The sequence below is a fragment of the Strigops habroptila genome, chromosome Z, assembly GCF_004027225.2.
Source record: "Strigops habroptila isolate Jane chromosome Z, bStrHab1.2.pri, whole genome shotgun sequence".
NCBI lineage: Eukaryota > Metazoa > Chordata > Aves > Psittaciformes > Psittacidae > Strigops > Strigops habroptila.
Genome location: NC_044302.2, coordinates 61194082 through 61338260, shown reverse-complemented (window position 1 = coordinate 61338260; position 144179 = coordinate 61194082). Strand labels below are relative to the sequence as shown.

At 38.8% G+C, this 144179-nt stretch overlaps 1 protein-coding gene across 6 annotated transcripts; it reads right to left on the bottom strand.

Annotated features, from left to right (window-relative positions):
* Positions 1-36289: 36289 nt before the first annotated feature.
* LOC115619928 (transducin-like enhancer protein 1) lies at positions 36290-115238 on the bottom strand. Of its 6 annotated transcripts, none has more exons than XM_030512946.1 (20): positions 114028-115238; positions 113227-113327; positions 111475-111538; positions 111337-111381; positions 91867-91929; positions 90842-90946; positions 72498-72702; positions 71745-71761; positions 63601-63717; positions 60323-60376; positions 58649-58801; positions 57791-57935; positions 56891-57081; positions 55509-55585; positions 48269-48518; positions 46259-46506; positions 44147-44294; positions 43585-43735; positions 42730-42806; positions 36290-42550 (listed from the first exon to the last, which is right to left on the bottom strand). In XM_030512946.1, the coding sequence occupies exons 1-20, from the start codon at positions 114049-114051 to the stop codon at positions 42443-42445; spliced, it is 2343 nt and encodes a 780-aa protein (XP_030368806.1). In that variant the 5' UTR covers positions 114052-115238; the 3' UTR covers positions 36290-42442. The 6 variants fall into 6 exon arrangements, with proteins under 6 accessions (XP_030368806.1, XP_030368807.1, XP_030368809.1 ...); XM_030512947.1 differs by having other exon boundaries at positions 72498-72699; XM_030512949.1 differs by having other exon boundaries at positions 90872-90946.
* Between the last annotated feature and the right edge of the window lie 28941 nt (positions 115239-144179).

Below are 144179 nucleotides of genomic sequence, written 5' to 3'. Positions count from 1 at the left end.
GAGCTTTAGAAATCAGAGTGGAAGAATAGCATGAAATATCTTATAACAATCTTTGGCTAGCCAAGGGAAAGGAAAACCATTAATTCCATCCAAGCTGTAGGTGTAACGAGCTTATCTAACCGCTAAGCTAATAAGCCCAAGTGGTAGACGAATAAACCAAGGTAATCAGAGGCTACCTCACTGATGCATCTAAAGCTCATTCCACTAGAATTAGAAGCAGTGATAAAACACAGTTGTCTAATTTGCCCTGATTAAACACCTGGCACATTCAAAAACATTATCCTCTCTGTATCATGTTTAAAACAAGTTTTAGTGAGATGCATAGATGTTTCCCCTAAAACAGTGTTCAATTTTAATTCCTGCAGATGTCAGATTTCAGTCTGCATAGCAATGAACAGGTTTTACATTCTCAGCATCAAAAATCATCAACAGTCATGGTCTTCATTCTCTTCCATATCTGCCTTTTACACCCTACTGACCCAGGTCAGGTAAATTCCTGCTTATGAAAGAAAAAGGTGATATTTTCACTCTATTGTCTTTACAAAGAACTTGTAAATGTATGAAAAGGTGAATTAAGTATGGTCCAGAGTTTATAGTAGCTTCTAATCTTTGCACTCATTAAAAATAAGTATGTTTGTGAAAAACATGTGTGTGAAAATATGTAAAAGGTGGAGGACAGTAAAGGGCTCCCTAGGTAGGAAGGATGGAGTGGTAGGGTAGTGCACTAAGATTCGCAACAAAGGTGCATCCAACAAACCTCTATTCATCTTGGTTATTTGACATAGCCCTTCTTTGTCTTAGAGAACACACATGATGTCCTTACGTTGTCATATGATGTCATCAAATTCAAACTCTTCTACAGACATTCTTTTAAGAGTGTGTGGGACTGGTTTTGGTGGAGGAAAGGTAAAAGAGGAAGGCAAAAATGAAGAGGACAGACATTTTGTTCAGCTCCGCTTGTAAATAACCACACTGCCAAAACACAGATTGGCTGGCTTTCTAGATGTAATAACAGTTTGTGATACAGTCTTTACCAGCACTGTTGGGCCTCGGGCCTTGGGATCAAAAATCAGATCCACCATCAGTGAAGGAAGCACTGGTATGCGAACTATTACAGGAGCTTGACCCCCTACGGATCAATGGCCCATGACAATATCTGCGAAAGGCTGTTAAGAGAGCTAACTGACATCACCATAAGACTGCTCTCCATAGTCTTTGAGAAGTCATGGAGATCGGGGGACATCACAGAAGACTGGAAGAAGGCTAATGCCACCCCACTTTATAAGAAAGACTTCAGGAAATTATAGGCCAGTCAGTCTTATTTCAGATTCTGGGAAAGTTATGGAGCAAATCCTCCTGGGGGCTATCACAAGTCAAATCAAGCATGTGACTGGGAAAAGACAGCCCGGATTCACCAGGGGTAAATTGGGCTTGACAAATCTGATTGCCTTCTACAACAAAGTAACCTGCTTGGTTGATGCGCGGAGAGCAGTGGACATTGTCTACCTGGATTTCTTCAAGGCTTTTGATATGGTTTCCCACAGCCTCCTCCTAAAGAAGCTGTAATGTTATGGTCTAGACAAGTGGTCTGTGCAGTGGGTGGGGAACTGGCTGGCAGGTGGCACCCAGAGGGTGGTGGTAAGTAGCTCGTTTTCAGACTGGTGACCTGTCACTAGTGGGATTCCCCAGGGATCAATACTGGGCCCAACGCTGTTTAATATCTTCATAAATGATCTGGAAGATGGAATCAAATGTACCCTGATCAAGTTTGCTGACAATACCAAACTGAGTGCAGAAGTGGATACTTTGGAAGGGAGAGCCACCCTGCAGGATGATCTGGGTAGGCTGGAAAAGTGGGCTAACAAGAACCTTATGAAGTTCAACAAGGACAACATGGGTAAACACAATTCAGGAGTGCAGCACAGGCTTGGATCTACCCAGCTGGGGAGCAGCTCTGTGGAAAGGGACCTAGGGGTCCTGCAGGACAACAAGCTCAATAGTAGTGAACAGTGTGCCACCACAGTAAAAAAAGCCAACACAATTCTGGGTTACATCAACAAGGACATCACCAGCAGAGATAAAGAAGTCATTATCCCACTCTACTCAGTGCTTGTCAGGCCCCAACTGGAATACTGTGTTCAGCTTTGGTCCCTGCTATACAAAAAAGATGGGGACAGGCTGGAGAGGGTCCAGAGAAGGGCTACAAGGACTGGGAAGCCTGACGTGTGAGGAAAGGCTGAAAGAACTGGGTTTGTTCAGTCTTGAGAAAAGAAGGCTCACAGGGGAGACCTTATCACCATGTTCCAGTATCTAAAGAGTGACTAGAAGAACATGGAGACTCCCTTTTACAGGGAGTCACATGGAAAAGAAATGTGGTAATGGGCGTGAGTTACTCCCAGAGAGATTCTGATTGGACGTAAGAGGAAAATTTTTCACAGTGAGAACAATCAGCCATTGAAATAATCTCTCCAGAGAAGTGGTGGATTCCCCAGTGCTGGACACTTAAAGATTCAGCTGGACAGGATGCTGGGCCATCTAGTCTATCACATGCATTGCCTAGAAAAGTTGGACTAAATAATCCTTGAGGTCCCTTCCAATCCAGGATTCTATCATTCATGATTCTAATATTTCCCTTTGCCAGAATCTTTCTAACTGCATCTACTCCTAGTTAAATTCCAAGTATTGAACATTATGTTTTAAATAAATAGCTATTTTTGGAAAGCATCAGCATTCTCGCAGGATTACAAAATCTGCACCTTAGTATTTGAGCCCAACTCAACTTCCCTATGACTGGGAGAGTGAAGCATAAGTCAATGATCCCAAAGAACTGCATATTGACGTTGCAGGCTAAGAGAAAGGGAAATCAAAATAACATAAGATGTATAGATTGATCTACGAAAATCTCAGTGGTGACATACAAAGATCAAGAAATGATAGACTTTGATGAACTCAGAGATTTCCCATTTTATTGAGTTTAAGTTTACCACAATATTATTTTTAAATAGGTAAGATAAGGAAAAAAAATGTTTCTAAATGTTTTAAAATATATTAACGAGTGCAAGTGATAGGGTACATCAACCCAAACCTCTTCAATAATGGCTATTTTTCTAGTCTGTTGAAAAAAAACAAACCCAATACTCAGGCTTCGGGACATTTAAAGCTTTAGGCTTTCATGTGGCTGTCCTCACCAGGCAATCAGCGCATCCTCGAAAAAAAGTCTTCCTTAGTGAAAGAGGCTGTGAAATGATAGCAGAGAGATTACCAGCTAAAAGCCAGGGGTGGGGAGAAGAAAGGGGGAAAAAAACCCTAAACAAACCCACACAAAAAACCAAAACAAACAAATCAAAACAAAACACCAAAAAAACCCCACAAATAAAACAAAATTGACCCCCAAAAAACAGAGAGAGCAATCCCTTCTCTAATTTCCAAGGGAACTGTGCAGAGGAGATGGATGTACTATTTCTTGCCTCTGCTCAAATACCATTACTGAGGTCCCTTTCTTTCCTTGAAGGTCTAAATCTTTCTAGTTGAATACTGAAAAATATCTATCAGTAGTGGTAATATAATGACTTATAATGTATTTTTGCGTAGGTGTCAAGCATCTCCTGAACAAGATTGCTAAAACTTAATATAGGATTTCTTTTCACAGACTAAAGAAATATCTATGCATTGATAGGCACAAGTCATCTGGAGTTCTTAATATACTTTAAAACAGCTAGAAACCATTTACTTGGACCACCCATAAAGGAGAGAAGAGTAAAAATAGCTTTCAGCCTGTAATTCAGCTTGAGGTCTAAAAATAGTTTGTGACAAGGTTTTGACATATGTCCTACAAGTAGAAGCTCACTTCTCTACAGGAGAAGTACCTGGCTACTATTAAAGTTGGATGGGTTGTTAACAACACAGGTGCCCCTGTAATTTCACAGCTGCCTGGAGGGTTCATCAGGCATCTCTTTACTTAAACATCAGCAAGTGTCTGGAGGCAAAACCATATGGGATGAAAAGGACTCTCTCACTAAAGTAATTTCTTGCTTGTAAATTCTACTAATTTATGACCCTGTGTTAATGCCTCAAGCTCTTCGAAGAACTATTACATAAATCTTTTTAACTGCATTATCATTTCTTGCACACAAACCGTAACTTATTCTAAGGACTTCAAAGGTCATCAGTTATCCTGGCTGCACCTCAAGCCTGAGATGGCAATCCATTAAAAACAGAGAGACTTTTCCCAACAAATTTTTTCACTTTAAATTGCTAGATAACTGAAGCTGTTAAGAGATGACTCTCAAACAAATAGTCATCATATTTTTATCATCTTTAAAAGCTTCTGTTCAACTCTGCAGTCTATAAAGACATCAGCCATCTTCCCCATGGCCTGTATTTTTCAAGAATTATACAATATCCTCACTATGATATATTAATGTACATTTGACCTTGACAAGTTCCATCCCCAGTATTACCCCAAACTCTTCGAATGGAGCACACATCACAGAAGCTTCTGCTTTGTAAACATATTCAGAAGAAAGGCACCCCTTCCAAGTATTTCAAGCAATATTTCTTTCTTGTTCAAAAAAAGATCTGCCTGCTCATCTGTTTATACCCCTGTTTTGAATATCCTCTCTGTATCAAAAGGATAAAACTTCTGTAAAAATACTGTGTTTATCATAGAAAGTCAAAAAACATATCCAGAGGAACTGGAAAAATACACAACTACAATTAAAACAACAACGACAACAAAAAATTAGAAAGGCTTGAAAGCAACTCAAACAAAGAGGGATTTACCAAATGGAAAAGGCAGCTGTAATGGCTGAACTGTCTTTATCAGTATTCTAACAAATAATATCTCCTGTGCTTTAAATATTTAACGTGAAATCCATGGATTTATATAGCTTACAAAATGCCAGAGGCTTATTATCTTTACAGATTGCATGACAGGAATATTCATATCATTTGATTCCACTGTTTAAGACAACAGGAATTCCTCCAGGTGCTAATGGTAGATAACTTGTGTGCTGCTTCAATAATCTACTAATTATAGAATCCCCCAGGTAGAACAATGTCATCAATCTGATTAAATTATTTATATTTCTGGAAAGCAAAATCTTATTAGGTCCTTGGCATTTGACTGTGTATATTATGCAGCTGTGTCTGTAGTTTATGATGTGGAGAAAAAGGCCTGTATTTTACCTAGCCATCAGCACAGTTGGAAGAGGACCAGAGTACCTTACACCCTAATTTATAGTGTCATTCATAAATTCCAGGGCATGCTCTGCAATGCATAGGTTGTCCATTTAGAGCACTATAACACTGCTGAGAGTGAAGGTTTGTTGTGAGGCATTTATCAGGCACCTCATCTTCTCAAGAGCAATATAGCAACAGATGTTAATGGATTCTCATCCACCCACTGCAGGGTAACCATGTTAACACCAGTGAAATTATCAGATACACTAATGTAAGATCAGAATCAAACCAACTGCCAGAATTAAACTGAGAGTTGTTTCTATTAAGTACAGTAGGAAAAACCACAAATGCAACGTATGTTTTCATAAAGCACAGTCAGATCCCACTTCAGTAGCTATGATTTTAAAACAGGAGGGAGCATAGGGGATCAGAAACTGGTATCTACCTTAACTTTTAACACACAAGGTGGCACTAAATCTAGATGCATTGTAAGTTAACAAAACCAGAAAATCTGCTAAGTACTTGCAGCATAGAAGGTATTTTCTGCAGCAGGCATCTTCACATCACATGGGATAATGTGTTGATTGTTTATAGATAACTGATAAATTCCACCATTATCTCTGTACACCATTGCTTAGTATTATCTAATTTCTGCCACACAGCTCCACTTGAAACTTACCTTCCTACAAATGCACAACAATTAGAACAACTGTAATCAACATAATGATGTTCCCATAGTAAACAGTACATTTTTAGCCATTTAAATAATAAGGTAAATACAGAACTCTTAAGGATCTGATTTGATGTTGCACCTGTTTTAACTGCTATATCAGATAACTTACACATACAATAATTTACAGAATAATATCAAGGTCTCCCTGTAGGTCATGATTCTGCTAGCATTTATTCACAGTCGACTTAAATTCATATCCATTTAGGGCTAAAATTACAGGCTTACATGTTGGTAGTATCCCTTCAAGAAAAAGATTGTTGTTCTGCTTTTATAAAAAGCCATCAACTAGTCTGATAATTTAGCTTTTTGCCCTTCTAAACATCTGGAACATTTAAGTACAAATTGAGCAGCACAGAAGAAGTTGAGAACACCAGTGTCCCATTGGGCCCATGTTAAAATAATACATGACCTAACAGTGACTTCTTTCTTTAAAAAACTATGAACTTTTACATTTTAGATTTTGGGTCAAAATTGAGTTTTGAAATTAGAAGTAACTCGTACAGTACATACCGTATGCAGTCAGCCACTCTAAATACTATAAAGCATTACAAGTCCTAACATTACTGGATAATCTACAGCTTTTTATTCCTTTATACAAATTACCAAATGCTCTTTCCAGTGCATTACTATCCATCTATCAAATGCAAAGGATATCTGGAAAGGGATAAGAAGGAGCAGTTTCCCATTTTCAGCTGATTCTTCTAACACGAAATAATTTTATTTTATGAGTCATCTTACTTTCTGGCAATAACAACAAAAAAAGTGATAACATTTCACCTCTGTCCTACGCAAATCTGGTCATATAAAACGTAGGATGTTCATCACAGTGAAAGTGAGAAATAAAAAAAAGAGTCCTTTCCACCCTCCAGTAACAGCTCCTGCAATGAGTCATAGCAAAAAGTCACCTTGCACAAAACACAGCATCTTTCTCGGGCCAAACTCTCTGCTAGTTGATCTGGCACATTAGAACTGAAATTAATCAACTAGCAACCATTTGTACCATAAGAAAGTTCAGTGCTCTTTTTATCAACAGGTTTCTGATGTGCTTCTTGAGAACAGACTTTCCCAGAGAAGCCTGGTTTGCATGGCACAGATCTGAATGACAGCACATGTCTACTGATACCACCATGTCAGTAGACTTCCTTAAAGCCTCTTTAGCGAGAAAAATGTTTATTCTTTCAGACATGCCCACTTGAGCCATTGCCAGGGGGAATTTACAGGCCATCCTGGAGATGTAAAAGTGATGATTCTTCCATCTGCCTTAAATCAGAGGGGTACTAAGCATGGTCCCACAATCAATTCACTGCTCAGTTGGAAAACATGCTCAAGGTTTGAGGCTTTCTTATGTTTAAAAAAGTCTTCTGTGCAGAATGAGATACATAGATACAAGCATACTTTTCTTGTGATCATCCTCACTGTTCCTCAGGCCCAGGAGGTCTGATGCATGTTTGTTATATATAGTAAGCATCTGCTAAAGAGCCAAGTTTACAGAGAAAAGAAAAAATTTGCAATATCTTACCTTCAAGCTTTAATACCTGATTTTCTCCTACTCTACAGATACTGTCGTATCCAAGGCATCATCCAGCATATTTAATGTTCCAGCAAAGTTTACTATACTGAGTGATAAAAATCCAAGTGGGTGGAAAAATAACAAGATTATTCAATGTTGAATGAGTAGTAAAGACCTGTTGCAAGCTCTATGCTGAAGGATTTTAGCATTTTCTCTAGCAGATACTCTGATTTGTTTTTCTATGTCCACCAGCTATCAAATCCCAGAACAATGACATTTTGCCACCGGAAAAAAATATTCTATCACACATCAGAAGACAAATGTATATACAGAAAGCAGTAAAACCAGCACTGGTTCCTGTACATATTAGTAGGAAGGAGAAAGTAAAAAGAAATAACAAAATAAGCTCTAGGTGATGCTGCCACCTTATTAATAGTCCTCAGTGCACAAAGACTTTGTGTCCACATACATCAGCGTACATTATGCTCTAGATGTGAGGGATAAGAAGTGGCTTAAACTATCATGCCTTCACATCTAACATACTACAGCTCTCTTACAGTCTTCTGCAAGAGAGAGAATGAACTTCACTAGGAGGGTAAGTTTAGAAATCCTGTTCTTTCCAAAAAACTGCTACAGCTCCCCTTTCAAAATTAAAGTTGCCTTTGCCCTTCACAAAGGACAGTTTCTACTTATCATCAAGAAATAGAAAACTAGTCATAGAAATTGTTGTTCCTTTTTTTCACTGAAATTTAAATAGATCATAAGATCTTGAACATGTGTACTACTTTCCTGTATAAAGTTAAACTACAAAAGCAGACAAACATTTCTTCTGAACCAGATGCACGTAGCAATGCTGGGAGAGTAGAATGAGTATGGGATATGAAGAAAAAGTGAGGGAATGCAAGACAGAACTGCAAAAAACAGGAGCAAAAGACTACGAGTTGTTATAACAACTAGCTATGACAACTACTAGCTGTTATAAACTGCAAAAACTTCTCCAGGTCCAGAGACTACAACAGCTTGCACACCTCAGAGCTGCCCTACAATGAGAAATGGGAAAGAGATCAGACAGAACAACTGTATTTCACAAGGCCTGGTCAAAACCAGATTTTAGATGTTAACCTTTGTATTAAGAGATATTTCATCTTCACACTATCCAAGATGAGAGTGCAATGGTGGTGATTAAAGGTGAGCACATAAAAACATCTTCAAGGTCCAAAATAGGCTTCTGCAATGTTACCTGTCTACTCACAGTGGGTATTATAGATGCACTGTTTAGTGGCTGATGGAGGTTACTATTTTGTTTTTTCTACATAACTGTGTACTTGATTATGGTTTTGTGTTTACTATTACTTTGTCGGATTAAATAATTGTGTGTATAAATAGAGGATATATAGAACTATGCATTTTAAAAAATAACTATTACAACACTAGCAACAGCCATGTAATTCTTGTACCTCTTGCTCATTCAAAATTATAACCTTAGGTACAAGATAATTCACATTTTATGACTAAAAAAAATTAAAATCTGATTTTCAAAATTGGAATATGCTCAGGCAACTCTGCTGCCTCCATTGAAATGACACCTGATGTCCTTCATAGTACTAAACAACAAATATCTTCAAGTGTGAATGAACTCACTAGAAGTCTGAATTCTTTTCCACTCCATCATTCTTCAGGTTTCTTTTCTACCCAGAAAAACATTGATATCGGTATCACACAGACTTGCTCTTGGTTTTTGTGTGATTTTTAAATCCATAATATATATTTTACAGTCTAATTGTTTCTTCAGATTAAATTGGTATGAAATGCAGTAAACACAAATACCGGTAGCCTTACCTAAAGAAAGCTGTCATCTTTCAGATAACCATAGCCTGCTATCTAAAAATCTACCAGATTACAAATACAATGACCATTTACAATAAAACCCTTATGTCACAGAATTATAGGATCATATAATGCAGAAACAATGCATCACAATCTAAATTTTTATGTGCACTTGTGCATGGGGGGCAAGATAGGGACACTTAGTTCTAATAACCATACGTGCAAACTCAGCTCAAAAACAATTCCCTAAACGAGCTTATAAATTAGAACAGCTTTGCTGACAGTTGGTATAGAAAATTTTGAAATACAAATATCTACCATGCTGAAAAAGATCTCATCTCATTATTCCCTCCAATTTACATACTTATTCAACTCACCCTTTGACTCAAAAATACACCATTTAAACAAAAGCAGAACAGGCTTAATTTCACTATCCTCTCTGAGCACAGACACAATAACCTACGTCTGCATCATCACATAAACATTATCATGCTAGAAACATGCAATACTACAATTACAGTGTACAGGAAAATACAGCATTTATCTTTTTATGGCTTTGTTTAGCCCACACATGCTGGCTGAATGTAACACTTAGTAGGCTTTCAGAAAACAAGGAATTGGCTTGATGATCTCACTCAAAGAGTTGTGGTCAACAGCTCAATGTCCCAGTGGAGACCAGTGATGAGTGGTGTTCTGCAGGGGTTGGTACTGGGACCAGTGCTGTTTAACATCTTTGTTGGTGACATGGACAGTGGAATTGAGTGCACCCTCAGCAAGTTTGCCAACAACACCAAGGTCTGTGGTGTGGTCGACATGCTGGAGGGAAGGGATGCCATCCAGAGAGGCCTTGACCCACTTGAGGAGTGGGCAAACGCAAACCTCCTAAGTTCAACAATGTGAAGAGCAAAGTTCTGCACATGGGCCAGGGCAAGAACAAGCACAACTACAGGCTGGGCAGAGAATAAAGTGAGAGTAGCCCTGAGGAGAACTGCGGGTGTTGGTTGATGAAAAGCTCAACATGAACTGGCAGTGTGTGCCTGCAGCCCAGAAAGCCAACTGTATGCTGGGCTGCATCAAAAGAAGCGTGACCAGCAGGTTGAAGGAGGTGATCCTGCCCCTCTACTCTGCTCTGGTGAGACCCCACCTGCAGTACTGTGTTCGGCTCCGAGGCCTCTGACACAAGAGGGACGTGGACCTGCTGGAGTGAGTCTAGAGGAGGCCATGAAGATGCTCAGATAGCTGGTGCACCTTTCCTATGGAGACAAGTTGAGAGGGTTGGGCTTGTTCAAGGGAAGGGAAGGCTCCAGTCTTAGAGCAGCCTTCCAGTCCCTAAAGACAGCCTACAGGAAATCTGGTGAGGGACGTTTTACGTGTAGTGGCAGGACAAGGGGGAATGGCTTTAAACCGAAAAAGGGTAGATTTAGATTAGATATTAGTACTATGTTCTTCACTGTGAAAGTGGTGAGACACTAGCACAGGTTGCCCAGAGAAGTTGTGGCTGCCCCATCCCTGGCAGTGTTTAAGGCTAGGTTGGACAGGACTTTGAGCAACCTGGTCTAGTGGAAGGTGTCCCTGCTCATGCCAGGGGGGTTGGAACTAGATGGTCTTTAAAGTCCCTTCCAACTGAAACCATTCTATCATTCTATGAAAATATAGGGTCTTGTCAGCCACACCTGTCAGAGGAAGAAGGGAATTCTGAAGCAACAGAAACGTGGACTCTATTTTCTTATTACTTTTTCTATCTCTAAATTTCATGGTGGGATCATCAGCTATTTATAAATATTTCCTTTTATCAGCATGCCCTCAGCAACATGCAACTATAATTTTAATTTTATAATTTGTTCTTGGTGCTTCAGATGATTCAGTAATATTTCAATCCCAGCCCTCTTTGTGTCTCTCACAAAACTCCACCAGGGGATCGCAGTACATACATAGAATCATCGAATCATTTAGACTTGAAAAGACCTTTAAGGTCATCGAGTCCAAGCATTACCCCAGAACACCCAAGCCCATCACTAAACCATGTCCCTAAGAGCTGGTCAATGACTCAGTCACCCTGGGCAGCCTATTCCAATGATTGACAACCCTTTTGGTGAAGAAATTTTTCTTAGTATTCAATTTAAGCCTCCCCTGTCACAACTCCAGGCTATTTCCTCTTCTCCTCTTGTTACCTGGGAGAACATACTGACACTCACCTCATTACAACCTCCTTTCAGGTAGTTGTAAAGAGCGATAAGGTCTCCCCTGAGCCTCCTCTTGCCTAGAATAAACAACCCCAGTTCCCTCAGCTGCTCCTCATCAGACTTGTGCTCCAGACCCTTCACCAGCTTTTTCACCCTTCTTTGGACACACTCCAGCACTTGATTATCTTTCTTGTAGTGAGGGGCTCAGGACTGAACACAGGATTCCAGGTGTGGCCTCACCAGTGCTGAGTACAGGGGGGTGATCACTGCCCTGGTCCTGCTGGCTACGCTATTTCTGACACAGGTCAGGATGCTGTCGGCCTTCTTGGCTGCCTGGGCACAAGCTGGCCCATGTTCAGAGCTGTCAATCAGCACCCCCAGGTCCTTTTCCGTCAAGCAGCTTTCCAGCCACTCTTCCCCAGGCCTGTAGCGTTGCATGGGGTTGTTGTGGCCCAAGCGCAGGACCCGGCACTTTGCCTCGTTGAATCTCATGCAATTGGCCTTGTCCCATCAATCCAACCTGTCCAGATCCCTCCATAGAGAATTCCTACCTTCAAAGCAGATCAACACTCCCGCCCAACTTGGTGACATCTGCAAACCGACAGGGTGCACTCGATCCTCTTGTCCAGACCATTGAGAAAGACATTAAACAGAACTGGTTCCAATACTGAGCCCTGGGGAACACCACTTGTGCGCAGCTGCCAACTGGACTTATCTCCATTCAGCATCACTCTTTGGGCCCGGCCCTCCAGGCAGTTTTCTACCCAGCGAACAGTACGTCCATCCATGCCACGAACAGCCAGTCTCTCCAGGAGAATGCTGTGGGAAATGGTGTCAAAGGCTTTACTGAAGCCAAGGTGGGCAACATCCACAGCCTTTCCCTTATCCAGTAAGTGGCTCACCTTGTTGTAGGAGATCAGGTTGGTCAAGCGGGACCTGCCATTCATAAACCCACGCTGAATGGGCCTGATCCCCTGGTTGTCCTGTACTTGCCATGTGATGGCACTCAGGATGATCTACTCCATGATCTTCCCCAACACTGAGGTCAGACTGACAGAATTGTGGTTCCCCAGATCCTCCTTCTGCCCTTCTTGTAAATGGGCATCACATTTGCTAAGTTCCAGTCAACTTGGATGTCCCTGTTTAGCCAGGACTGCTGAGAAATGATGGAAACTGGCTTGGTGAGCACTTCTGCCAGCTCCCTCAGTACCCTTGGGTGGATCTCATCCAGCTCCATAGACTTGTGTGTGTCTAAGTGGTATAGCAGGTGGCTGACCGCTTTCCGTTGGATTATGGGAGCTTCATTCTGCTCCCCATCCTTGTACTCCAGCTCAGGGAGCTGGATACCCTAAGAACAAACTGGTCTTACCACTAAAGACTGAGGCAAAGAAGGCATTAAGTACCTCAGACTTTTTCTCATCCTTTGTCACTATGTTCACGTGGCATTTCTACATGGCGTACTGTAGAGAACCTGAACTCCTTGCACTACCACCAAACACAGGGACTCCACCTCACCACCTAAATTATTTTCTAGTACTTCAACTGAAGTAAAGAAGCGTAAATAAGGATGGTGAATGAAGCTGAGATAAGCAATGAGGTTTAATTCTCTAACATTAATGCTCCCCAAGGGTGCATTATCACGATTTAAAAAAACTGTAATTAATTCTTCTCAGAATGTGCATATCAGCAAGAGGCCTAATTTACTCTGGAAGAATTTAACATGCCATATATCTGTTGGTCACTCTACATCAGCACTCACCACATTCATGCACATTATTCTTCAGGAGGATCTGCACTCTTTGTTATCATTTCTGAACAAGTCAGTCATTATTTGGTAGAGCTCAGAAATTTCCTGATTACTTTCCTGTTCCATAAACAAATTTCATAAACCAGCAAAAGACCTGGCACTTTGTTAAAACCGATGGCCACTTCTGAATGCTTCTCATTATCTATCCAAAGCCTGCTGGTGAGTTTAGGCCTCAGAAATTCACTTCTCTAGCAGAGTTCTGCCATGACAGAAGGCTGGAGCATGAAGCTCCCAATTCTTCAAGCTCTCCCTGAATTCTCAGAGCTACTGACCAAAACCACCAGTTTTTGCAAACTGCATGGGTGGTCTGCACAGCCTGTTATGGCTGAAGGCATCCCTTACTGCTTGCCACAGATTGAGAGGTCCATGTAAGCTGTCCAACCAGGACCACAAGCACTTTATGACTCTGCAGGAACTGAAAGCATGCAAAAGGTGTGGCCAAAAGGATAACTTAGAGGTTAAGTCCTCTTACACCATTTCACCCTGAATTTTTCCAAACAAAGTCATCGGTTGCTTTCTAAGGTCTTTACTTTTCCTTTCTGTAGGAAATTTTGGCATTTCTACTTCTGGATGCAGAAAACCAGAACCTTTAACTTTTGACCAGCTTTCTCATCTTCTGGTATATTAAAGTAGACAAATCATCATCATAAGAAAAGGAGCACCTTGGAAGAGCACATTCTGTGCAAGCCACCTTCCTGTATTCTCACCTGGATGCATTTGATATTGTCAACATAAGAATTTTAAGTGATCTTCTTTTCTTCCTTCTAAAAGCTACCTGATTAGTAATGGCAGCTAAGATCTGTGCAGGCATCTAATGCAAGGGAGAACTGGGACGTGTTCACCTGCCACCCTAAGTATGAGGGAAGTGGCAGACTTTGCCCAGGCAACCTGGCCCAATGCAGGCAGGCCCGCAGCAGCTCAAGCAGCCAGTGCTGTATGTGCCACCAGCACCATTCCAACCAGGGAGGACCCACAGACCACTTGCACAGCTCAGGTCTCAGCAGAAGGCAAAACTTAGCTCATCCGGCTGTGCCGCCAGTTCTCCCTGGCTCCCTTGAGGGAAAGATGATATCCCTCCCCAGAGCCTCCAATAGCTGCTCACACCAAGCTGACGCAATCAGTATGCTCACCTTGAGAAGGGGCGTTTTAGGCAGAAATCACTTTAGTTATGGGGTCACCTCACTACGGAGCACAGAGATGCTCAGTTATATCCTTTGCTCCCAGTCTATTTTCTGCAAAAGGTCTTTAGACTGCTCTGCTGCAGCTGTCCATGGCGCATCCCAAAGGAGACAAGAGCTGCCAGCTGGCACTAAGCTGACTCACAGCCAGCGGTGGCCATCTGGGGAGACGAGAAGATTCAGGGCTAGCTAGACTTAGTCATAAGATAATTTTGGTGTTTATGACCATATGTCTGTGATGGGCATTACTCAGAGGTACAAGCAGTGCCAAAAGGAGAGAGATCAAGATTATTGCAAAGCCCAAAACAATAAAAATAAATCCAAGTTTGGGGAACGACATGCACACATTTCATCTTTGCCTAGACATGACTCATCAGTACTCTCCTCTCTATGCAGCCCAAGGAGCTGCCCCACTGCTTCTCTCCCTCCCCCTCCAGACTCTCCCCTGTTCACTTACAAACTGCATCGAGCCACAGCTTAACAGCTACCTCACTTAGCTGGGCATATCGTGCATAATAATTCAAGGACTACCATGAGGCTACTGTTGAATAACTTTTTGTCTGTAAATCAGGATGCAATTGGATTAGCTTTCAGTGCCTGACCTCACAGCCACACTACCCAGCCACTTAGAAACACTGCTTCATTTTCACTACAACGCTGATGCAACAAGGAATTATAACCATTTTATAGAGGCACAGAGTGATTAAGCTGTTTGCTCAGAGTCAGCCGCAGAGTCCACAGCTGAAGTTGTAAAATCTAAAATCCCACAACCCAAAAAATAGAGTGTCATCCATCATCTGTCTTTTTGATAGCTCTGATGCTACATGGGAGAGTTTCCAGGGATGGTCATGTTCCACCACTTCTCTCTGGCCGAAATGACCATTTCCCAGATTTGCAAATAGTAGGACAAAAGAAGGGAAATATTATAGAACAACTTCATCTTTAAGCTTAAGAAAAAACTGCAGACTAATTACACAATAAAACCTCAGTGGATTATACAAACAAGTACCACATTTTATACAGCGAAGCAGAAACAAAATAGTTTGTGTACAAAGGAAAAATACTTCAGAAGTACAGCTATGGCCAGAGAATTACAAACAAATTTATTTAAAGGTATTTCTCAGAAATCTGACTAAGAGACTTTGATCACCTTGAAGACATCCTTTTAGGGGAATTTCCACACTCCTCTAGCCTTTTAAAAGTAGTCTTCAGCAGGAAACTAAGAAGAGAGTCAGACCTTTGAGTGTATTATTGTTACCTTAAACTCTCCCACAACTCACTCTCACCCCTGACAGTACACATTGTTCTGTAAGACATCTCCCACTTCAGATGAACAAGATGCTAACTGACTGTATGTGTTTCATCTCAAAAGAGTAAGTTTAAGCACCCAGACAACACCTAGTTGCCAAACAATCTTAACCATGAAGAAGCTATTTTCTACAAAGAAATACATTAAAAGTGGGCCGGAAGGATCATTTTCCAAATATACAGGATGTAACTTGAAGACTCCCACTGTTGTACCACATCCAAGGAAAAAAACTTCTCTTCCTCCTGTTCACTTTACAATTAGAAACCATATGATACGAGAAGGAGTTACACATGAACCACACAATTTCAAAGTAACTATAATATAAGCAGAAGAGTTTCAATGCTCCTTCCATTCCTTATGCTGTATATAGATGCGTTTCTCAGTTCTTTTGATCCAAATAATTTTTCCTTGTATTTTGAAGAGGCTAACCTTTTGTTTTGTTTCCATGTAACTAGTATTTCAAAAACGTATTAAAAATTGCACCATTGTAAATTGTAGAATAGTTACATGACAGAAAAATGGTTTTCTGACCATTTACAGATTCCTTCTGCTATAAATATAAGTAAATTATTTTGATAGATCTGCCATTATAAGGTAGTTATTATTGCACTTGTGTTTTATAAGGTGATACATTCAGTTAAACACTGTGTTACAGCGAATAGTGTCGCTTGAATAGACTTCACTTTAGCCTGGCTCATCTCTACCGATTCATGGAGATAAGCTCATTATAACTTCAATAAGGAAACCTCAGATCATATGAAGGAACAAAAACAAAAGGAAGATTTAGCTGGTGTGTCAGGAAAAACTGCTGTAAAAATACAGAATAACTGCATTACATTCTTCAGAAGAAGAAAATAGCAAAGGAAAAATACTGCTCTCTACCAAAAGAAACACTCTTTTTAGGATATTTTAATGGGTTGAGAGCAAGAGGGAAAAAAACATTTAGTTGACATCTTGCATTCGTAATTTGACATCAGGCATTTCAGTATTTCCCCACCTTCCATACAGAAAACCCATAGGTAAAAGTCAGTTGTAAATGATGCAGTTTTTCTCTCACACACAATTTACAAACCCCGAGAAATGCCACTGCCTACAATGGATACTGATAGGGCCATGTTTCAGCACTGCCATGCTGAACTTCCTACTCAAGCCAGAAAAGGACATCACTCTCTCCTTTTTGATAACACATCAACTGAAGAAAAGTTCTCTCTTCCTCCCTCTGGCTGGTCTCTTTCTCACACAGACACTTCTCTTGCCCATGACACAAGCTGATGAGGAAAATCCCATGGCGAGGGACAGTCACACATGAAGTTGTGCTAATGTACAGGTCTTGGTGCTTGGGCATTAGCTTGTTTCTTTTTCCACAGGGAGATCAACATACACTTACCGTACAGTTTCCTTCACTTTCACCAGAGAATGAGAAGTGTTTGCAGGACTCAAACACACACATATATATGTCTCCCCCAACCCATTTTAAAACAATCATTTGTCTTTTAGTCTTGGATCTTTAACGTAACATTTTGATTTTTCAGGTAAAAGCAGCCTGAGGTGCTGTAACTACAGACCTCAGATGTCCTCAGGAAATTCAAAGTGCTTTAGCTAAGCTGTTCTCAGTTTCAGTAATGTGGGTGTTTGGAATTAGCACTTGTCACATTTATCTTATGTTAGAGTGGTTACAAATGCATCGCTGAAACCATGACACTTTAACAAGCTGCCAGCATACATTATTACTACCTAGCATTTTAGCTGTGAATCTCAAAGCAGGCTACAGAAGATGGTAAGCAACATGCCATTTAGCAGACAGAAAAGAGTGAGAGACAGTGTAGTGCAACTGCCTGCCAGAGGCAGCTCAGGAAAAAAGCTCCTGGCCACTGCAAGTAGGGCTGATAACATCCTGAACAAGGGTGCTCCCTGCCTGCCTGCCAGCAAACCTTCAGAAACACCTTGCAGCATGCATCCAAAAAGCAAGGTTTCTATGCTATGTTATGGAAGTTCAACTCTTGCTGCTGCAAAAGAGAAAAGGCAAGGCAGAGAACTCCCTATATGAATCCTTTTCCACAGATTGGCCTTCTCCTAAAATGTTTTTTCAGTTGATTTTTCACCAGCAGTGCTTTTCAGTTCCAGCACCTTCCCATGCCATATTTTGAGACTCTGCTCAAACCCAATCCTACTGCCAAAACTACTAAAAACCTTTCAATTTTATACCTGCAAATCAAAGTAACCAAAATGTTCTCCCATATGAAAATGCCAGTAACCATTTTAAGCCACAATATATTTCTTTAGCAGATGATTACAACCAAACTGGCTTTTAGCCAATCTAGTCTGCTGTGCCATACCATATCTTCTTTCACTACAGCAAATGGAAGCTTTTTTTACTGAGCATACAGTCTAGTCTCTAGCATTGATAAAAGACAGGTTAAGCAGCAGACACAACAGAAAAAAAAAAGCATATTTAAACAGTGTTTTGATAGAATACAACAAAGGCAGTTTATGCCAGTTTAGAGCTAAGGTGACAAAAATAGCAGGACTCTCATTTTCAAAAGTCAACCTCTTTTTTAGATTTTTATTTCAAAATATCTTGGTGAGAAGGCTACAGCTATGTCTACTACAGCTTTCAAGAAACAGATCTGTGAAGCAGAACTGGATATCCAGAGTTGAAATTCTTGGCTACTTACAGTAGGAAGTAAATGCATGGCATGCACTGAGGTCCATGCTTATGCAGTTTTGAATCCCTATACATCTGATATGTTTGAAGGATACTCAAAAGGCATGTCGGAGAGGACCACAGCATTAACATCTTTACACATGTGTGTGCCTCAGTACCGCCTTTTCTGTCTCAGCAACACCTAAACATTTGCTAAGGTTGGAAAAGGGATCGGTGTGACACTGCATAGGCTTTCTGTTGCCCATTCTTTCCAAGTCTTTTTTTAGGAGCTGATTCATGCTGCTTTGGCCATATAACATGGTTTAAAAGTAGCTGGAGTGAGAAATAAAATCCTAATTTGCATACCAGGGTACAGAACTTAAAACATGGAGTGAAAAACACTCTAAGACCTACTTTTGAATTGTTGGACTTTCATGAAAATGGAAGAGTTCAAAACAGAACTTGTGTTTCCCCCTCAGAATTACTCAACATATTGGAAGGAAGAAGAAAGAAGCAAGAAGGAGATAGATACACTTTTAAAGGACAAAAAAAAAAAAAAACCAAACATATTTTAAAATATATTTCATAATGATATTATATGGGGCTTTTAGTTTGAAGATTTCATGCTCATATTCTCCTGCGCAGATCAGTCTTCTCAGTTAGCCTAAGTCCTCCTGTGATGCATCGCTTGTAGCTCACAGTGGCTGTGTTCTCCTCCCTGCTCTGCCCCACGAAGCCCAGACAGGACTTGTAAGCACTGGGAAGAAAAGGAACCTCAGGACCTGTAAGACTGTAGCATCTGAGAATAAAAAGAATTACATTTCCAGCAACAAAAATAGATTTGCTGTGGAGAAGATAACACGCTTCTTGCCAAAAAATTCAGATTTTCATTTAGCCTTAGTTACAACCACCAACCCCCTTTTTATTGGTAGAGAGCCAGCAGCTATTCTAAGCAAAATTCTGCAATTAATTATTACAACAACAAATAACAAATTATCTAGTTAGATACTGATATGGAAGTAATATACACTTCTAAAGGAATTACTTGCAAATGAGCAGGTTAATATATTTCTTGTACTATAATTTTCAATTTGCCAGCCTGACAGGAAACACACACTGAGAAAATGATGAACTTTGGTGTCCAAGTAATTGTCGCCCCTTTATATTTACTGTATATACACACAAGTGCATGGAAAAAGTGGAATCATTGTAAATCACATTTAAACTTCACAGCCACAGTATTTAGTATTTCATATTAAACATTAGCTGTCAAAGAAGTGGTGAAGCTATGTATTCATATTTGTATGTGTGCATTGGTAAATTTATGCATTTGCTGCTAGGTTAAGGTGTTTCTGTTTTGATTTACATCATGTAATTAATTTCTTTCAAAACTTTGAGAAACTGGTAATCATGCTATCATTTTTGGCTAAGAAAGGAACTGCTCATATTGTCTAGAGGAAGAAACGAAAATAAATAAAAGATAAAAGAATGTTATATTCAAAGGCCTTAATGGCACATAAGATGGTACTCAAACCATTACATGCCTAACTTTATTAAAAAAAAAAAAAAAGAAAAAAAAAAGAGAAGGGGGGGGGGGGGGAAGAAAGAAGCATTCACAAGGACAGTGTAGGATTATTTATTCCACCAAACATGGAAGCTCACAGCCATCTTATTCCCTGTGCTACTATTTGGAATACACTGAATTCGAGAAGCAATTCAATTTCTAAAGCTCTTTACATCTTCTTAAGGCAGAGGAGGAGTAAGGAAGGGAAATTTCAGTCAGCATCATGACCCATATAAAAGAAATATAGTAAGTACAATTACTGAAATGATACTCTAGGGATTAATATACTGAATAGATGTTGGAATTTCTTCTTAGATGACAAGGGTTTAGAAAAAGTGGTTCGAGGCCCACAGAGTAACATTCACACTACTCTCAGAGCTACTCCATTTTTTTCTCTATGCCCCAAATCCAGTTCTATAGAAATGCTCAACTTTTCATTCGTCGTTTCTTCTTTATACTCTCAAGGCTGCTGTCCTCCTAATCTTTTTTCCTTACCATTTTTTTCAAATTCTTTTAGACATGGTTAGGAAGAAATTATTGAAGTTGGAAGCATTTATTCACAGAGAAATGACAAATCTACTCAATCTACTCACCACCACAAAAGAAAAAAGTAAAAAAAAAAAAAAAAAAGAGGAAATTCAAACATAATTATGTGCACTTTGCCAAAAATAGCTTTCTTCCTGTGCTTTCTTCAAAAAAAAAATAAAATTTAGTACATACTTTCCACTGAAGGTTAGCCTTTTAAACTACAAAAAATTTAATCAGTTCCTACCAATATCAAAAAGCCTCAGTACATAGAGACTAAAAAAAACCTAACAAAAATCCCACAAAACCCCCACATGAATCAAAAAACTTGACACGTAAAACAGCGAAGTAGCCAACAGCAATCACTCTCCTGCAGTTTCTTCCTTATGACTGCATAAAGAAAGCTAATCCTTTCCCAAGTGTCCTTTCGTCTTCTTTAGCTCTCCTCATTCACTTACTTTTCCTTAGCCATTAGTTCCAGCTCAAAACCATTTAAACAAAGCTTGGGGTAGGTTATGGAAGTCACACCGGAGGCTTACTACCTTCAGATACAAAGCTAGGACAAGGTGAGCCTCTTTCTTCTTTAGATTATTTTCAAAGCTTCAACTTTTAGCTGGAAAGGAGGATGGATGGCAACAATAAGGGTGACCCTTTGTTCATCTTTTCCCTTTTTTTAAGCCCCTTTCCAACGCTGGTGAAAAGATGCATGCAGGGAAGGAAGCTTTGTGCCACATGGCTATCCTCCCTGGGTAGGCAGCAGCTCAAAGCCAATGAAATCACAAAAAGTGGCAGACAGTGAATTTCATCCTTCTGGTCTTTCTGGCCTCTGGAAGGGGTGTTCAGCAGGACTCTGGTCATCTCCATTTTCCCTGCTCCTCACTCACTTCCAGGCAAGCTCCTCCCACTTGCAGTAGAGCAGTTTCTATGCCCTGGAACTTTCTCCTGTTCTTTCACCTCCCACATGAAGCAGTAGCAGTCATATAACAACTATGTTAAAAAAGAATTTTCAGATTAGGAATAGTAAATTGAAGCATCTACACAGTTCACACTCCTCTCAATACTGGGAATGCCACCCTCCTAGCTTGCTTTCAGTTATCACTAAATACAACCCGTCAAGTCACTTTTGTATTGGTTGCAACAATGAAATTTTAATATGCATTTCCATTATTAAAAATATTGCATTTATTTCTGGTGTTACTCTGCCTTGCAGCTAAAAAAGCATATACAATCACTACCACTGTTCCCAAGTTATTACATATTTATTTGACAATAACAGTTTTTGCCTTTGCCTTGTATTATCTTCAATGAGAAATACAGCTGCAATTAGCAAAAGACTTGAGAAAGCAGAGCCATATCCATCCACCTTTAGAAAAACAAATTTAAAGTAGTACTGATGAGATTCAGCTTCCCTTCTGGAGGCTGACAGCTGTGTAAGATGCCTTTCAACACAGTGAGAACGAGTATTTTCCCTCCTCACTCGTACTGAGTAACCTGGAGATGTAATTTATGATGGATTCACAAACAAAACGGTCAATGGTTCAGTACAAACCAAACATAAGTAGACACATTTCTAAACCTGTCCATCATGCTGCTTACACAATCTGTTGATCCATTGAACAAATATATGTTGAAAGATTAGGCGGGAGTTGACTGCCATTCAGTAAGATAAATGTAGACTAGACTCATTTTCTGCCTGACTTAACACTTAAGGATTTGTATTAAAGGGGAGGAGGAGGGAATTCCAGCCACCTAGATCTTTCGAATGAGATTACCTTGCCAAGGACCTCACACAGAGGTCCCTACCAGCCCTCTTTCACATACTGAACCATCTGTTTTCTGAATAAAATTGCTAGGCAAGTGAACTGGTACTCAAGGAGCACTAATTCTGGTTATTCAGATTTTTTTTCTTGGCAGAAGAGAAAAAACGCAGAAGAATGAAGTTGTATGAGGTACAGTTGTAAGTTAAAAGTGCTAGCTGTGCTGTCATGGTCTTTGTTATACTGTTTTTTCACAAAAGAGTTACAGGCTATCGAGCTAGAGAGAAAACTGAAGACCATTAAGTGGGGAAAAGCATTCATGCTGCCTAAGGCCATCCACTGGCATATTCTAAACCTTGTCTTTACTCTGCTCCTTCTTAGTGACAGTCCTTCTGAGAAGTTTCAATGCATGCGGGTTTTCACAAGCTTACAAAAAACATCCTTCCACCCAGTGTCCAGAGTTTGCATCCCACATGCTTCTGGGAATGTGTCTTACCATAAAGATTCTAGCAACCTATACCAGGTGTCTATCTTGTGCTCCTAGATCTCTTGGCAGAGATAACTTACTCAGCATCTCGGAGCCTTTCATCCCATGACATCTGAAATGCACTTGTAAAGATTTTGGGACAAGTGACAATTTTCTAAGCATCTTAATTCTAACCTCTAAACTTTGCTCAATTTCTCACATAAGACAAGATTTGTCAGAAGCAGGCTGGATATATATTGTTACTACGTAACCCCTTGCCCTGCTCTTGGACCAACACTGGCATGTTCCCTTGGTATTTTGCTACCCCACAAATAAGAATAAACATCTTGTATGCTCCAGTGCCTATTCCTCTTATGTTACAGAGAAGTTGCTCTTTCAAAAAAAAATTTTTTTTTCTCCAGAAAGTAGCACTTAGAGTGCTAAAACATGCTTAACCTAGGCCACCTCTCCACCTTTCCAGCGTATTTAATTTACTGTTTCTAAAGCAGGTCCTGTGGTGTTTAGCATAGGATGCCTTTCTGTTTGTTTGTTCCAACAAATGGAGGTCAATGGAGTGCTGATCCCTGCTAGACTCTGCTATAATATTGAAAGCAGCACCGCATTAAAATAAGCAAACCCGCTGTACACCAGATACAGCACAAACAGTCCAAACATTACTCTGGTTGATTGCATTTCACTGTTTCATGTACGAATAGTAGTCTCTGCATATTTAAGTCCAAATTCACTATAGAAATTGAAGGATTTTAGAAAACGGAAGTAATTTTGCTTAATCACCTAAGACATACGATAACAAAGCCAAGCATACTTACTTTTTTAATACATCTGGTATTACTGCAGTACTCCTACCCCACTCATAATCTGTTCATCCTTTGACCTTTGACTCGCTGTTGTGGTAACATGCACATGACAGATGCTTTATGTGGTCCTGGGTACTATTGTGCTTTATTTTCCAGCTGTGATTCTACAACACAATGCAATTCTGCAACAGAAATAGATCAGACTTTGGCCTGTTACTGGGCTGTGAACAGTCTCGAGATGATGCTCTGCTGCATGACTATTAGGATGCATATGGGGCAATGCAACTTTGCACCTGGTATATTCAAGGGCATTCAGAAAAAATAGCAGGCAGAGGCCAACAGTCAAGAGTTTGAAATGTATTGACAGACACCTTCAAAGAGGACATGTTTTACAGCTGCTGCACTTGTTTTGAGATGGAGAACACAACTCTGTTTCCAGCACTGAACAGCTTTTGTTAGAATTTGATCTACTTAAGTAAGCAAATGGAAACTTCATCCTATGATTTCCAATTTATATATATTTATTTGATGCTTTGTCAATGAATGAATTCAAATTGGATAGTTCAGAGGACATGACCAATTTAAACATCACACCACTCTCAAGAAATACTTCCTTATAACTAAACAAAGATCAGAAGTAAAAAACATACAATCTTCATCTCCTTGTCATGGTGCGTTAGATGACATCAGCTGACTTACTTATGTCAGTGCTTTTCCCATACACCCAGGGAATAGTCATACTACTTATTGCAAGCAACTGAGACAATGAAGTAGGGGTATGATACTATTTACATAGTGAGAACTGCCCACTATAGGACCATTTCTCATCGTAAATGGACAGTGTTCAGCTCCTCCATCTTTTAGGAAGTATAAAATAGAGGGATGAAAGCTAGTTTTATTTTAAAAGTGGGGAAAAAAAAAAAAACAAAAAAGAAAAAAAATACGAACTAGTGAACATCCAGAACTGTCTTTTCTACCCTGTTCTTTCCCAAGTTTTAAAATAGACAAAATAGACACTGCCCCTTTACAGATGAGTCAGTGAGCATCCTATTATTCTCCCAGTATATGCTTGTTCTGTTTCATTAGAAATTTGATTTCCTGGATTCTCAGAAAAGTCACTATCAGAAAAGATCAGTAAAACTATCAGAAAAGATCAGTAAATAACACCTAGTGCTCTTCCATGAGACATTTGGTGCAAAGTGCTAATGGGTTTGTGTTTTCTTGGGTTTTTTACTCAGACGAAATTTTTTTTACATCCCTAGTCATAAGTATTAGAGTTTCTTTAAGACTTTCATTCTATCAGAATTAATTTGTATAGAACCATTTTACGTAGGTTCTCAGAACTGCTTCATCTTTAACCTACTTTGATTGAACAACTAACGAGCAACACCCGTCCCAGATTTGGGGTACTTTTGGCCAATCTTTAAAACAAATTAAAAAGAAAAAGCAAAAAAGCAAAATAGTATATGAAGAAACAGTCTGGAAACATGGGTAGACAGAGACATCTAGCTTAATTAGGACTAATGTTTCTTGTTCAATAAGTGACCCACCCATGATAAGAACAAGGCAGATACCCTGCCTGAATACATTACAACTACAGCTCCTTGTTATTCAAACATCTAGATTAATCCAAAACAAAAACAGTGTATTAACTATTTCTAGATACCCTAAGCACTGATTTGCACTGGTTTAAGTAAAAAAAAAAATACAAAGGGGAAAGAAAGAGAAGGGGTGATGTGTGGGAAAGAAGGGGAGATAGAGACGAAGGGAGGGAGAGGGAAAGAGGAGAGAAAAAATGAAAGAATTGTTCAACAGTTTAAATCCTTCAGGAAAAAAAAACAAACCAACCAAACAAAAAAAACCCCCAAACAATTAGGCACTTGAGATTAGTTTGGCAGTCCCAGGCTTTTTAACCTAGCCGCTAAGTTATACTAGAAAAGAAAGATACAATATGGTTCTAATGAATTCACTGGAGACAGTTTGCATTTTAAAGAAAACAAACTTGACCATCTGGATTAAGTTATGGCAGATTGCTGAGTATTTTTCTTCCTTCAGTCCCACGTATATGTCTAGCAACACCATATTTGGCACAGCGGTAACCTGTGATAGGCTCCACGGCTCTTTTGAAAGCCTGCAGGTACCTGCTTCAAACTTAGGAAGTCAAATTGTAATCATGATAAATGACAGTCAAGAAAGGCTTCATTTGGTATTTTCATAAGCTTAAGATAGCCACTACCATTGCTCTTTCTTTCTCTGATGCCATAACATGTACTCAGCCAGTAGCAGCTACAGACAGCTGAGTCAGTCTATCAGACCAGTTAGTACCTCGTGCTTTACAGCAAGAAAAAAAACCCAAAACCAAGACAAAATGAGTACCTGCCCATAAGACCCCTGTTATTCATGAGCTCCTAGAAATGCAAAACATGCATAGTTCAGAAGAACTTACTTGAATTCATCACACTTCTTCCACTCTCCTCAAGTTAGATGCACATTCCAGTTTTAATCCCTACTCACCTGAAATGAGGAGCAGACAAGCTATATTTTTTATATTAGAATTAACAAACAACAAACACGGAAACCAACAAATGAAAGTACCCAGACAGCACATAAGAAGTGGTGAGTGGGAAAAAGAAGGTTCAAAGGCTACTTAAGTAGCTCAGTGATGCATTCAGCACAAGGTACTTGGTCTTCATCAAACTCAACAAAATTATGTACAACTTACATCCAGATCAGACTCATCTCTAAAAATCCTTTAATTCTCCTTCCTGCAACTAGCAGACAAATTTACTGAATGCAGGATTTTTACAAGCACTACTTTATACTGTACTACACAAAGACTTTGAAGCTTCAAACACACTTAAATGCAACTTTTCAACTAGAAGAAATCCTGTTTGAAATAGAGGAAGTTAAGACGCAAAGATTTACCCAGAGAGGGAATCCCACAGTGTTTTAAAATGTCCGATTCAGCAGACGGTAAGCAGCAGCATGAAGAATATATTTACTATGTCTTGAGAACACAGCACAGGTCACGCCTGCCTTCTGTTTACACTGCAGTGACCCCTGAAGCTTCTGGAGCAATTTGTTCAGCTGTGTCTACGAGTCACATTATGCGCTGCATTTCATCTGGTAGGCCACATTTTATCTTATCATTAATATCCACACATAGTTTTTGATCTGTGGTTGTTACTGTGGAAAAAGCAATGTTTCTGTCTCACAGGAACTTTGCCTTACAATTCATAACTAGCAAATGCAATCTGTGTATCTCAATGCCATGGTAGAGTATATGGTGTCTAATTGGACAAGAACATAGTGAGGCTTTCACAACAGATGAGGATACAATTAGCTGAAATATGAGTAGGAGGACAACAGTGCTCTTAGGATCTCCTCTGGTCCATCACACTGCATCTGGACACATGCGCATATCTAACAGCACCAGCAGTAGAGCTGAGTACTCCCAGGTCTTCCCCAGTAAGTATGCCCAGAGGAAGATGGTCATAAAAATGTTGATATCCTTTCTAATCCACGTTTTGTATTATTACCACTAGTCAAGCTCATTCCAGTGCATACAATATTCCTGTGACTGCTCAGGTTATACAAAGAACTTTTAGGACAATTCGGACACAATAAGAGCACATAAAGCTTTCTAAACCTTTTGCAGTTCACCCAAGAGTAAGTCCTTCTCCATAAAGTCAGTGCTGCATGCAAGTGCTGCACTCGCAGTTAAGAAGTCATCTCAGCTACTGCATGGGAGGGAGTGATTTATATACAGAAGAGCCTTAACAGTTCTCCAAGATGGAAAACACAATGGTATTTTTAAGGTATAAATGCCTTCTTCATCTAATGAAAGGTAAAAAAAAAAACAAACCATGACAAGATTTTGCAGCCCACTCAAGACTGAGTCATATCCATGGCGGAGTTAAAATTACCATTTATTTTTTTCCCCCCTACAGGGAAGGTTGTCTTTTCCGGCTCCTCTCATCCCAGCCAGTTACCACCTGCACTGCTGGTGGTAACTGCAGTTTCCCCATGCCCATCTAATCTTCTTTCCTTCTACTTCATCCCATTTGTCTCCTGCCACCCATGATGGCAGGTGATACACCTTGCCATCATTAGTGAATGCAAGTTATCACTTGTCCCACTCCAGTACATGAGAAATACGTAATGAAAATTGAGCAAGGACTACAGGTGGAACAATGGAGAGGAGGAAGACAATCTCTCTTCTCTGAAATAGCGCTAGTCAGAAAGAACAGCCCACAAATCATTCTGCCCCATCAAACTTATTCCAACTGCATTTAAAAAAACCCAAACAAACCAACCAACCAAAACCAACCAAAACCCAAAATCAAACCAAACCAACACAATAAAAACCCCCAAACAAACAAACAAACAAAAAACAACATAAAAAAAACCCCACACCTCGTAATGAGAATGGTTAGGCAGTGAAACATGCTGTCCAGAAAACCTGTGATACGTCTATTCTTCTACTTACGCAAAATTCAACTGGACACGTCCCAGGCAACCCAGCTTAACTTCGAACATGGCTCTATCTGAGCAGAAGTTGCGCAAGACATACAGATATCCCTTCTGACCTAAATTTTATTCAGTGATCGTATAACAGGCACAGACTGCCTGAGATTTTCCAGGCTAAATTAGTAACACTGGTAAGAACTGGCTTTGTGGGAGCCAGCAGGAGGTCAGAAACCTTTATGATAAACATCTACATAAGGGTTATGGTTCCTCCTTGTTTTTACTGAAGTGCTCATGAATAGAGACTAGGAAGCAAGAAGAAGAAGATATGAAGCTAGAGACCTACACTATATAAATGAGGTATTTTTATGAGACAATACAAGAGAAGCTGCTGAAAAATAACTAGATTTTAGCAAAGGCTGGTGTAGATGTGTAATTGAGGACAGCTATGGTGCATGTGCATATGTCAAGCTTCACTTGGTAGAACAAGTAAGTCTACTACCTTAAGAGAAAGGCTTTTTTCCAGTTGGTTGTTAGTTTGTGGTTTTTGTTTTGGTGTGGGTTTTGGGGTTTTTTTTCCCCATTAGACTTCCTGCTGGATGTCTGAATTGACAGTTACGAGACAACCTCCCTCCATCCGCAGCAGAAAATCAAGCACATATTGATTGCACAACATGACATTCATTGCAAAGCTAACAGAAATAACAAAACAGCTGCTTCTTCCATTACAACAAGATACTAAACACTGTAGCCTCTTAAACTGCCAAAGCCCAGCAGATTGGGATTTAATACTATTTCTAACTAGTTTAATCTAGAGAGATCAGTCCTGCTTTACCAATTTGTGAAGAATAGTCCAGCAGCCCAACCCACTCATCACACTGGTTCCTCAGGACAGGGTAAGAAATAGATATTTGCTTATGTTCAATTCCAAAACAAAGATTGAGGGGAAAAAAAAGAATAGAAGAGATGTTAGGCAGGCCTTTCAAATCCTCCCCATCTCCAATTAGAGACATTCAAAAAGGAAATGCTAGCTTTAAAAAGCTCAGAACTGCAACAGAAAATAAATCAGTGAAAGTAAGATCAAATTAAAGTTCTTCTAGAAGGTGAAACTTGATTGCTGTGGGATATTCAGACAACTGTTCAGAGCTGAAGCTGTTCTTATTGTTTAAGTTCTGTTTTCTTTTATTTTGATTTTGTAACATGAGTTTCTTCACATTGGCATAGCAGCAAGTTACCTCCCAAGGAGCTGGAGAGACAGTCAAATAACTGGCAATGTTTTACTTTTGATTGAATGTCTTGCTTGAGGCGTATTTTCAGGCTTTGGATGAAAGCATGGGAAATTGCTATGATAAGCCTCAGACTTTAAAGTAGTAGTATAGTGGGGAAGACACTTCGCTATAGCATATATTGTGGAACATTTCAAAGCAACATGGCAGAACATTATTCTGTTCATGACAGAAGATTCTGTCGCTCTATATGAGATTAACAAAACACACACAAATATAAAACCCACTTTTAAAGATTTCTATAGTACCAGCCCTAAAACAGCAACAGCGATTTTGAATGATACCTGCAATTTTCTGTATTATTTGCCAGTTTACAAAGATCAGAGAGCAAGGAGTTTTCAGCAGGACTGTCAAAGGATTTTATACTTTTTTGGAGGTAAATGGAGGTAAATGTTCAGCATTTTGACACTGGCCTGTATTTGTTCCAAACAGGAGCTATTAATGACACATTATACTCGCCCATGCTGCAAAAGGAAGTGGCTTCATCTGGGCAAATACCTTATCCGTTTCTGTCCTATATCCAAGTTCCAAAGTCATCAGCATGACTTATCAAGAGTTAATCATCAACATATTTGCACTGGAAATTTTCAGTCTTTTCTAGATACTGTGGTCCTGAACAGGAAGGTGAAATTCCTTACAAGCAAGGTGTTTTCCTGTGAACAGAGGGGAGAACCTCTGGTGGTACCTATATACAGCTTATTTTCATAAGAACAGTTTCAAGCAAGCTAGCTCAAACCAGAACATTAAAGTCTCTGCCAAAAGTACATTACATTTTAATCACAGTGGTTAGCCACCACCTGGTTGGATAAGACCATTTCTCAGGAATTTATGAAACATGCAGATAAAAATTTGCTTTGATATTTGCTCTTTCACTGCCTTCTTTCCTGAGGGTACTAACAAAAAACTCAGAACAACCAACAGTGTGTTCTGGCCTCCCTGTGTTTGGTTCAGTAACACAACTGTAATATTCCACTCAGATCTCATCAATCAAGTATAAAGTCTTGGCTTACCTTTCTGGTGTTACATCTTTGTGGCTGCTTGAGAGTGCTATTTCTAATGTATTTCCATTTCCTCTGTAAATCGAAAAGTCTTTCCTGCTTGCAGAAAAATAATGTTCCTTTCCAATCCACAGTCACCTTCCGTTCCAGTAAACAAGACCCAGATAAAGCAATTCTTCGCCCTGGCTGAAGAGAGGCAGCAGAGCCAGGGTGTGCAATTCCTTCCCCTCAGGTGCTTCAAATCTGCTGCAGGGAGGCGAGGAAGATGAGAAGTTCGCTGTTAATTTAGTGGACACCCCACAGGTGGAAGCAGCCACAAGCCAAACACTTGATGCCACCCCAAGAACCCCTTTCTTCCAGGACTTTTTCTTCACTTTCCCTTTCACCTGCTTGACCACCTTAGACAAGCCCAAACCCCAAAGAGCATTTAGTGATGGGGCCATAAATTATTTATTCATATATTTGTTAGCTCATTCTCATCCACAATAATTTTATCTATACTGCATCTTTTGATCCAAATTTCCCATGCCCACACCATACCCCTAAATTCCCCTGACAACCCTTCTCCCAGCAAATGCCAAATGCCAGTCACCCTCCCGCAGCTCCCTAGTCCTCAGTTCATTGCCTAGCACTCGGCCCCATCCCCAGCAACATGGGACCTGGCTAGGCAAGCTGGAGGCAATACTATACCCCACCCACTTTGTCTTCACACTGTTGCTCCCCGCTCAAATCCCTGACATTACTGAGGGTCCACCAGAACATGACCTGGCTCCTGCAAACCATTGCCAGCCCTGTCCTTGAGGCTACCCTCTTCACCAGCCTCTCCCACCTCATAGCCAAGAGCTAATGAGAAAAGCCTAGTCAAATGGGAGGTTTTGCTCTTCATCTTCCCCCCTTCAACCTTATTTCAACCTGCCCCTGACCCCATCCTGGCACCATAAGCCTTAAGGGATGTGATCATGCTATATGCCTGCTTAGTGCCGCCTTATAAGCGGAAGGCTGAATCTTTATGAGGGTATAAAGAAAAGCTTTGGGATATTTTTGGCTAACAGGACCAAGCACTATTGGATTTTGTCTCATAGTGGTGAATAGGGGGGACTTGGTTGGTTTACTCTCAGTTGGAGCATCAGAAAGGTATGGTGCAGGAGAAAGAATTGTTTGGTAGAGCCCAGCAATGCTCAGATCAACTATTTCATAAAAAAATAAACACTCAGTGAAAAACTTTGATGGAGAAGTTGAAAAGAATTGTGAATTGTTTCAATGAATGGCCATGAATATGACTGCAGGTACAATGAACTATCCATAGCTAAAAATTTTTTGCTAAGGCTAGGAAAAATTACACCAGCAAAACGTTTGATATTCAACAGCGTACTGCAGTAAATTGGAACTATTTTATGACATTTGGAATGTTGGAAATCTGAACAAAGACAAAAAAAGCTGCATTTTCCTAGCACGGCAAGTGAGAAGTGTTAGGAAGGCATCATTAAAAAAAAAAAAAAAAAAATTAAAAAAAAACCTAAGTCAGCCTGATTAAAGAACTCAGATTTTGCTTTTCTGATGTGTTATTGGCTATATTTATGCAATATGAAAAACAGCCTAACCAAACTCAGACTGACCCAAACTTAGACTGACAACAAACTCTCTTTGAACTAATTACAGAAAAAGAAAGCAAACACAGCTTAGTGCCCTGTCTGTTGCTGGAGCTCATAAGCTGTTGCAGGATGAAGGATGCTACTTACAGCTTGCACATCTTCTCCAATCATGAAGTGTTGGCTGAGAACTCATTTGTCCGAACTGTTTTTTCCCCACCAACCCTCTCTTAAAACACGCACTATCCAGAGCAGCATTTGGTGCAGTCCAAATCCCTTACAGCCCAGTCTGAATTTTTGTTCTTTCCATAACAAAGCTAGAGCTTTCAACTTTGAATTTATGACAAGAAGCTTCTGCTTTTCATAGGAGAATGATCTGTTACCTCCTTGCCCTATGTAGAATAATGGGTATGGCCTCATTAAAGTCAGAGTAGGCATGCAGGTAACAGTGTTCACAATCACATGAGCAAGGAGAAATTAATTCCTGGATACTGTATCACACAATTTTGTGTGTTTGTTACAAGAGAAGGCAAATTCAGTGATTAGCCAGGGCAGATATTCTGTGTCCTCTAAAAGGGACAGATTTTGCGTATCCTCTAAATGTTCTTTGCTCACTTCAATATAGGTATTGCACTGTACAAAAAAAAAAAAAGTTTGTTACTAAATGGCAAGGTTTATTTTGAGAATGCAATTAGTATGTAATACCTTGGAAGATGAACAGCTATTGTAAATACAGAATAAAGGCTAAAGCACCATAGCTCTTCTGTTCCTGTATTTTTGTTTTACAAGAAAAGATACACAGCACTAAACTGCATAACTTCCATAAAAGGTGCTATAACCAATTTAGAAAGACAATGCTTCAACAAATTAGCATTTCAGATAGACATACATGTGCATGCGTAAGAATTCAAAACAAGGGTCCAGAGAGCCCTATAACATGAAGTGCTCTTGATCCCCTTCAGCTGTGCTTTGAACTATGAATAGTACCTGCTTTTGTCATGCTGCGCTATGCTCAGCATCTCTGCCCTCAAATCCATAAGGCAGGCCACTAATTTTCCCTAATCAGTTGTGTGAGTGTTAATGAGCCTGTCAACTCATTTACATCAGTGGACACTAATACAATAGGAAATTAACATATTGATTTCACTGAGATCCCTGGGCAGCCACCAGTTACCAACAGTTCTCAGATGAGTATGAAAACAGCAATGCTTTTGATTGCAAAATGACTTTTTACCTGCTGCTGCTCCCTCCCCCTGCCCCCGCACTTCTGATCAATACATCATTCTGATTCACGCACACATCTTCCTCAAGAGGCTTTGAACCAACTCCGTACAATTGCAAGCTCAAAGAAAATGCTGGCATTTATTTTTTATGTTGCAAACTAATTCTACATATCCCCTATCTCAGAATTCAAGAAAAAGTTGACTTTTATTGAAACTGAGGTAAAGAACAAGACTAGAAAGGTAGCTCTAGCAGAAATGGCAGAGGGCGAAACTCGTTGTATATCACACCATGAAGAATACATGGGATTTGTTTAAATAAGAAGTGAGTTTCCTAGTGGCAAGGAATTTAATGGTAAAATCTATCAGAACTAATGTGTGTCCCATGACCTTTACACTCAACAGTTACAGTATAAATCAGCTCAATTTCACCACAACTGCTCCAAAATCAAATGTTTATCATGGATATACACACAGAATGACATAGCCAATGTTCCTACTCTGACCAAGGCTAGATCAAGCAGAGGCAATTATCAATTTTTTTGGGTTTTTTTTTTTTTTTGAGATTAGCTTCATAAATTACCTTGCATTTTTCTCACTAAACCTTTGAATTTCATACATACTAACATCATTTAAAAAGACACAGTGGCTTTTCACCATCTGCACAATGAAATTTCTGGATAAGGCTCTAACATTTCCCATCTTTCAATAGAGATGGGGACAGCAAAACCTATGACTAAGGCTTAAGCTTCCTGGAGCAGGCTGGCTACAAGCATAGCTAGGATAGTAATTTGTATCCTCCTTCAACCACACATAATACAGTCTTTATTCGGCAAATAGCAAAGTCGTTTCACACCATGCCAAAGGTCAGCTTTTGCTGTATTAATAGCTGCTCTGGGAGGATCAGTGTTGTGCTATCCTACATTTTTTCCAGGGCCTAGAGATGCAATTTCCTACAATCTGCAGGCAATTTCCCACCAATTTTCTTGGGGAGCTAATAGGCTGTGACAGGAGATGGAGCTAGAAAGCAGCAGGCAGCTTCAGAAAAGACAAATTGCATCTCTGCTACCTAACTGGGCAATCTAGGAAGACAGAGTTTATAGCTTTGTAGTGTTATTGGGCCCCATGCTAACAGCAAATCATTCAAGCTGCTATCTGAATTTCATATTCTTCTCCTTCTGAATTTGTTATCACCACATATCACTTTGTAGCACTTTTTCTACAACCGACAGTTAAACACAGATAATGTATGATTACTAGTTTAACTGCCTTTTAACTAGACAAGCCTTGCTAAATGCTATTCACGCTTAGAGAAATATACAGTCTCACTGTCAAACACAGTGATATTTTAGATTACTTTCATACTTGTCAAGGTACAAAGCAGATGCTTACAGAAAGGGACTGATTTGTAAGCTACATTCAAATCAATCACACAGTGCAAACTATAGGAATATTTTAAAAAGTTACTACAGTGAGCACACCTATTGTGATAAGAAAGTCCCACTGATCTTACATAATACAAAATGTAAGCATAAAAAAAAAAAGATAAATATAACCATGAAGTTCTTCTATTCTAGTAGTGCTTGAAACCTAAAAAAGTTGAACTGAACAGTCTATAATCAGTTCAAAACCATCCATAAAACCATCTACCTTACAGATTTAAAATTACTTGAGTTAGTAAAAACAAAGTTAGCAAAACTAGTAAAGCTGTAAGAATGTATCACCATATCCACTTTAATACAAAGGAAACTAATTTAAAGCTGCTAACCCTCACCTAAGATACATAAGAAAAAAGTAAAAAAATCAATGAATTAAAGCAAATTATTCAAAGGCACATAACACTAGCAACTATTGCAAGTTATATCTGTCACTGTACTTCCCCTTACTATTACAGCAAACCCAGGGGATAAATACTGTAAACACATTCTGGTACTGAACCCTGTATATCTGTATGTTTTTCTTCAATATACAGAAGAACAAGTTTCTGAAAGCATGGAGATTATTAAAAACAACCACTAATATTAATGAAATTATTATAATTAGAAAAATTTGCAAGGTTAATATTTTCCTTTCCTCCCCACCCCCAGTAAGAATAAATTAGGTAGAGTAAAAACAATCCCATCTAAATTATTGCTGTCCACTGGGAGACAAAATTAGTACTGAGAGATATAAAATTTTACTATAATTCAACCCTAGGGATTTTTTTTAATTACTTAAGTAATGAAAAAATGTAAAATGACAATGAACAAAGTGTTGAAATATTCTAACAAGCATTTTGAAGCTCTCACATTTAAACCACTTGTCATTAATATCCCCATTTCATATTTGTGGTTTTTAGTAAGTTACAGCTAGATAAAATACTGAAGAACCAGGCAGAATTATAAATAGACTACCAGGTCAATAACTTGGACTCAACAAAGAAGAGTGTCTACCTAAACAAAAGAACTATGAAACCCATTCAAAACCAAGAAGTACTTCCTTAAAGAGATTCACTGATAAAAACACAAAAGAGTATCAGGACTTTAAAATCTGGAATTTAAGAAGTAACAATTAATGACTTCTCTACAGAATTCTATCAAATTCTTGAAGTACACATTCAAAAACTCGAAGATATCGTAGATTAACAAATATTCACTCAACTGCTGTCAGAAATACACATCTCACATAATTAACAATCAAAAAGAGGAAGGTAGAAGTATTATGCATGTATGCTGCATTAAAACATCTCTAGAGGATTAATACATATGCAGGAGGAGACACAGGGGAGCACAGTAATAAACTAGTCCTTGTATGGAAAGGAAACTTATTCCAGGAACTAAATTTAATGTAGCCGCAAAATTTGAATCAGTCCAAAGTTTTGCTGCATGCATGGCATGCTAAGCAAATACCAAACTGGCAATAAGGACATTTACATACTTAACAGCAGTGTTTGGATGATTCATTGGCAATCAAAAATACTTTGAATTTTCAAAGCCATCAGATGATTGTCTATTTACTTGAAATCTAACTAAGAAAATACTCAGGTCCAACTGCAAAAAAACCCCACCTCAAACAATAGCTGATAATCTCTTAAGAATATAAGTGAAGCTTCGTTTTTCTCCAAAACATCTTGCTATAGCAAAGCACAAAATAAGAGTTATTAACTTAGCATAATTGCAGCCAATTTTTGAAGTAATAGGGTAATCCACTGTGGATTGTTGTAAGGAAGTGGTACAGAGACTCTGACGTGAAACAGATGGATTTTATTTTGAACAAATTAGGCTCACTACCAGGAAATTAACAAGTGATTTCTAAGTTTCCCAACATTATGGATTAACTTTCATTTATGGCCCCTTCTTTCTGCTTGTTAACTTTTTTAAGCTGCCATTAAAATCAGTCCTTGAAGGAAAACCAGCATTTATCATTTGCAGTTACAAGCCATCATCTCAATTTTCTATGCTAATGCCGGAGTATATAAAAGGGATAATGATAACAGTATGTTTGATTATTTAATCTCCAAACTATGTGTTATCTTGACCTCTAATTCATTCTTGGCAAAAAACAGAAATGAAGTTCAAAAGGTACTATACCTTTGTACTGTGAACATAGCAAAAGCAATCCTTGCCAAGCTCTATGCAAAAGCACCTGTTTAGTGCGCTTTGCAGCATTTCTTCTATGAATCAACATAACAATTTTAGGAGGAAACACCTCAAAATTTAAGTTTTACCTCAGAAGAATTTTTCTACCACCACAGAACTTTTCTACGGAGAGTCAACTACACTGACCGCAATTCAATACAATTGAAGTATGAGTATGGAACAATGATGCTATCTTATATTTGGGTGTTTGCTTTAGTAAGGAAAATTATTACAACAGAGTCTGGCTGATATCTATGCAGCTATTCACTAAAAGATTCAGTCACCAACAGACTTGTTAGCAATTCTTCGCTAAATTCTTACTAATGCATGAGCCAGAAAGGGCATAGCCTGTCATTCAGCTTTGATTGAACTGTGGGACCTAGCAATAAGCAATGTGAAAAAAACCCCAACCAAAAACCCTCCAAAAAATCCCAAACCCAAAACGTTGCTTAGATTTGAAAATAATCACTAACATTGGGCCCCACACCACCAATTTCTTGCTTTTCAGTTTTCCGAGAACAGCACTTTAGCTCCAAGGAAACACAAATCCACTGCTCTCAAGAATTAATATATTGTAGAAGCAATAGGATATTTTGATATACAGCATGTTTAAGAGCATTCTGCCCGCTGAAGGCAATCATTCATTCATTCCCTTTCCCTTCGTGTTTTCTTGGTGTATTCAATTCATAGATGTTTTTACGTTACGTACAAACAAAAAAATTAAATAAATCTACACACACACACCCCCCCCCCCAAAAAAATAAAGGAAAAAACCCAAAGCAAACCACACCCATGTGCTTAAAATGTGTTCAAAGCACAGGTTTTGCTGGTTTAGAAAATGCTGAGTGAGCAAGCTCTCCTATACAGTTGAAGAGAAATTCTGAGTAAACTTCCCAGAAATGTCAGTAAAGTAGTCTCACAGGCCAAATTTTTAAAGCACCCAGTTTCTACACATCTGGTTTCCCCTGGCAAAATCTACCATGCTGCACTAAGCACTTAAACTGCAATCGGACATCTGGGAGCATGTTGCTGAAAATGGGATTATCAATTGCTGGAAATTTTTGTAGCTTGAGCTACAAAAATACTAGGTAATGGGAAATACTGAAAACTGGCTGTGATTTAACTCTCTTTCCTCTTGGGATTAGATGACTGCTTATGGACATCAAACAAATGCCCGCTTCCAGTTCCAATACACATCTCAGGTGTCCCTGAATTACTATGCAGAAACATCTGAACAACTTTATGGAGAAACAGGTCAGTGAAATGTGTCATCATACTGGAATCTCATTCTAGGTGAATTTTGCAGTTTAAATATTAGATGAAACCTAAAATGTATGCGTGTGTATGTTCCCATCCTCCCTTGTCCCCACATGTATTCCATGCCATGAACCCTTTCTTTGGTGTTCACTGGATCCTACTCTGAGCTGCTTCATCTTTCCCATTCTGTAGTAAAAGACCTCTCTCTGGCAGGACATCATAAGTCAAGTCTTGCATACACCTACATTCTCACATTTTTTCTATACGCTTGTGGTAAGAAAGAAAAAAAAAAACCAAAGCTAAATCCTCTGAAGTGACAGACACAGTTGCAGCCAGCACAGCTTCTCCAGTGAAGTGGCTTAAGGGCTAAACAATTTATCAGTAGTGTTAAATCTGAATTCAGTACTCTTCCTTAGCCTGAAAACATTAAATTCCACCCATCTTAGTTGCTAGAATGGTTGAAGTTCCCCATCAACTCAAAATTGCACCAGTACAATAGAAATATGAAGGACTACTCTAACTAGATTACATGATCCCGCAGGCTCACAAATGCAGCAGCCTTTCCACAAAAAAAACCCTAAACCAAAACCAACTAACCAACCAAACAAAAGGCCACTAAAAAGAAAACAGTTTGTCAATCTCGGTTTAAGTTACTTGAGCAACTTAGACACTTCTGAAAATTCGACCTGCATTACCAATGGAAAAATGTGACAGAAAAATTATGGTCAATTGTTTATACACAAAAGTATGCATGTGACCAGACGGTAGATTCTATTTTGATGTTTATATTAAAAAATAACACTAACAGTCTATACACTTCATATTTGCTTGGTGCTCCCTCTTCCCTTTAAAGGAACAAAAGCTTTTGAAATGCCAAACAACTTTGAAAGAATTAATACGGATAAAAATTCTCTCTCAAGGTTTGCGGGTTGATGTGGGGAACTATCTTTGCTTGGAACTATAATCAAAGAGGTACTCTGACACAGACAAATGCATTGTGTGGAATAGTATCATGATTTTCTGAAAAACTGATTTATAAAAGGTTATGACCGGTGCACATAAACAAAATATATATATTATTGCTGGCAAAGGATTTTGTTCAGCTGAATCAGTATTACCACAAATCTCCTCTTCATCAGTTATTGTTTGCACTGACATCCAGTACGCCACTTGTAAGGACTCCCTGCTTCTAGCTGGCACTAGTGTTTGCCAGACCTGCATTCAAGTATCTCTGAATACTGAGGGTCACCCAGCAAACAAATACTGTCCCAGGAAGTGGCTAATCAAAGGAATCTTTCAGGATTGTAATTAAATTCACACACACACACACACATACATACACACACACAAATTAATTACCTGCACCACAGTTACTGCTGTACCTCTTTTTTCCATGTGCTTTTCCCAGTGCCTTTTCTGTTAATGCTGGTCTGGGTTGGTCTGCTTCTTCATTCAATATGCAATTATTTTCACCCACTACTTTACACAGGGTTACAAGAACTTATGGAATTTTTAAGCTCTACTAGTTTTAAGTCTTGTATGTAATAGCACAGACCGACATGCCAAAATTTCACCAAATGTATCTTTTCATTAAAAATTACATCTGCTGGTGGAATAGGCTTTACTGTTTGACACATGAAAGAAAAAAATATCATAAATTACAAATGAAACCTGAAACAACATATGGAGAGGACTATTGTAGGCTGCATCCCCAAGTTTGCAGACCCAAAGCTTAAAGCACATCTGATTGGGGAAAAAAAGAATTTCTTAATTACAAAGAAGAAATATATGGTACAAATATGATTAAATTCATTCACACAAATAATGTCCAATTCCGTAACTCCTCTGACTCACTGTGCATTCCGGAAGCTAAGAAGAAAAGACAAGGTATTTCATTATTTTCCTGACACTATGATTTACAACCTCCTGATTGCAAAGAATGTGGCCTTCCTAACAACCACTATGTTGCAACTTACAGCATAACCATTATATACATGTGAGTATTTTTTTTAAAGGTTACACAAATGTGTTAGAATACTTGCGTTCTTGGTTCCTGTGATACCAACTTTTAAGCAAGGCAAAAGAACACCTATGAAGTAAAAGCCAAGGTGATAGCAGTTTGGCAGAAATCTAAGTGTTCCAAATTGTCCAGTGCTGCTAAACAAAGTCAATGATCACTGTCGGAGTCAGACATTCAGAAAAACTTCAATATGAAAACATGGTCAGTGTAAAAATCAAGTAATCTAGCACATACTCTCTTTTTAAACTTTCTCTTTTTAAAACGGAATAGCACTTCACTGTATTTCAATGTAGCAAATACAATTATTTCTTTGAAAAGCCTTATGATTCCGCTTTTTGTCTCAGTATGTGTGAAAGAAACATGACCACCACCTAAGCTGGTCTGTCATTTTCATACAGATTTCATATTCACAACACAGCAATAGACAAAGATACAGATATATACGGATAGAACAGTAATTTTAAATGTCTAGGAGACCAGATTATCCTGAATGGTTAACATTTTACATTCCAAATGCAAGGTTAATGTATTAAGGCTATTACAACTCTAGATGTTATAAAACTCGTTTCAGTAGAATGGTCATGAAAATAAAGAAGAAAACTGATGTCTCTTCAGACAGGAAATAGAAAATTTGCACCCAGATGAGAAATTTCCTATCCAGTCAATGCATCTGCCAGTCAAACTTGTTTCTTCCTAGTTACATGTATTTAAAGAGCAGGGATATAGGTCATTGTCAAATTCTAGCAAAATGAGAAAGCAGCTCTTCACAGACAAGTCTTAACTTGTCTGCCAGTTTGTGTAATCTGAATTATTTGTTCAAAGATATCCTTCTGTTCATCTGTACTCTCATTTAGCAACAGAAATTCTAATCAAATTACAGAATGTAAGAAATGTATGGACCTCACTGATGCAATAGTTAGGTTTGTCTGGCACACAGTGGTAGAACTCATTAATCTGAAAAAACACAGTTAGAATAAAATGTACACATTCTCTCCTCATTAATTTCTCAAGTACACCACAAAAACTTGAAGATGCATAGCTTTGGTAACTGGCTGCTTAGCATGGCTCTTCACCAATGTTACACTGAACAGTGGAAAGGACTTAAAGATTGTTCAGTACAAATACATAGAGCCTGTACGCCTGCATAACATGGGACACTCAGGAAAATTAATTCTAATTAATATGTGCAGTGGATTAGTTAAAAATCAAAATATTCTTTTGTCAATATTCTCACAAGAAATTAAGAAGTGAGTTTAACTTAGTTTAGGTTAATCCACTTCACTTGCAGCCCTGCAAGTATTTAACATTGTTTTAAGTGATCCCCTGTAAAATTCACACTTTTGGTAATTTGATTAAATTTACCTGAATATTTAAGCATAGACAAGACATTAAAAAAGAAATGGTCCTTAACTACCACTTCTCTGTAAAATATGAAGGATGCAACTTATCTAGCTTTGTTTAATCACAGACATCCTCAGTTAATGAATAAAGGCTCTGATGTACTTAGTTGAAACGTGGCTCTCATATGAATCCTGTTCAGCTGAGGGAGAAAGGTAAGTCGTCTCCTCTTCTAAAGAAATGACCAAATGAACTATGATCAGGCACATATTAGCGTATCTGCCAAAGAACATATCCATGGGACATCAGAATAAACTTAAACTGCACAACTTTATGAAATGTTCAATTTTTATATTTACACTATAATTAGTACAAAATTGCCTTTTAAGTTTTCTGTAGCACAAGACAGTATTCTACTGGACTTGACACCCTAATATGTCAAAACAACTACTTTGAAGTATGATAAAGGAATCTAGGAAGAGTTATAAAGAATAAGACACCATTTTCAAACTATACATAGTGTTTGCTTTTGCTTCTAAAAAGGTATTTATATCCCCAAAAGGTTTTAAATTTTAAATAAGCAGGGTAGGCAGGGAGAGGACGGGGGTGGGGGAAGACTGGTTGTTGGTACTAAAGCCTTTACTGTAATAAACTAAAGATATTTACAATTTATACAAATGCTTGACCTTCAACAAAAATACAAAAACATATCACAAGATGCAAAAAAAGGAAACAAGTTCATCTGAGACACCACTGCTCTACACAGGACAGAATGCAACTTGAACTGCAAGGAACAGAAAAGTATTTATCCCCCATAATCAGGCAATGAGAACAACTTGCATGAGGTCACAAAGAAAGAAAAAAAATAAAAGGCTCCACCATTCTTCAGTAGACTCGGCTTTTAAAAACTATGTCAAAAACCTAGGCTACATCTGTCCATCTTGCCTCTGTGTTCCATTTGGTCCACGTAGCCAATATTTAGTTGCTGGATGTTGCCTTCTATTTTGAAAAATCGGAGTAGGTTCATGGCAAGGTCTGGAACCTCAATACTTTTGTTCCTTTTTAAAAGGCAAAACCTTTCTACTTCTACAATTAAGAACAATTTTGGCCCAGTTCAACTTCTAAAAGTTATATCCCCATCACATTTTTCAGTAGATAACTTCATAGACTGTAGCCTTTTTGTCTCCAGAGCCAGTGACTATGTACTTATCATCCACAGAGATGTCACAGCTAAGCACTGACGAAGATTCTTTGGACTAGAAGAAAAATAGAAATATATTACATCATTTAAAAAAAGTCTGTTACCCTTATCTCAGCATCCCAGTTTGGGTAGAGACATAGGTGAAGATATCTGAGTCTGGGTGTTCTAGTTGTCACTAGAACAACTAGAGACTCTGGGTGTTCTAGTTGTCTTTAAAACCATCATCATCCTCACCTGAAAGATACTGGCTCCATAAGGTGTTCTCCATGCATTAAGAAGGTTATCTTTCCCAGTACTGACAAACCATTTACCTAGAATATAAAACAGAAGGGCTATGAAAAACGCATGAAACACACATCTGACAGATTTTGGGTTTTCAACTCACATCTATGAAATCTTTTATCCAATTACCGCTGTAAAAGTTCTCACCACTAAACAGATACTTTTGCTTACAATCAATGTGGACACTCATGCTTTTGTAGCATATTAACATATGAGGAAATCCCTAGATTCTATAGGGATTCTGAAAGCTGAAATCAACCATCACAGCAGCTCTTAGATAAATGGATGGTTGGTTGTAGGAAAGTACCTTTGAATTCATAAAGCAGATACTTATTCGTAACCTAAGAAACTGAGATACAATACCTATGGAGAGTGGCCTGGCCACACGTGCACCTCGAGGCACATAGCACTGCTTCCTCCCCAGTGGTTTGCAGTTATGATACCGCTCCATGCTCTGTTAATTTTTAGCCTGCCTCTGCCAATGAACATAAAGGCTTCACTTATATTTTTACTTTGGAGACGCTAATCAATTTGTAGTACGTCTATTGGAACAGGTTGCCCAGAGACATGGTGGATGCTCCATCGCTGGAGACAGTCAAGGCCAGGCTGGATGTGGTTCTGGGCAACCTGACCTAGCTGAAGATGTCTCTGCTTATTGCAGGGGCGTTGGACTAGAATATCTTTGAAGGTGCCTTGCAACCCAAACTGTTCTATGATTCTATGATTACCAAACGAGCTATGACTATGTATTAACTAACCAGTGAAACATGAACCCTGACCTCCAGTTTTGTGTTCAGTGAAACTCACCACAGTAAGCAAACTTGAGTGACAATACACAACTCTCATGAAGGTGCAGTTGATATTTGTCTGGCTTATTTACATGTAGCACTTCTACATTGCTGCTCTCCATTCCCACAGCTAGCCATTCACCAGTAGGACAATAACCAAGGGAAAATATCTGAAAATTAAACAACATTTACACTTCTTATTTTTTTCCTACAAACACTTTTTTTTTCTTTACAGTGATTAAATTGATTGGAAGAGGGAGAGAAAAGAGAGAAGAGCCAAACAAATTCACACAGTTCAATAGCAAGGCTGCTGTTCAAAATTCAAGTGACTATAAATAATCCTGATCTTACATTAACTTAGAATAACATGGAAAGTGAGTAGTGTCAGGCTTCATTTTGTTCTGGAAGCTCCGCATAAGAAAGCTCCAAAATATTGTGTTGTGAGCAGCCAAAAGGACAAGAGGGAAAAATCTGCCAGCTGCACTGGGCTCAATCTCAGCTTTCATCCTAAATGTTTCCCTCCCACCGCCCCCTTTTCCTTCCTCTGCCCTTCCCCACACTGTAGGAAAATCCAGTTGTACCTGTGATGTGAAGTCATGCTGTTGTAGCTGTCTCCCTTCTCTCAAGTCCCAGGATCTGACGGTATTATCCAAACCTCCTGTCCAGAGCTTGGTACCATCATTAGAAATGTCAATACAGCTGGCTCCATCTGTGTGGCCCTGGAATTGCCTGATAAAACAAACCAGATTGAATAATGATTTCCTGCCAGAGCTCAAGGTAAACACTACTGTGGTGTTAGTTTTGGACTCTCTGTGTCTGCTGATGGGCAAAAATCAGCCCCTCCCTCCTTCTTACTAGGCATGAAATACAACAGTATTATAAAAACATTTTCCAGGTGTTAAGAGAAATGAATTGCATCATGGCTAGCTGAACAAGTCAAGTATTTCGTATTGGGTTTTGAAAGCAAAAAAACCCCCAAAACTTGTGAGAATAGTAAAGTACAGTAACTATACTTAAAAGCGCTAAGGACAGCTCAGATTAAAACAAGTGCTGAGAGAACAAAACTCCTCCAGTTTCAGAAAACAGCTTCTGTATTTTTCTTTGGCTGCGAGTCAAGATGATAAATAATAAGCAGAGATATTAATAGAAAGGGATCCAGATAGAGAGCCAGATAGTTGAACATAAGCATTGCTGAGTCAGCAAAGTTGCATTCTCTGTGGCAGGAGATCACAAACATCTAAATGGTGTAGTTTGTTTAAAACCTTCTCATCAGTAATTCTTAGCTTTCAGCAACCAGAAGGTCATCTCAAGTCTTCCTTAATCCTTTGGCAAAAGCCTTCCGAGGCTCCTGCATTTTTCATCAGCAATTAGCATTAGGAAAAGTCCTATGCCTCAATGTGAAAGGTGGAGGGCGTGGGGGAAAAGACAACTAGCTCGGGAATGAAGGGTATGAATCACCAAGAGCTACCACAGAAAGGTCATGCCGCATATTCTGTTTTGTAGCTCTGGTCTCAAACTTCCAAGTTATCAATTAGCAAGATCAGCCAGCAAGTGGTGGGAACACCTACAGCAAGCATTTAAAAGGCAAGACAGTCACAGGTGGAGTAAGTGCACCTTTACAGAGACCAAGCATGGATAGGGCAAACTGAAGATTGTATATAACTAATACATTCTTTGTTCAACAGAAAGTAAAATTTGCATGTACATTAATATAACTTTGAATATAAATTTAGGCTAATTATTGATATAAAGGAAATTTAATTGAAACACAGCAGACTAAGCAAATTCTTCACTGTTTGCATTTGGAACTTTTAAATTATCATGACCTTTCCCAATTCAGGCTCTCTCTTCTCATAATATTGTACACTACTACTTTGGTAAGCATAAACCAAAATTTATCTTGTAGCGAAGTACACAGCTAGTTGCTAAAAGCCATTTCACACATGGTCCTATCTTTCTTGCTCTGTCAGAGCACTAATGCTGGATACTGACCTGCCAAAAATATTACTCTTCTACTAATATATTTATTAATCAAAGGTCTAACAAAAGATTTCAAAAGTAACTTACATGGCAATCCATTTATTCTCTTTGCAATCCATTCCAAAACATTGAGAGATGAAATTCCCCCAAAAAACTCAAATACCCTTTTTCCATGAGTGACCTAGTATCAGTCCTTTATGTTTTCCTGAAGAATTGATACTTTCAACTGCTTTTGTAAATTTAATTTTAATACTTATCATCACTAAATATGAACTGAGAATTCTCTTTATTACTTAACAAAGCTTAAGACAAAGGAAAAGGACAAACCTCAAAGAGTTCCCTAAGTTAATGTTCAATCTACAACCACCACAAACTAGCAGAAATGCTGATTGCAGAAACCTGCAGACAAATCCCAACTAACCGAAATAAATAGGAACTTTCAGCATGTTATGGACCAACCCTTTAGGTAGGCCCTTATGACTGCAGCATGTTATGGACCAACCCTTTAGGTAGACCCTGAAGCGTGTCTTCCAAGATTAGGTTGAGACTACCAAAACTAGTTTCTGCTCAACTCAGGTGGCAAACCGCATTCTTTGTATAAGAAATACTATTTACTTTGCCGTCATGAGCCATTATTCTGGAAGATAAATATTTATGTAGCTGTCCATAGAGTAACTTCTATTAAAGTTTTCTGTAAACAAGTAATGACTCACCTGACCAACGTCTGATTGTGCAGATCCCACACTGCGATATTGCCGTCACTGCAGCATGAGAAGCACACCTTGGAATCAGGGCTGATAGCCAGAGCGTAGCAGGCAGGGGCTGAGGATGTCAGCTCTGCTTTTATACGAGGAGTTGGTGCTGCCAGGTCCCATATGGATAATGTGCTGGCTTCTCCACCAACTATTAGGGTGCATCCATCAGGCAGCAATTTACAAGAGCGGATGTAGTTATCTCTGTTCTGTACAACACAGATCACTCAGTTATGTTAATACATACCCTGCCAATAATGGCCACTAATATGATTCTGACTGCATCTGAGTTTTAAACACTATGCAATTTTTTCCATTACCAGAGTACTGAAGAGGAACCAGCAGATTCTAAAAGGCTTCAGACACCTACTTCTCATCACTAACCAGAGACTGCAGCTGCAGAAACCAAACTGCAGACTTCTGTTGCCACAGTCTACTCTGTTTTAAATCTGACGAATGGCCAGTCTGCCATCTCATCACACAAAAACAGGGCCAAAATAAGCTTGCATTTCTGCAAGTGCACTCCACCATCAAAGGTCACCAACAACAGAAATAGTAAAGCAAATGACCTTTCATTTGGCATTTAGGCAACTCTATGTGAAATGTGTTTCAAGTCTCATGCCCTTCAGGTTTTCGAGTTTTCTTTCAAATACTATTTTGCATTCACCGTTGTAAAGTTAAAATATGAAGTAATCCCACAGTGCTCCTCAATTTATGTTGGTCCTTGTTCAGCATGACTCTTACCATACTTACATCATTAGTTTCACATTTGTGGTACTATTGCTGACTGAGAGGTACTACAAGGGATTTAGAATTGGAAAACATTTCAACCTTCACTTATTACAAGCTTGACTTCTTAAGTGTATTGGATGCCCATTTCTCCGTAACAGCTGCTGAATTAACCGACAGTTATTTAGGAAATGGAGGGTTAAGATCTGTAACTCAAAACATACAAAAAACCACTGCAAGAAGCAGCCAAGAGCGTTCCTACTACTATTCTCTTTTTTACTCACAACAAAGTGGCAGTAAGTAGTGTAGTAGAAAAGTTGGCTTAGTCTTGCCAGCCATTACTGCTCCATAACTAAAATGAAGGCAGCTAGGACTGTGCATCCAGACTCATTCCTACCGCAGAACAGAACACATATTTAACCATATTTTTACTACTAGACAACTAACATAAGGGTAGCAGTAAATAAAGGGTAAAGGCTAAAAAACCCAAACTAAACCAAAACAAAAACCACACCACATTTAACTGGACCAGCACTGAATCTAGAATTATTTTCATTCAGAATATATATTGCTGTGCTTTGTGACACTAAGTCTTCTCAGTCTTCTTAACATTTCACAAATGTTTACACTGCTTCTAATATGAGAAGCATCTTTAATTGAGCCATCCATTTTTTTTTAATTAGCTTTTCTGCCACCTATACTGACGCACTCAGTCCCTTTTATATCCTGCAGATGTGAAAACAACCAACCAAAATGTGTAACTTGTGGATCACCAACAAAAGCATAGAGAGACTTAAAGTGACCTTGATACTCTGTCACATTATTTCATTATGCGGTTGCTACTCTCTTACAAAAAAATAGAGGTTGTCACTCCTGGTGTGCGTGAAACACCTAGGAAGGTTCACTGCAGCCCTGCATAAGCCTGGCTACATTCCTAGCAAGACTAGAATGGGAAAAAAGAAAAAAGAAAAAAAGAAAAAATCAGGTATACTCTCTCTTCAGAAATGTTATCTAACCTGTTGCTTGACCCCTAGTGATGATATTTATCCCTAAAAAAACCAGCACTCTTCTTTGTAACTCCACCTGTTATGTGTTAAAAAAAATCAGCTAAATACATAAATCAGGAAAAAAACCTGCCTGCTACTTCCTTGTAATATGAACAGAATCCAGACAAGGACAGCTATTTCCTTATTGAGTCTCCAAGGAGAAGGTACCCTTGTGCACAAGTTCCTGTTGACCTACCAGGCAGTCCAGCTGGGAGACAGGGCTCTTGTTGCCAGGCTGGCTGATGTCCCAGACTTTGACGCACCCTTTCCCACCTGTATACACGTGTCTCGTGGGGTTGCTGATGGTAACTGCACACACAACTTCCCCGTGGTTCAGAGTGTTGATCTGACGGGCATGGCGAGGGATTCCTGGACCAATGAGGGCATCAGGAGGGAAAGGAACCGGCTGCATCTGACCATCCGCAGTAACGTGAAAGGAGTAGGCTCTTTCGGGAAAGGGAGAGAAGAGAGAAGACAAAACCAAAAATACAATAATCAGTCAGTTACAGAGTCAACAGTGCAAGAAAGCCAGTATTTTTCATTTGATCTGTCAATCTTTTCTCATGATAATCGGAGCTACAGTGCCAAGTCATGCATGCACATGAAAACTCAGAGAGAGATAAGGATTCACAATAGGTATTTTCAGCTTGCCTCACTTGAAGCATTCGTGCAGTAGGGAAACATGTTAAATACCACCCTTAACTCTGTGCACTAAGATCATGGCTGCTATCTGTCAGCCACCTGGATAATCAAAAGATCTTTCAGGCCCTGGTTTCTAGCCAGCAATTCCAAGTCTCAGCCCACAAGTCCTGCAGCAACAATCCCTCTCTAGGCACTACTACTCTTCCAGCATTCTTCCATGAGGCTTACACCTGTTGCCTTGCAGTACCACCAGCCAAAGCTCAATTTTTGCTCCGTTTCTGCACCTCATCTTTAACATCAGCACTAGCCGTGCTCACATGCCTCTCCTTCCAGCAACTAGTGCTTTAAACAGAAAATAGAAACATGCAGAGTGGTTGCGTGCACCTTCCATCAGGAAGATGATACCGTCTTCCCATAATTACGTTTTCTTGAGTGTTTTGGAAAAGCTGAAAGGCTCAGTTTCCCAGGTAGTTTTGGCACTTCTGTAGCACCTTTTATTTGTATTCAGTGCACGATTTCAAGTATATGAAACTGAGGTTTGAGAAAGTGAATCCCAGCACTGAATAAAAAACTCTTCTTTGGGGAAAGTACACAAAATTATTTCTCCATGTTCACGGTAATGCTGATAGTCAGCTCTACTCAAAGACCAGGGCACAAATAGCAGGTAATAAAGCTTTCAAATGCAGAGGGCGATTCTTTCTTTGCTTTAAATAAAAATGAAAATACTCCTGCAAAAGGCTGCTTTTTGTTACACTGGTGATCTCCTTTTTCACTTCTTCTGTTTTAAACACATTCATAGCTCACGTTTTTGATGCTGTCGTTACATTAACATCATTCTTCAAAAGGCCAAAGTGGATAAAAAATGTGGAGCTAGGGGTATCCTTTCTTTTTCTTCTCCCCACTAATAAGCTATGGTCTTCGTAGTGATAACTTTATTTTTCTAATACATTCTTGTGTTCAGAATTGCCCTTTCTTTTCCAAATGTACCTTCTTTCTCAGAAATCTTCAGTCACTGCAGCTCAAGTATTAGTATTGCATCCCTCTACCAAGGACCAAACCATAGATAATTCAATTTAAATTTCTGTTCTGAGCACTGAGCTAGTATTTTCAAAGTAGTTTACTGCATGTTTCCAAGTATTGCACAGTTTGAAAGGAAGAACAGGCAAGATGCCTGGATCCAAAACAGACATCACAAAGCAAGTGAATCTGCCCAGGAGCAGAGCAGAAGATAATTCTTCTTAAAAACAGTGAGAAATGGAGAGCCAAATGAACTCTACAGTTCTTTCAAACACATGGTAACAGTGGAAGCAGCCCCACACAATACCACAGTTTTCTCAGAAGGGTAAAAAATGGTTAACAATAACTGCTATTAAACAAAAGAAATTAATAAGCCTGCTCAAAGAATATACAGAAATGGAGGATGAGCAAGTGCAAAAGACGACAAATCATTTTGGTCATGGAAACGTCAGGAATGGGAAATGCAAGATAAGAAAGGAAGTGCAAAGTTCACTCCCTTACATGTACACAAGATTCACAGCCTATTAAGTGTATTTCTTCCCACGGGACCCTTTATCTTTTCTTGTATGAAGAAAAACAGTAATGATAAAGGCTTAACTAGAAATTTGTTTAATTTCCTTGAAAAGGAGAGACAGGACTGTCCCAAAGTAGATATTCACTAAGCAGATGATGTGCGAGATAGCAGGAGAGGAGTGGCAACAAGACTACTCAAGGTTCAAAAAAACTGCTCAGGTTCAGGTATGGAGTCCAACTGAAGTCATAGCACTTAAGATGCTGAAAAGCTGGGCCCCATCCTGGGCTCCAGATCAAAGTCAGTTGCAGGGTATTTGTTAGCAGTAAGAGTACACAGATCTGCACAACTCTGAAGTCCCAGCCTGTCCCTGCTTTTATCATGGACACTAAAAAAACAATTTAGCAAGTATTCAGCCATTTTTTCCAGCATGAGTAAGATGAATAATCCACTTTACATGACTTTTTTTCTTTTAATGGAAAATTACAACGTAAATGTTCTGCTCAATTCAAAACACCTAAATAATTGGTATTTTGAAATGCTTCTGTGCATACAGAAGGCTTCTCAGTTCTTGCTGAGATGGGGTGGGAGGAAGACAATAGGAACATTTTTCAAGTACTTCAAGCATACTGTAGAATTATGATGACTCTTCTGCTCTGAAACACCAGAAACTTATTCAGTATACTTTTAATCACATAGAATTTCATCAACGTGCCCATGTTTAAAGTGAAGTTGTATATATCATAAGAGTAGTCTCTCTTTTTTATGATCCTGAGTGGGCATTTGCTTCCAAGACCAGTTGGTCAGGACTCAAGATGACTGAGCTTTAGGGCTTAACAAACAAACCATTTATAGTTTCTTACAAGCCAAGACAGCTTTTTCTACAGTGAAAATTATCAGCAATACACTGTGTAAAGAAATGGCTACACATTGCCAAATCCCTCTGTCCCTCCCAAGAGAAGAACGCAGAACAGTAAATGCTCCTGTTTGCATGAAGATGTGCGGTATGTCATGCTAACATCACCATGGTCGGCACACTACTGTGAGCTAGTAACCTGTATCTACTAGCTATTATGGTATAACTTTGCATTACACATACCTTTTACTTTGAAAAAACTTGCATTATTTGCCAGACTGACACTCCCTGGACAAGGAAAGCTTCTGTCTCCAGAAGAACAAAGTACTGGAAACAGCCTACCTTTAAAATATTCCTCATTTTGCATTCACTGAACAAATGTGAAGGTCAGGAGAATTGAAATCTTTTTTATTTTTGCTTTGAGCAATTCACTAACAGCATGCTATTTCCTTCCAAAAACACATAGAAAAGTCGGCTTCTAACTAGAAGTTGAAAGAGTTAACATTAACCACATGGAATTTCCTTTTCCCACTAAAATGAGAAATGTGTATTTTCAGCTCTTTCTGTGTCCGTGTGTAACGCCTCATGCTTCAATTAAAACCACATTTAAAAAAATATACTGAGAAATACATTTGTTCTCAATGTTACCATTAATTCACAATTTTAGACACCAGGAAGCAATAATGTGGATTATAAATCTTACCAGTGAGCTTGAAAATCTGTGCTCAGTACACAATTCAACTTTGAGAAGGTGTGGTTCACATCAAGGAGAAATCCACAAGAACATTAATTTAGTAGCTATAGCAGACTAAAAGCTAAATAAGTACCTTGCTATGCAAAGCAAAAAACATGATCACAGCAACACACCAAGAACTTGTAATCCAGGGCATAGTTAAATGTATCAGAATGACAGAGTGCAAAACTTTGACACCACATGTCCGTGTCCAAAACTAGTACTGATTTCCTGCCCCCAACCTAAGACAAAGATAATTATTGATTAGGTGATATCTCAAGACAATCTGGAAGGAAATCGCAAAAAAACACACCAACAAAAAAAAAAAAAAATCAAACAGAAGAGCTCCTAAAACAACAATAATCTACTACTGATGGGAGTCAACTTTGAAACCAAGAATATGGAAATTTACTTGATGCACAATCATACAGACAAGTCCTCGTCTGTAAAATTAATTACTGAACTACAAATAGCTGAAGAGAGAAAACAATTAACATGAGATCATATCTGTGTACAGCAAAATATCAAAGTAAAATGTAAAACCTGAAAAGCTTTATAGGAAATAATTAAAAAGAAAAAAACAACAACCAAAAAAAAAAAAAAAATCCACGCAAAACAGAAAAGCCCACAAACAAAACAACTCCACACACACACACAAAAAACCTCACAACAAAAACCAACCCACAACCTGCTACCACATGCAAAGACTAGCTCGTTTGTATAATTAAGAAATTGCTGAATACACTTTGACTTTCTAGATTGCTATCCAATCTCCCACGTACATCTGTACCACTTCTAACAAAGTTAGATTCTGAAAAGAGCAAAACTGAAAGATTAACATTCAGGAATGTACAAAGATGATAGAGAAGACTTACATTTAATGAAGTTACAGAACAAGGCAAGAAAAAGATAAGCTTTCCAGATAACAGACCCTTGATAAAAGGCAGATAGACAGGTAGGAGTGGGTACTTAAGAGTTTACGAATTTTTCTAATAAGCTACTCATTGACAGATCTCAGAATACACAGGAGTTAAAAAGAACTGGGTGGTAATAAATGTCATCCTTTTGGAAATATAATAATTTAATTTTCTCTTGGAAGAAGCGTTGGGTGGAAAAAAAGCCCAAACCATACCAAACCAACCAAACAAAAGTCCTAGCATAACCACTGATAAAAATGGTGCAGCCATGAGCATACACATATAGCTCGGGATCCAATGGTTCAATTTGAAAATTAACTGTACCACTTGCAAGAGAAGACTAAATTTCCACATCTCATCACATCAATGCGGCACCTTAACTGCACTCTAGGAAAAGGCAAACAATGTAAATGAACTAGGAATACTCCACTAGATTTCATAATTATATAACCCATGTACTTGGTATAGAAAACATAGATTTGCCTAATGTAGGTACAAAGATGCTGCAGGTAACAGACAGCATCTAGCTAGCTATAGCAATCAAGACTAAAACAAGATTGTTCTAAAGCTGCCAATGGAAAGATAACAGATCAGTTTATGGAAGGTTAGGTTTGCCTCACAATAAAGGTAAGATAAGAAGTCACTGTAAGAGGAAATGACCAACTCAGTCAAAGTAACACGACCACAAAAAATATTACAGAACACATCAGCAAATCAAGCTGAAAGTAGAGAGTATGTAGCAACACAGTAGGTGATCTACAAAGCAGTGTTAATAAACTGCTGAAAATATTAAAGATTAAAAAAAACCCAACCAACCGACCACCAAACAAATGAAAAACAACAAAAACCACCCACAAACCCCCACCACCTATAACTTAGCTATGAAATCACAGGATACAAAGTATAGCAGCATACGTGCACTGCTTTTGTGCCTTGAGTAGTGCAACAACTAGAACTCGGTCACAGGAAATTTCTGACTGAACAAAAATAGGGTTTCGTAGCTTATAATATAAAATATTGACAGGCATTACTAATGGAATAAGTCATTGAAAGCTTATAAATATACTTGTTTAAAAGTAAAAACTTACAGCCACTGTGCAATCTCAAAAAATATTTTCTGTAAGTATGCCAAATTCTACTGAAGTCAGCAAGAATGACTCTGACCCTTAATAAAAGAATGTTTTGAGAACAAAGCCTGTTCCTTACTGTACTAAATTTAAACATACCACCATCTGACACATTACATCAATTCACTGAACCCTCACTTCGGGAATCTTGTCAACATACCACCAACTTTTCTTTAAGTAAATCCTTAAAAAAGATTTAACAGGTTTCTCACACTGCCAACAGATAGCTAAGTCTGTTCTAGAAGCACAGTGGGTAACAACGATGAATGGCTTTCCATTCTAAGTCTGCTCTTTTCCTACTATTATGAAGAAAGAGTAGAAGAAAAAACATACTTTTTTTTGCCTGTAATCTGGAGTACTTTTAAGGATGTCTGCATGACTGACATTACAATGTATCACTAACTATTAACAGGAGTTCAAAATGAAGGCAAACAGTGTATAACTTTCACTACAGCGTGTCTTGTAACTTAGACAGGATCCTAAAAATAAGTTTCTGAATTTTTCCTGAAACTGCAAAAGGAAAAATTAAACCATGATAGACTGGTAAAGAAGATAGCATGTAACAGGAACATTCAGAATAGGAAGTGCAAAGTGTTATGTGTGTTTCAAAATTATAAGTACCTAGACAGAAACTACTCTAACTGCAACTTCCTATTGAAAGAGAAAACAGAACTGAATGCCAAGCATGAAGGGATGAAGAACAGGTTCTACAGAGCATTAAAAAAACTGTTATAATTCTCTCTGCCCCACTCTTTCCAAGAAAACAAATTAGTCAAATTTGCAGTCTATGCTCTGTTTGTACCTGCATAGACTAGTTGTCCAGAAATACTTAAAAAATAATCACTCTTTTAACATGACATTCTCATGAGCCTACCATGCATGTGTAAGCTAAATCTCAACAATCTATCAAAGCCAAATTACTGAAAAAATTGATGAATGTTTTTTGGTGAATTTATTTTATTGTAACATCAATGAGCAACAGCATCATGCAAGTATTTTATTTAACCACCCCTTCTTCAATAATTGAAACTTTCCAATAAAAAGAACCTGTTGCAAAAGCTACCTTAAATCTATGCACCACCTGCCATACAACTGCTTCATCATTCCTTTTGCTCTCCAGCGTCACACTTACACAAACATTTAAAAGAGTTTTCCCTACTATGCAAGGTGTGTATCAGTTGCTAACATAGCTGCTTCAGATACCTACTGTGACCAACAGTTGCAGGCTCTCATGCCTGATAAAACAGGTGCCAGACAAGGAGTCTGTGAGTTTGCACTACACATTCATGCACAGTATAGTACAAAGTTTAGTTTCAATATGTTTTCTCTTACATACTTTACCACTGTCTACCAGTTTGCAGTGCCCCTAACTTCTCCCAGAAAGAAGGAAATAAAAAAGCCTTAAAAGTATACCTTCAACAGCTTTTCCTTCGAAATAAGTATATGCACATCTGCTTTGGGATATGACAACTACCATTTGAGAATTTATATGCTGTACCTCTTTCCAGAAGAAATCTAAAACAATCTCCTGGGAACAACCAGACACTACTTACTTTGGAATTCTTATTCACTGACACAAGATAACTTTATTGCAGATACTGCAGATGTTACCAAAATGTTAGAAGTTACTTACGGTTTTCCCCCAGGAATCCCTGCTAGATTTGGAGGAATTCCAGGTACTCTCATGTGAGGAGGAGGATCAAACCCAACCTGACAATGAAAAATGAATTACTCTCACAGTTGCAATTTCTAATTCAGCAAACCCCTTCTCTTCACTCCCAAGATACTTGCATTTAACCAAAATGTGTCTTTTACATTATTAGATCAAGTGCATGGCCTTTCGTGAGGGGCAGAACAAGACATTTTCCTTAGGAATGCATCTGCTAGAAGTATTTATAGGCGAACAGAAAATCAGTAATGTGTATCATGCACTCACGACACTGAACGTAACACAAATACCCCTGTGTGTAGCCATGCCAGTGCTCTGAAGCTCTATGACAGCAGTGTGTGCCCATGCAGGCACAGCATGGTGCTGGAAAGCAGCTTCAGACCCCCACTAGAACCTGCATGTCTCCACACTGCACTGTGTAGCCACATCAGCTAGGAGATCTCTCAGGAGCTCAAATAAACTATGCTCCCTTTACATATGCAATGCCACTAAACTTTTATATCCTGGATAAATATATACATCAAATAATACAAAAAGAAATTCTGAACTAAACAGACCTAGTTTTATTTCTTTCTCACCAAAGTTAAAATTCTTATTGCTTTAAGGAGCACATACGCTATTTAGAATTTCCACATTTTCACATAAAAAGCTTACCAGTTTTAAAAAAGTAGCCATTTCTGCCCTAATGAAATGATGACAAGCTTAAATCCAATCTTGCAAATTTACAAGTAGGTAAGATTGTCTATGCACAAAGCTGCCATCGAGCTCATGTCTGCAGAATCAGGCCCCTAGGTTATTCTGCTTGACAACATCTCTAACTGCTACGCTGCATGTACTTGCTACACCCACAACAACAACTATTCTTAACACACCTTATCACAGAGCTCCAAGACATGTACCAACCAACTTCTACAAAAAACAAAACACAAGGGAAGAGACATAGTTAAGATTCTTCTACGTGCTTGAAGATTAATTTGCTATGTCTGTATGGAACACAAATCTGGTTCAGCAAGAGAAAAGACAATGTCCACAGTAGCAATGAAATACTTCATAGCTACCAAAAAAACCTTCTCAAAGCATAAAAAAATTTTTTTGCCATTCATTCATCAGTCAAAGCACTCATGAAGGTGAAGAAAAAAGGGAAACATACATAAATACACCAAGATTCTTCGTTTTCAAGGTGCAAATTTGTTTCTCTAGCCACGCAGCAAAATGAAACACAGTAAAGCTGTCAAGCCTCTGGCACTGTTATAACTTGGGAATTCGACAGCGCTAAATGAAGCATCTAGCTCTTCTCAGTGAACCACTGTTCACAGAACTGAGATTGCATGCAACGTATGGCCTACCATAGGAGATCTTCCATAGGCAACCACAGCAGCTGCAGCAGCCGCAGCACTCATCTGGGGTGACATATTGTGCAAACTGGCATAGGCTGCCCCTGGACTGGTTAATTCTCCATTCATGCCAGCATGAGGTACCATTCCAAATGGAGCAGGGTACGGTCCTGGTACTGCCAATGGTGTTCGCAAACCTGCAGCTGCAGAATAATGAAATCAAGTAGTTTTATTTATATATTCTCACATACATGGAAGAAACCAGCCCATTTTTTCCCCTATAATACCTAGCCTTCCCCTCTCACATATGCACACTGCCAAGTGACATAATTAATCAGTATCGCCACCTCTTTTCACTCAGTGTAAATAAGATCTATTGAAGTCTGAACTTGCTGATTACTTCTAACAATCTCTTCTAGCATTACCTATTTCCATTGCTGTAATATTTCCCTGTTTACATTACTCTCTCTTTTGCCAAATTAAGCAGTAAATCTGACAAACATGGTTTACACAGCTCATGTCTGAAGCAACTGTGCTGTACCAGCCTGAATAGCAAAAGCAAACTTCCTCCCTCCACTTGTCAAGATTTACATTGTCTGAGCCTACTAATATTCGCTGCAAAGAACTGGAGAAGAGATTGCATTCAGAATGAACACCAGAAACTTCTGAGACGTCATTTTATATTGCATTCAGTCTCTGGATTATTTGCAAAAAAGATGAAGACAAAAGTAAACAAAGAAGGATAAGAGACAAAGATATTCAAACTCTTGATAATCCAAGCATCTGCTTCTCATCAAGCCCTCTCTTGATACCAAGAGCAAAGCAATATATTTAGTTAACATTTGCACAGAACTACATAGGTAAAAAAAGATTAATTTTGGAACCACAAAAACACGTGAGGTAATGCATTACCAGCTTGGTTAACCAGAGGGTCCATTGCTGGAGGCTTGCTAAGGCCTGGACGAAGTCCTGGAGTTGCACTAGTGCCTGGAGTTGGCACATCACTTCGAGGAGTCGGTGTGCTGGATTTCAGAACAGGCGTGCTGGCTTTTTCATGCTGGTATCATTAAACAAATTAAATGAGTATTATTTTTAATCCAGGCCATATTATACAATTTATCACAACAGCAGCTGGGATGCTGGGCACCTACTATCTAGTCCCTCAGCCAATTTTCATAAATCCAGGCAATGCTGACAACATTAACTTGTGAGAGAGAAATGCTGACCTTTTTTATTGCTGCCAAAATTAAAATAAGAAAAAACTAAAGTTATTTTTCCTTCTTCCATTGGCATGAAAAAAAAAAAAAAAGCCTGAACTAATTTTTTTCAGGAGAATGTAGTATGCATCACCAAATTATTCTAGCTTGAAATCATTAATCTCAATTAACATGGGACACAGCCAATCTAAGTACAAAACCAAAATACCACCACAGCTGATAGTATCAAAAACGTGTGACACAAAAGCTACAGAGAATCTCAAGTTACTAGTGATACTGCAGGAAATATTTTCAAAGAGTAACAGCTTACTTCGAAGAATTTAACAAAAGCCTGTAGAACTTCTTAGTGTCTATGTTCAGACCATTTTAAACCATAAGCTATTGCTCATGAAAAAATAAACAATGCTTAACCATTGTCTGGAAGAACAGTAGTCTATTTCAGCTTCAAATGTTTAAAGCCATGTACTTTCTGCCACAAACAGTTGCAAAGGAATGGGGACTTAGACCTCACAAGAAAGAACAACATTTATCTGGACAACAGACTGCTGCTCACCAGGCTCATTTCTTTGGATTTGAGGGAAGTGGAACTTCCTGAAGAGGCCGTAGATGCTGGACTGCTAGAGGCATCTTTCTTTAGCAGGCGGGTTTTATCTATACCGTTTTCACGTGGTGAATGAGTCGGACTTGCCCTTGGGGAAGAAGGATCCTAAAACAACAGGAAGGGAAGAACAGCACAGAATCCTGTCACGGGCTGGTAGAGAATCACTACTAAGGAGTCTATGGAAAAAAAACTAGAAAAAATTTAGGAGCAAGTTTAAATTACAAGACATTTTGTTATCTCTATAGAAAAAAAGCTGAAATCCCTTCATCAATTTAGAGACATAGTTTATATTGTACACAATCTGGTTTTATTTTATACTACACATAATCATAAACTGTTTCCAAGCATATCTAAGCTTGCTATCTAAGTATACCTAAGTACAAACTAATGCAAGCACACGTGACACATGGTAAAAGCAATAAAGACCAACAGTAATGCAATAAGTTTACACTGTTTTTATCATGTACATTCTCCACACACTGCTAGTGACAACAAACATACCAATAATCTATTTAGGCCATACAAACCTGGCTCATCTCTATCTTCAGAAGAAGATTTTTATGTCATAATATCTGTCACTTCTTTCTAACTACCACCTGCAATTGCCTCGCTACTTGAATCTACAAGAAAACTGAAATGATCTCTCAGGTGATTATCTTTCTTCCAGAGGCACTCTCTGCATTTACTTTAATCCGAAAAAGCCAGCTCAGTTAAGCTACCACGCCATCAGAGCTCTGCAGGTTCTCCATGCTCCTTTGGCTCAGGAGAATAGCAGCAGGAAGGAAGCAGTCCTCACAAGAGGGCACTAAGTGTACTGGTTGATTAGTGAGCGATTTCATTCTAAGTAGGGCTTCTGAAAGGATTACTAAAAATCCTTTGTTTGATACCTATTTTTCGACTTGGCTGACATCATTTGGGCACTTGGAGCTGCTGAAGACACTTCTTTGTCAGCTTCTCTCCCTGTGCTTTTCACAGAGCAGAACCTCACTGCTACCATATTCAGGTTCCCTAAATCTCTTTGTTGTATAAAATAAAAGATGAAAAAAAGGGAAGGCTCATCCCTTCATTTTGATGCAACTGACAAGTCTCTGCCCTGAAGGAAGAAAAGAAGTGACACAACCCCTGGAAAATTTTGTGAACTGACTGACTTCATTCTGACTTCAGCTGACTTCCCTCCAAAAACCAAACATTTCTGGAAAATGTTGTCTTTAACATAGGACATTAAAATAATAGTAATTTTTAAGGTACAAAAAGGTTTTTAATAATACTCCTACTACTAAATACAACATTAGATAATGTCTTCCTTTCTCATTTGAAGATAATAGGTTGAAAACCAGAGCCCTTCACCTGCATCTCACCACAACTCTCTCCACAACAGAGCAGTTGTGAAGCATCAGAATGCAACTGCTGAGGGAACAGACCTGGATAAAGCAGCAGAAGGAAAAGCTGAGAGAGCAACCAGATAAAGCTAAGAGGAAGACATAGTGACTGCAATGCTAGCAAAAAGGAGAAGTTGTGAATATTTTAACATATCCACACAGAGAATTCTTTTTCTTCTAACATCTAAATGCACTTTTCCTTTAACCTTTGGGCAAACGTCAAGACTACAAAAATGAAAAAAGTTACCTCATTGGACACATCTACAACCAAGTTATCGTCACTCTTGTCCCCATCACTGTCCTATTAAAAATAAATAAATATAGTGTTCATTTAAATTAGTACATTAAGAGCCCAGAGAGAAAGACTATGTATCTACTCAGACATTTTTTTGTTTTCCTAAACAAAAAGCAAACAGCCTTTCATTGACTTACTAGTAATAGGGAAAACAATGAAAACAGGAACACACCACCTTATTTCTGCTTCAGTAATAAAACCCAGATAAGGTAGAACTAGTTGAAAAGTGGAGGTCTCACCATCAGTGCAAGATGGTCCAAAACTTCTCCTCATTACCATCGTAAATAGTGTTATCACTAGTCCTAAGAGAAACTCATTCTGTTCATAAGCTAATCTTATGTGTTAATCTTATGGAAATTACTACTTGTGCATACCTAAAAAAAAACCCCAACAGATCTCAGAAAACTGGAGCTTTTTGGCATGTGTTTGATGAGTGATCTTCTTCAAAGTGATAGGACAATTTTTCTCCTTTTCCAGAAAGGAAAGTGTTGAAATGAAAAGTTCTAGGGAAGAAAAAGCTTCAGAAATGCCAAGGCATTTCAACATTTCTAACAAAACCAAAATACTTTGACATTCCTAAACGGAAATGATTTATTATGGTTTGACAAGCTGCATTTTGACTGTTTCACATAAATCTGTGTTCACCTGAGCTGCTCTAGTGCCTCATGATAGCTGTTACTCAAGTGCCTCCTGGTCCCTGTCTCCAATACAGGCAGGAATGCCTGAGTAGACACGTTCTATGATACAGTGATTTTCACAGTCTACTGTGGTGGTTCCACTAGAAAGTGAGTCTTGACTCAAAAACAAACAAACAAACAAATCAAGTGGATGACAAAACTTAAAATTTTCATGTGGACAAGCTGGACATTTCCAAAAAAAATTCTTTTAGTTAAAAAGTTTCCAGGCAAATAAATCAGACATACAAGATTGATCAAACTGTCCCGCATCTCCTGCTTTCAATGTGTCCGGGCTATCCCACTTTAACAGTGGCAGACGTAAAACACCAGTTCTTTTTCCTCGCTTCAGGCCACAAATGTTTAAAACAAGACACCACGACCACCAAAAAAATGAAAAAAAACAAAACCCCAAACACAACCCCCCCAACACAAACAAACAAGAAACCCAACACAAATAATAATAATAATAAACAACCAAACAAAACAAACAAACCCAAACAAACAAAGAAGAAAACCCACCCCAACAGGTAGTGTTTTAACCCTTCCCTTCTGCTTTAGTAGCTGAATATTGCTCCAAGAAATACTGCAAACATACTAGGGACCCAATAGTGCCACTGAAGACAGAATGCAGAATGGTGGCTGTTTTTGCCACCCAGGAAGCTGTCTAACCAAAGGGTGCAAAAGAAGGAATAGGAAAACTTTACCCTCAATTAATCTGCCACCTCTTGAAAAGTATGAAACACCCAGAAGGCAAGAATAGGTTAGAACACATCTGAGCATGTGGGAGCACAGTGGGTGGGACACTTGTTCACCAGAAATACCACTCCTGAGGAGGGCAAAAATAGCTGCCAAGCGATGATTAAATGCACTTCACTGACTGTCATCTTGAGAAACAGAAGTTTATCAGGACTATCAAAGGCATGTCCTATAGGTACTATGTAGTATCAGAGCGTCTCCTCACTAACAAACCCACAAGTTGAAACTATGCAGGTCCTAACATGGAAATTGAAAGAATAATAAAAAAATAATAATTGTGTTTTTGCATCTTATTTTCAGAAGTGACAATTCCTGCAACTTGTTTATGTCCTTTCTGACAAAAGCAGTACTTCCTTGTCCCTAAAAGGGTACCATCTAAAATGAGCTGGAAATCAGCAGTTCTGTTTGTAGAATTGAGGAACCTTTAAAAATAAAGATCTTCCAGATTACAATAAATCTGGAACCTTCAACTATCCTTGTTTTGCTCAATTCTTTATTTTCATGCTGCCTTTATCTGTAAAATCCATTTCAAGGAAAGAGCAAACAAAACCCCACATTTAAAATGTGGATTAAAACAAAGTGCTTCTACAGTGCAATAATATCCTTTTCATTTCTTCCCAGCAGAAATCCAAGAAAAACAAACAGGGTAAGCTTTTTCTTCCTTTTTTTTTTTTATCAAGCGTAGCTTAATAATGCTTAGTCTTCAAACCTTTAAAATGAAAAATGTCCATAGAATATCAAAACAAAGCTGAGGGAGTAACATGGGGAAGTTTGCCAAACCCCTCTGTAATCAAAACAAGATTAGAAAGTGGTGGAAATACAACTTGCAAAACTATAACTGTACTACAACACCACAATGTGCAGAAAGGGGAAAGTAATCCCAACTACTGTCAGTAGCTCCAGGGATATTCAATAGCTACTCAGAGATATTCTGGGTCCAACTGGAGAGAAATTACCCTACCAAATATGAAGGAAATAAAGTGGCACTTGATTTTTTATTGGGTTTCAGTAACCAGGAAGTAATTAGTGATTGGATTCATACTCAAATCAGACAATTTGCCACATTATTGCTGTGTCTAAGAATAGTATCTTCTGATAGATTTAAGTTCTGCTTTTTCCGTACTTTCACAGCAGCCCTAGTCTCTAAAGTCTGTTCAAGTATCATCCTGTGATTTGGCTCAGCGTTTAGACTTGGAAGTTGAAAGCCTGTATGAATCTTTTGAGATTCACATATGCCTGTGTATGTTGCAGTGAAGTGTCTCTTGGAAACCAAGCAACAAGCAAGCTACTCAAAAATGCAGAACGCAAACTGTGAACTTTTTATACTTTAATTTGCTTTCTGCTGAAACTGCCATATCGGCCAAAAGCAAACTTTAGTAAGATGGTACAGCCTCCTAACATGAAATTTCTAATGGTAACTATTATGCAACATGGTAATAGCTAGTATAAGAAAAATGTACTAAAACCCATCAATTCAACAAAATCCTTCATTTCAAACAAACCTGCAGGTTTTAGAGCAGTCCAGAAAGGATCTCTTGCTCCAACTCAGACATGTCCCAGAACACTTGTGAATCCCAAACAGCTACTCCTGGCTTATTATTCTCTGTTGAGGAGTATTACTTGACAATAGCTCAAATTCTTCTCACAACATGAATAATGGACTTTCTGACACATATATTCACATACTACATCAGCCACAGGAAACACATTGCCTCGCTCTTCTCAGCTCTTTTACTCCTCACGCAAGCACAGTATGTGCAAATAAATTAATCATTTCTTTGACACAGATTTGCTTACATAGTGGCTGGAATCCTTATCATCCACCTTTCTCTTTTTGATGTCATTGGCATATTCAGGGCCATTCCTGCGTTTATCTGTGCTCCGCAGACTGTCCGGGACCAAAAGAGAATTACTCTGTAAAGACAAAATCCAAGGTCAATCAAAAATTCCTTTCAAGATTCCTTCATATATGCTTAAAAACTGGATCTGATAGATGCTTTAGAAATGTGATACCTACATAGTCTTTCATCCCATTTAATTCAACTCAAAGTCCTCCAGGCAAACATGTACAGCTTCATGCATTTTAAGAAGCTTGGCTTTTCATTGTTCAATGTATCAAAAGTTTAGTTCACTTGTCAGTCACTATTTAACTAACTAATTCAACTGAATTTATTGTTTAGTAGAAGCAGGCTTGCTGTTTATTCATGAGCAGGTAACAATCATTTTTTCAATTTTTTTTTTTTAATATTCACATCCCATATAATAAAAGAGACCTCATAAATATAATCTGATTGATTGCTCACTTTTAGATCATCATAAATAGATGATGCTTTGGTATGCCTACATCTGCAGGCATGTCAACTTGCCTTTAACTCTTAAAATAACAAATATTTACCAAATAAGGTTATGCAGTAATCATTCGTCAGCTGTGGTAAACTCCAACTGGATGCCTTCAATAAATGTATTGCAAACAAAGATCAAATATTTTTACTTCCAGCATAACATTCACTACTAGTGTGAAATTAAGGCTAAAGGGTTATTTAATCGGATTTGATCTGAAAAACTGAGACCAACACACACAAAAGACAAAAGCAAAGACTAATCTTTTCTCAAACTACATGTACTGCTTTCATTCATGTTAAGTTATGCTAAGTACAAACTGTTGACCCAAAGAGAAAGGCATTTTAGACATTTTTCAGTCACATGACAATTTGACATGCCTACGATTCCCATCTCCATCTCTGTTCCACCTAAAGCATTAAAACGTGTTACAATGAGTTCTTTTAAGTGCAAGATTAGCATATGCAAGAGGGCAATTTGTTCAGTGATGTGTTAATGCTGTGAACAATACTGAATGAGTTGAGAAAAAAGATCTACTTTTACAAAGAGCTGGTAAGCCTAGTTTCTAAAAGCCAAGTACATGCTTACGTAAATAAATATATGCTCACACACATATATAAGTAAATAAGTATTTACACGCATACACGTATCTCTCAAGAAAAAACCTAATACATATATTCAGTAAGTGTAAGCCCTCAAAGGAAATATTTAGATCTACCAAAGAGCCAGAGATACTTACTCTTAATACATCATAACCACACTAACAGCCAGTGAACTGTGCACAGAATGGCTTCCCGTTTAAAACCTGAGGACAACTTGGTAGTTTTGCTCAGACATTGTTTAGTTCCAAGGAGAAGAAAAACAAAACAGGGTACATAAGACAACCTGAATCCTCTTTTTCCTACTTCAGAAGCTGCACTTTAAAGCCAACTCTAAGCTCTTTTATTCATGACTATTCAAGCTAAACAAATGCCAAGGGGCTTACATAAAGCATATAGGAGAGTCTAATGAAATTCAGTACAAAGAAGCTCAAAATAATGTCTTTACTCCAATGTTTTGCAGCTAAAAGGTAGGCTTGTTGGATCACTGAACTAATTGCCTTGACAAATATAGTCTGAATTTAACCCCTTATCTCCTCCCAGATGCACACAAACTCAGCAACTCACTGGTTTGAAGAATATTACAACACATCTTCAACATTCTAATATTGTTGAATATTTAATACTTCAATATTTTTAATATATCATGTTTGTATCAGTAGAATCATCTTAAGAAGCAAGCTTTCAATTCAAACTTGACCACAGATTTGAGTACTGTAAATGTCTTTTCTTAAAAAAAAGGAGAAAAGTCTTTTATTTAAGAAATACTTCCCCTAATGGAAATCATTAAAAAAAAAAAAAAAAATCCATTTTACCACAAAGACCCTTTGTTTGTCTTAAAACAAAGAAGACAAATGTAGTAAAGTGAATAAACTCAGTTTCTCATTTTAAATTGTCAAAATTTATGTGTAACAGAAAGGTGGAAAAGGGGCAACAGATGGGAAAAATTTAGCAACCCTGCTGTTTGAAGTTACCACACAGTATCAAATATGTGTAACTATAATGGCTGATCCTTTTCCTGATTTAATGTAGAGTCTACCTAGAAAATGCTGACAACATTCTGTCCAGTCTGTCTTGCAGAATTTCAACACTGTGAAACGTATTTAGGAACTCCTAGGTACACCTAGTTCCCACTGTGCCCTAAATTCCAAACAAAGATTATTCAATTAGATTTTTCCTCATAAGACTGGTGGCTTAGTTATCATATAAACATATAATTACAACAGTAATCTTCAGTCTTTATAAGCCAGTTCTGCAAAACATCTCCCCTATGGTCATATTTACTGCCTTTCTCTGATTTACCACCTTTATTTAAAGGCACTGTTCTCTGGAATCAGAGCAACCAAGCCAGAAGCTGTTGTCAACCAGCTTATTCTACAATAGCTATACCATCAGCTGCAAATAAGATCATGCTGCTACTGTGGCAAAATTTACCTGTAAACTCAGTAATTAAAAAGTTACTGGTTTGTTTCCCTTAGGAGTACAAAGAAGTTCTAACAACTGTGACTAAAATCAGGTAAAGTATAACTTTTGATGAAAAAATAGCCTTTCCTCATTTCAACTTTGGTAGTTTGTATTTGCTGTATGCTCACTATCAAGCACAGGGCCACATAGGAGACAGTAGTAACAGCTTCACAATGATAGAGTTCTCCTTATCTTCTCTATGGAAAAAAAAAATCCCAAAAAATAATCTGCTTAATTCTTCTATCAGGCCTACTAATTTCTGACTTAATTTTCGAAAGTGGGTCAAGTATTTCTATTTCAGCAATTTTTTTTTTACTAATACTACAGAAATTTTCAGTTGGGATTGATCTTCAATAATTATCAGTTTGTACAAAAAAGGCAGAAAGATATATACATGCATAGTTGATTTCCTAAAGAGAAACTGCATGGCATCACTTTTCATTTTGTCTTAATTTCAACAGACTAGATGCATAACTGAGGATAATCCTTGCTTTCATACTAGGAGTTCAATTTATTAGGGATCACCAGTGCAACATCTGCAAATCATGAATCTCAGATCAGAACAAATGGTCAAAATCAATGTTATGTGTTTTCTTTTCCTTCCAATCATTCAAATTTTATTCACATGAATCCCTTTTCTTCAAAAAGTCCCAAAAGAATTAAAAAAAAAAAAAAAAGCCTAATGCAGCACCACTTCCTGTCCTGCATAAGGGCTTTGTAACAGGCAACTTGGGATCCTAAACCAACTTTGCTGCCAGCAAAAGTTAAACACTGAAACCACCAGCAGCAAATATGAAACGAAAGCCTAGTCATGAGGCACAGAGAAGGCAGGCTCCCTATTAGGGATATAAGGCACATTATTCAAATGCACTTCTTCAACTGCCATGCCGCTCCCCGTTGGAACTACTTCCAAACCACAAGTATGTGTGCCAGAGGTACAGGCTCAGAGCCCACAGTATCTCATTTAGCCCGAGTTATAATACAGCACAGACAACTCACTAGAACATACAGAACTGACAATTAACTTTATGCTGATCATTACAGCAATTAAATAACAGTACTGACATCACATTTGTGCTCATGGTTCAACTACACCTGGTCCCAATTAACATCTTCTCCTAGTGCTGGGCTCCTCATCCCTGTCATTCCCTTCTCCCCCAAAGACAGAGACACACACTTGCTCTGTGCTTAGCCATTCACTGACTCACTGTTCATCCAAACCAACTGCACCCACCTGCCATTACAGCCAGTTACTACCACTAACTTGCACTTGCCCTTATCACCAAGCAGGGCCACTGTGTTTCTTTAACCACTACAGAGGACCTAAGCACCACATACAAGTGCCATCTACGGACATCCACACGTAGACAAGAACAAATGCAATCCCTTGTTCAGTAGGTAAAACAGGAGAAAGTCTAACAGCTACAACAAAAACATCAGTTACTCAGCAGTACCACTGCTCATTGTCAGGACTCATTGATAGGAATATACTGGACATTGGAAGAGGGACCAGCATTTTTTCTACACCACCACCCCCGCCCCCCCCCCGCAAGGCACAAGAAGATCACACTCAAAGTTATTCAAGTCAAGAATCATTAACTTTCATTTTTGAATATGCTCCTTGCAAACACATGTCAACAACCCAAAACTTGACTTACAAAAAGTCAGTAAGTTCTGTTTTTAATTATCTGTGATGTAAAGCTATTGACTTCGTCCTCTTTTTGCCCACCATTTTAAGTTATATTTAGACTACTTTGTATTAGGAGCAAGGAAATCTAAAGCCTCAATGGATTTGAATCACACTCCAAACTGACTCAATAACTGGGAGACATTAACAGAGAATAAGGCTTCTGTTGATTTCCGTACTTCCTAGTTAATGTTTGTCAGAATGAGGGTAGCCATGAAAATTTATACCAGACCATCCCAACCCTTTCATCCTTCATCATCAGTCTCATGCTGCTTTGTATCAGCTACAAACTAAACTGCACCACAGCATCCCATAGCTCTTCTGCATGGGCAACTCCTGCTCAAATTGACTTGTGGTTTGCATCCATAAAGACATAAATTTTACTTATTTTGAAGTTGACAAAGGCAACAAAGAAAAGATATAACTGATTAAGAAAACTAAAGTTTATACATTACATGCTATGTAACAGAAAATACTACTTTCTTCACAAAGGCCAAGAAGCATACATGTGCTACACTGAAGAGTACCCTACATTCTAATGTAGCACCTTTTATGATTACCACCCCCCCCACATTTAGAAGAATTAAAACACAAAACAAGAACAACTTGCATATAGTATCAACCGAAAACTAGCATTCAACTGCACATGCCCCCTTCCTCAAAGATTGGAAGAACAGGACAGAGAGCTAAGGACACAGAATACATTTACTGCTGTAAAAAAAGATCACTTGCTTTACAAAACAATACCAATATTTATGCTTAAAACTGGAGGCAAAAAAGCTTTCTGGAAAATTTGTGAGTACTTCCCAAGTTTTAGAAAACAACCTCAATGTTTTTCATGAGGACAACTTCAATATAAATCCCAAGCACATAGTGAAGTCAGATTGCACTGTCTACAAATTATTACTGATATAATAGAGCACTTCAGAACATTTGCACTTCTATATCCTGTCCAAACGAGAATAGTGGGAAGACAAATGATAAAGAGCAGCTGAGTTTGAAAAATGTTGCCAATATGTTCCCTAGAGAAGAAAAATGTGGACATCAAAGTTCTTTTGTACTGATGTCTCCCAAAACCTTACAAAGCTTCAGTTGCAAAACTTGCTTACTTTGCCTGGCTTCATTACCTGGAGCCAGACTGTGTCACAATAGTATGGATGCCTGCATTCCCACAATAACATGATCCGGTTTTGGATGGTTAGAGCTACATCAGCCAAACCCCACCTGTCATTTCCATATAGTCATATAATTTAATTTTGACCACATAATTTTAGCAGTTCATGTATGAGGTATACTATTATTACTAACTTAAATGTTATATATTTCACAAACATGTCTTTACAAAGAACTTCCTTTCATATTACTTCCCAAAAATTTAACTAACATAAAAAATAAAAAAAAGTAGTCCTTGCCATTTAGATATAGCAAAAAAGAGGTTAAATGGATACTGATCACAATCAAGAATAATGAAATCACTAGCTCTTTATATCTCTTTATAAATACATGAACCTCACTGTATTATTAAGTCTTTAACACACAATAAATAAAAGCTTATGCTTATTTGCCTAAGGACACTTTAAAAAAATAAAACCAGACCTCATTTGAAAATGAATATGCCTAAATAATATGCCACAATATGCTTTAAGTTATGTTAAAAAAAAAAAAAATCAATTTAAAACCAAATAAGCAAGTGCTTAATTGCAGTCTTTACAAGTTGCACATTTAAAGTTGTCAGCTTCTACTGATGATAGTGGAAGGTCACACTGGATGCACAGTAATACAAAATATCATGGTTAATTTAGGTAACCAACAGATAGCATGGGGTTTGGTGTTCTGGGATAACGAAAGCAAGCCTTTGTCAGGATTTCTAGAAGCACCATTACACTTAAAACATTACTCTGAAAATCAAATTGATCTTATTTGGGTGACCCACAGGTTATAAGCTAATCTGCACAATAAGAGTCTACTGCTCAGTTGGAACCACATGTAATAATTACACCGACCTGCTGGTATGTCTTGTGTACTTGTGATCAATTTTATATTATGCTTAAAAGTATACTTTACATTAATGAGAAATCCATTAAAAATACAAGACAAGGAGCAAATCATTCCCAGCTGATCATTTTAGCCACAGATTTGAACTTGATGATCACTTGAATTATGATCCTTTCACTGAAGATATAACTTACTGTTAAGCCAAGATTCTAATGCAACATTGTATTTAAACAAATTAACTTTAAAGCTCACCTGTATTCACCCACCAAAGTTTGATTTAATTATGAAGTATTACTTTCCACTGGGACCAAAAAGAAACCATGGCCACCACACTGTAACACCCTGAACTCAACATATCCATACAACAAAGTACTCCTACGAAATAAAGCCTCAGACTGTTTAAAGGTTACTTATTGGTAAACCCAGTGTAAAAAAGCCTACTAGAGACAATAACCAAGCAATAATGAACTACACCTATGGAGACAGAATAACTGCAGCACCAATTTTATGTACTTTAATTAAATAAAATTGACATATATAGTAAACTAAGCAAATGATATTACCAACCTCCCACAACACAAAAGCTAGGTGTAATTTTCGACAGTTCACCTTCCAGTTCGCCTCCAAGGACCATTCTCAGCTATAAGATGAATTCAGAGTCTGAATTTCACAGCTCTGTGAAGCATCTGATCTTAAACTCAAAAACCCTTTAGCAAAGTACACGATAAACGGGACAGGGAAGGATGGGAACAGAGCAAGGACAGGAAAAATAACAACCAAAGTAAAACACAAAGCCACCACTCCCACATGTGCAAGTGTGTATACACATGGATACAAATACACCTCCCTCAGCTCTTAAGAAATGCTGTTGAGTATCCTGCACTTGACTAACATTATTCAAAGAAATATATCCCACTCAAAGAAATATGCCCGTAAGTCTGAGACTTCAGGAAAACCCAGCTTAAAATTATTGCCACAGTTACACTATAATTAATAACATTAAACAAGTGGAAATGAATACTTATTGCTTCCAGTAAATAACCGTCCAGCCCTATTACAAAAAAAAAAAAAAAAAAAAGGGCAACAGAATTCATGTGTCTAGTACCATAAAGATATAATAATTTTTCCTAGATCTAGTCTTTTCTAACTGAGAAAAAGAAACAAGAGCCCAAATTCACCTAGGAATTCAGCAAGCAGAATTAGCTTTGTTACTTGAAATGATGTGCAAGCTGCCATGCCTATCTCCAACAGATTGATATAGCAGTATCTCTTATAACACAACAATATGAAATACTGTAACAACGTAGTTCCTTGGCTGGTTTTCGAATAAGATTGCCTTAGATGAATTCTATTACAGCTTATGTATAAAGGGGAAAAAGGTATTGCTATGGAAGTTATACCTGAAGCATAAATTAAGCAGTAAAAACATCAGTATGGCTCAAACAGATTCAGTTAAAGAAAATACTAGGACCAAACACCGTCATGAGACATGAATTTTAAATTTCTCACCTGTTCTGCAACTTTAATTCCTGCAAATCCTATAGGAAAAATCTTAACTCTGACTAATAAGGTTATACTATAATTTGCAGTTAAAGTTCTGTTTGAGTTGCAGCTTCCCCCGCACCAAACTAAAGTTCACGCTTCCCCCAAATCATTCTGCTCAGAAACAAACCTGGTTCATACAGTCCTCCAAACAAATGACATTGTTCTGCATTAACCAAGAGTATCTGAACAGAAAACACATATGCCTAGTATCATGAAACTGACTAAAAGGAAGATAAAACAGATAAACAATGCAAGGTTTGATTACAAAATTCTTTAAAAGTGAAAACATTACCAGGAACGTTGGTACTTACTGTGCCCGGCTCTCTGTCTGCTCCCGCAGTAACCAAGAAATGCACAGACATGCCCGTTCAGACACAGAGGCAAGAACAGAAATAAAAAAGGGGGGAAAAAAATTAGAACACAAGCCACAAACAGTTTTAAAATGGCTTTTATTTATATAAGTCATTGCACATTCCTAATACAGTGATTTCCTGAAAATTACAGTATTGTGTAAACATGATTTACAGTTTAACCGTACACAAAGCCTAGTTTTATTTCATGACAGAATAAATTACTTTCTTTTCAAAAATTAGTCAAGTGCAATTTTGCCCAATATTTGAGTAATTTAAGCCTATGAAACTAAAGTAACAGATGTAATTATCTAAATTTCTTGTTTGAACACATTCACTTCAAAATTTAACTTCTCATTCCCCCTACCTTCCCACCCACCCATTTAACAACATTACTTTCTTTAAAAAAATTACCCATTATGCAGTTTAACAGTTTTCCACAATATGGTGCAGGCCACTGCTATTACAACTAAGCATTTACCAGGATGTCAAAATGCCCTGCGAACTATAGAGCAGGTGACACCTAGTGATCCCCATTTAAAATACTGAAAAATTCCAAGCTGAATTTTGCTTCAGTGGTATATATGCAGACATTTTTAAATTTGCCAACAGTTTTTTCTCATTCTACATAACTTGAAATCTTTAGAGATGCACATAATTTGCAGCAATGTGCAAATGTGACAATGTCCTAATCAGGCCTGCCATGCCTCTCACCTCTGTGGTGGTCTGCATCATGATGCTTCTTGTCATCTTTTATTGCCAAGTGAGACTGCCCACCCAAAGCACTAGAAAGGGCAAGAAGGCCAGCACTGCTTCCGAGTGGAGGGATTCCTGGAGGCTGGAGTCCTGATGGATGCGGTGTTAGAGGCACTGGAGGTCCATGGCCATGGGAGAGATGTTGAGCCTGCAACTGCTGCTGCTGTTCCCAGTGGCATCATCATTCCCAGATGAACAACACATAGCACATAGATTGGGAAGGAGAAGCAAGAAGTTTGGTTAATTACCAGGAATCAACACTGGATTTTTATCAGTTGTTCGTTTGGTTTAAATTTAATCTCTCCTTTCTGTCCCCGCTATACACATACTGCATTATATTACACTCTCTGCTCGAGCCCCATGAACCAAAAAAGGCTAGCTGCATACTTCTTCTGCAGCCAAAGGAATAGGTTCAACTACTTGTAGGTTGTTCCAGGCAGCTGTTGCCTGCCACAGCATCATGGGTGACAAACAGCAGCAGCAGAAAGCCCAAATACCATTCCTTTTCTACAGAAAGGAGTATCACTGCTCTGGGAAAAAAATAAGTTTCACTGGCAAGACTGAGTCAAACTCACATCCCTTTCTTTCCCTAATCTGGAAAAAGTAAGTAGGTTTTTATTTTTAATATTAAAAAACTAAAAGACACTGCTCAATTTCAAATTTAGAGTAGTTAAATTTATGTTTTATTCTAGCCAAACTTTTTGGAAAAAAAAAAAAAAAATTATTCATGAACTGACACTGTATTTATCAACCAACTGTAACTTTAAAATTCAGATATTCCAAATAGCATCAATAAGGTCATGGAACTCCCAACAAGAAACATGGTATTAACGAATTAAAATACCTCCATCTGTTTCAAAAGCAGCTTGCAAGATCAGTATCATAATGGCTAGACATACAACCCTGTAACCTGGCAAAATAACCTGTAAGCAATTTTAGAAGCAGTCCTTACAATGGAATGTCTTCCCCACAGTTTAAATATTAAGATATTTTCTAGTTAAAGCTATTATAGTTTTATTAATATTTTCTAAGTTCAGCTAACCATTTAATTTGTCCAAAATGCTCAGCACATTTATTTAGAAAATTATGCTTCAAAACAATCTTTAGCTTAGTCATAGCTCCACTTTAGTCTGCTACAGGTAAACAGATTTTCTGCCCCTTTCCTCCTCCCTTGTGTCTGGTCTTATGAACAGAAGACAGAACAAACCTCTCCACCTTGACCATGTTCCACCATCCCTCTGACGAAGGTAGGTACCATGGAAAAAGCTACAGTACCACTCAATTTATGGGATCAAAGAGAAGACAGATAAGGAAACGTCTGGACAGGATGAGCTCAGCTAGACATGAGTCTGACCTCGTGAATGCTAGCGGTCCTGTAAGAGCAGGCAGAATTGTTACAGTACTGCTGACAGCTACTGAAATCATACCTAAAGCCCACAATATTTCACAAGTTACTACAAAATAACTCAATCTAAGAAGTATTTTACCTGCTTCCCAAGACTCTTCAAGACAAGCTGTATATCTGCATAACATCCATAACATCTACTGGCATATGAATGGCTTAATTTATTACTATTTATACAACTACTATGCCCTACACTTTTATTTCTTATAACCCCATCCCAATACATGTCTTGAGCGGTTTATAAATTTATGTAGACACAAGTGACTGACACTGAAGAACTCTGGACTAGTCCTGGTAATCTTTCACTTTCTTACTATTCCAACTGTAACACAGCTATCATTTACTTATTTTTGGTACACAATACAAATAAGATTTACCACAATCCCTCTAGGCAATTCTACAAACCTACAAGTTTACCCAATCTCTCACACCCTGTATCAGGACTTTCTTTTCATATGCTGAATAAAAAGCCTCGCTAGTCTTCAATGTAATGCATACATCTGATCGCTATTCTCGACAACTTTTCAGTATGCTTAAAAAGCAAGGTAAGAAAGAAATAGTCCTTATTCTTCTATTTTAATGTGTTTTACAAACAACTGAAAAAGCAACATTTTGAAGGAAGTATTAAGAATTATCTTTATTTGAAGTAGTTAAAGCAGTAGACCACCTTCTACTAAATCAAGCAGCTACTGCTACTGAAACTTCATTTAACTGAAGAAGTCTTAGTAAAGAGCACTGTGAAGTCTGACAGGAATGCAGGGTTTGGGGTTTTTTGTTTGTTCATTTGTTTGGGGTATTTTTGATCCAGCTTTTAAGGAAGAAGACAACATCTCTCTTCTCACTTTATGAAGACTATAGTGGTTTCCAGCATGCTTCCTCAAATCAGGAAATAACCTGATGTTTTCACAGGCTCTCTGAGAGAGACAGCATTTCATTCGTTCCCTTTCTCACTGATGGACTTAAGCCAGGTCAGTCATCTGCACTTTAGCCATGAGACAACATACGTCAGCAGTACTGTACTGCATTCATGGCATCAGTCTTACAGGTCCCCAGCTGCACTATCACACTGGATTACCCGGTTGTGGCACTCAATTTTGGCTAAGAAGAAAATGTCATTTATGCCTTCCAAATTGGTTTTGCAGAGAAAAACCTCCTCCCTTCTCCAACAGTGACCTCCAACTAACTTCTGCAGGGCATGGGAAGGTCAAAACGGGGAAATAAACTGTTTCCATTCTTGTCCCTATCCTTTCAGGAAGCCTGTGAAGATTCCCTTTATCCATGCCTCTTGCTTGGTTTAATTAGCAAACAAGTTAATCCACGCAATTTCAGGAAGCATAGCTTAAAGTCTTTGGAAATCAAACTGTTAGGGACATGTTACCTACAATTTCCTTGGCTCTGCTTTGTAGCTTACACACAGAGTATTCTGAAAGACCCATAATTGAGGATCAGATGAATTCCCTCTAAACAGGTTGTGAATCTGAAAGAACATGTTGAGAACAGTTACGTCTTGTTTCTCTGATGAAACTACATACAAATGGTGGGGAGCAATGCCCATTGTAAGGTGTAGAACAGAATGAGTGCTGCAAGTGGAAAAGCATCACTTTGCTTAACATCTTTGCGGTTTTATAAAAAGGTTACTGATGGTAGCAGAGGAAAATGGTACCCAAAAATGGTTAAATATCCATTGCAATAAACAGACTTAAGACTGAAAACCTGATTATGGTCTTTTAAGTCAACAAAGGTATATTGTGATTTAATGTTTCTTATCTGAGGCTCACTGCTGTTTGAGACTGAAGAATATTGATTGATTGGTATATATTACCCATTCATAATAGGTTTAAAGTTCTCCACAACACATAAAGATGGTCTTTTCCAGATGTTCATGATCTTTTTATTTAAAAAACTTGAATTTTCAGAAGTATTCTTTTCCTAGAAGTGGAAAGGTAATATGTGCTGCACACAAAGGAAGAGGGAGATGGATAACAGCAGCACTGACCAGCCATATTTAGGAACTAGACATTTGTCATAGTAGATCCTAGAAACAATTATGTTATGCATATAATCACCTTCCTGTCACTTCAAAGACACTAATGCCTGCTCTGTCACCTTTTAAGAGCTTAGCAGCAGTGAAATATAAAACGGACTAAGTTGGCAGCAGTATCATGCTCTACTAGGCATGTTCATTAGCAGTTAATTAAAAACTAGACATCTGCCATAAGAAATGTGCTCAAAAAAGGATGAGTAACAGGTCTGTCTTACTACCAATTATTATCATTACTTACAGAGCAACGGCTGTGTCCACTTTCAGAAGGAAGTGGGAAGGTAGAGGAGAGTGCAATGATGCATACATAAGTGACTGCACTGAGATAATTAGCCAGCAGTGACTTTAAAAGCATCAGTAGTTCACCCACCATTTTGTTGCAAAAACAGAACTTCGTATTTGCAAAAGGACCAAAGGAATGGCAAATTCAGCTTACTGTACTGTCTAGATGTAGGTTTTCTTGCCTCAATTTTTTATCCCAGCATCCCTCTAATCAGACCACAAAGACCCCAAAAGCAACATATGAAAAACACAACACTTGCTTTGCTGAGCAAGCACCTCCTAACAATTTTTAAAGCAGTACACTTTTTCACTTCAAGCATCCTAGGCAGTTTCCAGCTATAAAGAGCTCTTTAACAAGGACTTAAAATTTGCAATTAACTTTCAATCTCTGCCAGAAATCTCTGCCAGAGACAGAATAAATCTTTATGAAACAGATTTCCGGTACATAAAACAATGGTACACCTCCTTTAGGCTCCTTATCAAGATCGAACATGAGCTCCTACAATCCCACTTCCCATCTTAAAGCAGCTCTGCTGAGGTCACAAACACCTATGGCTTACTTAAAAGTCTAGTTTTGAATTCCTAGCACTAAACAGAACATTCTTCTGTTCTTCAACAGATGTGTGATGTGCTATTCAGTATCTCTTGAAAAGCACCAAATTAGAAATACAGATGTGACTGTACATGAACAGTGAAAAAAAGGTTATACCTGGTCCCAAAGCACAACAGATGTCTTCTCTTGTGCCTTTCTAAATAAATACCTAAGAGCAGAAAAAGTTCTCAGAAACCTTTTTGGCACTAGCACCAGTAATACTATCAATAGATTCCCCCAGGCTCCACAGAAGTGTTCTGAAAGAATACCTGACAAGCAAGTCATTTAGAGACCTAAAATTTGAAGGGCATGATTTCATGTCAACTTCTGTAAAACTAAGAAATATTATTTTGTTAAACTCAAACAGGCAGAAAGTCAAGATAGAAGAACATTCACTACTGTGTTCAATTTCATTGTCATATCCTCTCTTTCCCAAAAGGAAATCAGGGGGTTTTATTTTCTTACTTAAGTAGCAGAAGGAAGTGAGAGCCTGTATCAAGTATCTATGACCAATGAACATATGAGGGCTAGCGTCTGAGCACATACCAGCTGGCCAACAAAGCAACAACCTTCTCCCTCACTGTTTAGAAATACTTACAGAACCAACATTGCAAATGTAACCTTCCAAAAAAGGAAAAAACTCAAGATTATGCTCCTGTTCAATTCAGTCTTCTTCCTCATTCTAAAATAACCCAAAACCCTGCACACTCCACCCACACTAACAACATGCAAAACTAGCAGGAGTAAACTCATTTAGACAATTTAACCCATTAATTGAAACTCGCATTTAAGTTTCTGTAGGTATTTTCAAGAGTATTTCAGTTACCCAGAAGAACACACTGCAGGATGACAACCAATCACCCTGAAGTATATATCCACATTCTTCTACAATGGCATGACTATACCAGTGGGCATGGGAAGAGCTATAAGCATCATCTACTTAGACTTCTAGAAGGCTTTTGATATGATGCTTAACAACATTCTTGCCACACAATTGGAAAGGGATGGAGTTGATGGATGGATTGTTAGATGGCTGAGGAACCAGCTGGATGACTACACCCAAAGAATCAGTGAGACTCAGTTCAGAGAGTCAAAGGCTCAACTTCCCTGTGGAAACCAGTAACTACTGGTGTTCCTCAACAGCCCATAATAGGACCAACACTATTCAATTTCTTCAACAGTGCTATAGCAAATAGCATTAAGTGCACCCTCAGCAAGTTTGCAGATGACACCAAACTGAATAGCGCAGTTGATTCACCTGAGAGAAGGAGTGGCATCCAGATGGACTTTTACAGGTCTGAGGAGTGGGCACTTCATTATGTTCATGTGAACTTCATTAAGTTCAACAAGGCCATGTGCAAGGTTATGCACCTAGGTCTGGGAAATCCCCAATATCCCCTTGACTGGAGGATGAATGGACTGAGAGCAGCCCTGTATCCACTTTCTGGAGAAAGACTTGGGGGTACTGGTGGATAAAAATTTCGACATGCAAAAGCAATGTGCACTTGCAACACAGAAAGTCAGTCATATCCTGGCTGCACCCGAAGAAGTATGGCCAGCAGGCTAAGACAGACATTCTCCTCCTCTACTTCACTGTCTTGAACCCCAGCCCAAATTACTGCATCCAGTTCTGGGGTCCACAGTGCAAGAAATACACAGACCTGTCACAGCAGGCTGATGAAGGTCCACAAAAGTGATCAGAGGGATGAGGCACCTCTCCTACAAAGAAACTCTAAAAGAGCTAGAGTTGTTCAGCCTGGAGAAAGAAAAGGCTCCAGGCAGACCTTACTGCAGCCTTTCAGTATATAAAGTGGGCCTATAAAAGGGATAGAGACTTTTTATCAGAGCCTGTAGTGACAGGACAAGGGGAAACAGCTTTAAACTGAACAGGTTTAGATTGGACATATCAAATTATTTACAGTGCAGGTGGTGACTCCTGATAGACATCAAGTTGAACATCAGCCAGCAATATGCCCTTGTGGGGAAGCAGGTGAATGGCAACCTGGGCTGCGTGAGGAGAACTGCTGCCTGCAGCATGAGGGAGGCGATCCTTTCCCTCTACTCGTCATTGTTAAGGCCACACCTGATCTACCGTGTCCTGTTCTGGGCTCTGCAGAGAGACATAGACATACTGGACAGCATACAATGATGGGCATAGAGAAGGCTAAAAAGTCCCAGTTCTCTCAGCCTGTCCTTATATGCAAGGTCCCTTAATCAGCTTTGTGGCCCATCACTGGATGGCCCAACAACAAGGCAAGAGGTAATGGGCACAGACTGAAACATAAGTTTGTCCTGAAGATCAGAAAGCACTTTTTTCCTGTGGTGGTGCCCAGGGAGGGAAGTGGTAGAGCTTCCCTGCCTGGAGACAGTCAAAACCCATACAGACATGGTTCCATGCAACTGGCTCTAGGTGGTCTGACTTGAGCAGGGGGATGGACCAGATGACCTCCAGGGGTCCCTGCTAGCCTCAGGCATTCTGTGATTCTGCAACTGTTATTGCTTACTGTTTTCTCCCCATTTAAACATGCTTTAGAAAAATGAGAGTCAGCTGCTACTATCTGCTTCATTTTCTACCCAGTTCATTTGAAACATCTGTGTTTATTTTGTTTCATTTTGTTTCCTTACTTCCTCTTCTTCTGAATGTTCAGATTTTATTCTGACAGATGGGAAGCTACACTATACCACAGTAAACAAACTTGAAAGTGCACACCACTGCATCTCTAGCCACTGAGCAGAAAATGGAGCCTTTGTAGTTTTGTAGAAGTTATTTGAAAACTATCCATTATGAGAACAAGCCACAGTGCCTTGGGCACGGAAAGAGAATGCCCTCAGAAACAATGAAATTGTGTCTTCAGCAAACCTCTTCCATCTATAAATCATGTGAAATGGCGTTGTACTACAGAGATTTAAGTCCACAAGAGGACAGTAGTGGCAAAAGCTATCCCAAGCAATATACTTCATATATATAAAATTTGTGTGGCAGCAGCACGATTATTTAAAGGGAAAAATCCGTTTCTTTTTCATGCTTTATTACAGAACATGCACAGTATAATGTCTTTAGGTCTTACCATTTATTTTCCACTCCCACAAAAAAAAAAACCCAACCAACACATTAACAAGCTTTTTACTCTGTACAGAATTGATGTCAAACCAAGTATCAAAGTTAGAAAAAAGGTGAAAAAGTTAACTTTGTTCTTTGTTATTATTTTCTACTGTGGGGATCTCCTTCAAACTGATGTTAAATTTTTGAACAGAAGGCTCTTCAAAGTTTTCCACAGTTCCTGTTTCCACTTGTTCAAACAACTCAAACCATACTAGTAAGTCTCAATTGAACATGAACTTTTTTGAAGCAGTTAAGGGGTTGCATAAATAGCCTCACAAACTAGAAGACCAATGCAATAGTGGGATAAAGGCAGCTTCCCACACACACACACTCCCCAAGCAGTCCTTTTGTCACAAATTAACTTAATCTCTAAGGGAACTGAAATGAGGCTGTGAAATTGTATTTCACTGCTGTGCTGATACAGCGATCATAAGAACACTAACAAAGCCCTTTTGCTACCTTATCTACTAATAATCAGATGCAAGACCCTCAGCATGTCCAAAGCACTCCATGAAGCTACTGCAAAACAACATGAAGTTTACAGTTCTCAATTACTCTTTTCTGTTTTCCTTTCTTACCTCCTGTTTTTCTTGGTCACTTAATTCCTTTCTCCCTGTGTTATTTCCTTCCTTTTAGAATTCCCTTTCAGGGCTGTGCTATGGGACCTTCTTTTAGGAATCAAGTCTTGTTTCGTTGTTCTTCAGAAAACTCAAAATAGGAAAAGCAATGTTGATTTCAACTGGCTCATGAAGATTAAAAAGACCACTTTATGCTCTGGTGCTCTCACTACACTTTTACACTGATGCATGCATGTTTAATGGTAAAATGAATTTCTTCTACAAATTTATGCTGCATGGGTTTGCCATAGTATACGAAACCTGGCCAGCTCTAGAGTCAGTCCTTTTTTTTCTCCTGGCATTAGAGAGTAAACTGCATTATTTAGTCATGCTAAATTAAGGAATGCTAGCATAAACACAAGCATAATTCCCTATATACTTGCTCTGTAAGGCTAACAGTTCTTTATTTAAAGAAAGAAAATAAAAACTAGCTGCGGTCATGAAGCTGCCACACTAACTTCTCTGAAACAAAAATGTATATTTATTGATTGGTGATGTAGCTCAAGAGAAAATCTGATTTCACAGAAAAATTACAACAGAGGAAGAAAATACAGATTCCAATATGGGGCTAACAAACCACCAGGGTGCATGGTTCACCTCCAAAGAGCCCACAGAGCCAACAAGGGTCAAAGCAGTTACACCAAAACCTTCATCTACCTAGCAAAACTCTAAATTTAATTTTCCATTACTACAACAGGAAATTTCTTTAACAGGTCCTTAAAATCATTATATAAGACATAAATGCTAAATATATTCTTCAGGTTGTATTTTAGAATACATTCTGTATTTCATGAGGATTTTTAAATGATTTTTTTTTTTTCCAACATGAGAAAGGCTTTGGTTGCTATCGGTTTGAATTACATGGCCAGTAACAGCCTACCTACTAGTAGACATGGTACTTTTGCTGAATCATAAGATCCCATCTTAAACTTTTAATACTGTAGTTAGCTTTACACCTACAGAATTGAGAAACAGGTTTGCCGTGCTCCCCAATATAACACAGTAGCAAACACAAAAATAATTTTCAAGAGTAGCTTATTAATCATTGATTAGTTCTCACATCACCATTCTAGATCAGACACATAGATTTCAGACAGCACTCTCTCATCCTTAGCACTATGCTTAGCAGCAACTCTAATCTTTGCTGTGCCTGTCTCACTTTAAACAGCTAGATTTCTCTTGCCCTTTCTTCTGGCATTTTGGAGGGCAAGCCCAAGCATCAGAATTAGAAAGATAAAGAGATAATTACACTTCAGGAGTCTTCAGAAAGATCACTCTTGTAAACAGTAATGACAGATGTGGGATCCCAAATGATTTTGTCACTGCACCCAATGAATAAGCACATCCGTTATTTTTTCCGCTAAAGCGATCAGCAATTAACTATTTAACAAAAGTTTAGCGATAATTGTTAAATGGCAAGATTTTTAACATCCCATTGACATAGAGGGAATAATTATATAGCACTGCCAGCACTAATACTTTCACAACTGTAGATCTGCACTAGCAGCTTAGCTATGCTGTGGAGACTGCAGATCGTCCCATGCTGGCAGAGCCCTGCAGCGAGGATGCAGGATATTGCCAGCAGATGGAATTCTTCCAGTTCAGTGGTATCTTCTCCCCAAGGTGCATTAGCACTCCACCGGTGTAGCGGCATCCACATAAGGACTTTTGCCAATAGAAAAGATTTTCTTCCCTCCTCCATGCTTTTAGGCGTTGTAAGTTAACCTAAATCTTAGGAGTTTGTACCAAGTGCAGGCACACTGAAGCATGACTAGTGCTTGCATGAGCAGCTATGTTGGCAACACAACAAACAGCCCACAAACTAAAGCCCTGTTGCTAGTATAACCTTACATGTATAAACACACATATAACATTTTATATATCATATACACACAATGGAATATTTTATATATTAATATATTGCTATACATTACATACATGGTATCTATGCACAATATTCTGTATATATTACGCACATATTGATTGCTCATACTAATATGAAAATATGTAAGTTGTTCTCTGTGTTTGCATATATACCTTTTTAATTGACAGCCATTCTTCTAAAAATGCGTATTGCAGACCTGGCTTAAAACCAGTTCCTGTCTCAAACAGTTTATAACAGAAAAAGGAAATAAAAACAAGTCAGAAGTTCTAAAGGTCCTTGTATTAATAATGTTTGGGTTTGCTCTTTTTTTTCCCTTAAATATTGTTAGTTTTGCTTTGGGTTAGTTTTTAGGGGTCTTTTGGGGGGGGAGATGGTGGGGCTGGAGGTGAGTTTCCTCGGGGGCTTTTTCGGCGGTTGGTTTTTTCCCCCCCTTAGGCTAAATTCTGAAGAAATAAGGGACAAACAGCAAAGCTGAAGTTGCACTGGAGGAAAAAGATGACAACAATGGAGGAACCTTTATGAAGGACAGATGCCACACGACGGAAGGGAGTGGAGGGGTAGAGGCTGAGTACAAATGGAAAAAATGATCCTTGCACAGGAAAACATGTCTTCACCAAAGGACTTCCCAGACTCTAAAGGAAAGTAACAAATTCAAAACCACATTCTAAAAACCACAGAAGAGGAGCTTAAATTCTCTTGGCCCAGACAAGATAAAGGCCGGTTTTCTGAAAACAGTTACATTCATTTGACCACTGTCACTCTAAGTCAGTTTGAGAACAAAGCTTTTCTTTAATTTTAGACAAGTACATATTGCTTTCTCTGAAGACTCAGATGCAAGCCATAAGCGTCTAGAATGAAGCTGTCAGCACACATTGCTTCTGGTCTGCAGAAAATGCCAGCATGTTTTTTTCTGGGGCAACCATAAAATCCTGCTATTACTCACCTTCTAACCTCAAATCTGTGTATTTGCCTTTTTAACTACTGTTAACATGCCACTAGCATCCAACACCAGCTCAAAACCATGCTCTTGCTGCCACAGCAGCCAAAACCAACTAGTTCAAGCGTGTACCAATTTGGAAATTACTTAAATATTACTTTAGGGGGGTTTACTACTGACCTATGGTTATCTTGAAAAGTATTTATTTTCTTTCCAGGCTCTTATAGTTTCTAGAAATTTAGATCTTGCCGAACATGAAGATAGTAATGATAAAGTAGAAAGGCTTTTTGGGAAATTAAAATCCAGGAATTAAAACACAATATTTTGAATTGTGCTCATCACCCTTTTGTTCCAGCTACTAATACCTACAAAAACATTTCACAGATATCAAAGAATGAAAAGTATGACAGTCATGAGAAAACCATTACACTGGTTTTTATTTACTGTTCCAAGCCACAGACCAAATATCAGAAATTTCATATACATCCTGTAACAACTTCTACTTATTAAATGATCATCACTTCTGAAGATGAATTTGAGCAATCCACTTTTGCTAATCCTTGGGTTTACTACCTCAGTACTACTGCTTGTAAGTATTCAATTTAAAGAGTGACAGTTAGCCAGTACCTTTAAAAACAGTACCGGACATTCTCAGAAATGCAGTCTTATACAAAACAGCACCCTTGGTACTTCAGCAAATACTCTAAAAAAATTAAAAATAATGCATTACCATAAACCACAAAGTTACCATAAACTCTTTATTGAAAAGTTACAGCAAACTTCTGTACAAACTGTGTCTTTGCACTGCCTCTAATATTTGCTAAAGTTACCATAAACGCTTATGTTAGCCTCATTGCGCAAGAACAAGGAAAACAAGCTTTTCTCCCTTCTCTTCCACACCTCCAACACAGCACCCTCTCTCAAGTCTGCCTTGTTCTTCTCCATGAAAAACTGCTCTTTTCCTTCACATTTCCAATGTTTAATACTTACATTACTTGTGTCCCCCTGTATTTTCCTCCAGATCCTCTGCAACTATCACTCTGCACCTTCCTACTCCATCTTTAATTACAGTCACCTAGTTACAGGTGTATTTTGCCTGTGAGTCCACACCACTCCCATCAGCACACTGACAGCTCACCTCAGTGTACCAGCGTTTGCTTCTCAAAACAAGACCTTAGTTCCTTTCTGATCTATATGCTTCATTCTTTACACCCCTCCTACCACATAGCCATCCAGCTTACAATCCTACATCATTCAACATCTAAACGCCCAACACCTTTCTGTCTTCCCACTCATGTTGCAGGACAACTCCATGACCATGCTTTGTTTCATCCTTACTCTACTAACTTCTCTGCATTTGATTTCACCTTATGTGCAGTCCCAGCCGAGTCTCTCTTCCATCTGGGACAACCAATTCATTCTTCCCACCAAACTCCTCCCTCCTCCAAATCTTCTGTATCTCAGACTTCTTTCAAGAGAAGCACTGAAGGTCACATCACATTTTTATCTCAGCCTATTGACTCTTTACTTACCCCAATTCCCCCACTTTTCTCACTTTAAGTATGAGTGCAAAGGAGATATTTGTCAGAGAGAAAAAGGTATGCTCATCTTTTCAGCTTGTCTCCTTTTACTTCCTTGATAACTTAAGGGAAAAGTGGATAATATTCACAAGAACTATATTCAACTATGGAAAGCTATTCTGCCTGCATATGCTTTAATCAAAAGAGGTGCTTTGAATCCCTCTCTAGAGGAAGTAATCCTTTCCTCTGGGATTAAACAACCTACCCTTCTGTGACAATTACTTCATATATATGTATCAACACCCCTCTGCCTCAACCATCTTCAAAAGCAAACCTATCCCTAACCCCTATTTTGTCTTTCTGACAGCCCTTCCGTGTTTTCTTTACTAAAGCTCACTGAACACACTTCCTGTAAATCCTTGCCTCGAACTGTATTATTGAAGCACTTTGATCCAAGTTCAGTCCTTTCCATTCCACTGAAACTATTCCTTCCAAACCTAACAGAACCATCTGGAGCCAAGTTCACAAAAATAAGGAATCATCCCTGCTAGCATATCAATCTCCTCTGTTTCTATCTACCTAGCCCTTCCTAAAACCACATTTCGCATTGACTTCTCTGGTCTTCTGTTTGCTATTGCCACATATATAGGTTAGCAGTACCCCTGCACCTCTCTCCTGCTGCACAGCAGACCAACTTACAAGCTCTACATCCTTCAACATGTACATCACATATCCCCAACATCTGCTCAGTGGACAATAATCTAGCAAGTAGTACCAACTCATTGTTGGTACCTCACACAGTCACCTCATCAGAATCTACCTTCTCTCTGCATTCGCAGCTGCGTATCTTCAGGTTTGAGCTCTATGTAACCACATTTTTCCCCAACCATCTCCCTTTCACTCCCTTTTTGAAAGCTGTTTAGCTTCACAAATTTGTAACCATATACTTGGTCTCACATTTGACTTGTACCTTAAATATTAGGTGGTTCTCCATCTAGATCTAACAATCTTTTGTTTTTCTTTTTCGACAACATCCAAGACGCAGCTTTTTCAATCCACCCACACATGAAACTTTGCAAGATAAGAGAGGTCTAGGCTGCTACTCAATAACATTTGACTTTTGAATGCAATTTTCCCCTCTCTAGAATGACTGAAGAGTCATTCATGAGAATATTTTGTTCTCCAGGAAATGTCTCATTCAGACACTGCCCTCTATATTGTTTCTCCACAGTTCTCTGTTTCCCCATCAGTACACAGTGTGTGCACACCTGTGTGTGTAAAGGGGACAGGGGGATATCAAGCGGAAAACCATTCTGGTTAACAGTATCTATTCATTCACATTTTACACGCCTTCTTTCAGGTTTCCTGTTTCGAATCCGACAAACGACCAAAACATCAACAACACTTTCTTATTTTTCCTCAAAACTTCGTGGCACTAACAACAAAAATCTGACCATTGTTCAGGAACTAGTACTTTGACAATACCAACTGTCATGCTGACAAATACCTTCTTCCTTTGCTACCTATTTTAAACTTAGCTTACAACTCTGGAGCTTTTGTATTCCAAACCATCTACCTTGAAGAACCCTAGTATGTAATTAAGGTTTCTATGTATTTTAAAAAAGGCAAAATATGAAGAATAACCTGGGATGTTGCCACACCGAGTTCCTATCGTCAGAGCTAAGTAATTCAGACTTGGGGTTAGCTAGTTTACATTGAAAGGGAGGACAGTTTTATGCTCACTGGATCTCATTTTATGTAATTTAAAAGAACTAGGCAATTTCCCCTCTCTCAGCACATAACGCAGATCATGGCTGACGAGATCTAAAGTAATGCTACAGCTGCTTAGCTCTTCCGTTGCACTAAGTTCTGCATTCATTTCTGCTCTAGTCTGTATTTCTATTTTATAATGAAACATACAGCCTAGTTATTTATGGGCTTTCTAAGGATTAACTACACACTCATAAGAACAAACCCTCAAGAGGTTAACCTCATCCTTTTCAGCTTCACACGCTACAATCCCAGAGATAGCTGGCAACCACAGCCGAGAGAGGAAAAAAATAATCCCACATCTTGCTAATCCTTTAGCCAATCACCTCATGCAACAGTGGAGAGGCCTCTCTGAGGCCCACAACTCAATCTGTCTCACGAGTACTGGCAATCCAAAAGATACATATTTCACAGAACCATTAGCAACGTGCCTCAAAAGGCAAAAATAAGATACCTGGTTACTGAGTTGTACACCGAAATCGTGCATCTAAAACGCAATACTAAAAAAGATTCCACTTTGCTGCTTGTATTTCCCATTCAAATATTTGCATATTCTACTCATAAACCTACCTAGTTTATTAATTTGAAAGCACATCTAACATTTTGCATTGTTTACATCTAGATAGACCAATTTAGCTGTGCCTTATACTTCCTAGCATGAACTTCAAAGCATGAATTCCGAGCACCTTTGATTTTCCAGCCAGATCTTCAAAAAAAAAAAAAACAAACCTCCAAATAAACAAACAAAACTAAACCCACACAAACACAAAGAAAAACCAACTTCAACTTAAATTATAATAACCTACCTAATTTTTTTATACCGTAATTTGAATTCTCCCTTAACCCCACATGTGGATGCTGCCTGCAGCTGCAGAAGTACCAGGAAGTTAGGAGGTGCACTTCTCCCTTAAAGGTTTCTGGTTTGTTTATTCTTTATCTAGGAAAATTGCTACTTCATTCAACTTCAATATAAAAGTGGTGCCATTAAAAAAAAAAAAAAAAAAAAAATATGGCCAGGAGGTTGTTTAGCCACACTGCTAGCCCATGTTTGGAAGTTAAAGCCTTCAAAAACATGCAGGAAAAGTGTAAGGCTATGACTGTTAATAACCAAGTATCATCCGCAGTTCTTTCCTGAAGTAAGAACTTTTAATCAACACAGAGGATTAGCACTGCTTACAAGCTCATTGAGTCCAACTATATTACTTTTTTTTTTTTTTTTTAAATGTGTCAATTCATTCTGGTTTGTACGTGCTTAATATACACCAATTCTAAACCTGGCTTTTGACTTTGTAGGTAAATTCTCTGAAAAATCTCAGTCCCATGAGACTACAAAGTCCCTATCCTCACACTCTGTCATCTTCCACCTTTTCAACTATATAGAATAAAATATAATAAACACATTTATATATATTTATATATATTATCTTTACATATAAAGTATGAAATAAACATAGTAAAAAAAAGTCATCTTGTATTTTGGAAAGTTTTTCCCACTAACTAAAGGCTTTGTTCCCATCCAGCAGCAACAGGAATTGCTCTAACTCAGGCAAGCCAATTGGGAATCTTTTGAACTGTCTAGTGTCAGGAAACAATGGCCCGTAAAGAGAGAAAGGAAGAAGGGGATAAAAGTCAAACCCTGACAAAAATGCAGATTTTATCTAGTCAAGAGAAAATATGAAAGCTATGAAAATCAAACTTTCTTCACATCCTCAAAATTTATTGTATATAAGTATTCTCAGTAGTATGATGTCAGAAGCTGCTTGATTGCATCTACCAGTGTTGGCCCAGCCTATTTGCATTCTGAAAAGAAGTTTCATGATCTTTCATGTCCATAATAGGTCTAAATCGTTAAATCACTATTTCTTTTCTTATCTTGAAAGACATTGCACTTTAACAGCATGGCCCTTCCATTGTTCTTTACACTAAGTCGGATCCCTGCACAATACTGACAGCTGCTATCAAACTGGGCCGTGCTCACTCTTAGTGCAGCTGCCGCTTGTAGAAACAGACAGGCTTCTGATGTGTCCTCCCCTCTGGGGAGAGGGCTTGACACGCTGTGTGCTCAGTGCAAGGGAGCAAAGGTCCACCGAATTGTCAACCCAATTTTATGCTATTCGAGTTTTCTAGGATGCACACTGTCCCTTTCAAACAAAATCAAGCATATGTCAGAGTATCAAACTTACTGTGCAGCACAAGAAAATTATTGATCATTTAAGACTGTAAAGGATCACTGGGACATACATCTAATTTTATCACGCATCTTTTTTTAGCATGCATGCATCTACACAGTCAAATTTTGTGCACAAGGTGTTAATTTCCTAATTTGTAGTTTGGGATTTGTACAGCATCATTCAGAAGTCTTTCAGAAGACACAGGAAAGTAGGAAAGTATCTCTTCTGATGAATCTGAGATATTTGAGAAACAGAAAAGGTAGAGGCTTCTATTCCTGCTCCCAAAGACCTGCCCACTTCCCCTCCCTTACACCCTTACCCCCCAAAAGAAGAGTTCTTAATTGCATGTGGTACTTGTAGATCCTATGGCTTTTAGAAGACTGTATCATGCAGACTATAAAAAGGTGTATGTGACATGCCTGAGATGATAAAATTTGGTTTGGCTAACTTGCGCTAGGTCCATCAAGAATGTTTTAGATATATTTTAATACACATTTCCTTTTACTGCGTAAAATATTATTTAAAAACAGTTCATTAAAAAAGGTTTTGCATACAATTTTCATCCTAAAGTAGTAATTAATTAAAAAAAAAAAAATGCAAGAAAGTACATTTCTCTAATCTTTGCTAATCAAATACCACAAATGTACGTGTTGTATTTCAAAGATCAAATCAGGTATTTATACAGTAATTCATTACACAAGGAAATCATAGAGGAGATTGTGACAAATACAGATGTACTTGTGTGGCTTTCTAAGATGTGATTAGCAAATAGACTAAGTAACAGTCAAAATTTGATACGAAGGAGAAAAACAGCACATATTTAAAGGGGGGGGGGTATGTTTATGCAAAGCTAACCTGTCAAGTGTAATAAAGCAGCTTGAATAAAATTTAAGATGAAAATCCACTGAAGCTCCCCATTTCAGGGAGGAAAAGCTATTAAAAGGAAATGAAGGTCACCCTCCCAGTTTATTTCACCTAATTGACTGCCAATAGCTTACCACAGGCAAACCGACTGCAGACCTGCAACTGAGGAACTGATGAAAGGAGCGTTTTCAAGCTGAGGGTCATTCTTTTAATCCTCTCCCACTCCTCTTTTTTTTTTTTTTTTTTTTTCCATCTCCAGTTGGGATGTAATTTTAAGCACAGATGGATTAACTGGTTCCATTGTCTGTAGACGTCATTGGACTATGGCACTGTTAATCCGTACAGCAGCATGTCTAATTATCATTACAAAGTGTCTGAGGGAACTATAAAGACCAGCAGGGCATCTTCTCACAAGCAATTAACATAAATTGATAAGTGAGTAATTTGAATTTGCCTAAGGCGCTCACATATGAATAAAATCAGAAAGGACGGGTTCTTGTTTCGACTACTTCTTTCACTTAGTCTGGAAGGGCAGAAAACATGAGAAATATTCTAGACTTAGTGGCAGGGGAAATGAACTCATACGGTGGAAGGAATGTATGGTCAAAGTTCCTTAATACAAACCAAATGACTTGTGATTGACAACCAGTCACAAGCAAGTAGCAGCATATTTAGAAGCACATACATGATGAAAGGCTATTAGAACACTGTGTCAAGACAATTAATGCTACTTCAAAAGCAAGTGAAGTTTCTTTTCAGTAGCTTGCTAATTTAAAATTCATGAAAGATTCACAAGAAAAGGAAAGAAAGAAGAATGGTTGTACAGGCTCCAAGAACTCAAGTGCCACAAAAAGCATGAGGCAAAGGTAACTAGATCAACTGACACACAATACCTACAAACAAACAAGCAACTCTCCTAATCATCATATTTCTTGCAGAAAAAGTTTTGTTACGCACAGCACTGCTGTACAGAATAACAAAGTAAACTGTTAACTTTATTCCAGCTAAAATCTGTGTGCAGCAAGGCAAACACTTCAGCAACATTGAGATATCAAAACATCAAGCTTATTTTAAAAACAGCAAAGCAATAAGATATGAAAGCAAGTTATACACACTGTAGGAGGTAGACCTGGAAGGCCACGTACCCCGATGATGGCATTCAGCTCAGCCATGGTCACTTGTTTGGCACGTTCTACAGCTTGGGCCACTTGTTGCTGATGCTATTAAAAGAAGAAAGGGTATGGGGAGGAATTTGTGTTAAGTTATTGACCACACCAAATCAAACCAAGATCACAAACACCAGAATAACCAGTTTGCCTGCAGAAACTCAAACTACCTACTGCAAGACATCTTATACAGGTAAAATACAACAGTGCCCCATTTCTCATCTATTCAAAATTAAACAAGAGTCCTGAAGGCAACCAGCTCACCTCTTTCCCCATGTCACTTCAATATTAATTTTCTGGCAAATGAATGATCACTTTCTAATTGAGCTGACAGGACAATAATGTCAACTTCACACTAGTGTCAGTTTTAACACTTAAATACTCCGCGCCCACACAGCAAAACCTACTGAAATTTCAAACAGGGAAAAGAAATGCTGAACTAAACAAGAATTACAAATACTCTTTGTAAACTCTAGAGTTTGAAAAGCCATATCCAAAACAAGCTTCAAAATGTAACAGCAGCTGCTCACAATACACTACAATCGCAGTCATTCAGACCAGATGCAGGCTTGTAACCTTAAACAGTATCTTGCATCGGAGCTAACTACTCACCTTTACAACTGAAATTTGACACAAATTGTGTTGACAAGATAAGCATGCTTATTTCACTAGATTCAGATTTGACAACTGAATATCAAACAGCTAATCACCATGATTAGAAACTAAAGCATCTTTTTGCACTGGTAATATTTTACAGACTCCCACTCTCCCCAGGCAATGAATGAGGCTGAGCCATTGTCACTACTTTGAACTCAGATTTGCTAGACCAAATTAGCAGGGGGTTTGCACACTTCAGCTATAACAGATGTTCCTTACACTTGTGTATTGTGATAAAATTAACATCTTAAAACTAGCTAATTTGCAAACAGAAATGCAACATAATTGCACTTTAACAGCTGAACAGTTTTACTTACTTCCTGAGACAAAAATGGGATGACTTGTGCACAAATTGTATTCAATCTCTTGGCGATTTCTGTCTATAGAGGAAAGGAATTTTGATTAAAACTGTGGTTTAGGTTTTTTGAAAAACATTAACTACTGTACAGGATTATATTAAGTTCACACAGTGAAAAAAGTAACAGAAAATTCACATCTTCATTCTACTGCAAATATAAGAAGTTAATATATAAGCCCATATGAGGACAGAGATTTAGTAAGCTACTGTAGGACATCTGCCATGTCTAAAGCACCTAATCTGTATACACATTTAAGCACAAATCTGGTCCTTGTATATAGCTCATTAAGAAATAAAGCATTTTTTAAATCCATTAAGTCCAAGATAAAGCCTTTTAAAAGGTAGATTATTATTACTCAAAATATCAAGCAGCATAACATGAAGGTGACAGTTACGGAAGAAAAATGTTTCTTTCACGATCAATTTCTTTCATGATCAATTTTATCTACCTATTAGACGGTAAAATTATTTTTGCTGACAGAAACACACCATCATGAGTACAAAAGAAATACCAAAACAGAGGCTAGGCAGAATGAAGACAAAAGGTACAGACTTCTAAAACATCTATATTGAGAGAGAACTAAAATAATGCAGACAAGAATCAGATCAGAAAATGTGATAGTCAATAACAGCAAATTAGTGAAACTATGACTAACAGGAAAACAATAAGGCTAGGAACCAGCAGAGAACAGAACATTCCTCCACTGAAAGCAGGTCGAAGTGTTTGAGTCCCACTTTTTGACAGCCTTATCTCCTACTTTTGGCCTGTAAACTTGAACACAGGATTTCTGGAGGGGTACACGGATCTTCTTCTCTCATTACTCAGTCTCACCTGTGCTTACAGCTTTTCAGGCCTATACATCCACCTACTATTCAAAACTACCACTATAACTAGCACTTAAGGTACTTGCACAACTCCTACAGTTTTCCTTAAAAACATCTCCAGCAGCCTCTGTAGCACAGTTGCGCAAAACCAAAATTAGCATCTACATGTGAACACAGCCTGTGTACAAGACGCTCTGAATAGCTCTTGTCAGTCTCTGTTATATCATTAACCCATATAGATATTTCCTGGGTTTTCGGTTTTAAGGCACAAGAAACAAAAGATCCCTGCTGAGACTCCTTAGGCCTTCCATGAAATGACATGCATAAACCTGAGCAAAGACAAACTTTTTCAAAGTCAGATGAAAGCACTGCTAACTTGTCTGCCAAACCCTTCCCTGAGCCTTCCCATCATCCTGAGTTTTTCAGGAAGACACTGTGATGTGCTGATCCTTATACATCAGTCAAGCAGTAATCAGGATACACCCTCCACTTGTATGTCTCAGCAAACAGGGGATTTGGGATCTAAATACAACTGGCAAGCTTTAATACCTCTTTCCCCACCTCTGACAGACACAGAGAAAATACTGAATAGCACTGAAACTTGTAAAACACCATGTCTCTGACATAACCTCTAGTATTCCACCTGACCAAAGTCTGGCATTTGACACATCCACTCTAAAGTTTTGCAGAGACAAGAGTCTCCAAAGCAGTTCTGGGATGGATTCTCCCTAGGACAAAAAGGTTCTGCATAAATAAGGGCAATGAAGTGACAGCTGCTTTACAACAAACCTTGCTCCTCTGCAACATAGGAACAGATCCCTATTATCAACAGAAACAGCCCTATTTCACAAGGTACCACAGTGGCCTGTTCCTGTTTTGTTTGGACCACAACCATAAAACATCCATCATTCTGTGCATGGCCTTTAGTATTGGTACTACATGTCTGCAAAGGCAATTAAAGGAAGTTACTAGCTTAACTATTATCAGTTATGAGACTTAACTATTACCAATTCTGTTGGTACTTTCAGTGTCTGTTAACAAGGGGAGGGGGAAAAAAACAAAACAAAACAAAACCCACACAAAAAACCCCGCACAAAACCACCAGGCAAACACATGCACATTTCCACCCCGAAACTCCCCCACCCCAATTGTGAGAATCTATTTACTGAAGGGCATTTTTCCACATACTTAGTATGTCTATCCAGAAAGCAAGGTATGTTAGCTATGCAAAGGAAGTCTGTTACCAAACAATCTATCTGGCTGATGTTTAGCTAAAATGTTTGGGGTCCAAGAAGTTAATTGCCCTAGACCAAGGGGATTACCTCTGTTTTCAAGACAGAAGCCAGGATGAATCATAGCAGGTGATAAGAGGGGAAAGAAAAAAAGTGAAGTAATAAATGCAAATTGGCTTCTGCTGAAAAGTTTTTTGGCCTGCATGGCCTACACAAAGGTTTCCCTATTCTGTAATACTGAGATAAGTATCCTTATTGTAGCTGTAAGGAAATAAAAAAATGATTCAAAAGATGCTATAAAATATGCAAGCTGTCAAATTACTGGATTTTCCTGTGCAGGTCCCAAATATCTGAGCTTCACTGTGACAACGTTGCATAAAGAATGGCACACAGACAAGAGAACGCAACATCTTGTGATAATTACTGGTCCGAACACACGTCAATTAGTTTGTTGGTGGGGGTTTTTTTTCTGGTTTTTGGTTGGTTTGGGGGGTTTCTCTTGTTGCGTTTTTTTTGGGGGAAGGGGTGGTTTTTGTTTAGTTTAGTTTTGGTTTTTATTATTTTTATTTTCTTAAAAAAAAAAAAAAGAAAAAAAATCAACTTTCCCCCTTTCCCAGTCAATCTTATTTTAAAACTATTGTGTATGTATTTTATAGATATAAAATATATATACATATAAATAAAACATACATAATATATATAAAATTATATATAATATATATATAGAGAGAGCATTAGAGTAAGCTATATATCCCAGATTTGGGGCTCATGCACTTGAAAGTCTTAAAAAAGGTACTTATCAGTTACTACTAGAGGCCTCCCAAACTAACATAGCCATTATCTAACAGCTGATCTTGAGACATAAAGGGCAAGTCAGAAGAATGCGTAAATTGACAGTACTGAGTACAGGTATGAAAAAACCGTATCCTTCATAGTTTGTCTTTACCAAAGCAGGGCATCACTGATGATCATATACGAACAACATCCTTAATATCCATCCACAATAAATGTAAATGTACATGCCATAAATAAGTTTATTTTGAGATTTCTTGCTGCTGTTTCAAGTGCCAGTTAAGAGACATTTACACTGAAAAGAAACTGAAAAGACTGTTCTATACTTCATAATAAAAGTCTGCTTACACTTAAAAAGCAGTTTGCCTACTAGAGCTACTTCCCTCACACAATTGAAGTACTTAAAATTATTTATCCACTATGAGATTTCATATATCTCCTGTTTCCTGGCCTTGAATGTTTAGTAGAAATTATTCTTATTCACAAACATGATAAAAAATATTTTTATTCTCTAGTGAGTTATGAAAATTAAGGTTTAATAAATAATTCACCTGATCTTGCCTATTAAGAGTTCAAGAGGGTGTTTTTGGAACTGAGAAAAAAAGAACTTTTATTACTTTAAATATAAACCTAGCTATTCAAAAAGCAATGTATGTTCATCTTTCAAGGTGAAATTATCTTCAAGTATATAGGCACGTGTGTGTATACATATACACTCATTCTTGAAAGCAAACACCTTTTTCGAAAGAGTATAGAAGAGCTTTGTTAATCAAGAGTAGACATCAGTAACTGGTAGCATTAGAGTAAGCTATATATTCCAGATTTTGGGGTCATGCATTTGAAAATCTTAAGAAAGGTACTTATCAGTTACTACTAGAGGCCTCCGAACGTAGCATAGCTATTATCTCAATGCTGATCTTGAGATATATAGGGCAAGTCAGAAGAATGAGTAAACAAAGAAAATTCTGCAGAAAGCTACTTGAGCATTGACAAACATGACTTATTGCCTGTGTTCTTTGGCTCCTTGGTAAAGCAGACTGTGGAAGCCTGCATCTCTCATGAAAGCCCTCCTACCTCCATGGCAGCTCTTAGCAAAGCATCTGAAGTGCCCTTAATTGTTTGTGTTCATAATGCAGACCCTCTTGAATGCATTCATTTTTAATAGAGGACCTGAGTGTGGGGCCCATCAAAGAATGATGAAACTATATCATTCACTGACTCTTGCTGTTGTAATGATTGTCTTTTGATTTATTTGCAAATGGCAAGCTTGCCAGACCCCTAACTGAAGCACTACCCTCCTTTCTGAACTATCATTAAAAATTAACATGACAGAATTCAGCTGCAATTTGTAAAATTAAGTTGAGCCAATGGGTTTTTTTTTCTTCTCTCGTAATTCTTTTTTTTGCCTATGTTCTATCTAATGAAAGACTTAAATGTTTTGACCTAACCATTACCAAACTCAAGTGTTTGCACTTAAGTTTGTCTCTTGCTAAAGTGAATTCTTAACATAATGACAGAGAACAAAGCAGTCATACTACTAAATACGCATTTAAATAAGTAATTTTACTAAACATGTAAGATAGAGCATGGATATATAATTTTACTTTTCTTTCCTTCTGCCTTGTTAAAAATAAGTATTAACATGTTTTCCTCTACAGTAGTCTTTTCCAAATTATTTCGCATTTTGACAACCTGTACTTTCCAAAGCACCATATAACATACCATATTTAAATCAACATGATTTAACTACCAATTTTTACACTGAAATGAAAAGAAGAAAGTATAATACAAGTACCAAACTCTAACTGTACTTCTCACCACACCTAACACCCATGTGTATTTTATCACTAGTGGTGGAAGACCTAGCCTATGGGAGCCATCACTCTCACTTCTGAGTGAAGAATGTGACCTTCCTCTGAGGAGAATTAGTTAATCACCTTTCAGCTTCAGGGGTTTCAACAATAAGAATTTGGGGGTTTGCTCCAATCAGTGTCTACCATACATGTCCCGGTAGTGACTTTAGCTACAGCATCCATGGTCATCTAAAGCAAAAATTGTATCTTACAACACATCATTTTTAACAATGTGTTGTGATAACCGCTATATTACTAGTGAAGAGACTCCTGAGAGCTGTCCAGACCTTCCTACCTTCCCTTACAAAACAATGCTCTGCTAAAAATATCCATTCTCAGAAGCTTATTATTCTTTCTTGCAGACTGCACTTGCTACATCATAAAGTTAGAGATCACTATCTAAAAGCACTCTATAACCACTTCCTAGGGACAGACTTATGTATTCACATTTATTACATTTTTATTTAATTATTTCAACCCAATTTTGAGAATCACATTTGTCATTAGATTGGGAAGAATACAGCTTAGAAACAATGTGATTAAAAGTAAAGCAAGAAAACCCAAAGTTCTGATGATACTAAAAAAACATGCCCTGATCCATTCTTTTAAAGCAGAAGATTCAGAGAATCAGCCTTTAATGCATAGAAAAGAACATACTGCCAATTCACACTCATAAAAGCTTTAGACAGTTAATTCTTATGTATTCTGCCTCCACTTACAACATATATAAGGCCAAGTTCAACATCGAACTCCTGGAAGAACAAAATGGACTCCCTGTCATTTACAGCATGTAACACAGTAATCCACTACGGAGTAAAGGTCAATGTTGCACTTTTGGTCATTACTGAATCATTTGAGATTATCTCTCGTAGGGATGAGAACAAAATCAAAGGCTATGAGAATGCTGCAAATGGTTTGACCTCAGACCACTTTTCATCTCCATCTGCCTAACAGACATGGATAAAAGCCCTCTTTATGGGACATGCTTGACCATTTTTTTAATCCCAGTTGCAAGCCAGATATCAGTTAAATACTACATTTCAAAACTCCTTGGGTAAGAAACTGCATGTGTATATTTTAGTCTTAAGTCAAAGTTTAGTGCCTGGTTAGTATTTTCATTTTTCCAGCAGAATCACAGAAACAAGCAATACATTTAAACAACGTATTCTTTATTCTTTTTATCATTGAGATTTTCAAAGGCAAAAAAAGCACACATTCATACAGCAATTACAAAAAAAGAAACATTTCACTGTTTTAGCTCTCTGAATGCTTTGTTAGAAGTTTGCTACAGAAGGACTCAAGCATTTCCAAAAATTTGTTACTAAGAACTGGGGGGGAGTGAGGGGATGTTGGAGGTTTAATTAAACCTCAAAACTTAAATATTCGAAAGCCTCAAAAGATTAAGGCTAGCATTCTGTGAACTTTCCTGTTCATGAGTTGAATCCACGTTGAGCACAGAGATATGCATATATTATTAATGCCCTTTTACTTAAAACGAATACACTACAATCTATTTTGGCAACGGCTGAAGTGGAAAAAAAATAAATAAATGCAACACAGCATTTAAAAGTTTAGGCCCCCCCATAGTATATCAATGTCAAACAACTGCGTGTCAAGCTAAGATTCAATTCAGGTAAGTGCCACTGACAAATTTTCTTGTTCCCAGACGTGCTTTAAGATTATTTTATTGCTTAAAATTTAATTTGTTCCAACTCACATCTCCATGACAACGTTGGCTAACCCTGCAAATCATTTGGGTAATTGGATATCTTATCTTTCTATTGCTCTCAAATCGAATGATTCTGCTAGAACTGCAGCAGCCAATCAAATTTACAGGCCTCCTGAGCAATAGACTCGCACAAGTAGCCACATTCATCTCCCCTTTACCGCCGTATTAACCACCCTGCGACAAACTGTGGAAGTTGGCCTTCAAACTCTATTTTAAATTATAAACACTGTTATTACTAATATTCTCACCAACAGAAAGGGGTGGGAAGGTTTATTCTCAACAGATACTTTAAATTCAATCTGACAAGCGGCAATGAATAGTATTCATTTCAGCGACAGGAACAATCTCTGTATTTTGGGCGTACGCTGTCAGTTTAATATAAAGTATCATTAACGAATACAGCTTTTCCTTTGCCCCACATGTGTAGTACACATTTTAATTGCGAGATCAGCTGCCCACAAGATGATGATATTAAAACTCCAAAACACTGGCATAAAAAATCTTTAGCTATGAAAAAAACCCAAAACACCTCCATATTGCAAGTGGAAGTGGGGAGAAGTAACAGAAATATTAACAGAATAAAAACTCAAAATGATAAAGCCACAGAATACTAGATAGTTTCCAAGGTGAAATCAGTTGGGTTTTTTTTTAATTCAGTACTTAAAAGTACATTTATCTGAATCCTTACATGTCAATTTAAATTACAGAAAGGTCATGTTAATTTAAACATAAGCTACTTTTGATGCACAAGTCAACAGATACACTTGCCAAATATCTACTACAGGTTTGGACCTCATTCAACTGTAAAGTGAAGTGACTGGATATATTTCAGATGTCTAATTTCAATGCTTTCTATAATAATAGAGAAAGGCTGCTGCACAGCTCTCAATGAACCACTGTACAAAACTGCCCATCCCATTTGCAGCTGAAAATCCTGCTGAACCCAAGCCAACTGGCAACAAAGAAGCTGTTGTCAGGATGTTAAAGTGCTCCTTTCACACATCCCCACTATGCCAAGACTCTTAAACTTGGCTAAACAGGACAGTCACCACATTTCTCCTTTAATCCAACTTCAGCCCATCTTGTTCAAGCATTCACAACTACAAAAGGTGCGTTTATCCAAATTTTAGTTCCACAGCTTAGTGTCCATGCCTAAGCTAACCTTCAATACACAAAGAAGTATTTAAATCTTTGAAGTAAGCACACAGCTTTATTTCTAATTGTTTTCCAGCACACACAGTTCCCACTTTTATTTAGATACCATGAGATACTGAGGGACTCAGAGGCTGACTCCAATCCAGAAGAGGTCTTGCCACCTTTGCTTCCAGAGGCACACTTTCTTCAAAACATGCTGGAGACATTTGGACTTGTCCAACATCTCAACTAACTAGTCAGGCAGAAAACATTACTATACGAGGAGGGAAAGGGCCAGCTTAGTGGACCATCACTTCAGTAAGTTAAGCAGGCTTACAGGAGGCACCCATCAGGTAGCAGAGCAGACCAAAGTACCATGGGAACCAAGCAAGGAGCAGAGGGTTTGTGAGGAAAAACAAGCTATTGCAAGAGCTCCCCTCTTGCTACAAGACTGCACTCTCATGGTGACTAGAAGCAGCATGGTCTTCAAAATTATCCACCATACTTGGCATAATTACCCTCAAGGACATTAAGAACTTAATTTACTCTGGGCAACTGAGCAACACTACATTACACAAGAACAAGGAGGAGACAAAGAGAAGAGAAAAAGGAAGGAGGCATAAAAAAATTAATTGCTACACCCCTATCAGAAAAGCGCCCTTTTGGCTTTTCATTTAGTTCAGGATATGATTTTAAAGCTACGTCCTATTTTGCTCTCTCTCACACAAGCCACATCCAAACTTCTGCATATATTCTTGCAGCACCAAACTACTTCACTGGGATGGCAATACAAAGTCAGAGCTCTTGTATAGCTGGAGATGTGCCTAGAATCACACAGTTAATGCTTTAATTTTTAGAAAGTTCCTCAAACCAAAACATATAATGTCAATAACGAAACTCCCAGTCAGGATTCAGTCCTTATCAACATTCAAGTAAGACTATAATAGCAGGGGAATCTGGATTTGACAATAGTAAGCATGCCACTGGGGGGGGGGGGAGCACATTAATACAAAGACCTGAAACACAGGGGGGAAGAAAAGGGAGGGGAATCAAACATGCTACATTCACCAGGACTTTAGGAATAACTACCAAATTAAACTTACCAATAAAGTCACATGCACTTCTGTATCTTAAATGTAATTTCACCATTTCACAATACTTAGTATATCCATAGCTCAGTTTCAAAAATCCATCACATCAGAGAACCAATTTAAGGCCTTAAAACGGTGTTCATATCAATGCTTCAGGTGCCTTCAGGTGACTCACTAATGAGTAACAAGCTAAGAGGATTGACAACTCTTTTGCCAGCAACTAGCAGAATTATCTGCCACATAGGATTTGGAAGGAATGTGAAAATAACAGAAATTTTCACTGTGTGGGAAAAAGGTTTGAAAATCTTTCAAGCAAAACTTCAGGAGCATGTCAGTAAGTTTCTTCGCCATTTTATTTGTTTTTATATATATTCTGTTGCACAAAGAATAGAAAAAAAAATAGTAATTATAGTATCAAGATTACATTCTAAGAGAAGAACTGACCGAAAGTGTCCAAACAGTGACTAATTCGATAAAAACCGACAATCACTGCAGAGTTTATAATTATCTGGTCAAGAACAAAGAATGAAAAAGCCAGCAAGACTTCAGGAAAGCAAATGCCAACTGGTAAGATCAGCTTTGTAAGACCCATTACTGAGGAGGTAGATAAAATGGTATTAAGGAGAGATGACATTTTCTTTATGGAATAATACTAAGGACATGGATGAGAGTTAATACATCTGAGAATGGAAGAAGAAGGGACAGAGGGAAAAAGGAAGGAATTGTGCCAAGAGACTAAATCCCAAATTCTTAACTGACATACAGGAAAGTGTGCAGGAAGTGTAAACTAGGTCAGGTGAGGCAGTATGAGCACACACACACAAGCACATATTTTTGTAACTGTGCCACTAGTAAGTGACAGATGAAGTGAAGCTACTGCTCTACAGGTTGGAATAGTTGGAGGAGAACAAAAAAGAAGAGGTTCAATCCCTTCAATTCGAAAAGGAAAGATACAATCAAGGGACACTGAGATGGTCAGAAAGTCTATACATTTTTGCATCCATCTTAACTATAAAAGAACTACCACCAAGCACATAATTTATAAAAGAACTACCACCAAGCACATAATTTATAAAAGAACTACCACCAAGCACATAATTAATACAAATTGATAGTTATGTAAGGTCAACACTGCAGCTAAAGCAGAAAAGCAATAGATCAGAGAGTTCCAAGTAAAACGGAGTCTTCAAATTGACTAGGCCTGATGAAATAAAAAGAGCACATTAGAGAAGACTGTGGACACCTTGCAGAACCTGCCAATGTCAAGTGGATACAAAACTATGAAATGGCAGCACCTATCAGACAGAAAACATCAAATGAAGGAGAAAAGACACTCCAGCTTAATTACTATTCCTTAAGTTTGGGGCACTGAAAAGCCTCGTATCCATAAATATCTCTGTGAAACAGAGATATAAATCTCAACTCAGAAGTATTTTCAGAACTAAACAACATCATAATTATGCAATTTCCAAAAATTATGGCAAAGAGAGGCAGATGATGTTAACATCTTCACTAAGAATGACACTGGTAGCACTACTAGGAGCAACACAAACAGCACAGCTAAAATTTTATTTCATGGGAACAAGTACAAAACTGTTTGATAATTAACCCATGTATGAATACATTCTTCTCTTTCGCAAATTAAGAAGATCTGCATGCATGATAGGTCCAGTATTTTTCAGTATTTCTCACTAACAAGAGGAAAGATCTCCTTATTTGCCCTAATCCTTCATTTGCAGAGCTTCAAGCTGAGAAAGACAGAATATGCTAGAGAATAGCTTCAGAACTCACTTTGTAGTGAATGGAAAAATGGACTACAAAGGAGAAAGAGGGATAGGGATAAATGGGGATAAAGGACCATAGTATGCCTAGACAGGAACATAAAGGAAAAGGAAATAATAGGCCAGGAAGGAATCTCTTGGTCACAGCGGATCTGAAGCTGAACATAAGTCAAAAGCATGCTGTGGCAAAAAAGGCTGCCGCCACAGTAAGCCATACGCTAAGTAAGCTTTCTACGTTACTCAGCACGGCATTTCCTCCCCTGGAGTACTGCACTTATTTCAGGCACTGTACTTCAGCTGGGCAACAACATTCAGAGAACGAACATTAGACTGCACAAGTACACAAAACGGTTCTGGAAGGCTCTGGAAGGGATCTGCTCTCCCTACCCAGGGTGAAGAAAATGAATAGTAAAGAGCAGACTGAAGTTGTAACTGAAGCAGCACTTCAACAGCAAGGACATAAAAGCATCCTGCTACCTTGAGAGCTTGCAAGTCACCACTACTGTTAAGTCTTCGCTAACAGATAGGACAAGCACCCTATTAGCAATGACATTGCTATAGCCAATTTGCTGGGACACAGCGAGGCACTAGGTCCTTTTAGTGCTATGATTTACAGTTCATATTTCAGTTTAAAGAAAAAAAACTAAGAGCTTCCCATTGGTCTTGTTAATTGAAGATTCTGTGTTTGCTTAACTGGCAATTTATGTCCATCATTTGAGGCCACAGACAGCTAGCTGTCTGCAAAGTAACAGCTGGAAACCTTACAACCAATTCAAAAAAATAGAAATATAGATTGACTTTACCCCCAAACTCACACATGAAAAACAGCAATAAACATTTAAGGTTTGTTTTGGTTTTGTGGTCTGGTTTTGTTGGGTTTTGGGGATTTTTTGGGGGGCAGGGTGTTAAAGCAAAAAAAAAAAATATGAATGAGAACTGTTGTGGCAATACTGCAAAAGAATGATCTATTAGTAATTTTTCCCCAAGAAATCGTGGGATTTTCATTCCCTCCCCCCAGGGATTTAATTCAAAGTTTTACCTTTAAAAAAGTTGAAATCCTCATACCATGAAGCGTAGAGCACAGCAATTCAGGGGGGTTAGAAGACTTAAAAACAATTTCACAAACAGGCAGATTTCCACAGATCATAAACCCCACCCAAATGTCCTTTCCTTTTCTTGACCTAAGAAACACAGGTTTCCTCATAGACTTAACACCTAATCAAGATGCAGCTGAAAAGCATACCAGTTCTTGCTCCCCTTCTCCAAAACTGAAAGCTATCTTTTTGGTTTTGCTTGCTAATCCATAGAAGCCTTCAAAATGGCACAAATAGAGGCAGCAGTACTTTGTTCTCTAAATCAATTTTATCCTCAGCCATCAACTAGATGTTCCAGCTCAGAGAAAGAACAGTCCTTCCCTTCTAATTCAAAAATCCATACTACCATTGCCCTTGCAAACTGCTAAACAAGCAGTATCGGCAATTCACTTGTGTTCTGTAATATATTTACTGCAAATCCCAACGGCTTGCCTCCTAATGCAGTTTTCTATTCTGTCTGTTCTTGTCAATACACTGACTGGTCACCTTACAAGTGAGTTGCTTTGACCAACTGTTTACACAAACATCAAAAGGCTTCAAGAGGAATAAGAAAAGACTGAACAGAAAAAAAGAACATCCATACTGCCTGGGGAGAGGGAAAGAAAGAAAAAAAAAAAACCCAACCAAAAACTAAATGAAACAACAACAAACAAACAAACAAAAAAATTTAAAAATCACTCACCAAAAACCCCTACATCAAAAAGCAAGTTAACCTCAGTTTCTGTTTTGTTACCACATTGTTAGCTCTTTGGATCACCCAAGTAGGAAATATTTTCAGATAGGCAGCCCTGACACAAAGCTTACCCAACACACCTCGAAGAACTGTGCTGATTTGTTCACACATCTGAAGAACATAAAGAAAAGGTGGGTGCTACTCGGCTAACCCTCAATTAGTGATTCGACCATTCTCAAACACTGTGCAATTCATTGTTACCCACTGAATAGTACTGTCATTACAAAAGTTCAGTGAAACCTACGAAATGGATTCCCCATACTAGAAAGGATGCTTTGTAACAACTAAGCTTGCTAACAACTAAAATAATACTCAACACTTACTAGGTTAAAATACCACTACTACCCTACAAAACAATGCTATAAACCTGTTCGTATTCCAATTTCACTTAAACATACTGTGATTACGGTCTGAGAGAATTCAACATTGTTTCATTTATATGAATCTTTAAACAGCAACAGGTCAGTTTTTTTAACACCAAAAAAGGTGCATCACTAGGTCTTCTTTCAATTCGAACAATTTCAGCAAGCTCTAATCTACTCTTCAGTCATCTCCCTCACTATACCATCAACAGGTCACCAGTGGAATTTCACTGGGGCCTTTACTGCAATCCATTTAATGAGTATGTTCAGCAGTGAGTTGGAAGACGCAGCCAGGAGTAAGTAAGAAAGCTTGCTCCATAAGATAACTCATTCGAAGTAAAAACAATGGCTGAAGTCTAAGTAGGCAATGAAAATAATTTTATACAAACAAAATTTACACACAATGGGAGTAGCCATCCCTAGCCTCAATGTGAAATGGTGGCTCCTGGGATTACAATCATCCTTCATGAGCCAGAACTCATATGTGAAAGTTTACCCCAGCAGTTCAGCATTTCATGGCAGTCTAAAGAGAAATAAAATGTTGGCAAATTTAAAGATTAAAACGAGGGGGGAAACAAAACAAAAAAAAGGGGGGGGGAAGAGAAAGGAAGAACATACAGAAAACAGAATTATGTGATAATATAAATCTTTGGTTCATCTGCACCTTGAGAACTGCATGTAGTTCTAATCCTCTCATTTCAACAGGCTAAGTTAAAAATCAGAAAGGTTGAGGGAAAAGCAAGGAAGATGATCAAAGAACGCTACACAACTGCGTAGGCTGGGACTGCCCAACCTGAAAAGGAGTCAACACAGATGGGTTACAACACAGATACAAAACTTTGAGTTCATTGAAAAAAGCAGGTAGGCATCAATGAGTTGTCTATTCTGAGAACTAGGGGGCCATCAAACAAAGTTCAAAGCAAAGAAAGGTTGATTTTTTGCCCTACACCTGGGGCCACCTCTTCTCCACCACAGCACAGCCAGCGTGGAAACACACTATAAAGCAGTTATGTAGAAGAGGGCAGAGGTGTCCTGGTTGTTGAATACGCATCAGCCCCTTACCCTCATGTTGGTGAAGGCTACACCCCACATTAGAATGCAATAGTATGACTGCAAGCAGCTAGCTGATTAAAATTTTAAAGTGTTTCCCTTGTTTGGCAAGAAGGAAGACGCTGTCAAACTGAAGCAAGTCACTAAGTGGCATCAGTACGATGATCAGGCAATCAGAGCATGCAAAGTACCAGGAAGAAGTTAGATTTGTTCAGTTTCAAAAAGAGGATTAATGGGAGAGGCAATTTGATTGCTGACAAAGAGATGATTATGGAGAAGACTAAGCCAGACTCTTCTGAGAGGTGCACAGCAAGACAATAAAAGGCATGCAATGGTCACCAGTACAGAAAGGCAAAGTCATAGTTAGGGAAAGAAAAAATTCTTCCCTATGAGGGTGGATCGAACACTGGAAAGTGTTGCCCAGGAAATGTCACACAGCATTACCTCCACAAAATACTTAAGATGGAAACTTCATACTTGCAAAAGGTTGGCTAAACATGGGACCAACTTGCAAGCACTTTAAAAGCCATGGCCTACAAGTAATCCTAAGGACTAATCTGCTAAACTATCTGTTTCGACAAACGCATGCTAGAAAATGGGGACTTCTCCCTGTCAGCTGTTGTTTTTCCCCTTTCTGAAAGGAACTACATAAGAAACTACTATTGCTCAAATAACTACATTCAGACCCCAACTAAGAAGTGTGATGCAAAAGACAAAAATAGTAGTTTGACATAATTGCCATTAGATTTCCCTAAATCTTACCTCAAATGGAAAGATAACCTCACTAGTTCTATTCAAAGCTGTTATCTTTTTTAAAATAATAGTACTGTGCAGTCTTTTGATAAGCGCCAGTTAACCTTAAGTTGTTTTTAAAGGCTTTTACTGTATGGCAATGGTGACCTACTATCAAACCTACAAGACCCTATCTTTCATTTTGCACAGGAGACACAACGCCATTTTATTGCTTTGCTACAAACACTTTAGTGCTGGAGTAGGGTGGGAGAAAAGGCAAATCAAATGCATAGCTTGATTTGGTATAACAACCAGCAGGAGGAAAAGGATTAAGCTTTTCCCCTGGAATCTGTTCTGACAGATTACTGTACATTCACAAAATATCTTCCCTCTTACTCCTCTCTCTACCCCAAAAAAAAAAAATCAGGGCTTTTTTTTTTTTTCCCCCACTTGAACCAATACATAAAGTACATCATCAGACATTTGGCAATGTACATTCCAGCAATGCAAGGAAGGAGGAATTTTGGAGGAACACATTTCATCTCTCCCTCCATGGTTCTACGAGGAACCCAAAATCTGGGAGACCAAGTCTAAAATGAGAGATAATGAGGCCGTGTTTAACATAAGTACAGTTTTTACACTGTGACCTACTTTCAGATTAAGTTGTATATGGAGCTGACATAGGAGATGGTATCTGACAATTTGGTTATCTAAAAGCCACAGAGATGTATTTCATCAGATTCAGTGCCCTGAATCTGTCGGATAATTCCTTCACAGTAACACTGGCATCAAGCTTGAAATGTGGTTCAGAAGTTGAGGTCATTAGTTTTTTCTCCACATTCAAACTGGCAACTCTAGTTGTGGTAGAAATAGGCTGCACTGCTGATACAACTGTACTCATTTAGAAACCAAGTATTTGTATAATATGTACAATTTTTTGAGTGAAAAATATTATGTCCTAATCAACCTTATCATTTCCTCTTTTAAATAAAAACAGGTTTTGCATGTCTTATGTGGCAGTGCCAACTGCAAAATGTTCTTGAAACACTCACTGAACACCACCAAAACCTTAACAATTCATGGAATCTTTCATTCCAATAATTAAGATGCAAGTAGGAAGAAAAAAATTATCTTTAAGCCCCTTTCAACAGCACAGCCATCCTACTCAGGAGCTGTAGAGAGGTAACTAAGCTCCTTAAATGCCTCCTATTTAACCCACTCCTGAAAAACATCATGATGTTCGAATGGGATATCAGTAGAATGTTCTATCCTTTGCTGTAAAACACTAGCAATTATTCCACAAAACAGTCCAGGCTAAACCAGACTTTTAACTCTTGTACAACTGGTTAACATAATGCAGTTTTGGAGTTTGTATACTCTTCTACAAGAGGCAAGGTACTGAATGACATATCTGCCTTCAGGCAGGTCACAGAGATCACAATAACCCACCCAAACAGAAGGAAACCTAGCTGTCACCACAGGGATAGCAGAAACCCACATAGTGTAGTAGTTTATATAGTCTGTCAGTTGGTTCAGCGGTGATGAATTTTTCTTTCTTTGGCTGCCTGCCACTGAACAAAAGCTAATCTTGCACCTAAACAATCAAGGCATTGAATGCACAGGAAGCCTTATCTTCTGACTTATGACATAAGATGACAGACAGAGCCGGTGAAAATAAAGAGGCGCTGCCCCGAATAGCCAAGGGCAGCAACCCTTTAAGTACGGTGTGATTTTTAACATCCAACCAACTCCACATCTTGGCACTAGCAGCTGATGCATCTGTTTTGCCAGCCACAGATGTCACAGTGGAGAAAATCTGACTTGGACAGTGTAGCACAGAAGAGAAACTTAAGATCACGTAATATATCCTTAACTCATTCTGTCTTCTTGACACATATGAAAACAACATTTGCATCTATCCTAAAAGAATCCTCAGGTGCTTGTTTCTATTTCAGGTGTGCAAAACTTAGTAACCATTCATCTTAAAATAAATTATCTGTAAACAGTAGAAGAATCCACACACAGTATCCTCTTAACAGTTAACCCTCGAAATTCTCAAAAAAAAGAAAACCCAAAAAAAAAAAAACCAACCAAACACACAAAAAAACGACCTCAGAGAAATAAAGAGGGAAAAAAAAAAAAAAACACCCACACACACACACACAAAAATCCACCACCACAAACTAGCCACAAATACACGAAAAACATTATTTCCTGACTACTGTTCAGCCAGCAAGCCAAAATGCAGGAGCAGTACCTCAATTTAAGCACGCAGTTAAGCACTTAAACACTGCTAAGGTACAAAGCTAAAGTTGTGAAGGAAGCCTTACCATGGCCATTTCTGGACGCAAATGCAACCTATTGAAGTAGAAAGCTCTGCAGTATGTATGGGAAGTTCATCTCAATTTAAGTCTGTTTGTAACGACATTTAAGTCCCAAGTAACTTTGTTTTATTAAAATGATTACCAAATTAAATGAAGAGGGAATGGTTGATGCAACTGTATCAGTACAAGTCAACCCCTTCATATGCAGGCAAACTGCAACTACTTCATTTTATTGAAGTGACTCTACCTTAACAATTATGTGCACACCACACTGCATAAGGAAACACTGCTGCAGTCTAATTTTTTTGTTTTCAATCAGCAGCCCAAGCATTCTGAAGGGCTTCACACAGACTGAGTGCAGCATCCACATAGCAGGCAGGCCTTAAAAAAATGTTGAAGCTTGCTCAGTGGAAAGTTTCCCCATCACTGCGTTTTTCAGTAACAAAGATGTTGTCAGAAATGACAATTTTTCGTGTCCCTTGATGATGCCTTGCTAGCATTTGGTTATAAGCCATAAAGCAGGAATAATTTCAGCCTGTCAGGAGTCTAGCTAATGCCCAGTTTCCCCCTAGAGAGAATTCCTGTCAAACGTAATGAGAGCTCCAAAGGCCCTCTCTACAACATAATGAGCACTTAGGCCGTGCTGGTGATCAGCCAGCAAAAAGCATCAATTTGAGCCTGGCTACACCCTTGGGGCTAGACGTCACCAGTTTTAATAAGAATTATGATTACTATCTGCCAAAAGCCTCCTCAGAACTTATCGTTAACAGTGGAAATACAGAAGAATGTCATTGGTAGGGGGGTTTTTTGTTTCCTGTAATCTAAGACCACCTACACACTGAACTGTAACACCATTTGGCATCCTCACTGCAGGCATCTAAATCAGGAGTCTTTAACATGAAGGTGCTACATTTATTGGAAATTAGAACTGCTTAACATGTAAAAGCATTGTATTTGAGACTCATATGCAGTGAATGTACTATGCCTTCAAATGCTTACCCTTTTCTTAGCAGCCTACACAGAGCAAGGGTGCTCTACTGTCCCTGGCTAGAACCCACATAGGTATAACGCCCTGTCACAAATCTTACAAGCTCCCAGAGTATCACTGCCTACCGGGTATGTAATTATACTTGCCAAACATAGAGAACATTAAACCCCTGCAATACACAGATGTTAAGGTCAAAGTGGAAACCTCAGTTCTGACACTCTTTAATCCTTTGGGCTTAATTGATTTCATCTAAAGTTAACTCCTAGTACATTTACTGAAATCACGTTCTCTTCAAAGGTCTGAAAACAACATCCACTTCACACCAAACAAGGCTCCTATACAGATGATGTTGGCTTCCTCATGGGATACAGTGCGCCAAAAAGTTGCTTAAGAGAAGGAAAACAAAAAACCAAGACAGAAATCTCCAAGTCACAAAGCCTGGAAAAGTCATATCACAGAAAAATTTAAGTTCTTTTTAAATATAAGACACAAGAAGACTAATGCAGTTACAGCAGAGAACAAAGTCAAACACAACTCTAGTTGCTCTACTTATTCAGCAAATTACTTTAAGAAAAATAATAATAAAAAAACCACAAAAGAGGTTGTCATAATATTTCTTCTTTTACTGGCATTTTGGATTCAAACAAGTGTACTTCTAAGAACCAAGAGAACACCTACCCTGCTTTGCAGACAGCAAGTTATCACGGAATTACAATGCCATCTTATCAAATATAGTATTTTTAAGGGAAAACAAACAAACAAAAAAAAAAAATCAAAAAGTCTAGAGTTACAAAAGCAAAATTCAGCTCTGCAATTCACTTGCTTAATGAAAGTCTTTGAATATACTGAAGATCTGAAGCCTGAACTAATCAATTTCTTCGCTGTGCCCTAGCCGGTCAGCCATGCTCTTTAATTTAATGAAACAAGAGTTTTAGATGAAATAGCACATACACATCAAGAAAGAATTGTATTGTTGCACTTTGAAATGTGTCCAACTGTGCAACTTCATCTAATGATAATTTTTTTTAAGAGGCCATCGATTTCTGAAAGACTTATTGTACCAGCATCTTGATGAAAAAGTGAATGTCAGCATATCTACAGAATACTTACACCCTGCCATTAATGCTTTATTTGGCAGACAATGACTACTCAATTGAGGGTCCTCTGGGCTGAGCAATCATTTAGCTTTTCTTCTCTTATGAGGTCCTTAGTGTCTTGTTCCAGTTCAATACTCTCTTTATTCACCATTATAGTGTCCATAAGTGTGAATTTTATGGGAACTTGCAAACTCATAGTCATAACTAGAGCTTTCCAAGGCACTAATCTTTTCATACCTTTAAATGACAAGGATTTGAGCAACTGTCAATAAGTATGGTACACACACATAAGACCAGTTTCTGCACATCAAAGGCTCTATCACTAACAAAATAAAAAAGCGTAAAGCACTGAATTGTATTTTGAAACCTCAGACATAAGACCTTCCTATTTTTGCCAACATCTTACAGGACCAACACCAAGAAAGCCTTGTTGCTCAACCTAATCTATACCTCATTTGACAACAGGTAGGCAAGGGTTTACTACTCACAGCTACAAATCACGGCTATTGATTCAGACACATGATACAGTCATTTGAACATAAACAGAATGGCTACATTTAAATGCACTAGACAGACTGCAGATTTTGTGGTTTAGAAAACAAAACACCTTACCTGTTTGTGCATTTCAATGTTTAATCCATACGACATTTCATAATACTGCAAATAAAGGAGCATACGTTATCTTGTTATGCTGACTTACACTATATTAGGAGATATTTACTGAAATAAAGAAAAAACAAATATACTTACCATCACATAGTGCCTCTGCATTTCTGTCTTTTCGCTTGCCAGTTTCTCACATTCCAATTTAAGGCTACAAAAACAGATCACACTTTAATGTAACATGTCATTTGTTTTGACATGTACCCACTTTATTTGTATTTTGACAGAAACAGCTAATTAAAAAAAATCATAAACTAACACACACATACAGAGAGAAAAACTTAATTCATACTTTAAACACAAAGGCTAAACAGGAAATTTAAAAGGTATTTCGTGGGTGCTGTGTGAGACCCAAACTGCCTCCAGAACTCAAATATATCCAATATTTATGCTTTGACAGTGAGCTACTATGAAGTGCTACAACTTCCAAGCTATAAAAAGATCTGAATTTCTCCCAAGTACTACTTCTCAGTAGTCAGAGGCATTTCTTTGTACACAGCATTTAGTAAATTACTGTAATGTTACATTTAGTAACACCACACACGTTTACAATTACAATTGAGTATTGTCTATAATTCTTAAGGTTAAGTAAACTCAAGCTAGCTTTATCTTGCCCACAGTTTGAAAATCAGTAACTCTGACTATCATTCGATAGCAAGTTTGTTCTCCATTTTTGTTTTCATAAATGAAAAGAAGTTGAATTTGGCACTTGCGTATCTCATCACTAACAAGGTTGTGACTAATTTCACTGAGAGCAAATGCCTCGACATTCCCTTTGTTCTCTGCAAACTGTTCTTGTTTTGGGTCTTTTTCTGTTGTTTTGGTTTGGATTTTTTGTTTGGGGTTTGTTTGGGGTTTTCTTTTTCTTTAATGACACTAGTAAGCATCCTGGGGAACAGTTAAGTGTTTAAGTCAGCATTTTTCCACTTACCGTTGCAATACCAAATGTTTATCGTTTACACTGTACTTCTAAAGTAATAAATGACTTTAAAAAGTTAACGATCTTAGATAAGACTAAGAATACAGCATTACAATAAAAAGAAAGCCCAATCAAAACCAGGCGATTTCTACCTGAGAAACCTGCAAAGCGTTTTATTTCTAACCAGATCTTGCTGGTGCACTTAAGTACAAAATTAAGTAAAATTAATACCCTTTAACGGCACTTGCCTCTTGGTGTACACCAAGAGCCAATACCCTAAATCTCTACAGGGACCTCAGCAGCAAGAATGTACGAACTCAACAAGAACGCCTGAAGGACAGCACAGCAGTCAAACACATGCCAGTATATTCACATTAACTCTGTGTTAGTACTTCAGTACTTGCGTGCTTTTACAATCCTTCTTGGCTCTTTAACCACCGCATGTTGGCATTTTATTAATCTTAGCACCACACACAAATCAGCAAACATGAGAATTAGCCTCCTTAGTGCTCTGTGCCTCAGAACTAGCGTAGGCCTTCTCTCGATATACTTTAAAAAATCTTCCACAGTAAGGATCCGCAACAAATAGGGGGGTTTTAAGTGCGTCGAACCGCTCCAGCTTCCACAGTATCACCCTCCCGCCGCCGCCCGGGCCGCACATCGGCGGGAAGACCCCTTCAGGGCACCGCTGCCCACCCCCCGCGTGCGCCGGACCCTCCGCCGCCACTGCGGACCGAGTGCCCCGCGCCGCCCCTGCCCGAACCGGCAGTGCCGGGAGCCGGACCCGGGGCGCGCGGCGGGGCTCAACCACGACGCCGCACGCCACCGCCTGGACGCGGCCGCTCAGTACAGTCCCCCGCGCACGGCCGGGGACGGGGCGAACAAGAACCCCCGGCCCGAGGCGGCCCGCCGGCCCTCACCTGTGGTACTGCGCCTGGAGGAACTGGAACTCCTCCTTGATGCGGTCCAGCGACTCCGGAATGGTGAATTTGAAAGGCTGGCCCGCAGCCTGGTGCGGAGTCTGGCGCGCCGGCGGCCGGCACGGGAGAGAGAGGCACGTTCAGACACGGCGCGGCCGCCCCGCGCGAAGTGGGGAGAACGGCGCTGCCCACCGCGGCCGGGCCGCAGGGGTGCGGAAAAGCAGAGTGAGGCGAGGAGAGAGAAGGGAGCCCGGCCCAGCCGCCACCGCCCCGGGGCGCCGCGCACTTGTTACCCGCTTTCCCGTCCCTCATCTGCGAGAGGCGAGGCTCGCCGCGCCCCGGGAGCCGCTCCGGCCCCAACCCACCCGCTCCTGCCGCCACCGCCCACAGGCGAGCGGGGCGTGCCGGCTCCTCCCCGCCGACCCTCGCCGCGGGGGCACGGCCGGACCTGGCCCGAGTGCCACGCTCGGCGGGGATGGGGATGCTGCCCGCGCCGGCGGCGACCCCCCGCTGTATTCCCAAGGCAGATAAGTTGCCCGCGAAGTAAAAGGGATCGGAGGAAGTGGAGGGTCGGGGGAGACATCCCCTCCCCGGCCACGCCGGCAGGCAGGATGCGCCGCTCCTCCCGGGAGGGGACAAACTTGAGCGGGCGCCCAGCCACTCTGACCCCCCATCGGGCGGGGAGCCGGGGGCGCGCACCGGCGGGCAACGCTGGCAGCGAGCAGCGCCCAGCCCCCGCCCCGCTCCCCGGCCAACTCAGCACCCCCAGCCCCGCGGAGCGGCGGCCCGGACCGTACTTACGGGGTGCCGGCTCTGGGGGAACATGGCTCCGGGCACGGCGGGGCTCCCTCGCAGTGCGGCTCTGGCGGCGCGCCCCCGGCCCTGCCCCGGCTTCACGCCCGGGGCGCCGAGGCGGCAGGAGTAGCGACGCCCGCCGGCCGCCTTCCCTCCGCTGCCGCGCCGTTCAGTGCCCTCGCCGCGGGGACATGCTTCGGGCGCGGCGTCTTCTGTTGCTGTTGTTCTGCGGAGGGTTGAGGGGCCCGGGAGAGGCGGGTGGGCCCCGCTGGAGACGGTCACCGCCGGTCCGCAGTGGCTGCGTGCGGCGGGACGGGACAGGACCCGGCGAGTCGAGGGGGAACCACCGCCGCCCGGCTGAACGGTCCGCTCCGCTTCCCGGGCTCTCGGGTTGCAGATGTAGCTGTAAGGCTGGAAAGCCCGGGCGGAGGCAACTCCACTCCCCACTCCTGCCCCTCACCAAGGCGGGGGAAATCCAGCCAGAGGACGCGGTGTCAGCGGCGGGACCGTCGCAAGGCGTGGGGGCGAGAGAAAGCCTCCGCAGGCGGCCGCGCTGCTCCCGGGCGTCGGTGGAGGGGCCAGGTCATCAGCAAGACACAGAGCGACGAACAAGGGAGGAAGGCGGGAGGCGGCGGGGGGGGGGGACCTTTGCGCAGCCGGCCCCGACCGGAGCCGCTCCAGTAGCACATGCACGACACGCAGGGGGCAGGGAGAGGGAGCCACACACGCAGCCGAGACTCCTCCGTTAGTTGCAGAGAGGTCCCTCGGACAAAAGAGAAACGAAAAAAACCACAGAACGCAAACGCCCGCTGGACTAACCAGCCAATCCGCCCGCCCCGTCGGGGGAGAACTGAAAGAAAGACGAAACAAAAAAAATAAACACAAAAGCGTCCGTATCGGGGCTAGTTCAGATGGGAAGCTCCTTCCTGCAACGGCACCAGTGCAGCCTCCTCTGGGCGGGCGCGCATCGGGGAGCTGCGCGTCTCACCAGAGCTCGCCGAGCGCGGCACATCGCGGCGGCACCATCATCATCACCAGCAGCATCGTCCTCCTCCTGGCCCTGCCCCACCGCTCCTCGCCGGCCCGGGACAAAGTTCTCCCCGACCGAAAGCCGCGGGAGCGCCGCAGCCGCTGGGGCCCGGCACCCGTGCACGGGTCGGTGCACCTCGGGCGGCCCCGCGGGAGGCGCGCGGCGGGACTGGAGCGGGACGCGCCGCGCCGCTTACATTAGCACGCGGTTTCACACTCCGCCAGCTAACCGGCCGCGCGGCACCGCCCACCTCTCCGCGCGGGAGGGGGGAGCGGGGAGCGCCGCTGTCCCTGCCCAATCGCCAGCCCCAGAGGCAACGTGGGGCCGTGATGCGCCCGGGCGCCGCGGACCAATGGCGAGAGCGTGTTTCCCGCCGCCTCTCACCCTTTCGCTAGGAGCCGTTTGCGGCGGAGCGGCAGGGGCGCTGCGAGCCGGCCAATCGGAGGGCGCGGAGCGCGCGGAGCCGCGGGGAGGAGGGGAAGGTCGGCGGGAAGGAGAGTGGAGGGGCTGAGCTGTCTATCAAAGTAACGTGGGGCCCGCGGGCGGGTGGGCGTGGAGGGGCGGGGCTAGTGGGGAGCAGCGAGCGGCGCGCCTGCGCGCTGGCTGCACCGCGGATGCGGTTCCGCAGGCCGTCGGACTCTCGCGCGGTCACTGCGCCTCCAGGCCAAGGGCCCCGTGGCCATGGGCGGGCTGCCCGGTGGCGGGGGAAGCTGCGCTGCCCGCGCCCGCGGGTGTTCACCGAGCGCGGGGCTGCGTCCGCTGCCGGTCCGCACGCGCGCCCAGGCTTCCCCACCGCGGGAGCCCGCGCTGTGGGTCGGGCGGGCCGTCACGGCCCCTTTCCCCGTCGTGCTTGTATGGCGGTGTCGGTGCGCGCGGTAGCACCTGCTGACGGTGCTGCTGGCGGCACGGGAACACGCTGTGGAGGACAGAACCTCACGGCTGTTTGCTCCGCTCCAGCGCACCGGCTAAGTGTGGGTCAGCGTGACCCCCTGGTACGGTGGACGTCGTCCTTTGAGGGATAGTGACTTTCTGCTTAAGAGGGGTCTCACAGCCAGGGGAAAGCTGTCAAGAACTTTGCTGCTGTAAGTGGTTTATAGACCCACTCGAGGTTGGTGAGGGTCAAACAAATCCCACAGACTCTGAGTGTGACGCTACCGACATGACAAACGGCGACACAGCCTGCAGTGGGAAGTAAACTTCAAAACATACCCTCTGTTAACAACCACCCTATTATACCAGAATTACATGGTAGAGTGTGAAATACCAGTACTTTCGTACTTAAAACTGTGCTTTAAGATGTATTTATGCTGTTAGCGCACCTGTATGCTACTTAAAAAGAGGCCTCAAAATGTTGTATCACATCATTTAAACTCGATCATTTTTATAATTTGCTTTTTCTTACCATTGCCCATTAATGTTTTATAGACACACTTATTTTGAATTATATTGTATCCTAAGGAAAGACTGGTCTATCTCTCAAATTTGGTACGAAATTTGGTATGTTCCCTATTCATTGCAGGGGGATTGGATTAGATGACCTTTGAAGGTCCCTTCCAACCCAAACTATTCTATGATTCTATGTTGTAACCAAAATACAGCTTTACTCGTTCAGAGTGCTGATTTCCATACAACATTATTCCCAGTTTTACATACAAACAACCAAAGGAAAAGAAAATTAAACATCCCACAGTCTTTTGCAGTGAAGTTTTGGGCTTCCTTTGGGAATTAAAGAGTTTTGGCACCAAAACTGAATCCACGTACGTCTGAGTGCCTGTGTCTTTGTGCATGTATATGTGTATGCGTAATAGTGCCTGTACCTGTGAATATGTATGTGTGTTTGTATCTATATACATATAATACATTTATGCATACATGTTTGTGAATACATAAATAAATGTGAGGCCCTGTAACGTTTTGGGGTTTTTTTAAGAGATGAGGCGAAATACCCTTCATAGTGACCTTTGATAGCTTGTGGTTCCCAGGACGGGAATGTGAACTTGTCTGGTGTTCTGCCTGCATAAGTAAAGCTAAAAATCTTGCTTTCTGTTCCCAGCTCTTTCCTTCTAGTCTTGGACAAGCCAACTCACTGCTCTGTTCATGGCATTGGAAAGCTTAATTAGTTAATGTTTATAAAGTACTTAGATCTTCAGATCAAAGATGCCGTAAAAATGCAAGGTATTATTATATACTTTGTGTGTGTACCTAGTAGCTATGGAGTCTGAATTAGTGTAACACTTACCTAACTTTGGTTGTACTTTGCTTAACCTGCTGGCACAAGTTGTTAATGAGATATTAACAGATATGACATTACAACAGTGTTTTGGAACATAAACAGAAGCTTTTTTTTTTTTTCAGTTGCTTGCCTACATGAAAGGTGAAATGTCTTGTAACCTTTATTTGTCATCATTAAAATGTCCAAGGCATGTTTTAACAGAAACAGAAATGCTATATTTAACTGTTAGGTTTTTGGGGTTTTTTTAACAAGTGTTTTTAACCTACTTAGGTTCAGAATTCAGACACTTAAGAGCATTTTAAACCTTCTCCATTATAATCAAGATAAAGAGGTAAAAGCAGTAGTGGAATAAAACGTGATTTTTTTTTTTTATTTTTTTTCCCCCCCCAGTGAGAGCCACTGACATTACATGGCGTGAACCATAACCAATATGATCTGGTATTTAACTAATTTATAATGCATCATCGTTGGCTGACTAGAGCATAAAAATTTCCTTTTTGTTAGACAGGTATAAATCGAGATTAATCCCAGGAAGCTGAACATGCTCATTCCACGACGGTACTCACTATTTCCACCAGTGAAAAACAGGCCAAAATACGTCTGAGCATATTGTAAAGAGCTGTATTCAACTCAAGGTAGTATTTTATACCAGATCGTTATTCCACAAAACTACATACTCTACACAATTCTCAAACTGGATTAAACATAATTGTGTTTAAACCCTTGTCTCATGTTTTAAAAATACAATAAAAAGATTGTCTTCAGTATTAACCCCTCCAAAACCATTCTGTTTAATCATCCATTCAATTCTACTGTTCGAAATCAGTTGTTTTTCACTGTAAGCATTTTAACGTAATGATCCTACCTCGTATAGCAAAGGGCCTCATCCTGCGTTGACTATGTAATGAAAGCTCACACTGGAAGCAGCTGGAGCTTTGAGTCAAAAAAAGCAGTACTGGGTTCAAAATGTAGTTCAAATATACTAGAAGAGTTTCAGGTATAGCAGCTGTTCTTTAGGGAAATGACGTATTGTGTGATGTTCTGTTTACCATACTGTTTGGTTGGGATTTTTTTCCTTTACTGTCAACAGTACTATTGCAAGCAGCATTTTTTAACTTCCCACAGGCTGGCACATATAATAAAAATGTTGATGATGTTAATCACTAGGAGTTGGCTGCAGGTGGGCGGGAAACTATTTAGCAAATTTGTGATTTATCCCACTGTTCTACTGTCTGTACAGTGAGAGAAAATCAGTAGAGGAAGCAATTACAGAATTCAATAGATTTTATACTTTCAAAGTTTTAGATTGAGAGATCATTTGATTTTCAACTGAAAGAGAAACAATGTATGTTTAAAAACTGTGTTTATGTGCATGGGGGAGGGGATTGTTGGGGTTTTTTAATGGCAGGATGGCACAGGTATAGAATACAGAAAAAATAGTATCTGAGTCATAGAGCGCATGTGGCATGGTAGTGACTACCTATAGAGCTGCAATAATAATAATGATTGTAAGGGCATGCAAAACAATATCACTTTTAAAATATTTTTTTATTTATGAAGTGCAAATGATATGAGCAGGGTAAAGCAATTATATTTCTAATTATTAACTATCTTTTGGCTAATAGCTATTGCATACGCTCTTTGTAATTTGATTTCTTTTTAATTAGTAGCTTTCCTTGTAGGCAAGAATGTTCAAAAAGTTACACTAGGTCATTTCACCGTCCCTCCCCCAATTCTTTCACCCCTACAAATTCCCCGAGTTGAATTGAAAGGAAAAAAAAAAAAAGTCAGTAGCAGATCGTGCAGCAGTAAAACCTCAAATAAAATCAGATCCGAAGAATCCCTTGTGGTTTCACACAATATGGTAAAATTAGAGATTGCAGGAAACCAACAAAATTAGACTGGGAACATTTGAAGAGAAATGACCAGGCTTTATGAAAATGACACATTGACTGGCCAGTGTGGTTTTTTTTTCGACAATTTCTTTGTTGAGTCATGGATCAAAGAAACCTGCATATGTTTTCGTTTTGTTCTAAGTCTAACTAGAAAATTACATCCAGATGTTTAATAGGCATTCTGTTGGTTTTTCTGCATTGATTAGATATGTTGGTACTGTTTGCTTACAAGTGTAGTCGGATCATTAGCTAATGCAAAGAAATGTTTGTAGCAAGTTGCTAATTAGGTCTTTTGGAAACTCTCCATACTCAGGAACAATTTGTACAGTGGCCAGAAAAACTTGTGGTACTTGAGAAGTCGCTTTCCCTTCTGTGTCTGGGAAAAAACAGTTGGTTGCTTTCCCTAATCTTCTTTTTGCCTACAGGGACTGCAGCTTGATCCCAATGGGTGGAAGTGCAAATAAATTAGGAAGAGACCACACACACACACGTGCATGCGCACACACCCACCCCCCCCAATCTGCTCTTGCAGTCAAAATGCGGTTGTACAATCTTTCAGAAAGCTAACCAAAATGGAGTGTTTGAAATCAAAATGTATTAAATTCTCAACCTTCATGTTATCAAATACACAACATTTTTGAGCATACTTTAGAGACAGATGGGGAAGCCCTTTATGATAAATGAGTGTACTTGAATTCATTACTGTGGTACTTATAATTAAAGTAGCTCTTTCACAACTTCGCTACTTCTGCAGGGTACTTCAAGACAAAGCTTAGGGGAAGTGGATAACAGAGGGGTGAAAGACTCAGAAGAACTTCAATCTCCAGTGTTTTGTTAAGTCTAAAAATGGGTCAGAGATATTACCTGTTTACAATGTTGTCAGAGAAATTGTTGTAGACTTCATGGCTCTGGCTCGATAACCTTATAGGTGCAATGTCACCTTTCAAAAGGTGCTTGACAATGTCCATGACCTTTCTAATAAAGACCACCTGCCAATGTATCACACTTCAGTCTGTTGCAGAATGAGGTCTCCACCACAGGAGACAACAGCAAAAAGAGCAATGTGCATCTACTTTGTACAGTAAACAGGGACACATGCGCATACCAGCTCCCTGATCCTGTCATCACACATGTGACTAAGTTTATTCCTAGATATAGTCCTTTTGAAGTCAACAGCAATACTTACATGAAAAAGGATATCTTTGTGTCAGACTTCACCAGATTAGGGCCATGCATAGAGAATGCGTAGGTTGTGTGTGACATACATATGCAAAACACATGTGTTTTTACCAAGGAGGCTATACAAGTACAGAAGAGTAGGTTTTATCCCCTTTTTTGAGAGTTACCTAAAATGGAAGAGCGCCACAGAAGAATGGTTAACGATTTCGCTTCAGTGGACTAGTCATGGTACGCTATTTTTCCTTGACTTGCAAAATCCTAAAACTTTTCCAACCTGCTTCAGTTTCCTATATATTGCGTTTTGACATGACTAGTAGAATTTTTTAAGTATCTTTTTTCTAAGCTGTCAGTAACATCTCAAAAAGAGTCTACAGGTCACCAAAGATCCTTAGACTTAAAACAACTGGGGAAGTAGCATTGAAACACATGGTCTTGTGGAAATGTTGCTTCCACAACATTTGTTGAAATGACCAAATTAACTTTCATCTTCGAAAGAAAGGGGTTATCTAAGAGGGAAAGATGGCTCCAGGTGCGCTAGCGTTTCAGGGTTAAGAACAACAACTGTTTGCTACTGCAAAGGTACATGAAGCTCTGTGCTTTACCTGAATATCTGTTCTCTCTGTATAAAAGCAACAGCCTTGAGGGATCTTTTAAGTATAGATGTGATACAGAAATATTGTGTGCAAGATTACGACTGTCAGCCAATAGAAATTAGGTTCAACTGGAAGTTGGCTGGAGTTTGGCAGCTGTTTCTCTAATACTTCTGCCTCTCAATTCTTCAGAATTTGAGTTCTTGCCTACACTGAGATTATAAACCCCATATGAGCTGCGCTTTTACCAACATTCTACTCCAGACCACAGATTTCAGTATGGTGGAGTCTAGATGAGAGCAGATTGTGCTGTCCTGCTGTCTCTTCATAATGCGGATGCTGTAATGCTCTGGCATGCTAGGGCTGCAACATCTGCAGAGATGGTCTTCCAGCACTGGTGGCACAGAGGCACTGAGTCTGTTTCCAACTTTCCCCATGCTGTAAAAGCTCCGGCCTTCCGTATTTCTGAGGGAATGGATTTACCAATATGTCTTTCAGGAGCCAATGGGAAGTGGAGAGATTATGAGAAAGAAGTTGCTAGACAGGGATACTGATGGGGAGGAGAACTGGAGAGACGGAAAGTAATTGTATGGGGAGGGAACATTCAAGTACCAATATGATGCAATTCTTAACAAATGTGGAAATTTCCTTAGAAAATCACCATTGAACTTCAAGCAACACTGTAAACAGTTACAGTTGCTCACCGTATGAAAAGAATGTAATTAAATGTCTCAGTCATACAGCAGTGTCCACTTCTATGTTTTATTTCTCACATTGAACTTACTGCCGTTTCACTACTTTCAACGCAGGTGTCTCAGTTTGTATCCTGAAAGGGCTAATATGTAATGACAACTGTGATTATTAATAGAGCATATCCGTCCTCCAAAATACAAAATAATAATTTGCATAGTTTGACATACATGTAGGACTGTCACTGATATGTATCATGACAAGCGAATGCTCAAATGAAGTATCCTACCAAATGTCTTGCAACTATTGATCTTTTCTGATACACTGGTATACTTTTAATCAGTGGCATCACCCAGTAGAAAGAAGAGGAAAAATATATCCACCCCATGCAATTCCACTTATGTATTACTGCCTCTAAAATACCAATAAACCTTCTACAGTAGAAAACCACATGACATGACTACATAGACAGTAGACTAACCATGCACCAGTAATCCAAATATCTAAATATTTAGTCACTGGAAAGCATCATGAAGAGTTAAGATTAATGCTGGTTATTGAGGAAAGAGCAGTGAAAGTCACTGAAAGGATATTGTTTGTGAAAACAGAGGCCTAATATAATGAGATATTATAGATATAATCTATAATGAGACCAGTATAGATGGGATGTTGTGTGTGAATTGCTTGGGGGATGGGGCTGGTTGCATGAGAGTTTTTTCCTTGGGTTTTGGGGTGGAGGATTTTTTTGTGTTTTGCACAGGAATGATTTTCCATCTATCCACCTGAGCTCAAAAGCAATGAAAAGTGTGCCCATATTTGTAATTTACAATTATAAATTCAACAGTTGGTAGTGAGATGTTTTGCTATCCAGCCTCTCACATTTTCTGCTGTAGCTTTACTGTCTGTTAATGTACTTATACATACTCAGGTGCTTCGCTATCTTGTGTTAAGTGGCATCCATGCAAAAGAAAATCTTGATGTTACATGACCTCAGAGCATAGCTCAGGAGAATGCTTATGCCCTAACACGGGCACTAGGTTGGGAACAGACTGGATCATACAAGTGGAATCACTGTATCTTCATTAATTTTGCAATAAAATAGTTTGCAAATCTCACCAATGCAAACCATGAAAAGCAGGGAGTAAGCAGCACAAGGCATACAGATGTACATATGCACCATTTAGCATAATTATACATGGGATTAATGTTCTCATATTGCCCGTGTGAATTGATAACAAGTAAGTATTTTGCTTTTGAATTAAGGTCTTTCACTTCAATGAAAAAGCTACATGATTAATCTTCTGAAGGTGGTTCAATACAAGAGCACTTTTACCAGTGCTCTTCACATCTGTAAGTGAGATGTCCTTGAAAGACAAGAACAGTATTTGGCAATTTGTAGAAAGCCACCAATTGTGTTGATCATTACTAATGAAGTCTTATGAAGTCAGACACCTTTTCAGAAAACATTCTGTTGCATCATAACATACTGACAATCCCCAGATTTTGCTTTTAGCACGACAAAGCTGGGGAATATTTGGTTAACATAATTAAGAAGTGGGTAACCATTTCAGGATATTTTCTACATGCCTTTTGTATGCCGAATTCTGCAGTCTTGCAGAACAATTCAGAATATGGCATTTCATTTTCAAGAGAAATATACTGCCTGCAGTGAGAGCAGTTACTTCAATGCAACTCTTCTAAAAGTGGAGGTATTTCATTCGTTTAATTGACCTGGTAAAGCTTCGTCCATATTGTAATTTACATCTTTTTCTCAGGAGCTTGATTTTGCCTGTGTTTCTTTTAAGTTGTGGTATGTCTGAACATTTATCTCAATTTGACATTTAAGTAAGTAGATATTTTTATTTTGAAATCACATACTCTAGTTTGAATTAGAAAGTTGTACAGTTTCTTTTCTTACACTGTCAATTCTACTGGAGAAAAAAAAAATGTGGGAAATAAAAACAAATCACAGGGCATTGTTCAACTTTTGGTCTGCCCTAGGTGGAGGTACTGTGGAAAGAGAAGAGGCCATGTTCTAAACCAGTTTTCGTTAAGTGTTCAGACAGGGTTCCTGCTGAACTGGCCGGATGGTGCAGACAAGGTCACACATGTTTTTAAATAATTTTTGAATATTGGTCGGTTCTCTCCGAACTAGCCAGCCAAACCACAAGACAGCTTATGAATCCTTAATTGAGCAAACCTCCCACAAGCAAATTGCTCAACAAAGCCTGGCGTATTTTGCCCCTGTGTTTTAAAACAATAGGAATGGGAAGCATATTTCCCAACTTCTATCCCAAGCTGTGAGACACCTCACAGAAGGCCCTAGGAGGTGAGCAGGTCATTACAGAAGAAGGGCTGTAGCACAAGGATGGTTGTCTCCTAGCAGTTTCACTCAAATGTGAGCTGCCAGTTGCAGCACAGCCGTAAACCTGGTTTCCTTTTCTCTGCTCCACACATCAGCCCACCTTGTTTAATATCATAAATCAAGCTCACATGTGTCCCTGTCCCCTGGGTCATAAAGTATGAGAGACCCTCAGTGCATTAGGTCCAAGGCCAACTGTAGGAATACCAATGGTGTACGTGTCTTACTGTATTCAGTATTCAACAGGTACCATTCACTTCATCCCAAGTATCTGACACATCTACTAAAATATGCTGAATGTCCTAAGATACACGGAGAGTTTTCCTGCTTGGGGTATGTAAGGATTGATAAGAGCAACCATCCAGAATCACCGATCTTATCCTAATTGTCAAGCATAGCTTTCTTCTCAAGAAACCTGTGCAATTGCAGAAATGTTGCTGGGTATAGTTTGCAGAATTTTACTGTGAGAATATTTGTGCCTCTTTGTCCCCTCTTATTTTAAAGTATTTCATAATTTTGCTGCCCTGCATGAATGCAAAGGACATCTGGGACTTGTTACTTACTTGTACAGAGAAGTACTAGAATATAGTTTAACTGGAATACAGTACTAGAAAATATTTTACCAGCAGCTGTTGTGTTCAGAAGAAAACACATCTTTCTCTAGATAGCCTTCTATCACTGGCTTTTTTGTATATATATATATATATATTTTTTTTTTTTTTTTATTCCACAGAATTTTTAAGTCCTAGTGGGAATGCAGTGGAACTTTAAAAATAGAAATCTTCAAATCAATCAGCTTATTATGTTGGCAATCCCCTGGAACATTACTATATCATTGCAAGAATTTGAATCTCTGCAGTAACTTTCCAGTAAAAGCAAAGAACACATTCATCTGGATAATAAATATTTGAAAATCATGAGAGAATGGAAAATAATGTTGAATTTCATTTTAAGTAAGTGCTACTTTAGATATTTGATTTGCTGGATTATCATTTTTTTTCATTTGAGAAACCATTACATGGAGTCTTGGGCCCAGTTAGATATTTTCTTAATGAGTGGAAGATTATTACAAAAAAGCTGGACTACTAACATCTGGCCCAAGCCAGAAAGATTATTCTTTCATAGAAGATAGGCTGTTTTGCCTGAAGATTCTGATTGAGCTCCATTTTCTATCTAGTATGTGGCTACCAGTTGCCCACTCATGAATAAGATGTATCACTCTTAAAGTGTGACTTGAATGAAAAAGAGTGTGTTATGCTTTCCCAAATTTTCTGAAAAAGCACAATTTTATAAGCATCATATACAGATAAAATAATAGCAAAAATTTATGAACATCCCATCTTTTTCTTACATCAGCTAAGAAGAAAGGGAGAGTCACAGGCACTAGTTAGGACACTCAGTGTGTTATATACTAAATGATGGATATATTACAAAAGCTTGCATGATACAGGGTATAATGTTGTGTTTCTTAATTGTTCTAAAAAAAAAGAAGATGTTTTTCAATAAATCAGGAAGTTATTTATGCATACATAAATATATGTTCGTAGCATACATACATGTACAAATACATATATAACAGTATGAGGTAGCAACTAATCTGTTCAGTTCCCAGGCAGGGCATTCAGTGAACCACATGGGTAGGGAAGAAAGAACCTGATTCAGAGGTATAAAACTTTCAGTTCATGCCATGATTAAGTGAAAGTCAAACCAAAATAACCTCAGTTCCCCCCCATCCCCCACCCCATCACTGTTCCAAACAATTATTGAAAATGAATACAGAATGCTTAAAAATGTCCCTGTTAAAGTATCAGATGCCAGGGAATGCTGTTGTCTTCTGCTTTCACCATTTTATACCTTCTGTTCATCAGTATAAATGGCAAACTGCAACTGGCACCTGAGAAAGTGTTAAAACACACTGGAAGTATTGGAGTGATGTTGATAAATGCAAACAGCCTGCCTGAAGGAATACCACTTTCATTTAGATCATCTGTTTTCAAATGTGTATATCTGTGAAAACAGACGTATTAATGTAGCTTTTACCACCAAGTCAATACTTGGAGAATAACTTAAATGAAATCATAAATATCTGTTGAAACTTTAAGAAGTAAAAAAGCTCCTTAAGATAATTCTGTAATTAAGAATTAATTACAAAATAAAATAAAGACCTTAACTTTTTATCATGTATATATGATATATATATTTAAATAAAAAATTATTAAACATTCTTCTTGCAGCATAAGAGTTCCTGTTCTTTTTGTTCCCAAAGTGTTATTAAAAAATAAGACAAAGTATATTTCTCCCTTTTCAGTGAAGAATGTGATTTTATTAAATGCAAACTCAGCTGTAAAAGTGCCACCATATTAACTGACTCAAAGTTGTGCTTTAGATTACTTTGTTTTATTATTGTATTTCCTTTCAAGCCAGTCTGTCCTTTTCTGGAGCAATATGCTTCCTTCAGATAGGATTTAACGTTCACTTTTTAAAATATGAGAATGAATTTTTCAATTTTTTTTCTCTCTCTCTGTCTCCATATGTACACATATGCACACTCATGCACATTCATACATTCACATAAGCAAATAAAATGCTAATCAAAACATGTTTCATGATGTGGAGTTGGAAAGCCACTGCGATTTGTGATCAATGTATGCAGAACAGAAGAAATTATAAAAAGCATTTGATTGTATACTGGTGGAAAGGATATTCTAGCTGATGAATGCACTTGGTTATTTAGATTATTAGATTGAGGCTGACATAGCATTTTACATTTATAAATAGGAAGCAAACAAGCTGTGAAGTTACCTTCATTCTTGAGTCTGGTTAAAGGAGACAATAATAGATGTACCTTTCATCTGCATACAAAGGGTAAACTGTGAGAACATGTAGCTAGCTTATATATGGTTCACACTGGGTCTGGTAGGCAAGAGCAAAGTGACTGTCTGCTATACTCAGCACCAGACTGACATTTTAGTATAGTGAAGAATGACATATTAGAGCTCATATGGGGTGGTGATATTTCCTCTGTTAATTTAAAACTGTCAGATACTGTTTTTAGAATACATGATGATTTTTCTGAGATGACACTTTTTCTGTTCCACACACCATTCTCTCATTTCCCGTTTGCATGCCGACTGGTGAGAAGGGGGAAGAGATGTGTCTTGCAAGGCTGCAGAGCATTACAATGGGATGTGCTCAAAAATTATGTCTTGGTCTCCAGCTGCTGTGCAACAAAATGAAGAAGTCAACGGTTCGTTAGGGCAATCCAGCAACTTTCACTGTGGCATACAGTTGTTTTACAAAAGAATGCTAGAGCCAGTCCAATCAGAGATTCCTGTGCTACTTCTTGTATATAGTTGTGTTGGTTTGGTCCCACAAAAGCACCACTAGGTGTCTGAGGTTTTTTAACATGCTAAGTAATACCCCAAGGATTCAGGATAAAACCAGCCACAATTATGAAACCCTGTTTCATCCAGTCTTGTAATTGCAGATTGGAAAAAGTGTTTGGCTTGATGTCTAACCCATTTGCTTTAAAGGGAAGTGAAAATGTTTCTGTGAAGCAAGAAAAAAATTCTTTTTTTCAAATACAAATACATTTCAAAGTCAAATACATTCTTTTATTGTATTAAAAATATTCTAATTCAAAATTTTGGTTTTGTTAGTCTAGAGCAAAGAGTCCGTTGTTGTGTTACTACTTAAAACTTATCTGTTGCTTAAATCTGCTGAATATTCATGTGCCAGAGATATTTAAAAAAAGGATTAGTCAAGTGGCATTGTTAATCACTTTGTTGCAGGTAGGTTGGGCCCTGTCAATTCCCTGCTTGTCATAAACCCAGCGTTTTATCCACAACTATCCGAAGGACTGAAAGGTTTATGTCACTGAGGATAGGACTGGTTATGTGCCTAGGGATTCAGTTCAGTGAGGACTTGTAGGTCCAGCAACACCTCACCGCTAAAAGACCTATCCTTTTAGTGTAAAAAGAAGAAGTCTGTAGTTTGGAAGTGAAGTACTAGGGTTCCAGTTACAACATCTGTATGTGTTGAAGGTTATTAAAGGGAAGCAATCACGTAAGCAAAATTTTTCATTTTGATTTTTTTTTTTTTACCAAAGAGAAATCACATAGAATTTTAATTTAGGGCTGTATCTTTGGCAACTACAAGTCATTAAAAATGTTGGCTAAAAGAGCAAGTATCGCTTAGAGTATTTTTTAGTAACTGTTTTGGAGTATTTTTTGAAGTGCCTAGGTTTTAGCTTCACCTAGCTGGTTATTGTAACATTTTTGTAGGAACTGAGGATAGGGTTAAAAGCACTAAAAAATAAGTAATGCATATTTTATTTTTTCTTTCATGCCATCAGAGGTGAGCTTCTAAGGGGCAGAAACAAAGATTCATGTGACCAAACCCTGTTTAAGATTTTGCTTCAAAATACATGAGTCTGTGCTCATAGACTGAAGAAATGTGACTGGGTGCTAATGTTGTACATTAAAATAATTTGCAAAGAGCACACTCAGGCCTCCACTGGGAAAAAAACACAAAACACCACAACCAAAAACCAACAGTCAAAACATTGAATTTTTTTGTCTGGCATTTACAATTGCTGGCATACAGGAGCAGTAACCCTACTTTACTGATCAATGCAAACTGCTGGAATGACACCAGCACAAAATGATTATATGCCAACATAAGAGGGGAACAACGACAGCCACCATGGACCTTGTCTTACCTTTCCACAGAACATCAGAATAGCCAGTAGGTACAAAATTAAGAGGAGAAGCTTGCTTTTTCAAAACAGAGTAGCGTCTGCATTTTTTTTCAAGGAACAGTGCCCATCGTTCCCTTCTTGTGTCACAGAGGTGCTATTATCAGATACTTGGACTTGATAGCTGCATAACAGTGCTTTCTGATGTGGAAAGGTCCAGTGCAGGTCCTTTTGTACTGCCACAATTTCCTTCTACTTCTTAAAGAATTTTGGGTGTGTAGTCAGATATGATCACAAAGATACCTCATTTCTTTTCCTTTTGGTTGAGTTGCTGTTATGTGGTAGAAGTCAAAGTCAATTATCTTTAAATTCTACAATTCTTAATCTACTAAGACAGTGTTTCAAACCTCTACCAGGTGTCCTTCTTTGTTTAGATTCTCACATCTGAAACACACTATTGTGAGGAAGAGCAAAGAGCTAGTCTATCTCAAAGGAAGTCAGATTCTTTCTAATGGGAAAAAATACCTCTCTGTCAATCATGGAGTATGTTTTCTCATGACTGACACCTGCATTTTCATAGTATTCTCAACTGGAATCAATATACGGTCACAGCTTTCAGCATTCGATGTCCTTGACTGCACTTCCTGGCATATTATTGCTGTTACCTTAGAGTTACTTCCTTGTCCTTCAGAAATCAACTATTTTGGTTATAGTTATAAAAAACCTATGGTTTGTTATAGAAATGCAGGTGCATCCAAACTGCTTGAAAGAAGGGACATACAATTTCTGCATCTTATGATGTAATGTTACTGCTTCTTTATAACGTATTCCCACTATACCTATGTCGTGGTTTAAGCCCAGATGGTAACTCAGAACCACACAGCTGCTCATTCACTCCCTCCTTTCTTCCTCCCCCAGCTCCCGGAGGGATGGGGAGGAGGATCGAAAGAATGTAACTCCCACAGGTTGAGGTAAGAACAGTCCAGTAACTAAGGTATAATACAAAACTACTACTGCTACCACCAATAATAATAATGATAAGGGAAATAACAAGGTGAGAGAATATAAAACTAAAAGGGGAAAAAGAAAATAAATCAATGAACACAAGTGATGCACAATACAATTGCTCACCACTCAGCCTGACCAATACCCAGCCTGACGCGAGCAGCTATCTGGGCCTTCTGGGTAACTCCCCCCGGTTTATATATCGGGCATGACGCACGGTGATATGGAATACCCCTTTGGCTAGTTTGGGTCAGGTGTCCTGTCTCTGCTTCCTCCCAGCTTCCCCTCCTCCCTGGCAGAGCATGAGACTGAGAAAGTCCTTGATTGGAGTAAACATTACTTATCAACAACTAAAAACATCGGTGTTATCAGCGTTGTTCCCACGCTGAAAGTCAAAAACACAGCACTGCACCAGCTACTAATAAGGAGAAAAATGACTGCTACAGCTGAACCCAGGACAACGTATCAGCAGATTTGCACATTATATGGTTGAAAGCACATACAATTTAAAACTTACATTTAAAAATACCGCTTTTCCTAAAGGAAAATACTTTTTTATTAAAATGATTTGGTAAACTTCAGAAATCTTGATGTTCCCTTGAATCATCAGCTGTTTATTGCATGCAAGCTTATTGCCTGCTACAAATAAATATATAGAAATACCCAGGAAGGACCAACAAAATGCTATGAAGCTATTCACCCACTAAGAACCTAGAGCAACATCTGGGTGCTTCTGTGAAGGATATCCAGATCTGAAGGACTCTTGAGTAAAAATGCTTCTGTGTCTCAGCCCTCCGGCAGACAGACCCCTGTAGGAATTCCAAAGCAGTGGCTGTCAAGAAAAGGGGCTATGTAAAATAAACTACATTCTTAAAATCCACATGTATTTGGTTGCTGACTGTGCAAGGTGAGGCACTTGGCTCCCACTTCTGCAGGCCATGACTGTTAGATGGAAGCGCCCCCTTAAGAAGACTGAGAAGGGTTTGTGCAGAGAGGGCAGGCAAGTCCCAAAGACAGACGGTGTGGGCAGGCCTCAAAATGTAGAAATGCAACTGGAAAGTTTCTGGACAACATCAAAATAAAAAGTAACGGAAATACTGCTTATCATTCTGGGGAATATTTGGGAGCAGCATAAAGCCACAGAGCCTGTACTCAGGCACATAGCTGGCAGACAAAAAGCCTTGGTTTCTTGTGATAGACCTGTGAGAGTAGAATTACTGGACAAAGGGATTGAGTGCACCCCCAGTAAATTTGCAGATGACACCAAGCTGGGCAGGAGTGTTGATCTGCTGGAGGATAGGAAGGCTCTGCAGAGGGATCTGGGCAGGCTGGACCAATGGGCTGTGGCCAATTGCATGAGATTCAACAAGGCAAAGTGCTGGATGCTGCACTGGGGCCACAACAACCCCATGCAATGCTACAGGCTGGGGAAGAGTGGCTGGAAAGATGCTCAAATGAAAAGAACCTGAGGGTGCTGGCTGACTGCTGAACATGAGCAGCTTGTGCCAAGGCAGCCAAAAAGGCCAACAGCATCCTGGCTTGTATCAGCAATAGTATCAGCAATGAGAACATCTATACTGTTCTCATTAGGCCTCTGTTTTCACAAACAATATCCAGCAGGGCCAGGGCAGTGATCATCCCGCTGCACTCAGCACTGGTGAGGTTGCACCTCAAATCCTGTGTCCAGTTCTGGGCCCCTTGCTACAAGAAAGACATTGAGGTGCTGGAGCGGGTCCAGAGAAGGGCAACAAAGCTGGTGAAGGGTCTGGAGCACAAGTCCTGTGAGGAACGGCTGAGGAAACTGGGGGTGTTTAGTGTGGAGAAGAGAAGGCTCAGCGAGGACCTTATCGCTCTCTACAACTGCCTGAAAGGAGGTTGTAGTGAGGTGGGGGTTGGTTTCTTCTCCCAAGTAACAAGTGGACAAGAGGAAATGGCCTCAAGCTGCTGGAGGTTTAGATTGGATATTAAGAAAAATTTATTCACTGAAAGGGTTGTCAATCATTGGAACAGGCTGTGCAGGGAAGTGATTGATTCACCATCCCTGAAGGTATTTAAAAGATGTGTAGATGTGGTGCTTAAGGATGCAGTTCAGTGGTGGACTTGGCAGTGTTAGGTAATGGTTGGCCTTGAGGATTTTATAAGTCTTTTGCAATCTGAACAATTCTGTCATTCTCTTCCATGATTCTACTGCCTTTAGACCTCACTAGAAAACTTTCAGTGGTACAGTATTTCATCTCAAAATGCTGATTCTGCAAAATAAAAAAATTCTGTTGTAAGGCTAAGTGGATACTGGGCAGAAACGTAGTCCAGGATTACTGCTGGGTAGGGAAAAACCTTATGCAAAAGTTTAAGCTAGGAGAAAAGCAGAATTTCCATTTTGTGGCTAAAATTCCTTGATCTGTGGAGCTTAAGGTGCATCTTTCCCTTGAAACAAAAGTGTGTTGCACACAAATACTTCCTAAAACACACAAAAGAGGGTGAGAACAAAATTTATGTTCTGTTCAATACAGATTGCTCTTAGTCAATGGTTAAGAAAACCTCTGCAAGTGGCTTCCAGTGGAATTTCTTCTTTCAGCATTTTCTTTTGTAGGTATCTCCATGGAAAGAAAAGCTATCTGTTTTCCTGTGAATTAATCCTATGCCTGCCACAATTACTGTCAAAAAATTGTATTAAGTAAGTGATGAGGAATGAAGCTTTCAACAGGTTAAAGCAGGTACACGTTAAGGCAGTTTTCAAACATTGACACATAACTCTTAAGATGAAAAAGATTGAACTTTAATTGTACGTATTGTGGACTAAAGTTAGCACGTTCCCTCTTATATATCAGCGCTAGTTTGATTGATAAGAAGACAAGCACAAATTTCTGATAGCCTGGTTCAACTGATTTCTACAATCAATAAATCATACCATGGTGAGTTTAAATTGCAAAATAGCTTCTTTAGAGATTTAGTGTCTGAAAATTCTGGCCCAAGTTCTTCATTAATGCAAGGGAGGTGATTATATTTCGCTTAAAAGAGAAATGTCCACCAGCAGGCAATCAAAAACAGTAGGTAGATGTATGCCACTTCAAAACCAGGAGCATGGACTCCATTCCTTTTTAACCAGTAACTTAGATATAAGAATCTGTTTTATTAGCTAGACTATCACCTTTTATCCTTTATTTGTGGGATGTGTAATGTGCTCTTACATAGAATATTTTCTTTTAGATTTTCAGGTGGTGGTAACTACGGTATAATTTATTTTATTAATCCTTTCAGTTTCCCTTGTTTACATGACTAATGTTCCTGAATTGTGCATGTCTGATGCCAAAACATGGCTCTGTTGTCTCTTTGTCTTCTCCATTGAGCTTAAAATCAACAACAAACTTTTTTATCTTTCCAGTCTTGGATTTCACCTTACACGCCATTCAGCTTTTAGAAGGGGTGTGAAACTCCTTTGGAAACAAAGTAGTAATTCATGTTTACCACTGAAAGAAACAATTACTTCTCTCTCATTTCCAGTAATCCACTTCTATGAGTAAACACTGTTTAAAAAAACCTCAAAACAAACAAACAAACAAACCCCAACAAAACACAAAAGCCTTCATGGAAAGTGAATTAGCTTCCTTACTGCTCAAAGCCTTTTATTACACCTCTCTGTTTATATTCTTTGTATCTATGTTACCTTTTACTTCTGAAAAATATAGATACATATTCTAGAGTGTGTAAAAGCAGGTGGCTAATGACATTTCACTGAAGTCTGACTGACAGGCTAGTAACCAGACTGTCAGAGCAAAAGAATAAAGGCACATTTATTATCTGCCTGTGCTCCCCACCACTAAAACAGCTGTGCTGAGACTCACCCAAAAGGAGTGAGAAAGAAAGGGAAGGGAAGAGAAAGGAAAGAAAGGGAATGAGAAAGGTTGGTAGGTGAATATGGCAGAAAAGGACTTCTTGGACCACTGACTCCAGCCCCTGCTTCCATAAAAATATCCTTGCATGAATCATAAGAGTAAACTGTCTGCCTTTAGAATTCTATATTTAATAATCAAACAAACAAAAATGCCCACATGCACCTTTCAGTTCTGAGTATCACTTTTATAGTATGGGACTTCATTGTGCTGTATTACAATTGAGTTTTGATTGATCCATAAAGTTCAATTTACTTAAAGAAAGTATTTGAGACTAGAAGATGATTCAATTTAGAATACAAATTTAATAATTAAAAAATTCCTTATGAACCTTGTATTTACTTTAAATATTTTTTCCTAATTATATTATTTTAATTACTTTTCTTTTAAATATTGCAACTCAATTTTGGCTTCTGTTTGGAGGTAATTACTAGACCATCACATTTGCCATTCCAGTACATGGAACCCATTTTTCATAGGCTTGCAATTGGCTAAATTAATTTATATTGGAACTATTCATATTTTAATATACAGAGGTTTTCAATATTTTTTAGGTATTGCAGTGCTCCTGAACTATTGGTTTCTCTTACTGTTTTCTGAAAGTAGGAAATGTTTAATGCTGTAAAAAAAAAAAAAAATGCACTCTTACATGTGTGATAGACACTTTATGCTGCAAAATTCGTGCTCATATGATTGTGCTTCTGTGTGCCTTTCACAGAAAATCATTAATGTCTTTTTACTGTAGGTATTCCAGGTGAGGTTTGTGATCCCTTTCTGATACACATAACACAAAGACAAGACAAGATACTTCCTTTCTCAGAGACTCCCAATCTGAAATTACTTTACATCATCCCTCTTTGAAGATGTTTTCTAACAGATACACAAAATCTGATCTACCTTCTTTGCAGACTGAGTGATTGTGGAAGATGCAATGCAGAAAGAGAAGAGGGAAAGGTGGGCTCTGCTGAAGTGTCTTTCTGTGAACTGCACCAAACAAATGCATGCCAAAGTTCTGCATCCTGCTGTTATGGACAATTCAGAAATGCACGTAAAGAATAAATGCTGGATAAACTCTTTAACTGAATTGAGAACACAATTAATGTCCAGATGAACAAATATTATGAAATTCAGTGGCTAAACATATAAGTGTAATCCAATTAGTAGGTTATCTTTGAAAAACTTTATTGAGGAGTGGAATTATTTCTAGATGGAAAAAAAAACAGGAGAGCAAAAGAGCTTCTGCAGGCAGTCTGTTCTGACTTTGCCTTTTGCTGATTTTACAAAGTTGGTCAGCTACTGTGTGGAGACTAAAGCTCTGCCCTTCTCAAGTTCATTACTTTTTAACACCAGCGTTTAATGTAGCAGATGGTGTGTCCAAAGTTCAAGGCCTATACAGTCAAACATCTGATGAATAGTATGCTATGTAATGAATAATATCATAAATTATTCTTTTCATCTCTCCTTTTTATCTGCATGAGTGCTTTTGCATTGTTTGGCCTACAAGAACTGGTTTAAGACTGTTAAGGAGATTTGCTTTTGTTTAGTTTTGATCTGTGTCAGCATATAGAAGGGAAGTAGTTTCCTGATTTTAATTCTGCTTCTTCAGAGTTTAAAGCAACTTCTAAAAGTTGCTTTACGTTAGAGAAAATGTGATGGTAGTCTTATGCAAGACATATTGAGTAAACACCCACTTTTAATAGTGTACACTCATTCTGTATAGTATCATTATAAGGGCATTCAAGCAATGAGCATGAGACTGAACATCATAATTTTCATTTCTGTTTGTATGTCAGCCTATCAGGGTCATGTCAGCAGTAGTGCTTGCCTTGTTGCATGACGTGTTCAGAAGAGGAGTGGCAAATGGAAATACTGCTCTGAGGCAGAAAGCTGACACCTGGGATTGCATTTCTGACAGATACTACGTATTTTTTATAATTTTCTGCAGACAAGGAGACTTTTGAACAGAGGGAAAAAAATTTAAATTTTGTTGCATGAAGCCTTCCAATTTTGTCACCACCCACTTTCTTATAGAAAAATGTCATTGATCCTCCTAGGGAAAGTGAAAACAATTAAAGTTATTTTTGAACACAGAAACAGTACTACATATGAGACTAATTGTTCATAATTAAAATGCGCTGTTTCTTTTTAAAGTAGTACACTGTTACACTGTACCAGGACTGCCAGATGGTTATTTTTCACTATGACAAGGCTAATCTTGGTTCTGTGCAATGTAGTGCTTGGTGTTAAGATGAAGGCCACAGCTATAGGGATTTTGAAGAATGTAGGAAGAGGAATGATTTAAAGACCCTGCTGGGTTAAAAAATTGTTCCAATATTTTTAGTTATGTTTTCCTCCATTTCAAATAAAAAACTGAAGCCTTTCTCCTAGTGCAGCTTGATTCTTTGTTGATGTGGGTGGGGATATGGTCAGGCCATGAGCTGAGGCCCTGGTCCATATGGGGATTTAGGACTTTTGAGTCACCATGTTTTTAAGTGCTCATCCCTCGTATTCCATGGTGAATTCATAGGTTTGTGTTATGCATTCAGGCAACTGGTGCAATGCCCGTGAAGGGTGAGGTCCCTTGAGAGCCTGGATAGAAAACAGAGCTGCCTGAACTAGGATATAGTGAAATGTCAGGACAGTGGATGTCTGAGTTTCTATCTCAGTCTGTTGCTTAGGCTTGGGGCTGTGGGGAGATATATTTTACAGGAAGCACCTACTCCCACAGCCCAGGGCATTAGCATTTTCTTTTGACAGTTGGTCAAGGCAGAGTCTCTTAAGTGCATTGAAGGAATAGAGGGGAGAGAGTGGAATTACTCCCTTTTTTTCCAGTATAGCACCCTGTTTCAGTTGAGTGCCAGTCACCCGAATACTCTCCTGGGAAAGGGTTCAGCCTGAAGAATTCAAAGTTATTCTTGTGTAAGGGTACTTTAATTTTTTCCGTCTTTGCTCCAGCATACCTAAGAGTCCTGTGTGACACATTGTTCAGCAAGTTGAAAGGTAGGAAGAAACACATTTTTTTTCTTGTCAAGCATTCAGTTATGAGACTTCACTTAATATGTATGTTAGACAATTATAAAGAAAACAGTCATGAACTTCAGAAGTGATGAGGGACATCATCGTGCTTACAGTGAGAAATCTGACTTGGAGCTTCTTGACTTTTTGGACAGCCAGAATTTCCACTTTCAAGTACAATTTTTGTACGTATTTTATTCTACCTTGCCTTCCTTGGAATGGATTAAAAAAAAAATAAAAATCCTAGCTACAGTTAAACCTCCTAAAGTATTTCTGCATCTTCTGATGAAATAGTGTTTCATAACCACAACAGCATTTTTCAGAAGATGTCTCTTACCCTTCCACAGACAAGAATGTATTTCGGAGGACTTTTCTAGTTTGCATAGTATCTGACCAAACAAACGAACTGTTGTAACAAAACTCCTGTTACTGTCTACCACATTACTAGTAAACTGTTACTTTGAAAATGAATTTTCTTATAAGCCTCCAGATAAGACCTTGTGAAGAAACCTGCCTAACATTCTAGGTACAAAATGGTGCCTCAAGTCTTCCAGTATTTCATTAATAATGATAAATGTGGAGGCCTGATAACGAAGGTAATAATAAAAATACACTCCTTCAAGAAATAGTCTTTAACTTTCTTAATGTGCATGTTTAATTTTTTAATGACTATAGTATTAATCAAGTAGCAAGTCTACTTACTAAAACAAGGAAGTACATACTGAAATAAAAGCTGGTGTGAGAAGTGTAATATCACTGGCTTCTATCAGGTTGTCTTAGGGCTTCATTTGAGCTGAGTTTTAAACTTCATGTGAATCGTTAGCTCTTAAGGCACTGAAGGACTGAGACAGTGTTAAAATCAACTCTGTCCTACATACGGCATATAAGTAATAGCACTTCAATTAGTGGAAAATAGTTCCTTTCTTTTAGTCTTGAAAGCATATTGCCAGCATTATAAAAGTTAGTTTTGTGAGCTTTTACCCACTCTGAGCATTTTATAGTCTTTTCTCAGAACAAGAAACTGAAATGCCATCTGTTTTTAGCCAGCCTTGGCTAAATTTCAATGATTTAGAGGTTTTGTGACATCTCTTATAAATTGTATACTGATAGAATGCTTTCACAGAAGTAATCACATAGAATTTCTGATCCTGTGACTTTGTCCACACTTCAGCCAGCAGTCAAGTGTATGTGTCTTATTGCCACACCCCTGAAAGATGCAGTCCCTTAAAATTGATATATCTTACTTGTCACTTGTAAATACATTTCAGTATTTGATAACAGTTAGCTCTTGACAATGGCATAATACTGTGGTAAATTATAATTAAATATACTGAATCAGTTTTGTTACCCTTCTTTGTGTTGAATGAAGCTATTATTTTTAAACAGCTGCTCTAGTTTTAGTGGGATTATCTGTAAAGTAGAGAAACAATGCAAAGAGCGGGCAGAAAAAAATAATAGTCACTTTGAAATACACCATAGTACTAGGTCATCTACTCTAGGATTTTTATGCATTATGTTCTGTAAAAAAGAAAGGAAAGAGCTTGCAATTTAAGAATATAACACTTCCTCCTCACCCCTAAAAAATTTGTATTTATTAATTGCCTTCTAGGGCTACTTGCTGGTTATCTGAAGCATTTAATCACATCTGTTATTATTTTATACTCCAGGAAAACTCCACAAGCAAGGGCTGCTCTTCATGTATGGGAGCTGCCCAATGTAGCTAAGTAGAAAACATATGGGAGCAACAGTATTGATCTGAGAGGAAAAAATTATAGGCAACTGTATGAGTATAGCTGAGAAGTAAATCTGACTGCTAACCTGGCAAAATAGCAATAATCATCAACCTTCCTTTGGCAACTAAAACCTACCTTTGTAAGTAACTAATTTCTTAAATTCCGACAAGTGTTTATGCCATTTGCATATTTTAATGTGTAAAATGACATTGACTCAATGAAGGGCAAAGATTTTTCTGTTTAAAAACTTCCTGAAGCCTTTTTCGTCATTTCTAGGAAACGTGAACTTCAAATGTCTGTGTTTGTGAAGCAAAGTCAGAGACCAACTCTGAAAGAATTGTTCAAGCAGACAAACAAGAAAAAAAAGTAACTATAGAAGAGTGAATCAATAGTAAAATATAATCTGAAGATACAGTTTCATTTACCACCATCATATTAAATCATGTTCAAATTAGAGATACGAATAGCCTTGTTGATAGGGTTTCGAACACCACCACCAAGAAATAAGCCATAAGCTTTTTATCTTGTAAAAGGTTTTAACTGTAGTTTTTCAAACCTGGGTGTGCACATGAGGATGTGATCAGATTCCCTCTAAACCTCTTAAAAGTAAGCTCAGAAGTATGATACCTTCTGCTGAGCAGCAGAACTGCCAACATGGCCTTAGGGAAACAGTTTTAATGTTTAAGAGGGAAAGATGCTGGCCCTTCACCTAAATTGTGGTCAAGCTGAAGCTTGCAGAAGTTTGTGAAAAGGAAGGCAAGTAAATTTAGCTGTGTAGTGCATGAGTGGGCAAAGGTCCTGGCCATATGAACTACATGCAAAAATCTGACTGTGCTGAGAGCTGCAGAGACAGACCACATGCTTCACTGGCTCAGGGAGAGAGGAGCTGTGGGAGCTGCCTACAGACAAAAGATGTATCTGTTTTTCTCGGAGGGATGGGGAAGGGCATGGTGTAGAGTCCTCTCAGTAATACAAGGGTTGTGATTTATGGTGAGAAGACTGAGTCATAATGAAGTATTGCTTCTGGAGATTTCCATTTATAAGGAAACCTCCTCAGAAGCCTGTAAATTCAGTTTGCATGCCACTTTATTCCACAGGGGTGCCAGAACTGGTGTGACTCTTTTTTCATTGCTGGTTTGCAAGGACAGGCCCAACAGCGAGAATTCAAAGATGTAATTAAAAAAAAAAAAAAAAAAAAAAAAAGAGCTTTGATGAAGGCTAACACCCCCATTGTTTCCAGCAAAATTCAAGATTATTCCATGAAATAATAAAGATTTTTATTCTGAGGCAGTTAAACTGCCAACAAGCTTCCAGCTAAAATCCAGACACAAATGCAGTCAGCATTGACCCTGGATCAGAAGATTAACTTTAATGGCAAACTATTGTTCTGCATTTAGTGCTTTTACTGGCCAATCCCATTAAAAAGCATTGTATTACAAAATCTGTATTTGCTTAGACCAGCATCTGTTACTAGGTGGGATGTGGCTTTTTTTTTTTTTTCTTAGATAAATTTTACAGGCAAGTCTTTTTAAGTAGAGTTATTATCTGTGGTATATAAAGTCCATGGTTCTAATTGTGACCTACTTTACAAGTTACTTAAAGCTAATGCTAAATTTCAGGGTCGTTTGAAATGGAAATCCTACTTCTTTGGGTATCATTGTAAAGTCTGGGACATACATAACTCTGTTAAGGTATAGAGAAGGAATTTCAGTAAATTTTACAAAAAAGTAGTACTATTAGGTGTGCTTTCTGTCACCTCTCTTGTTTTATATGCAAGTTTTTGCTGAATTTATTTAATACTACAACAGTTTCTTTCCACTTCCCATCCCCATAGGTCATAAGGTGCAGAAAGGATCACCAGGTCCACTTCCAAAGAAATAAGAGGCATATCCCAGATTATGAGCACATCTTGAAAACAATTTTAGTATTCCAAAGTCTGAACTAAACGAGTTCTTTTAAACACTTCATTTTAGTTATTCTGGCAATCATTCACCAGAATGCCATATGTTGCAAATAAAGAAGTCTTCACTAGATAGCCATTGTCCTCAACAACAGACATAAACACTTGTTAATTAAACCTAATTAAGCCAATAGCATACATATTGGAAACACATGCTGACCAATTTTCTAACCAAAGTTTCCCTGGCCAAGTCTTTAGCTTTTGGCAGATTGCTGACATCTCAAAGCCATGTGCATTAAGAAAAAGTCAGGCTATTTGGGAAGACAGATGTATAAAAGGTTTTTGTATGCAGACACAACCCTCATGTCTGTGCAGACATAAGGCTGATTTTCTCTGTGGCCTCAAAGCAAGTGACATTTCCAATCCAGAAAATTCAGTCATGGAAAGTGTCTCAGAGAAAAAAGAAATCACACACACCTTCACCACCTTGTTGATGGCTGTGGATGGGAAACGCTAGTGGGTATATGGCCAGAAGAAGCGTTGTGCCATTGCAAATTCACAGACAGCCATGTTGCACCTCCCAGTGCAGATGCCAAAAGCTGGTTCCCCAAAGTACCTACCCATCAAATACCGTGATCCATTCAGAGGACGCTAAAAGTTTTTATAAAACCAAGAGCTCTTTGTTCACAGATGTCTGTGTACTTTCAAAATCAGTAGCAGGTAATTTTCAGGCTTTTTCATAGTTACTTGAATACAGTGCAAAGTCCATCACCCTTTTATATATTAGCATGATGTGAAAAACAGGAGGGGAACAATATATAAAGCTATGTTACAGCTGTCACTCTGCTTTAGAGTTAGTACCCTAGTGACACAAATATTACTACACTTTATACTTCCCTGCTCCTTCCCAATTCAGCATTTCAGCAGTCTGATTAATGGCTTATTAGTCTAGATATTTCAGCTACTACTTCTGGGGAAAGTCTGCCTGAGCTCTGTCACTTGGGACCATCGGTGCAGAGAGGAACACAAGCAGTTGCATATGACACAGCCTGCAGGCAATGACAAGAAGGCTGCCTGAAGTGTTGGTGCACATTTAGTGGTTTGAGTGTTAGTGGCTTTTTTAGCTTAGTGGTGAAGATGCTTGGTGGTTGCTGTGCAGCTGTGTTTCTTACAAAGCATCAGTACACAAAAGAGTGCAGTGGGCTTACATTTTCACAAGGTTATGTTCTTATTTTAAAATAATCCTTATTTTGACTAGGAAATTTACTAGCCCCATATCACACCTGCCACCTTTTAGAAGCTATATGCAGCAATATACCATGGGCAAGCAGAGGACATAACTTTCAACACAACAGATACATACTGAAATAGACATTTTTAAGAATGTTGATAGGAAAAACACAAATCTGTTAAAACATGATTCTGTTCTGCCTCTAACTACCAACTATTGCAGTTGGTTTTTTTATAGTATGAATTGTTAATAAGACTGAAGAACCATATGATTGTGCATGTTCTGATATTCATAGTTGCCTTAATCTTGCTGTGCAAATTCATTCACTTTTCCAATGTCTAGTATGACTTTTTAAGCCTAATGCAATAAAAAGAAAGCACCTTAATTTTTTATTTAATTCAAAGCAAAATTTAATTCAGATGTCTCATGTGCAACCAAATATTTGTATGAAATATCCTCAGTTTATGAATATTATATTAGGAATATTTATTAGTTGGCAATTTCAATTAGCCTATATTTACATATGCAATATTAAGCCACAAAATTGAATAAGTTTCCAATTATTAGAAAAGAAGTGAAATTATTTACAATGTTTAAAGTAACAGCAGGGAAGTTGTTGCATTGGAATAATGGGACAAGAACTGGGTTTTAAACCACTGCAATATCTATGGATTCCTTGGAGGGCTGATTACACATAATTGCCTTCACTCATAAATCAAAAGAAATACGGCAGCCATTTAAAGTTTAGAATATAATGCCAAGAGATGGTGAAGTTATGACCAGATGATGAATTAGATCACAATACCACCTCATACAGAGTGATGGAAATTTGCAGAAATATGTGCAAGCAATTCTACCTACTGGAAGTCATTTGAATTCTTCCCCCTCTTACAAAAGGGAGATAACAACAGGTCCAAGTGTTTCTGCTAGTTTTCTAGTTGTTTAGGACTACACGAGATCCGCTAAATGCATGTATATACTTCAGGAAAAAATAATTTATTACCAATAATATTTTACCTCTCCTGTTTTTTAAGAAGCAGCAAATAAAATCATATAACTTTTCCAGACTAATTTTTTTTTCGTTTTGGTAGAATGTGAGTAGAGTTAAGGCCAAGCTTAAGATGCCAGAACATACATTCATGGTCATAGGGAAAACATAAATTCTTGTTGCTTTCTTCCTCAAAATAGTAACTGAAAAATAAATCCTTAATCTCAGTTATGATATTTTCTATGGATTAAAGCAAACAAACATTTGACATGGACAGTCTAAAATATAGTCTTTTTTATAGAATTAGTAACTAGTTACAGAAGATGTGGCTTTTAATGTTCTGGAAACAGAGACATTCAAGCCAGTTATGTCCATCAGGTTTTTTAATTAATCTTGCATGAAGAATTGTCTGATTTACTTCATTATTTAACTGTGCATCGTATACAGAGGTTATTTTCAAATTGAGTTTCTTTCTTCAAAAGTCTTTTTAAAATATTCTGCATTAGTTTACATGAAGGTTGTGTGTGTCCTCTGCAAACTATGTGTATGACTAGGTTCATGAATCCCAGAAACTGGGCTTGCAAAAAACCATTTTTTTTTTGATGGGTTTTGCAGATACAATAAGATATGCTAACAACTCTATGAATTTTACTAAACTCTGAAGAACTTTCATAATTTAAGCTCACAGAAAATCATTTGTTGCAAACAGGTGCAGGTAAAATACAGCAGCTTTCATTATGCTATTGGTGAGATGCCCGTTGTAAATCTCGGATGAACAAAATTGGATTTTCATTAAAATAGAGTATTTTTCCTGCTCACTGTATCATTTTCATCTTGAATCTGAGAAACCAGAGAAATAGAGCACAACTTGACAATGTTAATAGATCAAATATTTACATTATTCCAATTTTTCATTCCAAAATGAAGGCAAAGACAAAACTTTAAAATTCTCGTGGGAATTTTGTTCCCAGCACCATGCAGAAATTATACTGTTCTCCACAAGCTTTTTCATCACTTTTCTTGAGAAAGACATAAGAGATATTTCTCAAAGTGACTACTACATTTCTTCGGGTTTTCATACACAAGAATGCTATAGCAGCCTTTTTTCATCATAATCTGGCTGAGGATGGTTCATTGCCAAACCATTAAATTTAGCTTGAGTAAACCAGCTTGATCTTTCTGCTTCTCAGCAATTTCCTCCATGAAATAGGGTAGTAGTCTTTATTTCATAGATGCTTGTAAAAATGAGTGTGTTTTGGCTACTAGGTCTTTGAAGATTTCTAAGTACTGCTAATAGATCGTTGTACCGTGCGCATAAACACTATTGACCTAGTAAAGCCTGATCTTTCAAACACTTGCCTATGAAAGCTCATGAGGTTCAGTAAGAATACTCCCATGAGAAGAATTTTAAAAAGGCTGGCTATAGAATCAAGCATGTTGAGAGTCAGTCTTTAATTATTTCTTTCCCTAACTGAAAATGTAATCACCCACAAAATCTGTGATTTTTAAATAGTTAAGTCAGTATAGAAAAAGACAGCATGTGTGTGTTAGGTTAAGGGTGAGGGGGGAAGCATGAAATATCCAACAAAATTCGTTTAATTTAATAAAGCTATTTTATCATCAGTTTGTTATTGGACCTGTGATGATGCATAAAACTATGCAAAGATAATCAAGAACCTAATTTGACATGACAACCTTGATTATAGTGGCTAGAACAGCAA

Coding starts and splice junctions, on each gene's coding strand:
- LOC115619928 (XM_030512946.1), bottom strand. CDS start 114,051: ATGTTCCCCCAGAGCCGGCACCCC. Junction 91,930..111,336: donor ACATTGAAATGCACAAACAG/GTAAGGTGTTTT, acceptor TTTCCTCTATAG/ACAGAAATCGCCAAGAGATT. Junction 72,703..90,841: donor TTCCAGGTCTACCTCCTACA/GTGTGTATAACT, acceptor CACTGGGAACAG/CAGCAGCAGTTGCAGGCTCA.